A 127,470-nucleotide genomic window follows, 5' to 3' on the forward strand; every position below is an offset into this window, starting at 1 on the left:
CTGGAGAGATGGCTCAGCAGTTAAGAGCATTGACTGCTCTTCTAAAGGCCCTGAGTTCAATTCCCAACAACCACATGTATGGTAGCTCACAACCATCTGTAATGGGATCTGATGCCCTCTTCTGGGGTGTCTGAAGACAGCTACAGTGTACTCACGTACATGAAATAAATAAATAAAATCTTTTAAAAAAAATAAGTAAACTTAAAGGGCTGGAGAGATGGCTCAGTAGTTAAGAACACTGGCTACTCTTCCAAAGGATCTGGGTTCAATTCCTGGCACCCCCATGGCAGCGCACAGCTGTCTGTGACCCCAGTTCCATGTGATCTGAAACCTTCATACAGACATTCACGCAGGCGAGACACCAATGCACATAACAAATAAAAATAAGTAAATCGTTTAAAAAATAAACCTGAAATAATATGGGGCTGGCGAGACGGCTCAGCACTTGCTCTCTGAATGCTAGGACTGAGTTCAAATTCCTGTTGTGTAACCAGGAATTACAACCAATCTGCAACTGGGCACTGGGTGGGGGAGGGGGAGGGGTGGGGCGGTGCTGGAGGGCGGCAGGCTCTATGTGCCTGCACGCTGTCAGCCAGCCTGACCAAAATGGCAAGCTTTGGCTTAGTGAGAGACCTGGTCTCAAGGTAATAAGACAGCAATAAATGGAGAAACTGACATCATGCTCTGGTACAAGACAAGAGACACCAGAGAAGATGAGGAGGAAGAGAAAAGAGAAAGGGGCTGGAGAGACGATGGCTCAGCAGATAAGGTTACTTACTACTGCAGTTCAGTTCCCTGCAGCCACAGGAGGCTCCTAACTGTCTAGAACTCCGTGTCCAGAGGATGCCCTCTTCTGGCCTCCATGGGCACTGTGCACACATGGAATACAGACATACATGCAGGCAAAATGCTCAGATGAATAAAATAAGATAAAAGTAAGTGTAAAAAAAAAAAGTATACGTCCACCTGGGTCTGGAGGGATGGCTCAGCAGTCCGGAGCTCTTCCAGAGGACCCAGGTTCAGTTCCCAGCACCCACAAAGGCAGCTCCCTCAAACATACAGGAGAAACACCAGTGCACATCAAATGAAATTAAATAAAGTTACTTTTAAAAAAGAAAGAAAGAGTACATCTCAGGTACGGGTTGATAGCTCAGTGGTGACAAGCCTGCCTCTTGACCGTGAGGACCTGACATAAAGTCAGGCATGGCGGCATCCCTGCAACCTTAGGGCTGGGGGATGGAGACAGGAGGATGCCTGCCTCTCACTTGTCACCCAATCTAGCTGAAATGCTGAGTTCCAGGTTCAGCAAGAAACTGTGTTTCAAAAACTAAGGTGAAGCCGGGCGGTGGTGGTGCACACCGGTAATCCCAGCACTCTGGGAGGCAGAGGCAGGCGGATTTCTGAGTCTACAGAGTGAATTCCAGGACAGCCAAGGGCTACACAGAGAAACCCTGTCTCGGAAAACAAAACAAAAACAAAAACAAACCACTAAGGTGAAGAGAGATAGAAGGCACTGACTTTGCTCTACCGCACATAGGGATTTGAGCATACCCGTTTATATCCCGAAAGCAGCATCAGAGCCAAAACCGGCATGGGGCTGCGGGGAGAAAAAACTAACTCCACCTCCATAGCAGCGAAGGAAGGGGTGGGGCCAGAGTGCCTGGCCCCACTTCACAGCGCAGGAGCCGACAAACTCCCAGGATCCCGTCTAAAGGGCACGGAAGAGGAAATCCAGCCTTCCCTGGCTAAAGATCTTCCACAGAGATAACCATTGCTCAGGACTGAGATACACCCATGAGGCTGTACCCGCCGGCACTGACGGTAGCAATGATGGTTTGGGTGAAAACAGTAAATTAGAATCGGGAAGGAATGCTTGCTGCTGTCAGCGAGTTTGGCAAGAGTTCGGTTCCTAGCATCCACAGGGGGTGGCTCACGACCACCACTCATTCCAGCTCCGAGGGATCTGACCTTGTTTTCTGACCTCTACGGTCACCTGCATACAGGTGGCATGCAAACATATACAAAAATAAAGGTAAATGTTTTCTAAAAATCAAATTAGGGCTGGGGAGGCGGCTCAGTCTTTATGAGCACACGCCACTCTTGCCGAGGACCTGAGTTCTGTTCCCAGCAGCCACATTAGCCCCTGTAACCCCCAAACATCAAGAATGCCCTCTTCTGGCCTTCAGAGGAACTTCCTGAGGCTGGCTGGGGGAGGGGAGGCTGAGTTCTAGACCTGGGAGGTGACACTGCTGCTGGCCTGGGCCATCTGTCACCCCCACCGAGAGACACTCAGTGCTAGCATGCTTACTGAGAGTTGCCGTATTTATTTTTAATTCTACTTGGAAAAGTTTTTTTTTTTTTTCTCTTTGGGAGTCTGTTTTCTTCATTCAAAAAGCTACTACTGATAGTGTCACTTTCAGAAAACAGTGATCTGCCTGGCGTGGTGGCGCACGCCTGTAATCCCAGCACTTGGGAGGCAGAGGCAGGCGGATTTCTGAGTTCGAGGCCAGCCTGGTCTACAGAGTAAGTTCCAGGACAGCCAGGGCTATACAGAGAAATCCTGACTCAAAAAAACAAAAAAGAAACAGAAAGCAGTGACCATCCATGGCCCTGTTACTGGGTCATCTTGTGCCTGCTAGTGCTGCGTGCTGCCGGTGTCCCTATTCCTGGGGGACTTCCCCAGTCCCCCACGCCCCAGGCCTGCCTTTCCTGAGCAGGGCTTCCTTTTGCAATCTCCTAATATCCCCGTCCTGCCCTTTTCTGCTCCATGGCAAAGTTTGAATTTACTGTGGGACACGTGCTCACTGGCCATTTATTAGGTCTGGCCCCTCTGTGGGAGTGTGAGAGTTCTGTCTACGTCCCAGCCATTCCTGGCGGTGCCCAGCAGGAGTCTTTACAGCATGGAGAACCAAAGGGAGAAGGCCTGGTGCTGTTCTACTTGGCGTGGCTCTGGCTGGGGGCCCTGTCTAGTTGTCACAGCCAAGATGTTAGCGCCTGGAGAGGCGGCTCTCCTTACAGAGTGGGCCTGGGTGACAGTTGTGCCTGCCCAGCCCAGGTAAACACAGGAGCACAGAAAGCCAAGTTCCATAAGCAACAACCAAGTCTAAGCAGGTGCTGGGGGCTTAGTACTGTGCCACCAAGTGTCTGTAAAGTCCCAGTGCCACCAATGCTAGTATGTCTGTCTGTTTCTATTGGAAAAACCAGTCCCTGTGTGAAAGAGAGCACCCTAACTTCCAGCCCCTCATATGTTGGAAAGCAGGAACTGTCAGTCAATATTTCCTTCTGAGTTTTCCAAGGTCCCTTCACTATCAGGCCACGCCCTTCACTTCACCCTGCCTGGCCTCCGAGCTCCGGGCTGCTTCTTCCTGCTGCAATGCACTCTGGGAAGTTCTTCATCCATCTAGCAAGCCCCACTCCATTCCACACCGGGGGGAAGCCCTGCCTAGAGCCCCTACGGGACCTGGAGCGACAGACTCCCCACCCCAGCCTTTGCTGATCCTGGATCAGAGAGGAGCAGGCACAGGCAAGTTAGGGCTTCAATAGCTCAGCTCAGGAACCCAGAGCTCAACCTGCCAGGAAATGGCTCATCAAGATAGTGTCTCATGTAGCCCAGGGTAGCCCCAAATTTGCTATGCAGCTGAGGACAAACTCAAATTTCTGGTCCTTCTGCCTCTGCTTCCTCAGTGCTGGGATTCCAGTCTATGCCACCATGTCTATCTTATGCAGCGCTGGGATCGAACCCAGGGTCTCCTGTGTGCTAGACAAGGCCTTTCAACCAACTGAGCTACATCCCCAGCTTCAACTTATTGATTCACTCCATCCCCCTAGAGAGCTCCTCCGGGTAATGTAGTTATCTCCATTTTTCTTTCAGATAGGTAAACTGAGGTCCAGAGTCCAAGGGTTCTAAAGCCAGTGAAGTGTAGCCAGGCTCGGAGCCTGAATAGCTTCCTGTCTTCTATCTCATGTGCTAGGAGCAAACAGAAGCATCTGCTGGTGTCCAGGAGGAGGGAATGCTGGGAGAAGGGACCCCTGTGCCAGGCTGCAGGAGGAAAGGCTGGACCTAGGCCATGAGAACAGCAGGTCAGCAGCCCAGGACCACGCCTGCAAAGGCTGGGACTCGGGTGTGGACAGGACTGCTGGGTGTGCCACCCGAAGCCTTTGCTGAGACATCTGTATTTGCTCCTAAAGGCAATGAAGGTGTGGTCGCTCTTCAAGTGCCATTCAGACCCCAGGGGCTGCAACCAGGGAGATGGAGAAGGAGCTGGGGTGGGGAGGGGCGATGTCCTGAGCCTGCTGTGATGAACCTTTGTCTCCTGCACTCATTCTAGAACTGTGCGCAGTGATGCAATTCTGGACCCTGAGACTCAGCTCCTTGATAAAAATGCGACAGAAAAGGCAGCGGCAGCTGGGCCTGCTGAGGCGACATCAGGCGAACTTGTCTCCACTGTTACCAAGGGCCAGTGGAGGCTCCCCTAGATGTGGGTCTGGGAGAGGGAGCTTCTGTCCCCCCCCCTCTCTCTCATGCATGATGCATGTGCAGGTTTGTACGTGTGTGTACCTGGGGCCACATGTACATGCGTGTGCGTGCTACAGGGAGACAGCTGGTCTTTTTCCAAGACAGGATCTCACAATAATTCATAAGACCATCAGCCCAGCACGTCTAGGATCCTCCCGTCTGACTCCCCAGCGCTGAGATTCTAGGCCTGTGCCACCATGCTTGGTCTTCGACATCAGTGCAGGGGATCAGACCTCAGGCAGAGCAAGCACTTCACCACCTGATCTGACCTCCCAGCCTCTGGGCCTCTGTTCTTGAACTGCGGCCAATCTGCTGGAGTGATTCTGGCCCTGGGGCCTGATACTCACCACCACTTCCAGGTCTGAGTTCAAGTGCCGCTGGGTGTCTGACATCTGAACCAAGATCTCCCCTGGAGGCAAGAGGGGTTGCCTTTAGTGTGGGGAGCCTGCTCCTCCCGCCTTCCTCCAGGCAGAAGCCAGCCAAGCTGGGATATCCCTGGCTAGATTGGGGACCAAAGTCCAAGGATTTCCCATATGGCTCTCTGACCCAGGACTTGGCAACTCCGATCTACAGGGAGGGGTAGGGAAGAGCTGGGGAGCAAGCATGAGAGATGGGGCTCCCAGCACTGGGCCTGTGTGAGGTGGAGGCATTAGGAAGGTAACATGTACAGTAGGAAGTCCTAGGAGACCCAAGAGTTGGCCACACACGCCCGAGGCCTAAGGAGACAGTAGGAACTCAGGGGAGCTGGGTGGGGATGACCTACCCCTCTAATCCGGGGTGACCCACCCGTGACCCACCCCTTTTATCTCAGCACTCAGGAGGCAGAGGCTGGCAGACTCTGAGTGTGAGGCCAGCCTGGTCTACACAGAGAGTTCCAGCACAGCCAGGGCTACACAGAGAAACCCTATCTCGAAAAACAGAATAACAAAAATAAAACAGTAAAACACAAGAGAAGGGCCCAGAGCTGGGACAGTAGGCAGAGGCTTGGAGGGGACAGAGTCACCTCACCCAGAATCTGTGATGTGGAGCTCTGCAGGGCCTGCTCCCCAATCTTCTGGATGGCGCTGAAATATACCTCAGCCGCCTCGGACAGAGCTGCAGGAGAGGTCAAAGGTTGGGCTCAGTGCTCAATCTGTGCAACTCTGATTGTGTGGAGGGGATACTGAGATTTGATGGAGTCGGGAGAGGTGTCCCTAGGTGACATTCAACACTGCCAGAGAACAAAGGGGCACATGCCCTGGCTGCTGCAGAGGAAGACCTTCCTGTGTCTCCTGGGGGAGGGCTACAAGCCTGTGTGCCCATGATAGCGTGTGTAAATGTGCTGTTGTAAAGCTAAGGGCAGGATACACGGTGAGGGCGGGCTGTGTGAAAAGGCATCTCTGGCTCTAGGCGTGTGTGGGGCCAGGGTGGATTGTGGGACCTGGGGCAAGGGTGAGCCCAGCACCTAGTAAGAAATGCTGAGTTGTGGCTGCAGCCCGAGTGAGGGCAGGGGCTGAGTACCAGGGTAGACTCACCATGGAAGGCCCGGAGGTAGTTGTTGCCCAGGTACACCAGATTCTCCAGGGCGGGATTAAACTGCTCCATGATGCTCTGGACCCAAGGGCAAGGGATGCCAGCCATGGTGGTGGAAAGAAGGACAGACAGACAGATGGACAGAAGCACCTAGCCCTGAGAGGCCACCCTGATCTTTGGGGTTACTAGAATCCTGGCTGCTTCCTACAGAGGCCTGAGAGGCATCTTCTGGGAGGCAGTCTCAAGCCAGGTGTCCCTCACAGCCGGCTTATCCCACACACCTGCCTCAGAGGGGTTCGGTCCTCCCTGACATGGCGCACCTCAGAGTTTTCGTAGTCTCACTGGTTGAATGATGCCCACCTATCTGCTGCCTCCCCACTGGGCACAGCTCAGCTGTCCTATGTCCAGGCCTCCCCAGAATAGATACCTGTTGACATTACCCCACATCTCAAAAAGGGGGTCCACCACATGGCTGGGTTACCACCCTGGGCTGTGGTCCACTGGGGGGACACTCTGGGTAGTGGAAGTAACCCCCACACTTCAAGCTGGGCCTTGACTCCAATCCCAGCTGCACCTCTTCTTCCTTGGTGACCTTGAACAAGCTGTTTAACCTCTGAGGGCTCAGTGTCTCATCTGTCCAACAGGCTGGCTACTTTCTACCTCACGGGTGAGGGTGTGTGCATGGGTCTTCTCCATAACTCCCGAGGATCCCCAAACCCACACCTACCTACACTTTAGCTAGCCCGGGCTCTCCCTCTATCCGGCAGCCAGCCTGGCTTCTCCATGCCGGCCATGGCCCACGAGCTCACCTTGTAGATGGCCATGGTGGACCTGTAGAACTGGTCCATTTCGGGAGCCATGGAATGGAAGGTGGTGCTGGCCCTGAGGAGGCAGGTAGTACAGCCTGGCTGGGAGTGCTCAGTGCCCAGTGCTCTGGACCCGCTGGCGGCAGCAGCAGGCAGCAGGCGGCTGTAGGGTAGCACACCCTGCAGATGGTGTGCAGTCGGGGAGGTGGCTGCTTAATTATTCACCAGCCGGGGGGATGTCAATGTGATCTGGGGCGTAACCAGACCCTGCGGGGAAGGCATCCTGTGACGCAGGCAGGCTCCTGTGACCTGCCCTTCAATTATTTACCCTCTGGGCGTGGACTGGTGGGCATGTGTGGATGAGCCCCTTTCCCAGGTCGCCTCCTACTCAAGTTCCCATGCCTGGCAGCCCCCATCCTGTCCTCTGCCCTATATGGCCCTGCCCACCCAACAGGTCTGGGACACACACTCTCCTACCAGAGCAAGCCAAGGAGGCACCCTGGAGGTAGACACACTTGGAAGGCATGTCTGCTCTGACAGGCCTCATCTCTGCTTGGGACCTGACGCCTTGAGGGGACCCTGCCCACCTACCCCCAGCCCCAACCCTGTGCTGGGGACGGAAGCCAGGATCTCATACATGCTAGGCAAGTACTTGACCACTAAGTTGTTGCTCCAAATGGCAGCAAGGAACAGGAGTCCCACAGAGTGACAGTTGGCGTCCTCTCACTCCCCAGCTCTTGGGGCCCCAAAGGTCCCCCTGGGCAGATAGCACCCCCCCTCACTGTGCACTAACTCTGCTTCTATTGGCCTGTTTTGTCAGGTCATGTCTGTGGGAGCAGGGTTGGGGACAAAGCACATTCACACAGTGGCACACTGCACAGATGAACTTGAGTGTAAACCCGTTTATTTCACAGTCGAGGTGGCCTTGAGCCCCTACCCACTCTCCTTCCAGAGAAGAGCACGTGCACAGGGTTGACCTTTGGGAGCTAGGCGGGCTCCTGGTGGGGTGGCGGCAGGGTGGAAAGGCTGGCAGGTGCGAGGGGCAAAGTCGAATGGCGCCGGATTTCACCCGAGGATGGGGCGGAACCCCATTTCTCTAGTCCCTGACATCAGGAAGTGGGTAGAAGGGGTGGGCAGCAGTGGCCAGGGAGCCTGGGAGGACCCTCTGGGCTCACTGTCACCTTAGTGTTGATCTCTGATATGTGGGGGAGGTGATGGAATCAGCTGTCCTTCATAGTCAGGGAAGGGCTGGGGGGACTCTGGGCTTTCAGCCTAGAGCAGTAAAGTGCAGATAGACCAGGAGAGGTGCCTCTGGGAACCGGTGTGTGCTCCGAGCCCTAGTCTCAGATGGACATGGAGATGCCAGGCCCACCTTGGCCCTCAGTGTGCCCGGGTGGCCTGGCCTCTCCTGCCAGTGGGACCTGGGAACTCAGGGAGACAGCAGTAGCTGGACGAGCTTCTGAAACTCCTCCCGGTGCTCGTAGATGTAGACCTCGGTCTCCCAGAGGGCATTGACCAGCACTGCATCACTGACCTCGTCCAGCATGATGTCTGACCCTAGCTGGGGGTTCAGTCTGTGGGAGAAAGGAGCAGAGGGTCACCCGGAACGAGTCACACCAGCCTGGATGTGAACAGGAGTTTGGGCTGGGGAACGGAAGACCACAGCAATGGCTGCCAGTGTGTCCACGAGTCTCACTGGGTCCTGGTAGGACACGGACCTCTATTGGTGACAAGTGGGTTGGTGGGTCTCACCTGGGTGGAGTCAGGCTAGGCCTGAACCTTACCTAAAGTACTGGATACCGACCATCTCGCACCAGGCCCGGGCACGGTCCACAGCCCGTCCATCTGGATCTGTGCACTGGGGGAAGCAGTCTCAGTAAGACCAGGCCACAGAGCCCTGCTACCTACCCTCTGGGCTCCAGGTAGGCATTCATTAGCAGAGTGACTCTGCGTAAGTCACTGGGCCCCGGTGACTGGCCTAGCTGTGCAGAGTCCATCCAGGATCACTGAGTAGCCATAGGGCTGTGACAGAGGCCTCCCCCTCCCTCCCTCTTAGAGATTTTGTCCATTTGCATCCTGGCCTTCCATATAGCTGCATGCAGTAAGGAATCTGTGGCCAAAGAACACCTGAAATCCACACTGGGGTTCCACTGTGGGACCTGTCAGCTTAGAGACCGAGGCTGGACTGTCTCCCAGAGCTGGCTGACAGGGGTGGACATGGTGGTATGTGGAGGCCTTGGCCAGGAGTGGAGACCCAGAGGGAGGAGACCCCAGGGAAGGATACCAACTCACACAGTCCACAACCATCTTGCCCAGTTCCTTGGCTCCAAAAACAGTCTTGGCCAGTTCCCAAGGGTTGCTGGGTCGAAAGACATCTACACAGGTTACAGGCACTTGAGGGGACTTTCCTGTCCCCAGAGAAACGACTATGGAGAGTTTCTTCACCTTGTTGCCCTGGCCCTGGGATGAGCAGGAAAGGGTGGTGAGGGAGGACGTCCCACAAGTTAGGGACAGGAGTCAGAGAGAGGCCAAGACTTGGCGCAGGCTGTGAGGGGCAGAGGCCAGGCCCTGAAGCAGGGCCACACCCACACTCCAGTCCCGCCAGGCCCTGCAGCTGCTCCCTGGGAGCATCACAACCATTTGCCAGGATGGAGGGGGCCAGCCGGGCCACGTGGCAGGGGCAGGTGCTGAGGCCGAGCTGACCAGGGAGGGTGGCCTTAGACCGGCTCTGCGGCCAGGGGCTGGGTGACCTTGGTGGGTCCCCTCCCACTCGGGAACCCAGCTCCTCATCCTTAACAGTCCAGCTCAGGCGGAGGCTGCCTGACCGCCTTCAGAATGCCCGCCCTGCCTGCCTGCCAAGGGTGCGTCTCAGCTCCCCGTGGCCGTGCTGGGACTTCCGGGGCTGTGGACGCCAGCAAGCAGTGCACACCTGGCCAGACGCCTTCCAAGTACGGCACAGGCAACAGTGCCCCAAGTCCCCAGGGCACCAAGACAGGCACTGTCACCAGCTGGAGATCAGAAAGCTGAGGCAGTGCCAGACCACCCACTGTGCTGCTCCACCTCCCTTGACACTCTGACAACTCGGGTGAGGGCCACTGCCTGGGTGCCTTGCTCCCAGAGGCCTCAGGATAGTTCCAAACTCAGAGGCCCTTCCCCAGTTCTCAACCCTCTCCCACAGACCCTCACTCTCCTGCCTCTGCAGGGTGCTCTCCAGGACCGACACACCCAGGACTGTTCTCTGTGTGGAATCTTTAAGTAGGAATGAGGGCACAGCCCTTAGGTAGCATCAGGTACACAGCTTGTATGTACAGAGGTCTCTGAACTAGCAGGTGTTGGCCACTGATCTCAGACTTCTCTGTGCTCAGCATGCATGGGGCCTTGAAATCCCCCGCGCATGGCACTGCCCAGCAGACAGCCCCTCAGGTATGATCTCCACAGAACTGCACAGGTGAGGACACTCATCTAAGCTATTCTCATCAGCAGTGCATGCTCACGCCCAGCCCGCGGCCTGAGAAGGCTCTCTCTCACCTTGCGGATCATGTCCTGATTGTACTCGTGGATTTCAGTCATGGCATCCAGTGTGGGGTTGTTGGCCAGCAGCCCGCCATCCAGGAAGCGTCCATTGGGCCGGAAATAGGTTGGGGCTGCCCCACTGCTCCGGGCTGCCCGCCATACCAGCTGGTCTAGGGGTGGGGAGGGGGCTGGCTCAATGACGTAAGACCTATCCTTTCAGATCTCAGGGTGGGCAGGGGAGTACAAGAAGAAGGGGAACTAGGAAGTCTCTAGAACCAGGACCCACAAGGCCTTGCTGCTGGGTCTTGCTATCCTGATGAAAGGTTGTGTGTCACTGACTTCCAGGGGCCCTTCCCCCTGAATTCTCTGAGGCCTGACAGACTCCAATGACCCCTGTCCTTAGCCAACTGGGACCAGGGTAGTGATGTGGGTGGGGAGGGGACCCAGTGCCTTATCTATCTGTGACTCTCCATTGCCCACAACTTCAGCTAGCCATTAACAACAACAACAACAACGACGACGCTCAGCTCTGACCTGCAGGCTGAGTTGGCGGCTTCAGGTTAATGTTTTGGTTGAAGCGGGGTTCCCGAACGGCCTCTGGAGCATCATAATTCCGGAATAGGTGAAGCTCTGCTGGTTGTCGGTCAGACAGGGTCCCTGTCAGCATCACCCTGTAGGAGCAAAGGAGGAGAGCCGGTCCAGCCACCCATCATCTCCTCAGCAGGCTCATGCCCTAGGCCCCTGGTCTAAACGGGCTCCTCCTGGCCTCAGCCAGGCATCTCCATAGACCTGGGCAGCTTCAGGAAGGGAATTTGGCCAACTCTGTCCTATCTACTGACAGATATTTTCTTCTATCCCATAACCTTAATCTGGAAATTCAGATTCCAGGAGGTTGCGAGGGCAAGAGCCAGGCTGCAGAGAAGCACCGATGCAGCATCCTTTCTTAAGATAGACGCCCGGGAACATCGCTGTCCACCAGCAAGACAGCTGCTATCTGTGGGCACACACCCACATACACAATGGAAAACTAAATATTGTTTAAGAGCATGGGCCCCTGACAGGTCAGAATATCCGCCACAGATGAGGACCCAGCGGGGGGCTCTGTCCATACTGGGGCTCCGAAGGCTTCTACTCCCAGGATAAAAACAGGCCAGACACAAACATGCCCCTTTGTTTAAAAACTTGCCAGTGTCTGCAGAGACTAAAAGAGGGCATCAGATTGCAGGGACTGCCGTGATACAAGGTTGTGAGCTGATGTGGGTTCTGGGAATCAAATCTGGGTCCTTCACAAGGCCAGGAAATGCTCTTGACTCCTGAGCCGTCTTTCCAGGCCCAATCTGCACCTTCCTCACCCCTGGAGGTTACAGAGAAAAGAGTCCTGGGACAGAACAAGATGGGAAAATATCCCTGAAGACGTGTAGTCCTGCTATCCGGCCCACCTGTGAGCTTCTAGGTTCTGTCCACATCATCTGGAGAAAGTCCTGAGGTTTTCCTGACATCTATCTAGCGAGAGTTCAGGGGACAGAGGCACAGAGCCCTCTGCAGGAAGGGCAGCTGTTCTGAGTTTCAAAGAATCCAATTTTCACAATGACAGCAGCAGCAATTTTCACAATGAGCAGCAGATGCAATTAACATATAAAAAGGGAGAGGCACGCAGGAGTGGCTACAACGAGGGCTGGGACTGGAGTTCAGCGACAGCACGAGCATGCGTGTGTACACACGCACATGTGTGGTATATGTGTGTATTTGTGATGCTGGGAGTGGACTACACAAGTGCTGTGCCTCTGAGCAGTGACTGCAGCCCAAGCCTCGTGATGTTTTCCAGGGGACAGGAGGTCATACGCAATGACCTCAAAGACCAAAGGATACTTTTGGGGGTGTAAATATACACAACCATATGTACACATACATACATTTTTTAAAAAGTCAATCTAATAGGTTAAATAGCAAAGCAACACTGTAAATTAATAGAATGGAAAACAGGTAGGAAATTATTCAGACTGCAACATAAAGAGATGAGACAGTACAAAGCCAGCCATAATCGTGCCCACCTTTATCCCAGCACTCAGGAGGCAGAGGCCCACAGATCTCTGAGTGTGAGGCCAGCCTGGTCTACAGAGCGAGTTCCAGGACAGCCAGGACTGTCAGAGAGAGAGAGAGAGAGAGAGAGAGAGAGAGAGAGAGAGAGAGAAAATGGTAGGAAATTCAAGAGAGGGCTCAGCAGCCCTGACCACTGAGTGCAACCCTACGAACCAATGCTGTGGAAGGAGAGAACAAAGCCTAAGACCTCTGACCTGATGTGTTCTCTCCCTCTCAATAAAATAAATATTGAAATTAAAAAAAAAAAAGAAAAGAAAATGCAAGAGAAGTTAAAAGATCTGGAGGAGGTAGATATGGGTTTAATATGGCTTTAGCTTGATTTTCAGAGGAACCACACATGGTGGGAATGGGCGTGGACTAGCAGAGACAAAGGCCGGAGAGGACTCAGGACTCCAAAGGCAAAGCCAGCGCTGGCCGGCGCACACGCAGGCATCGTAAGAACCCACGGCTGCACGTGCTGCGGTCTGATGCAAAGCCCGCCAGCAAGCAGACAAGCAGAATCCAGACACAAGAGACCCGGTACAGACTGGGATTATGACGTAACGACACGTGTTACCAGGCAGCCAAACGGCATCACATGTCCCCAGAAAATCACCATGTTACAATTGGATAGCCAGAAAGATTAAGTGTAAAATACAACTCTTTTTGAATAAAGATGTAAAGCAAACTTACTTTTAAACAGTTTTTCTGGTGGGAGATTTACCATCAGCAGACCTCCCTGAAAAAGTCCAGAGACTATTCTCAGGCAGAAGAAATGATCAGAGGTGGAGGTCTGAGAGGACTTCCGTCTCTGCATGGAATGGAATTCAAAGGAAATGGTACACATGTGCATGTACATACAGGCACACACATGTATGCATACAAGTACACACAGGCACACATATATGTACATATAAGCAGACACATGTATACACATATGTCTGCTTGAAGACACACATGTACACACATGCACACACATACATATGCACACACACAGTGGTGGGCTGGATAGTCCGCTCATGAAGACTTACAGGAATTACTTCAAATTAGGGTTGGAGAGACAGCTCAGTGGCCACGAGCAGTTGCTGTTCTTATAGACACCTGACTGGTTCCCTGATGCCACGTGGAGAGTTCACACTGCAGATCTAGCTCCAGGAGATGCGACCGCTCTAGCCGCAATGCATGCTGGGACCCCTGTGCACATGCTCACTCAGCGGCGCAGCAACACATACACTCAAATACGAAAAATGAATCTTCTTTACAAAAAGCAAAATTGTCAGAGTGTGCAAGCTGGTTAAACCGTTGGCAGCCTCAAATGGGCCATAGTGGGAGTCTTCAGGAAAATCGGCAAACACTAAAACTCAGGGCTTCTAAAGTCAGAGTTTTCAAGCCTGCTTTGTCACACCAGATAACTTCAAATTTTTAGAAATATTGGTCCTGTGTTTTGTTTTGTTTTAAAGATGGCTTTAAAATACAGAAAAAATGGCGTAGCTCATCAGTAGAGTGCTTGCCTACTATGCACGACGATCTAGTTCAACTCCCAGCACCAGGTTTCCAAACCATGGGGGAAGAGGGGAAGATGAAGCCAAAAGATAGAAAGAGAAAGGGAAGGAAGGAAGGAAGGAAGGAAGGAAGGAAGAAAGGCCAGACAAAAAGGATGGTGTTTTACCCCAAATCTACCAGTGGCTGAAGGGTGACTGACGCTGTCGGGCATTGGGACAGCATAGTTAAGCATTAGATTTGCACGTCAAAGTGGCCAACTAAACCAGGCTTACAAGTTAATTTAAATGAATGTATTACTGTGCACCAAACACCTACCAGTGGGGCTGGTAAACTGTGCTTGTCCTGTGAGCCTGGCAACCTGAGCTCCATCCCTGCGACCCACAGAGGCGGGAGAGAAATGGCTGTGTAGAGCTGACCTCTGACCTCCAGGTGAGAACTGCCTGCCTAGGGGCTGAGGTGATCTGAATGAGCTAGGCCTCTGAGGCTCGGATATTTAAATCCTGGTCCCCAGGTGGTAGACTATTTAGAAAGGATTAGGGGGCGTGGTCTTGCTAGAGGAGGTGTGTCACTGGGGTGGGAAGGGCTCTGAGAGTCCAAAAGGCCATGCTGAGTTTCATCCCTCACTCTTTTTCCTGCGGATTAGATGTCAGCTCTCAGCTGCTGCTCTAGCACCATGCCTGCCTGCCTGCCTGCCTGCCTGCCCCCAGGCTTCCCGCCATGATGGTCATAGACTGCACCCTCTCGAGATATAGACAAGCCCCAATTAAATGCTTTCTGTTATGAGTTGCCTGTGTCTCCTCACCACGGATGAGAAACTAAGACAGCAGGTAAAGGTTCTCTTCCATCCTGAGGACTGGCTGCTCTCTCCACTGTACAGAAACTCTATTTAAATGCAGTCCCATCTGCTGACACTTGGGGCTAGTTCCTGTGCTGCTGGTATTCTATTCAGAAAGTTCTTACCCATCCCAGTATCTTGAAGGGTATCCCCTGTGTTTTCTGCCAGAAGATTCAGTATTTCAAGTTTTAAGTGAAGGTATTTGGTCTGCCTTGAATGGATTTTGTACAAGATGAAAGATACGAATCTAACTTCATCTTGCAGGTGGCTGTCCACTTTCCCAGGACCACTTGTTGATGGGCCATCTTTTTTTTTTTTTTCCCAATATATGTTTTTGCCACCTTTGTCAAAACTTTGTCTCTGGGTCCTCTGATCTGCTCCACCGGCCTCCTGCTGACTACAGCACACCAGGCTGCCTTTGTCACTTGGCTCTATACCACTTTTCAGGCCCTGTCCAGCCTCCAGCAGGGTCCTCATTCCCTACAACTGCTGTGACTATTTGTGGTCTTCTGTGACTCCTGACAAATTCTCATACTGTATTTTCTAAGCCTGTCAAATATGATTCTGGAATTTTGAGAGGTCTTACATTAAGTTTATAAGTTAAGTTTGGTGGTCTGGATCTTTTCACAGATGAGCTCTCCCAGTTCAAGAGCGCAATGTCTTCCTCCACCTACTATAGCCTGTGCTTTCCTTTTTCGGTATCTTGAAATTTTCATTGTAAACCTCTTTCACTTCTTTGATTAGATATATTCCTAAATACTTGATTTCTTTGGAGTTATTCTGGATGGAACATTTCTCCTAATTTCTTTCGGTGAGATCACATTGTTCGTAAAGGCTACGAATTTTAATTGATTTTGTATCTTGTAACTTTACTGCGTTTATTGGGTCAAAGAGTTCTCTTGCTAGTGGACTCAGTGGGGTCTTTTAAGAATTGTGTGGGCGGTGGTGGCGCACGCCTTTAATCCCAGCACTTGGGAGGCAGAGGCAGGCGGATTTCTGAGTTTGAGGCCAGCCTGGTCTACAGAGTGAGTTCCAGGACAGCCAAGACTACACAGAGAAACCCTTCCTTGAAGAAAACAAAACAAAACAAAATAAAACCAAAACAAAACAAAACCCTCAAAAACAAAATAAAAAACCCTTTCTAATCTAGATGTGGGTGGTATTTAAGAAATATAATTTTGCCGGGCAGTGGTGGCACACGCCTTTAATCCCAACACTTGAGAGGCAGAGGCAGGTGGATTTCTGAGTTCCAGGCCAGCCTGGTCTACAGAGTGAGTTTTCCAGGACAGCCAGGGCAACACAGCGAAACCCTGTCTCGGAAAAAAAAAAAAAGAAAAGAATTGTGTTGTCTATCAATAGGGATAGTATGACTTCCTATTGTTTTTTCTTTTATGTCTTTCTCTTGTCTAGTTGCTGTAGGAGAGGGGACAGGAGAGGGGACATCCTCATCTTTCATATTAGAAGATGAAAGGTGGCCTCATTACAAATAAACACACTAGACTTGGGAAAGAAACTGCTGTGCCCAACAGCACAACTCGGCAGACCCTCAGAACTGATGCAGGGAAGGAAAAGAAATAGCAGTAATCCAGATGGACAGACCACCACCAGAGAAACTTACAGGAAACAGCAAAACCCCTTCTATAGTAACCGTAACCGTAAGTGGCCCCAGAACATCACTGGAATTGTACAGACTGATGGGCGGGATTAAACAACAAGGACCAGCTAGGTGTTGTGGCGCACACCTTTACTCCCAGCACTTGGCAGGCAGGGCAAGCAGATCTCTGTGTTTGAGGCCAACCCGGTCTACAGAGTGAGTTCTAGGACTGCCCTGTCTCAAGAAACAAACAAACAAACAAACAAACAAAAAAACCAAAACAAAACAGGAGCCAACTATATGCTATCACCAAGAAACCAACTTAGCCAGTAAAGATACTCCAAAACTTACTATCAAAGGATGGGAAACAAACTGCTGAGAAAATGGATGTGTGAATCAGCAGGGGTTGTCATCCTTCTATCAACAAAGGAAACCAAACAAGAACTAAGTAGACGTGATAAGAAGAGACACTACACATTAATATGAGGAGCAGTTCATCATGAAGATACAATTGTTAGTATCATCAGTCAAATCTTAGCGCCCTCAGTTGCATAAAACAAATGCTAGATAGGTCCTGAGATGATAACAGTGGAGACTTCAGTGTTCCACTCTCATATTTAAGATGGATCTTCTAAACTTAAAACAGATTAAAAGGTGTCTTCAGGGCACTGCAGCCCTGGTCCAGCAGAGATGCTGGTTCTGGCCATGGCATGGAGTAGGCCATGCTATGCAGCAGTATTAAGCTAGGCCAGCTATTGGCTGGGGCCTGGCCAAGCATGTGCACTCCTCTCACACGGTGCATAGGAGGGCTCTGTGCTCAAGGTCTGAATAACTGAATGAGCCAGGAATTACAAGCACAAAGAGCTAAGCCTAAGAATCAGCACATGGTGGAAATTTGGACCTTGGTTCTCTGTCTGGCTTGTCCTTATGTTTTGATCCGTCCATCAGTCTGCATGATTTTAGAGATGTTTTTTGGCCATTTATATTTAAAGTTACTAGAGGAAGGGGTTTTTCTGTTCCCTGTAAGTTTGTTTGGTAGAGGTCTGTCCTACTCTATCCTCCAGCTGCAGTGGTTCTGAGCATGTGACCAAAGTCCCCTCCTCTGAGTCACACCCTTTCTAGCTCCATCTGGAGGCTGGGACAGCCTGCTCCATCCTGGACCATGTCTTGAGTACTGGCCTCCCATTCTTGCTCATGTGACTTGCCCTTAGCCCCACGGTGTCCATGAGTACAGTCTGTAAACCAGATGACAATATCCCATGAAAGGCAGGGGCCCAGTAGGCCTGCCAAGGCTGCCCATCTAGAGAAAGGAGGCCCCGCTTTCTCCAGAAAGTCCCAGGCTCCAGCTCTCCCAGCCCCTCCTCTCATGCATGCAGACAGTCCCCCATGTTCTCAGGAGGAGCCCCTCATTTAAACGGGATGAGATGCTGTCTTGCTCCCCAGATTTGGGTGGAGCAGGAGGAGGGAGTATGGCTTACTTTGGCTTTTTGACATCTGTCATCTTGGTGTGCTCCCCGAACTCCCTCTTCAGGAACTCCTCCAGGGGCCCAGACTCATAGGGCCGTGAGCCCCGAAACACCTCGTCCTTCATACGGAAGTACACGCCTCGCATATAAGCCATGGATTTACCTAGGAAAAAGAGATGAGGATTGGGAGGGCCCCCAGGACACCATGCTAAGTACCTACAAGCTCCAGAAAGTGTGGGCAAGCACTCACAGCAGGTGGTGGAGGAAGGGTACATCTGCCAAGGGGATAATGGCCCTCCGACGAAACCTGCCCATATGGGCAGAAAGCCCCTTCAGGAGTCTCTACCTAATCTTGTATTACTAAAAAGGGCCTTGAAGACATAAAATTGTACAAAAGATGGTCCCAGCTCCCTGTCCTCATAAAAGAAAAACAGCACTGTCCTCCCAGCTTACAGGCCAGACAGGCTGTGGGAGGAGAGGCCCCTCCATCTTGTATGTTCCCTGGGGCGGGTGTGTGAGCGACAGGCCTGCTGAAGCGGGACCTGTGCCTGTGAGGCTGCACTGGGCAGCTCCTCCCTCTCCTGCCGCCCTTCCCATCTGAAGATGGGCGGGGACCTCTGTGCACTCTGCAGGAAGCACACCCCAACCCTGTGGGCAGAGCAGGTCCTGAGATAGTTCTCTCACAGGAGGCTGGAAGGGACTCGGGGAGAGCGGAGCCGACTCCGAGCCAGCCCTGGCTCTGCTCTGATGTCCAGTGCCATCCTCTCTGGCCCTCAGACTCCCATGTGCTCACCCTACACAACTAGGGTGACAACTGTCACACAAACGAGCCATTTGACAGTTGACCACTGCTAAGGACCAACGTCCCTGCGGGTGTCAGTGGGAGAGAAGACTCTTCCAGAGCCCTACGGGAGTGGCTCCTGACAGCTCCAAGGGCTGGCTGTGCCCATATTCCTGAAAGCCCCTAGCCTGACCCCACAGCCTCGGCCCAGGGCCCAGCAGATGCCCAGAAGGCTGTGCACTTCTCAGAAGGAGCATTCTGCCACTGTGCCTCAGCTTAGCACCCTCGGTCTAGAGCCCATGAGCGAGCTCTCTGGGTGCCTACGCGAGGGTGGAGGGAGGTGCCCTCCTCTGGTGTCTCCAGGGCTCTGGGTCACAGAATCCAGATTTCAGCAGATACTCTATAAAACACGGAATGTGGCCTACAGCCAGGCAGGGTGCCACTAGGGGAGGTGGAGACGTAGGACAGGCCCACTGTATGCAGCTGAGCCCAACTCCAGGAATGTGCAGTCAGCCAGCAACACACAGCTCAGTCACTCCTCAGGGAGATGCCAGGCCACCTGAATGGCAACGCTGGCCCTCCCTCTGGCAGTCTCTTAGCCAAGTGCCTGCACGCCTGCAAGGTGACATGAACGGAGGCAGCTTGGTGCCTGAGGTGACGGCCTGGGACTCCCGCAGGTGTGTCCATGGCTCTGGCATCCTCTGACTGCCTTATTACCCCACAAACGGCCATTCCACCCACCAGAGGCCTTTCTACTAGCAGCAGCCAGCAGGGTCTGTGGCGCTGCCTTTCAGGAGTGTGAGGAGGTGGATGAAGACCGCGGACACATAACACCCTCCTAAACTGCCTCTGTACCCTGCTGTGTCAGGGCAGCCGGCCAGCCCTGCCCATCCCACCATGCCCCAGAGGCTGTGCTCACTGTGCAGAATGGCCAGGGCCAGGATGCCGCCTGTGCTGGTTCCTGCCACCCAGTCAAAGAGGTCCTTGGTGGCCACGCCCGAGGCCTTCTCGATGGCGATGAGGAGCTGGATGATGACCAGGCCCTTCACGCCCCCTCCGTCCAGACACAGCAGGTGGTCATGGCTACAGCGAAGACAGCAACGGGCCAAGAGGTCAGGGCACCTCTCTCTCTCCACCCATGTCCCCTGAGCTTAGGGTCTCATGGCGGCTCTCTCTCCACCCACATCCCGAGCTATACACGGCAGGCAGGCGACAGAGCCTGTGCCGCCGAGCCTTCTAGCAGGCTAGCTTCAGATGTGCAAAGGGAAAGGAAGGAGGGGGCGAGGTGGAGAGCCTGGGGCCCAGCTGCTCTGCCTGGGCCTCTGTGGAGGTTTGTGCACATATGAAATGCTGTAAGGTCGCAGGAGGCGCTGTGGAAGCAAGAGCCAGGACACTCAAGGCCTAGGTGTGTTTCCAGGGCATAGGTGAGCAGTGACCATGGAACTAGGGGGACTGTGGCCCCAGAGACTGACACCTCCAAGCAAGGCTTCAGGGCCACAGGAGCAGTAGCTTGGCTGGTGACCAGGGTGACTTCTCTTGGGCCACTGGGCACGCTGGGCAGCACTCGCCAGGGCCTGCACCTCAGGAGCAAGACTTGGAAGTGTTCAAAGGTTCTGGGGCCTAGGAATTAGGATTCCGACAGGATTATTAATACCATGCTGGGAGTGAGTCCTGGCCCTTAGCACCAGGAGAGAATTCTTTGCCAGTTCTGGTAACTCCGGTTCACAGCCGAACCCACACCTGCATATCTCCCGACTTCTGTTCATTTTCTTCATGTATGTTGTAACACCATGTCCAAAGCAGAGGCAGAGTAAGAGGTTTACCGAAACCATAATACAGATATACAGATATTGTGTGTGCGTGTGCGTGTGTGTATCTATCTCAGCATTTTCTCTTAATGAAGGCAGGGGTTGGTCCCAGAGTACAGGACGTATGTTGGTGTTTGTCCTGGTAGGATCTGGTGACTGTGAGAGGATGCAGTCTCTATCACTCTGCCCTATCTCCCAGGCCCAGCTCCTGTACCACTGGGAAGCAGTGACTGTGAGGGAGGCAGGCGGGTAAGGAAACCAGCAGTGGAGAGAAGCAGCTGCAGACAGCGCTCTCCAGAAGGCGTCCAGGCTACCTCCCCACAAATCGCAAAGTTAAGGGAAAGATAACAGGACTACACTACCATAAGACCCACCCCATCTCAGCGGCATGGCCCTGTGCTGGTCTCCAGAGGGGACAGCATCTACTAGGGAGCTGTCACCAGGTCCAAAGAATGGGTCTCTACCATGGTTGGATACAGCCAGGAGAGGAGCTCCCAGCACACAGTGGGGATGAGGGACAAGCCCACTGAGGGTGCCTCAGGTCTCACACACCGGCCTGGCCCTCACCCCACTTACCTTCGCTTCTCGTCCCTCATGGAGCTCAGGATAAATGCTGGCTTCCGGGCTCGAGAGATGGGCATGAGGTCCTGAAGCTCTGTGGGAAGAAGGCAGGGCATGCTGAGCTTAGCAGCTCTCTCCCTAAGACCCCATGGGTCTTTAGAGAAACAGAACTGTGTCGCACCGTGGGGTGCATCTCCTCATGGCTGGGTTCTACCCGTGGCTGACCCCACTCTCCACTGCCCCCCAGCTCCCTCCAGCCCCAGGGTAACCCTGAACCAGGGTATCACAGGCCTGCTAGGCAAAGCGGAGCTGGGACGAGGAGGGAGACAACTGTGTTGGGAAGGGCTCCCCACTTACCTAGCTAGCTCTCAGATACCCACACATCCCCTTTCTGTGACCCTGCAGGACCTCCCAGCTGGGTCCTGTGCTCTGTAGAGCCATGCTGCTAATGGCTACCACACATGCCTTGACCACAGTCCACAGGCCCCAAAAGGACTTTATTAATGAGGACACTACTCAGGGCCAAACCCCACGGATAAAGGGAAACATCCCAGTCACACATCCCTCAGAGCACCCTTGTCCTTGTCCCAGAGACTCCCTCCATGCCTCTGGGCTCATATCCACCCATCTGCCCCATCTGGTCTAATCTTCCTCTGTGTACTACGGCCCCACCCCGCCCCTGCATAGCTGGGTTGATGGCCATGGTGCAGAGACTAGAGGCAGCAAGGCAGGCAGGTGGCAGCAGCGGCTCCCTCAGCAGGCACATGCCACAGAGCAGACAAGGCACACATGCAGGAAACTGACCAGCAAGGCAGCTGATGGTGCTAGGGACAGACGGGTGTGGGAAGGCGCCTAGCTTGGTGTGCAGCTTGAGAAGGGGTGGGGCGGGGACTAGAGCTACAGTGGACAAGGCAGGCTCAGCGGTTCCTTAGGCATTACCCATTCACCGCCGCACCCAGGCCTACCATCCAGCCTGGTTTGAGTGACTGCCTGCCTGTAAAATGGAGAGAGAAAGGTGGTGTGCTGGGGGAGTTTAGCTTCTCGGTCCTGGCTAGGTTGGCTTGGCAGGAGGGGCTGGGCTTGGGGTCTCTACCTCCTCAGAGAGGCTGGCTAAGACTCATTCAGTTTAGGGACGCTAACTTCCAAGCATCCTAGGTCCCTGAGTGGGCCAGGACACAGAAGGGCCTGAGCAGGGTCCCCATCTACTCTGGAACTATCTCTAAGAGCATTAGTGACACACAGGGACAAATGTTGGCTGCTTGGTCACCTCAAAAGCCTGTAGGAAACTGAAGGAGCCAGCAGGGGGCATTAGTGAGACAGTCTCGCGTTAGACAGAGCCAAACCTTGTGAGAGTTAAAGTCGGGAGCCAGGCAGCACCTCCTCACCACTCACCTTCCTCTCAGGGAAGCAGGGGCTGGGACAGTGCTCACCTGAGAGGTATCATGGGAAATGGCCATCCTGAGCATGTCTCTCAGGGATGGCGGACTCTGGGACCTCACCCAGTGACCTGGTAGGCATCAGGGATCAGTGGGTCTTGCCTACTCTGGCTAGTAACACTTGGCTCTCCTCCCTTCAACTACTGCAGCTATCAAGCCCTGATCCTGTCAGTGGGGGCTGCTGGGATTCAGGCCCAGACACGGCTGGGGTGGAGTGAGGGAAAGCAGGAGCCTACCTAGGTTGTTTAAGCTGATCGTTGGGGGCTGCGTCCTGTCCAGAGAGAAGAAGGGGTGAGGTGCGGTGGCAGAGCTCTGCTCCGTGGAGACCCCTTGGATGAGTGGGAAGTGGTAGTCGGCCCCCACCGTTTTCAGCAGAGTCAAGAGCGCCTTCCTGGTAATCACTTGTCAGGGTTTGGGAAGGAGAGATGGCACAGGGCAGACACGGTGTCAACATCAAGTGAGGCCCTCCTTGCACATGGTCCCTATCTAGCAGGTGACCTGGCTGTGTGGGGTAACTACCCTGATGAGGACTGGGGATAGGGCAGGAGGAGGCCAGAGTCACAGGTCAGTTACCGTGGAGATCCTGTCTTTCCTTCTTACCAGCTGTGATGCAAAGCTCCTAACTCATGGTTGGCAGCTCTCAAAAATGACAAAAGCGGGGGCGGCTGGAGAGATGGCTCAGCAGTTAAGAGTACTGACTGCTCTTCCAGAGGACCTGAGTTCAATTCCCAGCAACCACATGGTGGCTCGCACCCATGTGTACTGGGATCTGATGCCCTCTTCTGGTGTGTCCGAAGATGGCAATACTGTACTCATATATATATAAATAAATCTCAAAAAAAACAAACAAACAAAAAACCACTGTCCCTTTGGGCGTGTCAGAAGATGAGGCAGCCAATGGCACTAACCCTACGGTACAGAGGGGGGCAGGGGAGGATGCCATGCCCAGCAACAGCGCCTTTGCTGGCATCCACCGTGGGCTTCTATCTTTTCTGTAGAGCTGGCTCTGAACCCAGGGCGGCTAAGCACAGCTGGAGAAGGGAGGGGAAGGGAGGGGAAGGGTGGGGAAAGAAAGGGAGGAGGATAGAGAAAGGAGAAGCGAGAAGGGAGAGGAAGGGAAGGGAGGAGGAGGGAGAAGGGAGAAGGGAGGCAAAAGGAGGGAGGGGAAGAGAAGAGGGAGAAGGGAAGAGGAAGGAGGAGAGGGGAGGAAAGGAAAGAAGGAGGGAGAAGAGAAGAGGGAAAAGGGAAGGGGAAGGGAGAGAGGAGAGGGGCCCACTTAGGTTGTTTAAGTGGAGGTGAGGCTGAGCTCTCTGCTGGGAAAAGGGGTCCCGCCCACGATAACCCCACACTCCTTCAAGCTCTCCAGAGGCAGTCTGGGCTTCTGAAGAAGAGCCACCTCCTGTGACTCTGAAGCCAAGCACAGTGGACGGGCATCAGTGTGCATGCAAGGCTACGCATGCCCCCAGCATGTGTGAAGCACGGGCATGTGTGGGCATGCACGGCCATGCAGTGAGCCTGTGTGTACTCTGCTGCTGCAGACCTGGTCCCTGCCCACCTTCACCTGGAGGGCCGTGCTCAGCCAGCCCACACTGGGCCTGCGTCCTCTGTACAGAGCCCGTCTTTGGGGGGAAGGCTCCCTCCTCATGAGCTGTATATGTTCCTGGCCGTGCAGCTGGAGCAGCTGGGCCAGCGTGACATCTACAGCCGGGACTTCCTTCCTCTGACTCTAGGCCCTCCCTAAAACTCTGGTACCAGATTGCAGAGTACATACGCTTGCTGATCTTGGAGGCTATCAATGCAGGAGTCTCCCCGAAGTCGTTTGGGGTGTCCACTTCTGCCCCAAATACAATGAGGGCTTTGACCATCTCCATGTTATCTTTCTGTTGGGAATGGAAGGCGAACAAATAAGCAATATCACCAGACCCCACCCACACATGCAGGGCCTCCTGCCTGCCAAAGAATGTTGCTTGAAGACTGGCGCCTCACAGGCGAACTCCAGAGCACCCCTCTGCAGTCCCACGGGTCTTTCTTCTGGCTGCCTGCTTCCTTCAGTCTCAGGGTCCCTCCTGTACGCCCATCTGGGACTAGATGGCTAACTAAGATCAGACTGCTGTCTCGTTACACCACAGAAGTTTTAAGGGCTGGTGGTGTCCCCTAACAACCCAGCGCTGCGCCATGTACACTGGGCTCAGGGAGAAGGCACGTCTGATGCAGCAGCTGAGGAAGCGACAGTGACCTGAGCTCACACACCCCACCATGGCGCAGCTGGAGAGCTGCAGGGCCAGCACAAGGGAGGAGGCAGTGTGGCGGCAGGCTCACCGACATGGCGAGGTGCAGTGGCGTGTTCCCGTGCTCTCCGCGGGCCCCGGCATTAGCTCCGTAGGTCAGCAGTGCCATGACACAGTCAAAGCGGTTGCGCATCACCGCCACGTGCAGGGCTGTGTTCCCTGAGGCGCTTGTGCTGTCCACGTCACAGCCCCGCTTCAACAGCATTCGGGCCATCTGGGGACACAGACCAGGCGGGCACTCAGGGCGCAGCGTCCCTGAACAGTCCTCTAGTATCAGCGAAGACAAGTCCAGAGGCGGCCCCAGTTCTGGGCATGACCCTAGACCTTAACCACCATGCACCAGCACCCCAGGAACTGGGTGACAATTAAGTGCAGATTGATCTAGAAGCTTGGCCCTTTTCAAGAGCCACAAAGACTTCTCCAGGCCCTGTCCCACATCACCGACCCCTGAGGTCATCCATGGAGTGTGTTCCAGGGTCTTTCACCGTATCCAAGCTCACTTTGAACTGAGCCAGCGGCGAGGACGGTGCAGAGCCCAGAGTCCCAGCAGCACTCCTGCAGCCTGGCTCAGCCACCTCGGCCCCTGCACCCCAGCCCTCACATGTCACACCTCACGGATGTTGCAGTGGAGGAACACATGAATAAGCTGCTGTCCCACAGAGGTGGAGGCCTCACCCTCTTGCCCGTCACATGTAAGTGCAGCCAGGGTGTTGGTGGCGTGTGTGTTGCTAAGCTGGGCTACCTGAACATCCTCTCAGGAGGACAGAGCCACCGAGGGGCTTCAGGAGACCTCAGCCTATGTATGCCCAGTGGCCATATCAATATTGCCACCTTCTTCCAATAAGGCACAATTTCCCATGGTCTTGCTAACTTCCCAATACCTCTAAAGCCAGGGCCTGCAGTCACAGATAAAGAAATCAAGGCACAGCCAGAGAGCAGCAGGACAGAGAGGTAGGACCTCAGCTCTTCCTGGGCTTGTGAGACCTGTCCCAGGTGCCACTATCTTCCTCCTGGAGTCTCCTCTGGGCCTGCCCTGCCCCCCCCCCCAGGGCTGCCCTGCCTACCTCTGCATTCTTGGCCCAGTGGAGTGGGCTGGCTCCATAGCGAGGGTCCTTGCTGTGAATCTGGTTGCTGTCCATGCTGATAATCATCTCTGCACACCTGGGGAGGCAGCGGCGGGACTGTGAGGCGACACTGCCACAGCTGGGGCAGGACTGCAAGGGGACACTGTGCTGGTCACGGCTCGGGGCTTGTCCTACTCATTAGGGAGGCTGCCATACAACCAGCTGGCTGCCCTGACAGTGATCTCTTAGATGGCACGAATATACATGTGCGCGTGCACACACACACACACACACACACACACACACACACACACAGGGAGGGAGGGGGAGAGAGAGAGAGAGAGAGAGTGCAAATATAACCAAATTATATTAAAGTGAAAAACAACAAATCAAATGACCAATAAAATAAGAAGTCAACCAATATGCTGGGGTGAAAATAGAAAACTAAGGTCAGGCGTGGCCGGCATTATATTTGTAATCCCAATATTGAGGATGATGAGACAGGAAGATTCTAATTCCTGGCCAGCCTGAACTACATAGCACAATCCTCTCTCAAAAAGGGTGAAGTGGGGGCTGGAGAGATGGCTTAGTGGGTTAAGAGCACTGACTGTTCTTCCGAAGGTCTTGAGTTCAAATCCCAGCAAGCACATGGCAGCTAACAACCATCCGTAATGAGATTTGATGTCCCCCTCTGGGGTGTCTGAAGACAGCTACAATGTACTTACATATAATAAATAAATAAATCTTTTTTAAAAAAGGGTGAAGTGGGGGTGGACGGGGGATGGCTTTTCTGGCCCTGGGAACTTTACGTTATAGATTCAGATAGATATTTTTCCAAAGACATAGAAATGGCCAATGGGTCTCTGGCAAGCTCTTCAACCTCAGTAACCAACAGGGAAATGCAAATCAAAACCTCTGAGATCCCATCTCTAACTGTGAGGACAGCTATTATCAAAGCACACTCGGACACAGAGCTGGGGAGGAGGTGCATGCTGGACACTGCAGTCTAGCAGCCAGAGAGGCTGCAGGCTGCCCGCCGCCATGCACAGGGCTCCTTCAGTCATCCCTCAAGGCTAGTGCTTAGCACAGCAGCCAGCGTGAAGACCAAGTGACCCCATTCGCTCACTCACTTCAGACGGTCCTGCTGGGCAGTAATGTGCCGAATCTGACCTCTCTGATTCTCCTCCAACACACATGGAGGGCTTCCTGGGACCTGAGAACTTTGCAGCAGAGCTAGTGGCCCTGGACTCCCTAAGCCTCCTGCAGGGCTGCCAGCCAGGAGGAAGCAATGTGCTAGTCACACAGGGCCTCAGACCACCAGGGCACCCCTGGGCCTTTAGCAAGCGTAGAAGCTGAGTATTTCAGGTCTGCATCAGACTTGAGAGCAGGGGAACAAGGGCTCATGGTCAGAACTATGGGTGCATTCATGCAAAACTCTAAAGGGTCTGTTCTTTGCACAGTATTTGTGCACTTAGGTGTGAAACTACCACATAACAGCATCAAGAGCTTTCTTCAGGCCAGTGCCCTTGGCCAGTTATCTGGTGAGGCTTAAGGAACCGGGGCCTTGTCCGTGGCCCTGCAGGGTGGTGGGGGGGGGGGGTGGTGGTGGTGAGGCTTACCCCTTCTGGGAAAATTTCATGGCCGTGTGGATGGGGAAGCCGCCGGGTCCCATGATGTTGCAGCGGGCATTGCAGAGCAGCAGGACGCGCACCATCTCCTGCTTCCCCATCTGGCAGGCCAGGTGCAGTGGGGTCAGCCCCTGGTTGTTTACCTGGTTCAGGCCGGCCGAGGCATTCTTCCCTAGGAGCTGACGGGAGAACACGGCTAAACACCTGCCACTCACTTCTCTAACCCCCAAGGGCCACCTTCCTCTGGACACCAAAAGGAAATGCACATTTGAGTCTGTGAGGATGGAGAGGAGCACGGGGGAGGAAAGGCTGCTGTGGAGAGCACAAGGAAGCCTGACCCAGGGGGTCAGCGTGTGGTGTGGCGCTGGCCTGACTGTGGCTCAAACGCACACTTCCAAAGGATCTTCACCCAGGCGTGGCGGCATGCTCCTGCAATCTCAGTACTGGGGAGGCTGAGGCACAAGGTTCAGAGTTCAGAGCCAGTCTAGACTACACAGTGAGTTCCAGGCCAGCCTCAGCTACATGAGACCCTGTATAAGAATAACAAAAAAGAGCCTTAGGTTTTCTAGATGGAGTGATTCTTGCTACCGGCCAGTGTCCTTCCATCCTGGTTACTTCTGTCAACTGACATAGCATAGAGTCCTGTGAGGAGAGAAGCCTCAGCTGAGGAAGGGTCTGGGTCATACTAGCCTGGGGGCATATCTGTGAGGCTCTGACTCCATTACTACTTGATGTTGGAGAGCCACACGCACGGTGGGCGGCACCATTTCTAGGCAGGTGACCTTACTAAGCCAAGAGGGAGGACTTCCGCTCTTGCTTGAGTTTCGGCCCTGACTTTCCTCAACGACGGATTGTGATCTAGAAATGTAAATCGAGTAAGTTCTTTTCTCCCCTAAGTTGCTTTTAGTTAGAATGTTTTATTACGGTAACAGAAAAAGAACTGGAAAACCACTGGTCCTGCAGAATATCTTTCTGTATACAGGTAGAATGTTTTCAATAAAAGAACTGAGCTGGGTGGTGGTGGGGCACGCCTATAATCCCAGCACTCTGGGAGGCAGAGGCAGGCAGATTTCTGAGTTCGAGGCCAGCCTGGTCTACAGAGTGAGTTCCAGGACAGCCAGGGCTTTACAGAGAAACCCTGTCTCGGGGACAAAAAAAAAAAAAAAAAAAAAAAAGAACTGAATGGGCCTCTGGTAGGATGCTTTCCTGGCACAGGAGGCTCTGAGTCCAGTTCCTGTACTGCCCCTTCCTGCCTGTCCAAACCCTAGGTCCTTGAGTCTTTTGTATGGAATGATTATTTTGCAAAGAGCCCAAAGCCTCCCATGCACTTTGCTGATGGGACCCACTCTGTCCCAGGTTGGACTTGAACTGCCTTGGTGTCCTAGATGGCTGGGATTACATTCTGCATGCCCCACAGTAGCTGCAATCATCTCTAGATGACTTCTAGTACCTAATACAATGCAAAAACCAGATGAACAATAATGAGGAAAACTTGTCTATATGCAGATATAATTTCCCTCCAGATATTAAACTCTCCACAGGCATTGAGAGCCACTGTACTGCAGGAAGCTGAAAGGACCCTGGCCTTTTCCTTGGGGCTCAGTGCCATCTCCAAGGTCAGTCATGGCCACTAGGTACAGCCCTGACTTGAGGAATGCTGGAACCCAGCAGTGGGGAAGAGGCCTGGCAACATGGGGGAAGCCCAGGCTCGAGGGCCCCAGCTTGGTGGCCCTCAGTGGCCTCTACTGAACCTCAGTTTCTTGTGTGAGGAAAAGACAGCAGGGTTCTGACCCAGGGAACATTCTGAGAACTGACTTGGACACAAGCCACTTGGTGCAGGCATAAGGCAGCATAGTCAGAGGGCAGGCATGATGCACGATCACTGGCCAGGAATACCCTCCTGCTCCGGGCAGCACTCAACAGCTCAGCAGCATTACACACAGATCTATGTTTTCTAGAAAAATCCTGATGCTAAGCAGAGGGGACAGAAGCAGCAGGTTGACGTGCTCCTTCTAGACAATAGAGCACAAGCGGAGAGTGTGTCTTTCCTTCCCACAGTGGCTTCTCCCAGCACCACTCCATCTACTGAACCATAATTTAAAAACATGTTCTCCACGAATCTCCTGGGGTTGGAGAGTGCTCAATGGGAAAGCGCACTGGCTGCTCTTCTAGAGGACAGTGGTGTGAATCCCAGCACCCACATAGCAGCTTACAAGCAGCTGCTTGGCTCCAGCCCCAGGAGATTTGTCACCCTCTTCTGGCCTCTGAGGGCACTGAACATATGGTATGCACAGGCATAAATGCAGGCAAAAAGGGCTGGAGAGATGGCTCAGCAGTTAAGGGCACTGACTGATCTTCCAGAGGTCCTGAGTTCAATTCCCAGCAACCAAATGGTGGCTCACAACCATCTGTAATAGGATCTGATGCTCTCTTCTGGGGTGTCTGAAGACAGTGACAGTGTACTCATATACATGAAATAAATAAATCTTAAAAAAAATGTAGGCAAAATACCCATACACAAAAAATAATATATTTTAAAAAGTTAAAATGTTTTTTAAAGGCTTATTTTATTTGTATGAGTACACTGTAGATGTCTTCAGTCGGAACAACTGCAGCCTGTAGGAGTGCCTCTGGCACAAACACCTACTCCAGCTGGGGCAATATGAGTGCCTACCAATTAGGTCAAGTCTCACTGCATCTTGAGGTCTCCAGGCAGGGGCTAACCTGATGCATGTAGCCCAGGGGCTAGCTCTGGGCAGCTACTGAGCTCCACACCTGACTAGAGTTTTTATGGAGTTCAGCTCAGTTCATGGAGAACTTCCGTAGCCAAAGATTATGTCTCCCTCTAAGTGTCACAGGGTGGAGGATAGGGTTGGGAGTGACAAAGGAATCAGGAATGAAGGACGGATGAGTGAGAAGACCTCAGAAAGGCTCATGAACTTGAGGCCCCAAATCAAGTTTCCGGAACAAGGAGGTGCTCGGTTGCTCAGTCCCCTGTCCACTGCCCAGCACTCACCTGTAGCACCTGGGGATTGTCCCCTTGCACAGCATAATGGAAGGCAGTCTCTCCTTTGTTGTCAGTGACATCCATCTGGGCGTGGCAGTACTGGACCAGCTCCACCAGGATCTCACTGTCCCCCTTGCGGCAGGCCAGATGTAGTGGGGTGCAGCCCTCCTCATTCTCAGTGCTGTTGGCGCAGCTGTGGAAGGGTTGGGGTGAGCAGTGATAGGTAAGTGACAGGCAGAGGACCAAAGGCAGGGATGCGAGAGGCCCGAGCAGAGGCAGGAGGCAGGGGACAGGCAAGGGCTGGATGCTCTGGCAAGGTTCAATACAGGCTGCGGTGCATTCAGCTCACTCCAGGGCCATGACAGCATGAGACAACAGAATGACAACAGGTGACAGAGAGAAAGGGCACTCAGGACAGAAACTTCAGTGTTGTGAGCAATGCACTGAACCTCTGTGCTTCAGACTGTGAGATGGGTCACAGTGGTCTCCACGGTCATACCAGGGAGCAGCCCAGCTCACAAGTTCTGTTTTTGTTTTTTAAAATAAGATCTTGCTCTGTAGACCAGGCTGGCCTCGAACTCACGAATCTGCCTGCCTTTGCCTCCGAAGTGCTGGGACTAAAGGCATGAGCCCCATGCCTGGCCTGGTGAGTATTAGCTAGAACCCAGGCATTGAGCAGAGGAGTATGGGGTAGTCAGCCAGTGACTAGCAAGCACAGCCACGGTGACCTCTTTGGGGAATTTGCTGATACAGCATTGAGTAGATGGATACAAAGGAAGCCAGACAAGCTTCTGGAAAAACAGCAGGGCTTGGGAAGGAAACAACAGTCGAGCCTCTCAGCGGTCCTCTCCAACTGAATAGCCTCTCTTTGATGTGACTGCGTAGTTGGAAGAACTCAGTGTCAGCACCTCCTTCTGATTTGAATTAGTGTTCCTGGATTATCAAGCCACAGCGATGCTATTCCTCTCTCACCCAAGCCATGGGAAGAACAGAACCGGTGTGGAGCCTCCAGGCAGACATGCAGCTAGTGTGCACCACGGGGCTGATGACAGCCAGCAGCACACCCCAGTGGCCTCGGCCTGTGCTCACCTGATGATGCGACTGTGATGGAAGCACTCCCGGATGCCAAGCTCCACGGCCAGGTGTGTCACTGTCCAGCTGGGGTGGTTCCGGATGAGGTCCGTCAGGTGCTGCAGCACGTCCACGTGCAGGACCTGCACAGAGCTCTCATAGAAGGGTGGCAGCTGGGAGGAATACTGCTGGAAGTTCACCAGGGCGTCTGCCTCAGACTCCAGCTGGAAGAGCCTGCCACCAGGAGAGGCCGCTCAGGTGAGTCATGGGGGACAGAACCTGGGCCAGCTCAGCAGTGCCTAGCATAATCCAATGGTGTACCCCCCCCCAACAGGCCACCCTCTCTCTGCCTGAGGCTGCAGGCTGAGCCTCTTGTTCTAACCAGACCCTCGACATGGAGAGCTCCCTTTGGACTCCATTGTGCTTGGGGTCTTTCATCTGGTGATTTTATATCTTATTTCATGAAAGTCATGTCATATTCTCTTCTAACTTGGTTGTCACATCCAGGAGCCTCACCTTCAAACTCTGGCTCTTTGTCTATGGTCAGAAATAAGTGCTATTTAACCCAGATAACCAGCTACAGTATGAATACTACACAGCCATTAAAGTAGTTTAAAGTGATAGGGATAGGCTGGCAAAGTGTCCCAAGGGATCACATGGAAGAAGGGAGCTGGCTCCCAAAGTTACCCTCTGATCTCCCCTCAGCACTATGACAGAGGTGGTCGATGTGGTGGAGGGTAACCACGGGGTGACAGCAGCTTGTCACACAGAAGCCAAGGATAACACAATGACAGTTCTACAGAGCAGGAGGAACATGAATCGTGGGGAGAAGCTTCTGCCCAGTAAACCCCAAAACAAAAACAATCCAAGGAAACTTGACAGAAGAAGCTTATAAGAGCCCTTCCCTTCATGCTCTGGAAGAGGACCAGAGTTCAATTCCCAGAACCCACCCATGTAGGGTGGATCATTAATTCCATGTAATTCCAACTCTCAGGGAATCTGATGCTGTCTTTTGGCCTCTGCAGGCATGCTTGTGCACACACACACACACATGAATATTAAAAAATAATACCTAGGCACGGTGACACATGCCTTTAATCCCAGCACTCAGGAGGAAGAGGTAGGTGGATCTAACTTTGAGTCCAGCCTGGTCTATATAGTGAGTTCCAGAACAGCCAAAGCTACATAGTGAGACCCTGTCTCAAAAAAAAACAAAGCTAAATAAATAGAGAAGACGATCAAAAATTGCAAAAGCATAAGTAGAAACGGCTGGACTCATGATCATATATAATATCCACTCATGGCTTCTATAGGCACCACACATGTACATAGTATACAGACCTGTGTGCAGGCAAAATATTCATACACATACAAAGATAAAATGTAGTAATAATTTTGGGGGGGTGTTTTGAGACAGGGTTTGTCTGTGTAGCCCTTGGCTGTCCTGGAACTCACTCTGTAGACCAGGCTGGCCTCGAACTCAGAAATCCACCTGCCTCTGCCTCCCAGAGTGCTGGGATTAAAGGCGTGCGCCACCACTGCCCGGCTTGTAATAAATAATTTTAATAGGTAACTGTTTTAGATGGCTGAGAGCTGAGCAGGTACATCAATCACTGAAGAAGAAGTCCAAGTGGCATCACTGCTGAAAGGGGCTGTACTGTAACCAAATCAACACACACAAGATTATAATGCTGCTCCACTGGACACTCGAGGGACTGACTCGAGGTTTTTGCACTGGCAAGATAAAGTATCAGGATATACGGCAACAGGAAATCCCACTCACAGTTGGTAGGAAAATGCACAATTGTTACCTGCCAAGGCTGTCATGGCCCTCAGTCCACCAGCACTCCTGGGTACACGACAGACAGGAAGGCACACAAACATGCACACAGCAAAGACAAGAGAGAGTCTACACGTCTATCAGGTAGACAGGACGTAACTAAACAGTGGCGCGCAGTCACGAGCTGCTTGACGACAGGGCTGCATTCTGAGAAACGTGTGATCAACATGTGAATGTTGGGCATGGTAGTGTGTTGGGCCCGGCGGGGACACACAATAAGACCATGTCTAAAGAGAACAGGCTGTGTGAGGAGCACAGAGCCCTGAGCATAGCAGTCAGGCCGAGGCTGCCGTCCTCTGGGCACAGTGTACAGCGTGTTCTGTCTGCAGGTCTGGGTACCTGGCCTTCCTTCACCAGGCTGCATGTTCCTTAAGGACACAGACCTTGTGAGTCCTCCCACGGGGCCCACTGACCTCAGGCCCAGGGCTCCTGTGAACAGGAAGATGGTGGGATACCCAGGACAAGCAGAAAGAGAATGGGTATGAACCTTGACGTCAGGCTGCCCAACTCCACCAAACACTCTGTCTGCTCTCCCTTTTCCCACCCTGCCCACTCTCCCCTCTCCCACCCTGCCTGCTCTCCCTTTTCCCACCCTGCCCGCTCTCCCCTCTCCCACCCTGCCCGCTCTCCCTTCTCCTACTCTGCCTTGCCCTGGAGTTCTACCCCGACCTTCTAGAACCAAGACGTCCCAGCATGCCTAGTGCCAGCCCTTACACACTAGCTGTCCAAACCTGACCCCTACAACAACAGTCACACCACTGAAGACCCAGGTGGGGCACCCCAGTGGGTCCTCTCAGCTTCCCCATCCTTCCTCCTTCCCCCCTCTACAGGAGTGAAGCCTCAGGAAATGACGCACGCTCTTCTGCTCCCAGCTCCTCCCTCCAGTAATAGAACTTCCAGGCAGAGCTCCAGGGAAGCCCGAGGATGGAGGGAATGAAACGAGGGGCACAGGGCTGGAGAGATGGCTCAGCGGCAAGAGCACTGACTGCTCTTCTAAAGGTCCTGAGTTCAAATCCCAGCAACCACATGATGGCTCACAACCATCCATAATGAGATCTGACGCCCTTTTCTGGCGTGTCTGAAGACAGCTACAGTGTACTTACATATAATAAATAAATACAGCTTAGAAAGAAAGAAAGAAAGAAAGAAAGAAAGAAAGAAAGAAAGAAAGAAAGAAAGAAAGAAAGAAAGAAAGAAAGAAAGAAAGAAAGAAAGAGAGAGAGAGAGAAATGAGGGGAGCATGTCCCACTGACATCACCTACCGGAAGCCATTCTGGGGGTTCCTAGGGTTGACCAAGATGCAGTCCCAGGTGCGGTTGGAGACATTATGCAACAGGATCAGCTGCCCTTCCTCTCGAGCACGCTCACTTGAGGCATAGTCAGCCAAGGACACCTCCTTCACCCGGAATGGGTTTGAGAACAAGTTGGTGACGCTACTGAGGGTGTTGACGAGGCGTCCGAAGAACTGCATCCTCTGTGGGGCAGTGGGGAGACCCAACCTGCCCCTCTGCTCTGGAAGAAAATGAAGTCTCTGGTCAGTCAGATGCAGTCTCCCACACCCACCTCACAGGCGACCTGCAAAGGCGCTCCCTCATCCCCACCAGCTCTGTGCCCCAACTCTGGACTGGCAAGAACCTGAGACGGAGAGAAACAGCCCTGAGTGGATAGCAGGTCTGACGGAAAGCTCGGGAGCTCACAGGCCAGGCCAGTGACCACTCCCTGACCAGGGCTGACTGAGGACCCATGCTCACAGTAAGGACAGTGGCCATGAATGTAGTGTCTGCAGCAAGGCCTGGCCAAGCGGACAGCTTCTCATCATGCAAGTCAGAGCTGACATTCTGGATCCGGCAGAACTGACAGCGAGCATGCCGACTCCACGGACAAATCAAGGGTCTCTCCCTATGACATACCAGAATGCACCACACCACGGTGGGGGAGGGGGAACAACTGTCTCTCTGCATCCTTTCACTGGTTTCACACAGATCTCTGAAAACGGCCACAGAAACGGATCCTCAGGATGAAAGAAAACCCGTAGGCTCAGACGGACCAAACATGCATGTGGGGATCAGTATGTATGGACATGTGTGAGTGTCTGCAGGCACCTGTGGGGCCAGGGTCACCTGCAGGTACCTCAGGGGCTCTCCACCTTGCTTTTGAGACAAGGTCTCTTAGGGACCTGGAACTTACGGAGTAGGCTAGCCTGGCTGTCCAGCAGGCCCAGGCAGTGTCCTGTCTGCCTCCCCAGCACTGAGATACCCAGTGCATGCCACCGTGTCCAGCTTTTTGTCCATGGATGCTGGGATAGAGCCTCACACCAGAATGACCGGCTACCTCCTCAGTACCCACCCGAGAGGGGAGAGATTGGTTCTTTCTTTCTTTCTTTCTTTCTTTCTTTCTTTCTTTTTTTCTTTCTTTCTTTCTTTTTTTTTTTTGACTACAGATTAAAAGTCAGAGTTTATGCTATAAAAATTGTCTCCCAGTTTAGCTTGGAGCCTTAGACTGTGTTTGTGGGCACTGGGGATGGAGCCCAGAGTGCCCCACTCATTCGGCTACAGCCCCAGCCCCAGAGTTAAGAGCACTGTGTTTTCTTGGGCTTCCACGTATATCACCTTCTGAGAGGCCACCCTCTGCCCCGGAGTCAACGCGTCACCTGTTAAAAGAGTAGGTTAGACAGAAGTACAGACAGACCAGCAGTAAGAGTGGTACCTTCATTGATATTGGTTCCTGGCCTTATTCTGCTCTGACCCAGGTAAGAAAAGAAGACTAACCTTGGTGATGAAATGGAAACAAATCAAGAGGCCTGCGGAGTAAGCTAAAAACAGAGTGGGGGTTGGCCATGGTGCCACCTCAGGGTTTCCCTTCCGTTTCAGCAGCTGTGGTCTGAAAGCATTCACGGAGCATCCCAGAAATAGTTAACTCATTAGTTGTAAACATTATGCTCTTCCAAAAGCATGGTGAATCTTAAACCAGCCTGCTGGGCCTCGGCTGGGTGAATGCGCATGCCTCTTCCCGGGGAGTCCACACCACACACATGGCCTGCCCATCACCTAGCAGCCTGCTTCATTACCAGATGGTTGTGGCAGGTGACCCTTGTGTTACTTAACAATGGCATCAAGGGCTGGCACTGTGCTTGTCTAGCACAGACCAGAGTCTGCAAGCCTAGCCCTCCATTAACTGGAAACGGAGATGGATACCTGGGATCCCAGGATCACTACAGGGGTGGAGTTCAAGGGCATCCTAGTCCACAGGGTGAGTTTGGGGCCAGGCTGGCACCTGAAAGACTACTGTTTTAAATGCTGGCTATCTTTCCTTAACCACTTCCCCCATTTTACAAGTAAGATTTAAAGGAAACGGCTGCTTCACTCTGGAAACATCCTGGAGCTTTGGAAGACCTTGCTTTTCCCACAATAATGAGCTATGGTGGGGAAGAACGCAAGTCATGTCTTCTTTAACACGGGGACAGCCAAGTATGGTGGCCCATACCTGGAATCCCAGACTCAGGAGGCAAATGAAGGTGGGTAGCCCGGGCAACACTCCACGTTCCAGGCCAGTTTTGACTATATAGTGAGACCCTGTCCTGACAAGCCAAGATAGGCAGAGCTGGAGAGATGGCTCAGAGATGAGGAGCATTGGCTGCTCTTCCAGAGGATCTGGGTTTAGTTCCCCAAACCCATGTGGCTTCTCATAATCATCTGAAACTCCAATTCCAGAGGATCCGGTACCCTCTTCTGCCCTCCACAGATATTAGGTATTCACATGGTCACATAGTACACAAGCACACGTGCAGGCAAAATACTCATATGCAGAAAATAAAAATAAACCTTAAAAATAGCAAGACATGGGGCTTAATAAAAGGCTACTAAGAAAAAAATCTATGCATTCTCACTTATAGGTGGGACTAAATTGAAACCAACAAACAAAATGAACAGTGACTACTAGGTCAGAAAATAGAACAAAATAGAACAAAAGTCGCAGCTGGGCATAGGAGTGCATGCCTTTAATTCCAGCACTCAGGACAGAGACAGGTGGATCTCTGTGAGTTCAAGGATAGCCAGCCCAGTCTATATAGTGAGTTCCATGACAGTCAGGGCTACAAAGAGAAACTCTGTCTCAAAAACAAAACAAAACAAAAACAAAAAAACCAAACCACCACCACCACCACCACCACCAACAACAACAACAACAAAAAGAGATCACAAAATAGTGGCTACAGAGGATGAATCTACCTAAACAGACAATACAAGGTTATAATTAAAAATAACACCACTGGGGAGCAAGGGAGCCTGGCTCGTTAAAGCGCTTGCAGCCAAGCCTGACAACTAGGTTGATCCTTGAGACTCAGGAGGAGGAAGGAGAGAAGTGACTTACATTGTCCTCTGGCCTCCACACATGTATCATAACACACACATGCACTAACAATGGTAAAATGTAATAAAAATCATATACACATTCATTATAGAATTGCTTTTGGATATCTTTGAGGATCCATCTCATGACCTCACGAGAGGTCATATATATAAACATATATATATCTGCTGGATATAGCCAACCTCAGTCAGAATGTTTTTGCTGAAAATATAGATATAAGAGTATCCTGCCTCCTTCCCCTGATAGACGCAGATACAACCTGTTGAGGTTTGGTCTTGCTGTCTATTATAATGCTAAGTGCAGCCCTGGAGTCTGTATATAGACCTGTGTGTGACCCTGTCCCCAAGCTATTTCTGACTGGCAAATAAAGATACCAACATCCAATATCTGGGCAGAAGAGACATAGACGGGGTTTAGGATTCCCCTGGCTAGGCGTCAGAGGAAAACCTAGAGGAAGAAGGTGGAGGAAGAAGAGACGCCTCCATGGGTTAGGTGAGCCAGAAAAATGTATCCCTGAGGGCTGGCCAATTGGAGTTAAGAACAGCCCAGATGAAACATGGCAACTGTTAACTCGGGGCTATGGATGGGAAAGTAGATTCTCACGGCACACGGGGTAGATATCGTCCTAGCTCCTGTGCTGTTTAAGACTGGCTCACTATAGATATAAAGATGGTGTGTGTCTTTTATCTGGGAACTAAAAAGTCAAAGGAGGGGTAGAAACCCCAGCTTGGGATTAAATTTTTCTACAACATACACAAACACACAAATAAATGAGTGCACAAATGTCGCCATATGTGTGCTGTGTGAGCCAGTGGCAGGAATATGTATGCTACAGCTCCTGCATCCTTCCATCGTGTGGTTGCCAAGAATCAAACTTGAGCTGTCAGGCTAGGCAGCAAATGCCTTTATCCAATGAGATATCGTACTGTCCCCCAATACTTTGCAAGAAAACAGTCTTACGGGGTATTATGGTCCACACTCATGATCCCAGCCCTTGGGAACCTAAAGTGGTGGGATCGCCATGGGATTGAGGTCAGTCTGGTCTCACAGTGAGCTCTAAGAGTAGGCTTGTCTCAAGTAACACCAAAAATCTTTCCTCTCTCTCTCTCTCTCTCTCTTTCTCTCTCTCTCTCTCTCTCTCTGTGTGTGTGTGTGTGTGTGTGTGTGTGTGTGTGTGTGTGTGTGTATGTAGGCCAGAAGTCAACCTCAGCTGCCACTGCTCAGGATTTTGAGATAAGGCCTCCTCAGCAGCTCCCTGGGGTTAACTAACTTGCCATAAAAATTCTCCAGACTTCTCCAGCTTCAGAATCATAAACACACACCGCCACTAAGGATTGAACTCAGGTCCTCCTGCTCGTGAGACTCACTCTTTACCGACTGAACTATTTCTCCAACAGATTCTAAGTGACTGTCAGTCCCAGCATGCCTGACACCTCCCTTGGCCCCATCCTGGGAGCTTTCCCAAGCTCACATCACTTCTTCTGCACAGCCACCCCCCGACCCGGTTATCCTCACTTCGTAGGAGGAAGCTAAGGGACAGAAAGGCAGAGTGACATTTCCAAGGTCACACAGCTGACAGGGACGAGAGTGCTACAGCTCAAGGTGAGCAGCTTTAGTCTACCCTTCTTCAGAAGGCTCCCAAGGTCTCCCACCCTAGCACCAAGCATGGCTCGGCTCAAGATTCCTGTACAATCTAAAAAAAAAAAAAAAGGACTGGGGAGATGGCTCACTGGGTAAAGGCTGTTATCATACAAGTCTGGAAACCTGAGTTCAATTCTTAGAACCCGTGGTAAGGAGAAATGAGCCAATCAACTTGCCCTCTGACCTCAGCATGTGCACTGTAGCACTCACTCTGCACCCTGCCCCCACACACACAAAGTAACTTAAATCTAAAACTAAAATAGACATAGATAAAAGAAGCATGCCAGGATATCTGGGGAAGATGAAGGTCCTGGTTACATGAGTAATACTCTTGCTTTTCTCGATTTTCCAAATGGCACACAAAATTACTATGGTTTTATAGAAAGCAGGTGCAGGCTGAGCCCTGGGCTGTGTCGTTTTATGCAGATTTGCCAGCGTCCAGACAGATGCAGAGAAGGGCCCCAGGGAACGGAGGAGGGCAGGCCTAAGAGCCTCACTGGTTCAAACCCTCTTGCCAGCGCGACCAGCAGCCTCACTCGGAGGAAGGTCCTTACCCCAGCACCCTCTGGTAAAGACATGTCCCATATGTTGAAAGACCTGGCTTCTGTCCAGCCTCCTAGGCCAGTGTGATACAGGATGTGACACAGTAACTAAGGAAAAGGCCGGACACCAGCCCACTGTGACACACCACCAGCAGCCATTGCCCTTGCTAGGTGGAATAGAGGAAATGAACTCTGTGGACACGTGTGCCACATCCTGGAACAAGCACGGCAGGGCCAGGCAGGAATGCTACAAAGCATTTACGTGTCTACTTCTTGCCACCCTCTCCCCACCATCCCACGGGGTCCTTGCAGTCCAGCCACAGGGCAGAGCATAGGCTAGGAACAGGCCGCCATCAGAGCGTTTGGGCTTGATCTCACAGTTTTTATGTTCCTATTACATCTACTGCTGACAACTGTCACTGCTAGAGCCTGCACTAGAGCTGCCTCCCTGCCGAGGCCATCTGACACAGACTACCTGTTCCCAGCCAGAGGTGCCACAGCTGAAAAGGGACTAAGTTCAAGCCATGGTGACAGAGCCAGGCCTCTCCTCTGTCGCTGTGACCCACTCCCTGTCAGGGGCCCAGTGTGCTTCCTTGGTGCGTTTCTGGAAGACAGATGGTGTCTGTGGGCATCTAAGGCTCTCCCGGAGGAACTGAAGACAAGAAGCCCAGAGAGGAGTATACTCACATCAGACAGTGAGATTACATCCACGGAGGGCCTCAAACGGAGGGTTCATATCACCAACTATGGGAACACACTCTGGCCACCAAAATAAAAACCAAATAAGAGCCCTGGAGGGACCGTGGAGGGGTCTGTGGTGAGTCCCCAGAAGGGGCTACTTGGGTCCATGAGGGCCAGGCCGGGGCTAGAGTGTGTGGTCCCTGGGGAAGGACACTGGAGGACAGGACTCAAGTTCTAAGGAAAGACAGAAGACAGCCGAGGGGGATGGGGAGAGGCCCTCCTGGCAGAGGTCACAGCTGGGAGGACAGAGGTGTGAGTGGCCACTATAGGCCATCGCTGTCATCCTGACTGGCTGAGGGAGGTCCTTGGCAGACTGCTCTCACTCTCTGGGTCACGCCTCTGACAAGGCTGCCGGGCTGTTTACCATCCCTTCCTCCTCACATCTGGATGGTTTCAGGGAGAAGGCTGCTTGGTAGGAGCCACGATCCATCCGGCCCATTCTAGAAGACCCAGAATGTCCTCCCCGCTTATGCCAGCCACCCGGTCCCCCACTCATCATCCTGGATCCACTGTCACTCCAAAGGCAAAGTAAGTACTGGACTGGGCCCTCCCTGCAAGCTGGCCTCAACACATTTTTTTGTTTTTTTGGTTTTTTTTTTTTTTTTTTTTTTTTTTTTTTTGAGACAGGGTTTCTCTGTGTAGCCCTGGCTGTCCTGGAACTCACTCTGTAGACCAGGCTGGCCTCGAACTCAGAAATCCGCCTGCCTCTGCCTCCCCCAGTGCTAGGATTACAGGCGTGCGCCACCACCGCCCGGCACTCAACGCATTTCTAAATGGAGGTGCACGAGTCTAGGTCCTGGTCTAGTCTTACACACACTGCTCCTCTGTGGCTGTCTAGCACGCAGACTACAAACTGGATGACCATATCTTCATGCGGAATGACAGTATCTCCCTGCTGACTATGCCCTGTGGATCTACAATAGTTCAGAAAGCCCAAACTCTAGAGCACGTGTCAGAATCCCCAGAAGAGGCCCAAACTGCACTCCAGCCCGGTGACCGACTCTAGTCACTCAGTCCCAGCATCACCTCCCAGACAAGTCACCCTTCCTCCAGCACTGCTGGTCTTGAGAGCGCCAGTGGGTGCCGGACTGGGCCTCCACCTGACCCAGACAAGCATGGAGGAAGGAGAAACAGGCTAGAACACCGGAGCTGAGCCGGTCTAGGGATGGCTGTAGGGGCTTCCAGGAACACACCCACAGCATGTCTCATGATTAGACTGCTGGGGCATCACCCCCCCCCCCCGCCCCCCCAGCTGCTGATACCTATCTCAGTCCACCCCACCCCACCCCCATGGCTGCAGGCTGAGGACCTGAGGTGCAAGGACCAGGCCCCGCCGCCGTCATTCTTGACTTCCTGTAGCTTTCACTTTGTCCGAGATGCCCAGGAGAGCATGCCGTCTACACAGGCCGCACTTATACACACACACACACACACACACACACACACACACACACACACACACACGGTGTTCAGGCAACTCCTTTCACGGTATCTTAGTGATAACACTCTACTGGGTGAATAGGAAACCCCTCATCAGCATGCCACCATATTCCCATTAAACAAGACATGTAATCCCTAGGGCAGGGAAATGTCCTAAGTCAACAGAAGGAGCCCTTAGACAACGCGACAGTGTCATGGCTTATGTCACACTGCAGGGCACTGATCCTCTGACTTCCAACAGGGCACAGGAGGAAAGGTAGGGAAGGCATCTGCCCTATGAGAAATGGAATTCAGCAACATGGCACACTGAACGGTGCCTGCCATTTTCCAGTGGGCATAGCAGCCTGCGGCGGGTCACTGTCACTGCCCTAAAAGCTGGAGAGATGGCTACAAGTTAAGAGCACTTGATGCTCTTGAAGAGGACCAGGATTCAGTTTCCAGTACCTACACGACAATCCACAGCCATCTAAAACAATTTTTTTTATGAATGTGAGTACACTGTAGCTGTCTTCAGACACACCAGAAGAGGGCATCAGATCCCATTATGTGAGCCACCATGTGGGTGCTGAGAATTGAACTCAGGACCTCTGGAAGAGCAGTCAGTGCTCTTAACCGCTGAGCCATCTCTCCAGCTCCCACACCTTCTTTAATTCCAGATCTGTGTGAATCCAGCATGCTATTCTACCCCCAGTACACATACGCAGCAGGCATACATGGACACAGATCCAGGAAAACATTCATATGTACAAAATAAAAATAAACCTTTTTATAAAAAAAATAAATAAATTGGGGACTCTCTACACTGAAAATCTAGCCCCAAACTTATGTGCGTGGCCCTGGCAAGGGAAGTCTCTGGCCTCCCTTCCCCATGTTAAGTGGGAACAGTGCGCGTGCGCTAGCTACATCAATATTTGCCCAGCAGAAAATGGGTGGAGAGTAAAGGTAACAGAAATAAAAGAGCCTGGTTGTCAGGGTGATTAATAAACACTGAAAACATGAACAAAAGTGATTGCTCTCCCGCCTTTTGCTCCTCTCTCTCCCTGTCCCCCCAGCCCTTTCTGTCCTGCCCGTGACACAACAGCAAAGCCCAGGACCTTGTACAGGGCCACACTCATCACCAAGCCTTGTCTTCTACACCTTCTCATTCAAATACTGAGCCTCCTGGCAGCCATTATGTGGGCAGGAAATTCAGTCCTACCAGGCACAGTGAGGAAACAGACAGAGCATGGCCTCCATGCTCCAGAAACGTGAAGGCAGAGACCAAAACAAAACAACACTAGTCCAAGGGTGGAGCTTCAATGGTGCCAAACCAAACCTGCCCAATCCTGTCCTGCTGGCAAGAGGGCAGGTGAGGGAACTTTAGAGGAAGGATTGGTATTTGTTTGGGGGATCATGTGAATAGCCCATTAAAAATACAGGCACAGTCCATAACTCTTGTGCCCTCCCTGTCACACTCACACCCAATCCCTAGTCACATAGTCACCTGGGTCACAGGCTCCCTGTCGCCAGCTTCCAGGTCATCGGTGGGAGCTGAAGGTGAACCCAGGATTGGAGGCTAGAGAACTGGGAAGAACACGGATGGGAGCAGATGAAAACCGGAGGCACAAGAGAAGCAGGGAGTTAGAAATGGGGGCCGGGGTTTGGACATAACGGGAGGGACGTAGGAAACAGGTGGCCTGGGGGAAATCGGGCAATAATCGGGCAATGAGGGAGAAAACCAGGAGCACTTAGAAGCGCAGAGGGAGGAGCTGGAGGCAGTGGACAGTCCAGAGTGAAAGTCGGACAATGAATTGGGAGAAGGGTTGATTTAGGAAGTTAGGGAAACTGAGGGCCGCAACGGAGAAGAATGCGGTCACCGGATGGGAGTTGGGGACGCCAGGGGATGAAAGAAGAGAAGGCGGGAGCACTCAAGGAGGCCAGATAAGAGTTAACGGAGGGCATGCCTCAGAGTCGCAGACACGAGGACGGTCCTAAGCAGGGTCCAGGTGACGACTTCCAAGACAAGGGTACCGGGAAGGATTGGGAAGGGCTGTCAAGCCCCGCCCCCGCTGCGCCGTCACTCACCTCGGCTTACTCAGCACTTCTCGGCCCTCCTACTTCCGCAAACAAACGCGCCCCGACCACGTGACAACACTACGGCTTTCCACCAATCCACCGAGCCCATGCCGCAGGCAGGCTGTGGCCCCGCCCCCAAGAGCGGACCTCGCACGCGGTCGGGCGCCGCCATCTTCTATAACTGCCCAATGGACGCCGCTTCTGTTGCCAGGGGGCGGTCGGGCTTCCGGCTGGGGCCAATCCTGCGTGGCTGATGGCCGCCATGCCTACGTCGGGCGGAAGTTTCTCGTGACGGCAGTTTGGCTGACATGTTGATAAGGGGCAGGAAGCTGTTCCTGACTCCCTCTGACCTCCAGGAACCCAGGGTGGCTCAGAGTCTGAACTTTTTGTTTATGACAACACAAGAAGATAATCAGAAAGTCAATAAATCCACAGGTTATAACCGGGAAGAACCTGGCTTTGATGTTGCCAAGTTCTCCCAAACCAGATTGCAAATAAAAATATGGAATTAACGGTTAGGTTGAAATAAGACCAAAAAAACTTTCAGGTTTGTGTGTGTGTGTGTGTGTGTGTGTGTGTGTGTGTCTTCTTGTTTCTTCTTTCCCAGCTTTGAAGCTTAAAACAGACATTTGTAGTTTTTTCCAGGAGTGCTGGGGATCAAACTCAGGTCATCGTGACAACTTCACAAGCACTTTTCCAACTGAGGTATCTAGCCAGCCCCTACACAAACCTAGTGGCAAGTGATAAAATCGCATTTGTTGCCTACCACCTCTACCTCAAGATGACAGGCAATTCTGGATAAGGTAATTGCACACGTATAATCCCAATGTTTGGATACTGGACTGGAAGACCAGGAGTTCAAACTCAGCCACAATTAGTTCAGTTGAATCCCAACCTGACATTCTGTCTCTCAATAAATAAATGTCTGCAGAAATCTTGGCACTTTTAGTAGGATTTTAGTCAAATGACCTCTGTGAGGCTGAGAAGTAGCCACGGTTACATCTGGGAATAGGTGATTGTCACTGAGAAGACTCAGTCCTCAGGCCTAGTTATCATGGAATTTAATAGATGGCAGCTTCAGGTGAACCTTTACTTTCTTTAATGAGCCTTGAGCTAGAAGCCTAGCTAGATCTCCCCAGGCTGCTCTCCATCCAAATGGAAAGGGCAGTTCCTGAAGCTCTTCTTAGTCTCTCCACAGACACTAATAGCCAGTTGCCAGGCAACCAGGGCAACCACCCTTCTAGGTTTAGTTAAGAACCTACCCAGGTTGCCAGGGGCATTGGCATATACCTGTAATCTTACCACTTAGGAGGGAAAGGGACAGCTTCACAAATTCAAAGCCCCTGGGCTATAGAGCCAGACTTTATCCAAAAAATATAAGTAAAAGAATAAGAGGGGGCATCAGCTTGTAAAAGAACCCAGTTATTAATAACTGTGTAGAGCTTTACCAGTGAGAGAGAGTGACTTCACTTCTATCATCCATGGAAAGTGACGTTAGGGGGTGATGTCCCACTGTGCAGAGGAGAAACTGGTCCCTTAAGCTAAGATTAACATTTGCTCAAGTTTTCAATTTGATCTGAGAAAAAGAGATGAAGATTTTTCTCAATGAGCATCCTTTACCCTTCATACCAACCCCGCTAAAAGAAGTGAGGGAGGATAATGGCTCTCAGGAAGCCCACAAAAGACAGGGCACCCCACCCAGTTCCAGAAAAGTCAATAGGATAAGTTCCGTTCACAAGCAAACACCTACCCTATGTTCAGAACCGCAGGTTTGACCACACTGTTGCACAACCGAATCTGAAACTGAGGTGCCTGATTCCGTGGGTCCGGAAACACTCAGACATCCCAGAAACACAGTCAAACAGCAGAACCTCGATGGCTGAAGAGGCCAGTGTCCTTTCTGCTACTTCCAGCTAATGCACAACAACCTCAAGAGAGAGACCGTTGGATCATTTGGAAGCAGCTAGTGACAGAAAAGCAAAAGGCTGCTCCCTCCATCTCACTACAGTAGTATCTTGAGTGGGAGATATTAGCACCCCAGATCAAAGGGCGTCTCCTGGGCAGGAGAGATGAGGCAGAGGATGCTTGCAGAGGACCAGAGTTCTGTTCCTAGCACCTATGTGTGGTGGCTCACAACCACCTGCAAGTCCAGTTCCAGAGGATCCAGCACTCTTCTGGCCTCTGCAATCACCCTCTCATGTGTACACACACATCTTACACATACATAGAAAATAAAACAAATCTTTGAAAAAAAATTTTCCCAAAGGCTGTACTCAGTCCTGCAACTATTAAGCACTACAGAGTGATTGTCACTGAGAAGACTCAGCCCTCAGGAGCCCAGAGGTCACAGTAGACTGAGTTCCCTCCCTCAAAGAGGCAGACATAAATTAACAAATGTCGCCAGGCAGTGGTGGTGCACGCCTTTAATCCCAGCACTTGGGAGGCAGAGGCAGGCAGATTTCTGAGTTCGAGGCCAGCCTGGTCTACAGAGTGAGTTCCAGGACAGCCAGGACTATACAGAGAAACCCTGTCTTGAAAAACAAAACAAAACAAAAGAAATTAACCATATATTAATAGGGCAAGCTTACACTTACTGTTTCCATGGTTACGTCACTGAGGAGTAATGCTATCATTCTCATTGTGTAGACAAAGACACTCGGAGCCGGGGGGTGGTGGCGCATGCCTTTAATCCCAGCACTTGGGAGGCAGAGGCAGGCGGATTTCTGAGTTTGAGGCCAGCCTGGTCTACAGAGTGAGTTCCAGGACAGCCAGGGCTACACAGAGAAGCCCTGTCTTGAAAAACCAAAGGGGGGGGGGGGGAAATCTCATCAGAGTCACTTGTCAGTGAGAGACAGCAGTAGGGCCTGTCTTGTGTGTTCATCCTCTACATGCCAGGCAATGTTCTTGGTGCTGATGAAACTGTAGCTAATAAACCAACACCGCCCCAGTCCTGATGGTAGTGGCAGCATCCAAGCCTGAGAAGATAGGTGTGTTCTAGTTTGTCTTCCCATGACTGCAATGAAACACTGACCAAAACCAATTTGGGGAGGATCGCGTTTATTTTGCTTACAGCTCTCGGGTCCCACCCCATCACTGAGAGAAGCCAGGGCATGAACTCAAGGTAGAAACCTGGAGGCAGGACCTGAAGCAGAGGCCATGGAGTTGGCTTGCTCAGGATGCTTTTTTACATAATCCAGGCCCATGGGGTGGCACTACCTACAGTGGGCTGGACTTTCCCACATCAATCATTAATCAAGAAAATGACGTCACAGGCTTGCCAATAGGCCAGTCTGATAGAGACAATTTCTCAGGGTGCTTGCCTCCAGAATGACTCTAGCTGCTGTCAAGTTGACAGAATGCTAGTCATCGGAACAGGCAATAAGCAAGAAGCAGCCGCCTGCAACAACCTGAGAAATGTTTTTTTAGAGACTTACATTAGAGCGAAACCAGCATTCTTGACTTTGCCACAGGGGAAAAGGAGTTCAGGATGAGATTTTATGAAATTATGAAAATAAAAATTTATTTGTTTTATTTATGACTACTCTGTCTCTGTCTTCAGACACACCAGAAGAGGGCATCAGATCCCATTACAGATGGTTGTGAGCCACCATGTGGTTGCCGGGAATTGAACTCAGGACCTCTGGAAGAGCAGTTGGTGCTCTTCACCGCTGAGCCATCTCTCCAGCCCCAGCAGTAATGTCTTAAGGGTGGGCTGCTGCAGAGTGTCCTAGCACATGTAGCGTTTTTTCTGTGTGTGATCATGTGTGTCTGCAGAGGAGTGCTAGTGAGCAAATGTAGATATCAGAAAACAGCCTCAGCTGTCAGTCCTCCGTTCCTACCTTTAAAGCCTGCTCTCTGGGCCGTAGAGACAGCTCATCGCTGCACTTAAGGGCACATGCTATAAACTTCCAGAGGACCACATTTGATTACAGCACGCACGCCAGACTCCTCACAACCACCTGTAACTTCAGCTCCAGGGGAGTCCTTCTCCTGTGTCCTCTGTAGGCAGATACTTACATACCTATTTAAAAGAATATAAATAAATCAGGAGAGATGGCTCAGTAGTTAAGAGCACTGTCTGTCTTTCCAGAGGTCCTGGGTTCAATTCCCAGCAACGACTGGACACTCACAACCATCTATAATAGAATCTGATGCCCTCTTCTGGCAAGCAGGTAGACATGCAGATCCTATATATACACGCAGAGTATCGTACAGAAAATACACAAATAAACACAATTTAAAGAATTCTTTGAGCAGGGCGGTGGTGGCGCACACCTGTAATCCCAGCACTCTGGGAGGCAGAGGCAGGCGGATTTCTGAGTTCGAGGCCAGTCTGGTATACAGAGTGAGTTCCAGGACAGCCAGGGCTATACAGAGAAACCCTGTCTCAAAAAAAAAAAAAAAAAAAAAAAAACCAACAAAAAAGAACAACCTCCCCAAAAGAATTCTTTGTTTTCCACTGTATGTGCCAGGCTAGCTAGCTTGTAAGCTGTTGAAGATTCCTCTGGCTCCTCCACTAATCACAGCGTAGGAGGGCTGGGATTACAGACAAGGTTTAAAAGATTTTAGGGACCTGATCTCAGGGCCTCAGACTTGCATGGCTCCCATTGAAGTCTCCCTTTTTTATGAATGGGATCATACAATGGCTCTGTAGGGACCTTGGACAGGTTTGCAAGCCCATAAAATAAAACCATGGGTCAAAAGAGTTTTGGTGAGCGTTCGTAATCTGTCATGTATTCTTTTTTTTTTTTTAAAGATTTATTTATTCATTATATAGAAGTATAGTGAAGCTGTCTTCAGACACACCAGAAGAGGGCATCAGATCTCATTACAGATGGTTGTGAGCTACCATGTGGTTGCTGGGAATTAAACTCAGGACCTCTGGAAGAGCAGTCAGTGCTCTTAACCGCTGAGCCATCTCTCCTGCCCTCTGTCATGTATTCTTAAGCTTTAAGCAGGATTAATTGCTATTATTGAATGGAATAAAAAAAGAAAAGAAATAAAAGGAAGGACATGACTGCCCCTCAGTATGGTGGAGGAGAAGGTTCATTGTAGATAAAAGGGAGAGCATGGGTGAAGACAGGGCTATCTGGGAGTGTCCGAAGTGGACATGATCAGACTGAGCTGCATTTGAGGAGAGGGGGAGGGGAAAGGCTAGAGAGAGGAGGAGGTGCCGTAGCCAAGATTGTAAAAGGTAAAAATGAAGGGGTGGGGGGGGTGTCAGGCAGTTAACCAAAATGTCTGGATTATATAGAGAAGAGACTCTGGTGGAAGGGCAGCCCAGCCCCTAGGCTGGAGAATTCAGGCTTGAAGGTGGGGTATGCCATCAGGGAGGAAATCCTAACAGGTAGGGACTGAGGGATGCTGGGAGAACCTGGTGGCCAGGTCCACTTGGATAGACAAACATCACAGCAACCATTGTTCATTCTGCCAGAATTGTTGATCCTCAGATGACAAGAGACTTCCTCCATGTCTTGCCTCAGTTTCCTAGTCTTGCTGTCCTGTCTCAAACAGACTCCAAATGTAGGCTCTAGGGGTGAAGGGGTGTGGCTGGGGGGCATTGCTGAGACCGGCAGGTGGGGAGGGCTGGTTTATGCTTAAGACAAGGAAAGCGATGGCGATATCAGACAGGTAGGGGTCAACTAAGACATGGTGCGTGGGTGGGGCCATGAGTCAGCACAAAATGGCTGATTGTCCAGCGAACCTCAGAGTAAACAGTGATATAATCTGTTATATAATTATTCTTGGCCAAGCGCCTCTTGTGTGATTTTGGACAAACATGGCCTTAAGGTCAGAGCTCTTACTAATCCCTCGCTTTGGCCTTCGCCAGCCTGTTGTGTGTATTTGCGTTTAGGTTTGTGTATCTACTGCTATACAACCTGTGTGCTCACTACTGGTCTGTGAGCACTGGCACATGCCTGGGTGCCTGCCGGCCTTTGTCTGCCTAATCACTCTGACCTGTAGTGAATAAATTACGTCTTCTCTGCCTATGATTCCTCGCCATCTCTGCGACCTCTCAGCTCCTGTGACCCTCTCCTCTTCCTGGCCAGAGAGCATGGACTTCAAAGAGGGCCAAGGGCACTAACCTTCTACTTTTTACATTTATATACAAAGTTGACCAGCCAGATGGGATAGACATTACTTTTAGTCCCAGGACTCAAGAGGCAGAGGCAGGAAGGCTGAACACTGAGACCAGCCTGGGCCACACAGTGAGACTATTTTACCATTCTCATTGGAAATATCTTTGTGTAAATGGGCAGGAGAGGTTGGGGAAGTATTTAGTGTCTTACAGACGACATGTACTATGGGGGTCAAAGCTGGGAAGAGACACGGGAGGGGGGGGGGTCCAGCATATATTTCTTTTCCCTGCCGTGGCAGGAATCTAGCCCAGATCTTTGTGGGTTTGCTATGAAAGTGCCCTGCCACCAAGCCACGCCCCCAAACCCTGAAGCTTTTAGAGGAATGACCTCACTGAGAAGGGAGACTACGTAAACACACACACACACACACACACACAGAGAGAGAGAGAGAGAGAGAGAGAGAGAGAAATAAAAGGAAGAGCTGGGAAGAGCCAGGCTTACCTGCGGACGAGTACCCCAGATGAAGAGAGTGTGAAGGCAAAGTTCCCATACCAGGCCTGTACCTGGGTTTCTCCAAGAGAAGAGGCTATTGTGGCTGGAGCAGAGTAGGGTGGTGGTGGAGGAGTAGGTGATGGTGGTGATGGTGGTGGTGGTGGTGGTGGAGGAGGAGGAGGAGGTGATGGTGGTGGTGGAGGTGGTAGTGATGGTGGATGATGATGATGAGGTAGTGGTTTAGATTATAAGAGTGTCAAACCCATAAGACTTACAGAGCATCTTAAGACTTTGGTTACACTCCCAAGGCAATAGGGAGCCATTGGAGGATTCGTAGCAGAGGAGTGACCTGATGGAATTTACATTTTAGCCACACATCCATGTTGAGAGAACCAGCTGTAAAGACAAAGCAGCCACCAGGAGGCTGCTGTGGAGACAGTAGTGAGTGAGGTCAGCACCCACTTCATCATCTGAGCGAGGGAATCACCATATTCTTGGTTGGCATTCTGATAAAAGTTGTTGTGAGGTAAAGGAAGGTCATAGCTCGAAGGTGTCCATCCTTCCTGTAGGAAGCTCGGTGAGGTGCCCACGAGCAGGAGCGGGCACACCATCCTGCTGCCACCTCTTTCTGCCAAGTTTTACTGGATCCCAGTCCCACCAAATGTTTCAGGTTAGGAAAGTAAGAGTGTTCTAGTTGAAAGGAACCAGGCAGGAGGAGAGCTAAGGCCAACATCTCGACATGGATTGGGGATAAGGATGGCTAGAAGCTGGTGTGTGAGCTAGGGAACAGACTATGGGGGTCACCTGTGGTCCAGAGTACTGGACTGTGGCTGTGGCCCTGTTCTGCCGGCAGTAGGACTGCAGAACAGTGTGGAAAACCCTCTAGCTGTATAAAGGATGCCGGTGGGGTGTGGTGGGGACAATGCAGAGACAAGAGGCAGCTGTGTGTGGTTAGGCTGACTGTGTGGCTTCTAAGGGGCAACTGGGGCTGTGTCCTCCTGCCCTCCTCAGGAAGGAAACAGCAGCCACGTGCACTTCCATCCTGAGGGGGAAACCTGGCCCTGGGGTCAGGAAAGGTGCGATTTCCCATGGTGGAGACCCTTGCTCACATGCACAGCACATGACGGGGTCACCTGGCCGGCTTCCCTTTGTTTTCAAATATAAATCATTTTGGTAGTTTTAGGCTCCCAGTGCCAAAGACTTATAGCCTGGTCTGATACATTCAGAGGCTCATGGTTCCAGGCACCAAAACCAGGAGGCTCAGAGCCCTAAGTATTCCACTTAGAGGCTCTGTTCTGAGTGGTCTGGCACTCTGCAGGTGGTGAAATCCTGGGTTTTCACCAGGAACTACCAGTAGCAACAGTCGGTGCCAGCTGGTGCCATGGCACCACAGCATGGGGTGTGGAGACCTGTGCCTTCTAACAGGGATTAGTGTCACCACTTGTGGGTTTTTTGTTTGTTTTTGATTTGTTCAAGACTCAAAATATATTTACAAAAATACCTTGATCCTATAGCTAGACTCTCTTCTGACTAGACTCATAACTTAAGATAGTCCATTTATGCCAGGCGGTGGTGGCTCACGCCTGTAAGCCCAGCACTCTGGGAGGCAGAGGCAGGTGGATTTCTGAGTTTGAGGCCAGCCTGGTCTACAGAGTGAGTTCCAGGACAGGACAGCCAGAGCTACACAGAGAAACCCTGTCTCGAAAAAAAAAAAAATATATATATATATATATATATATATATATATATATATATTTCATTTATCTTAACCTACATTCTGTTGCATGCTGGTTACCTGTGCTCAGGTACCTTGCATCCATCTCCTTCTATTTTGCTGGGGCCCATCTCACTATGCCCGGCTCTATCCCAGAATCCACCTTCTATCACCGGCCTAAGGCATAGGCCCTAGCCATAGCTGTGCTGATGCATCCATACAATACATAAGATATTCTCTCTACAGCTGGGCAGTGGTGGCGCATGCCTGTAATCCCAGCACTTGGGAGGCAGAGGCAGGCAGATTTCTGACCAGCCTGGTCCACAGAGTGAGTTCCAGGACAGCCAGGGCTACACAGAGAAACTCTGTCTCAAAAAAAAAAAAATCTCTCTGCATTGTTTCAGGCTGTCCAGAAACTCTCCTGTAGACCAGGCTGGCCTTGAACTCAGAGATCTGCCTGCCTCTGCTTCTGAGTGCCAGAATTAAAGGCATGTGCCACCACTGCCGAGCAGATCTCTTGAGTTCAAGACTTGACTGTTCCCTGGAGCTCTTCGATGGTCAAGATGCCACAGCCCCTCCTCCTCACTGACTTGGATGATCACCTCTGGGACTCTTCCCTGCATTTTTGTGTGTGTGTGTGTGTGTGTGTGTGTGTGTATGGTGAATGCTCATGAGTGTGTGGACACGTCTCCTTGTGTATGCCTTCCGAGGTCAAGGCAGGACATTGAATGTCTTCTTCCTCTACCATCCCTTACCCCTACAATACACCATAGCTAACCATAAATTCTCTGTTTGGACTAAGCTGACCAGCCAGTGATTTCTCAGGATCTGCCTTCCCCCATCTATCAATGCTGGGGTACAGGGATACACTACCACAGGGATTTGACCTTGCATCCTCATGTTTGCAGAGCAAACATCTCTACCCACGAAGCCACCCCTCCCCATACCCCAGAAGCCTTTTAGTGGGCAGCATAGGAGGTTGCTGTCTCCCAGCTGGCTGGAAAAGCAAGTGGAACTAGGTATGGTGACACATTTCTGTAAGCCTCGCACTTGGGTTGAGGCAGGAGAATTGCTCTAAGTTCAAAGCCAGCCTGGCCTATGGAGTGAGACATTATCTCCAAAATAAAAACAAGAACCAATAGTTTGGTTATATAGGAGTGTGTGTGTGTGTGTATTTGTGTATGTGTGTGTATTTGTGTATGTGTGTGTGTTTTCATCAATTCCAGCATACTTCTTTATGCAAATGAAGGATTATATTTACAACAATCCCTGGCTTTCTGCTTCTAATAACCAAGGTTATGGTAATATTATCATTACAAAGAGGTTTGGGAGAGCCTGTTGGTTCACTTTGGTGTCTCCACTATATATCTTAGCAACAAGACATTGATGAACACTGCACTGGCCTGCTCTAGAGGGAATCTAGAGTTCGAGGCCAGCCTGGTCTACAGAGTGAGTTCCAGAACAGCCAGGGCTACACAGAGAAACCCTGTCTCCAAAAAAAACTAAACCAAACAAACAAAAAGATAAAGCAGGATGCCTGGCATCTACCTCTGGCCTCCATAGACTTGCAGGTACACTACACACATACACACAAACACACACACCAACATGCACACACACCATACACACACATATACACACATCTATGAACCTACACACACACAATACACACACACACACACACATCTATGAACCTACACACACACACACATACATCTATGAACCTACACACACACACAGAGGCACACACATGATAATGATCATGGACCATGTTTTAGATTACAACAGGTGGGACAGGCAGGTGATAGATCCTGTTGTTCCAAACAGTTGTTCCAAACAGCTCCTCGGTGTCATTGGCTCCATTCACCGTGAGGATGGATGGGACCTCTTGTTTATTGCTACCACCGAGAGTTCAGAGTTCGGGCTGAGAGTCACCATGGCAAGGGATGAGTTTATCCAAGCTTAGCTCTTAAAGCTACAGCTCAGAAGTGATGTGGCTCTCACAGTTCAGGGCCTATGCAAGCCACGTTGTCATATCAAACTTGGAAGCAACCTGCAAATAAAGTAGCAAGAACCTAGAAAGCCTTCGAGTCTCTCACCAGATCTCGTAGTGATGTTTGGTTTGTGCTGACAAAGACCTCTGTTCTTGATCGACTCTTAGTCATGGTTTAGTCAGTCTTTGGTCAGGTTTCTCAAACATATGCAAATGAACTTGACGCACCAATACATCACTTATAAATATTTCCATCAGAGAACGATGAGAAGAGATGGGCAATCTGATTAGACAGAAGGAAGCAAATGCTGGGTGTGGGGACACATGCCCGAAGTCCCAGCACTCAGGTGGATGCTGGAAGGTTGCACGTTGAAGGCCAACCTGGCCTACATAGAGAGCCAGCCAAGGTATACTGTAAGACCTTGGAGACAGGGAAGGGGGACAAGGAAAGGAAGAGGGAAGGAGAGAAAAGAAGGGAAGGAAAGAGAAAGAAGAAGGGAAAGGAGGGAGGAAGAGGGGGAGCAAGGAAGAAAGCGAGCTCCGAATGAGTCAAGACTTTTGATTATAAGCTACAAAAACCCACCTTGAATTAGTGTAAGGAAACTGCCACCCAGGAACCAGAGAATCTTTCAGAACCCAAGGAGAACTGAGTGAGAAGGTTACATAGGCAACAGTGTAGTAACCCTGTGGTGATGTAGTAACCTATGACAGTGCAGTAACCTGCCACAGTGGGGTAACCTGGGACAGTGTAGCAATGCAGGACCCTATCTGGTTTCACACACTGCTGTGCGGCAGCTTAGTTCCCTAACCTGTACCTACTTCACACACACAAGCATCTCCAGACAATGATCCTAGCACCCTCGGCCCCCCCACCCCACCCCGTGCACACACATGTAGTTACTAAATAAAATGTGTTCGAAAAGGAAGAGGAAGGCTGGGCGGTGGTGACACACACCTGTAATCCCAGCACTTGGAAGGCAGAGGCAGGCGGATTTCTAAGTTCGAGGCTAGCCTGGTCTACAGAGTGAGTTCCAGGACAGCCAGGGCTACACAGAGAAATCCTGTCTTGAAACACCCTACCTCCAACCCACCCACCCACCCCCTCCCCAAAAAAAAAGAAGGAAAAGAAAGAGGAAGCCACAACCTCACACTGCCCCTGAGACAGCCCTGGAGACGTGGAAGTGATAAAGTTGGGGCCTCAGGCCTGATCCCCTTACCACTGGGATCTGGGAAGCTGCTGAGAAAAGGATCAACTGAGCTAGCATGTGAGAGACAAAGGCACCAGGAGGACACCTCAGATGGGGAGCTAGAGGCGCTGGAGTGCAGAGGCACCTGGGGGCTGCAGCCTGGGTGAGAGGAGAGCTGAGGTAAAGAAGCAGGGGACTGAGTGGCAGATCCAGTAAGGTCTGCACTTTGTGCTGTATCCGGAGGTACCATAGAGGGTCTGATCAGGACAGCCAGGCCGAGCTGAGCTTTTCAGAGACACCCCCCCCCCCAATCCTTTGCACAGAGTCTTGGGGCGAGGAGGACAGGCAGGTGGCTGTGGCAGCTGTCCTGGGGAGAGACAGCTTGTCTGGAAGGGAAGTCATCGCTGGGGAAAGGGGCTGAGAAGACGACGGAGGAGAAGGTGATGTGAGATCATCGGAAGCAAGTCACAGCTCAGCTGTGGGAGTCAAGGCTGGGATGGATTAGACACATGACCTGCTTTCTCACCGAAATGGTTGGAGACAGGGGTGCCACTAAGCTGCTAAAGACAGGACGAGAGCCCAGATGGCAAAGCACGGAGCTGAGAACTTCTGTGACAACACTGGCAGGAAGGGCAGGGGATGCCAATGTGCCCTGTGAGAGACAAGCGAGGCAGATACTGGGGAGTCATCAGCCTAGGATGACACCCAAAACCTGGGTGAGGTTCAAAAGAGGAGAAGAGAGAGAGGGCAAAGGCCAGAGATCTGAGACACAATTGGAATGGGGTGGGGAGGGAAGGAAAGAGTCAGGGGTGGGGCTGGACCAGTGATGGGGACTTGAAAGCTGAGGAGGAAAGAGAAAAGGAAGGGACAGTACGTAGGCTGCCAAGGATGTCACTGGCCATGGCTAGGTATGGACTCTACATCCAGAAATAAAGAGATGGCCAGTGCCTCTCAGCAAGAGCCTATTATTATAAGACTGCACTGGCCAGGTTGGAGGAAGGAACGGAGATGCCTTAGGGTGTGGTCAAAAAGAGGGGATGGAAATGGGGTGGGAGCAGGGAAGGAAAACGTAACTGCCAGGGTGACATGGGCTGTGCTGTGGGTATAAGGGGCCGGGAAGTGGACAAGTGGACATGTGGGTTTGGGGTATGTGGTAGTTTGGTTGGCCCAGGGAGTGGCACTATTAGGAGGTGTGGCCTTGTTGCAGAAAGTGTTCCTCTGCGGCGGTGGGGGTGCGGGTGCTGTGAGACCCTCCTCCTAGCTGCCTGTAAGTTAGTCTTCTCTCCTGGCTGCCTTTGGATCAAGAAGCCTTCTGACATCAGAGTTGTGACACTTCAGGGGATGACTGCTGTGTAGTCCCACCTGCGGTTGGAGCAGCTATGGTAGTGATGGTGGCTTCTCTTCTGAGCCCAGTGATGTGGCAGTCAGAGGAGCCCAGCTAATGATAGCTGCGTCGTGGTGATTGCCATATTCCAACATGGCGAGAACTACGCAAGCAAGCAGCGTGCCTAGTGTAGGCTGGCAGCTCTGTTCCCACAGTCTCAAGCCTGAAATGTTCTCACACCTAAAACATTTTGATTGCCATCATGGTGCCACCATTAGCACCTGATATTAGGTGGCACAGGTACACTTGGGCAGGCTGGGGCTATAGTTCAGCTGGGAGAGGGCTTGCATAGCACGCACGAGACTCTAGGTTCGATCCCCAGTACTGCATAACCAAGCAAGGTGACATATGCCTATGATCCTAGCACTCAGAAGGTGGAGGTTGGAGGATCAGAAATTCAAAGTCATTCTTGGCTACATAGGGAGCTCAAGACCAGCCTGGGATACAGAAGACCCAGTACAGAAAAGAAAACACACACACACACACACACACACACATACACACACACAGACACACACACACACACACACACCCTAAAACAAATTCATTAAAAATATGGCACAATTGGCTTTAGGGTATGTATAGAAGATACACGTGAATTTCATATGAATGTTGCCTTCAATCTCGGGCAGTATCTTATTGGATATATGCAAATATCCCGAGACTTGAAATTCAAAATGCTTCCTATCTCCAGCATGTTGGATAAAGGACATTCATTGCCACTGTCAGGGGAAAAAACTTTGAGGGGAAGATGAAGGGTAAGTAGGAGATAAATAAGAATGTATAAGGCATGCTAGAGTCCCTTACCCATGATTCCTTTCCCATAGCCTCACATCTATGTCCTCAGCTGTGGTCTCACATTCACATCACTTTAAAAATCCTTGTGACAACTATTCTATTTTATCATTATCTACTGTTGCTAATCTCTTTAAAGATTCATTTTAATTATGTGTCTGTGTGGGTATGTGCACATGAGTGCAGTGTGCTTGGAGGCCAGAAGAGGGCGGCAGATCTCCTGGAGCTAGAGTTACAGGCTGTTGTAAGTTGACTGATGGGGTGCTAAGAATCAAGTTCAGTTCCTCTGCAAAAGCACTCTTAACCACTGAGCCATCTCTCTAGCCCCTGATGCAATTTTTTAAACTAAATTAAATCTCATTATAGCTGGCTACATATGAGAAGAAACAGATCTGAGGTTTAGCACTATCCCCAATCCCAAGCGTCCGCTGGGGGATATCTCCCTAGCAGAGCCACATAGGAAACACTACAGTCCTTGACTTACCCCCAAGATCAGGTCCCCTCTGGCAAGAACCAGCTGGTAAGGTTTTACAAGCTGCTGATACCTAAATGCTAAAACAGGGAGCTGGCTGAAGGGCACTAGGGACCCACTACACATGGGGAACCAGAGGTGCCCACCTCCTGGCTTGGTTCTGAGAATGGTAAGTTTTTGTGCTTCTCACTAGGGAGGCTTTGTAAGAAGGGAAGGCAGAACTTTATATACATTGTCATGCTTTCGGGGCTGGAGAGGTGGCTCAGCTGTTAAGAGCACTGGCCGCTCTTCCAGAGGAGCCAGGGGCTGTAGCTTAGTTAATAGAACACATTCCTAGCCTGCACAAGGCTCTGGGTTTGATCCCCAGCAGGGAGTGGGGGCCCACATGTGTAATCTCAGCACTCAGGAGGTGGAGGCCAGAGACTTAGAAGTTGATCATCCTCAGACATAAAAAAGTTTGAAGCTAGCCTGGGCTACATGAGATTCTGACTCAAAATAAAAGAAAGAGTTAGTTACAGAAACTATGAGAATAGTCTGTGGGCACAACGTTATGCTGGCGCAAGGGAAGTGTCCCATTAAAGGCACAATCATCATCATTAATTGTCATCAATTACCAGCAGTAACAAACGCATGAAACTGGTGGTTGGTGGAAGCATTTGGAATAATACCAGGTGTCGGAAGGCGCTAGAGGGAATCCCTTTTGCCACCACTTCCTCTTCAGCAGAGGGACCCATGGAAATGCGTATGCTGGCCCAGCCAGTGCTGAATGGATGTCCTGATGCTGAATGGGACCAGGATGTCCAAATGACTTCAACTCAGGGGGTCTGGGAATCAAATCAGAGACCAGGGCCCACACTCTCAGTGTGGACTGAGGCCAGCTAGAAGTCACTGCCTCTGCTGTGAGCCAGTCTTGTGGGTACAAAGCTGGGAAGCTCTCTGCAGCTGAGACTCTAGCAGACATGTGGGGGACCAGCTGGGCCGGGGACAGTTCTGAAGGGCTGTGTTAAGCAGAGGGTGACTCTCTCTCTCTCTCTAGAAACTGGCAACAAGGTACCTCCCTGCATGATGAGGTGTCCTGGCAGGATGAGACCACACCCAACCTTGTGTGACTAAAGTCACTCACCATGGGATAAGTAGGTTTCTCGGAGGGAGTGTCCTAGAAGGCCTCTTCTGCCTCTCACCCAATATTATTGATTTTCTATTACATAATAAGCATGGTAGAAAGGCTTATAGGCGTGAGTACCTGATACTGTTCCCTGGCCCACGGAGCCAGCACTGTTACCAGGCTAGCATGCAGAGCAGAGCAGGTCAGCTGAGAGGGGGCAGCTCAGAACCCGACTCTACACCTATCTTGAAAGTCTACATGTTTTCATTATGATAGAATTCACATTTAAAGAAAAATTACAAGCTCAGCTTTTCTTATGATTGTCAACAAGGGCCCTCAAACGCTGATATTTTTGAGAGCAGACTTTGTTGTCTGCTTTTATCTGTCTTTTATGACAGGCCTCTCAGGACAAAAGGTCACAGCTTGGGTGGCTTCAGAGCTGAAACCCGTGTCCTCGAATCTCACACCGGAAGTCAAGGACAAAGCTACTATAAGGTGGGACTCTCCAGAGGCCTCACTACTGGGCTCGTGTCTTCCCAGATGTTTCTCTGGGGGGGGGGGAACCCCTGGTTCTCTCTGCGCATCAGCATTCCCGTATCTTCTAAGGACTGAGATCAGATGAAGTCGGGGTCTACACTAAAGACCTTATTTTAACTTATGAGTCTTTAAATCTCTGATGGAGGGCTTGGAGAGACAGCATTTTACTGATATTTCAGAGGACACTGTACCCACAGAGCAGTTCCCAGTCATCTGTAACTCCGTTTCTGGGGAATCTGATGCCCTGTCTGGCGTCTAAGGGCCCTGTATACATGTGCTGCAGAAGCAGAAGCAAGTAAACATTCATGCACAAAAAATACAATAAATGTATTTTAGAAAAATAGTCTTCCGGCCTGGAGCAGTGGCTCAGCAGTTAAGAGCACTGACTGCTCTTCCGGAGGTCCTGAGTTCAAATCCTAGCAACCACATAGTGGCTTACAAGCATCTGTAATGAGGTCTGATGCCCTATTCTGGTGTGTCCAAAGACAGCTACAGTATACTTACATATAATAAATAAATAAATCTTAAAAAACAAAACAAAACAAAAACAAAAAACAAAACAAAACAAAAAAGCCGGGCGGTGGTGGCATGCCTGTAATCCCAGCACTCTGGGAGGCAGAGGCAGCTGGGGCTACACAGAGAAACCCTGTCTCGAAAAAACTAAATCAAAAAAAAAAAAAAACAAAAAAAAAACCCAAAAACAAAAAAACCCCAAAAAACAGTCTTCCTTCCAAGTACAGCCATTTTCTGACATGTTAGGTACGGGATTTCAATATCCACAATTTGAGGGCATAATTTAGCCCACAGTACAATGTCTTAGGATTCCTATTGCTCTGATAAACACTATAACCAAAAGTAACTTGGGGAGGAGAGGGGTAACTCATCGTATAGCTTGTAGTTCATCATCCAGAGAACTCAGGGCAGGAATTCAAGGCAGGGCCTGGAGGCAGGAGCTGACAGAGGCCATGAGGAACACTGCTTACTGGCTTGTTCCTCATGGCTTGCTCGGCCTGCTTTCTAGGACCACCAGCCCAGCCCAGAGGCGGCACTGCACACGGTGAACTGTATCCCCGACATCGATCAAGAAGCATTTCCCATGGAGGTTCCCTCTTTCCAACTAACTCTAGCTTGTGTCAAGTTGACATAAAACTGTCTAGCACAGACTAACGGACTATTTATGTTTGCATTTGGGTGTCTTCAGGGTGACCAAAGACGCGAGTTCTCTTTACCTAATCACGAACAGTCTCCCACAGCATCAGTGAACAACCTGGCAATGGGGAAATGAACAAGGCTGTACTGTGAGGCCATGGTCTTGTCTGCTGTTCCGTTTGTCCTCCTGCTGGCGTATTCGCTTGGGTCCCTTAGGGATGGCTCAGTCTGCCACATTTCTCCATTTTAGAGTTAATATGTTCTTTCTATAGTTAATAATTAAGTCCTTCAAGCCCGTGAGAAAGCTTGGGAAAGTGCTTGCTGTGGCAGCCTGATGACCAGAGTTTGATTCCTGGAACCCACAGTGGAAGGAGAGAACTGACTTCTGAATGTTGGCCTTCTGACCTTCTCTCTCTCTCTCTCTCTCTCTCTCACACACACACACACACACACACACACACTAGTAATAAATAAAATAAAAACATAAAAGTAGCTGGGCAGTGGTGGCGCACGCTTTTGATTCTAGCACTTGGGAGGCAGAGGCAGGTGGATTTCTGAGTTCGAGGCCAGCCTGGTCTACAGAGTGAGTTCCAGGACAGCCAAGGCTACACAGAGGAACCCTGTCTCAAAAAACCAAACCAAAAAAACAGAAACAAAAATACCATAAAAGTAATAGTTAATAGTTCTCTTCTGGGAAATCACCTTGAGACTATGAGAATCTCCTTTTAAGACTGTTTTTTATATCTTTGGTTATGTGTATATGTGTGTCTTTGTGTGGGTATGTACTCGTGAGTACAGGTAGCCAGCTGGAGGGAGGTGTCAGATACCCGTGACACTGCAGGTACAGGAGATGATGTGGGCCATGAGAATCTAGCTGAGGTCGTACCCTTAACTGTTGAGCCAACTTGCCAGCCGGAAATACCTTTTTTTTAAAGGTATTTAAAAAAAGTTTCATTCATCATCTTTATTTTTTAATTCATATTCTTTTGTTTTGTTTTTGTGTTTGTTTGTTTTTCTTTTTCTTTTTTTGTTGTTTGTTTTGGATTTTGGGTTTTTTTTGGGGGGGGGTGTTTTTGAGACAGGGTTTCTCTGTTGTAGTCCTGGCTGTCCTAGAACTCACTCTGTAGACCAGGCTGGCCTCGAACTCAGAAATCCACCTGCCTCTGCCTCCCAAGTGCTGGGATTACAGGCATACCACCACTGCCCGGCCTTACTCATATTCTTTATTCACCATCATCATTCTCTCCCTCTCTTTTCCTGTTCCCTTCCTCCCTCCCCTGCCCTCCCTCTCCTTGTGTGTTTATGTGTCTGTCTGTATGTGAGTGTATATGTGTGTGTATGTGTATAAGTGTATGCGTGTGTACAAATGTGTATATGTGCGTATGTGTGTCTCTGTGTGTCTGTATATGTGTGTGTATGTGTATAAGTGTATGCGTGTGTACAAATGTGTATATGTGCGTATGTGTGTCTCTGTGTGTCTGTATGTGACATGTCATGGTCAGAAGGCAACACTGTGGGGTCAGTACTCTCCTTTGGCATTACGTGGATTCTGGAGGATTTAACTCTAGTTATCAAACTTGCATCCTTGGGTGACAAGTGTCTTTACCTGCTGAGCCATCTTGGCTGGCTCTAAGGTTATCAATATCTAGCTTCTTGTCAGACACACACACCTGCTGCTGATCCCTGTTGCAATGCCTTATTGCAATGGGGTGCTCCAGGATCATTTGCTAGGGCCATTGCTCTTGCTTGAGACAAAAAAGAAAGGAAGGAAGGAAGGAAGGAAGGAAGGAAGGAAGGAAAAGAAAGAAAGAAAGAAAGAAAGAAAGAAAGAAAGAAAGAAAGAAAGAAGGAAGGAAAGAAGAAAAAGAAAGGAAAAGAAAAGAAAAGGCATTTCCCTGCTTTTGTCTCTTAATTTCCACTACTGTGAACACCCAGGCTAGCTCTGTTTGAATGCTGAAGGCGGCCCAGACTTGGGCAGTGGGAGTGGCCTCAGGCCAGGTCTTACAGGAAGGCAGCTTATCAACAGAAAGTAACCTGAGCAGGCCTGGGCCCGACAGTGACCACCATGACCTTCCTTCCTGTGCGGGCTGCCAGAGGGGAAGGGAGTGACACCCTCAATCTGTCTCCCCTTCCATCTCAAGTGAGCAAGAACTCCGAGGTTTCACGGGTCCTGGGTCCTGGAGCCTTGTTTCATCCTGTGACTCAGAGTTTGGTAGATGGGGTGACAGTGTGCAGACTGCAGGACAGCAGATGGGGGAGGTCTCAGCTCTCGCCTCCATTCCGCCATCCCTCTCCCCAGAAGAATCAGTGACATGGACAATGCTCTCACTGAAAGATAAGAAGATGTGACAGGTCCCAAATCATTCTCCCTCCAGCCGCCTGCGCTCTGAAGTCCGTTCTTCCAGGGTACCATTTTGGCAGGTCAGTTAATGACTCTGCCTCTGGAAAGAGTGTGAGAGGGCCAACCCCACTGCTAAATGCACCACTACACAATGCTGCTTGGCCGTTACCAAAAGATGGACTTCTGTGGACAGCAGGGTATGGATGCTAGAGCCCGGCTCCCTTGTCCTCCGCCACATGGGGTCTCCATTGTCGTACAGGTCTACTGGACTTCTTCATTAGTTGAGCACCTACTATTTGCCAGGCACGGCCTCAGCCCTTTAGAAAGTAGGAAAAGAGGAGTGAACAGGATTGTGTATTTTCTAAAATTGAGAACTTGAGTTCTGAGGTAAATTTTTTAAAACGTCTTTTTCTTATTTATAACGTTTGTGCTTACCTTAAATTCACCTATTTGTTATGTGTCTGTGTGTGAGTGGGCACATGCCGTCCTAAGTATGCAGAGGTCAGAGGTCAGCTTTCAGGAATCATTACCTCCTTCCACCGTGTAAGTTGTGGGGACTGAACGCCAGGCATCAGAGTTTAGTGACGAGCACATCTACCCACATGGAGAGGGTCCCTGGGGCGAGCGGAGGTAGGGTTGGAGATGTGGAGCTGACACCACGTGAAGACCAGGGGTAGGCAATCGCTGGGACTCAGGGAATACAAACCTAGGGTTCACAGGTACAGCGATGGCTCTTAAAACCACGAGACTGGATGAGGTCATCCGGGCAAAGGCTGTAGATCGATGAGAGGAGAGGCCAGACAGTGAAGTAAATCAAATGACACCTCCACCCACGCGGTTCCTCAGAGGTGTCACGTGAATGCATCCAGAGAACACAGTCCCAGCACGGAGAATCCAGGCGGCTCTGGCTGTGGGCCCCGAGAGCCCGGCCTACTGGGGGCGGAGCCTCACTCGGGCGTGGGCGTGGCCTCGGCTCCCAGCGGCTGCTCTGGGGCTCTCTGGCGGCTGGGGCGGTGACGTCACTGCATGACTGGGTTTTTATGAATGAAAGGAATCCTGTGCGTGAGTAATTCCGGGAAGCTCGCCTTACAACTGCGCGCGGCTCCAGCCCCCTGCGCCGCCTGCCCCCATAACAAAACTCAGAGCGGCGCTGCGCGGAGTCGGGTTCCTAGTGAACTGCGGTCCCGATCGGAGAGGAGTGGGGCTCGAGAGCGGTCTGGGATCCCCACCGCCGACGGCAGCAACAAGCTCGCACTGAGCGCCGGGCCTGGCGGAGAGCGGTAAGGACGCGTCAGGGACAGGGACCGTGCTCCAGGAGTGTGCACCCTGGGTCCTGCCTGGGCCGAGCGTGGTCCTGCCCCTTCGGCGCCCCGTGAACATCAGCTCTCCGAGGGGCCTCCGAGGGGCTGCCTGGGAGGCGGTGCGCAGCCCCGGAGGAAGCCCGGGCGGGGGCGGAGGCGGGGCGTGCACGTACGTGACTCGGTGAGAACAGTCCCTGGAGCCGCGCCCAGCACCTTGTGTGCGCGGTTTGTTTACGTCTCCCGGTGGCGTGCGTGCGGGTGTGTTCTCCAGAGGAGCGCCCTGGGTTCTGCGAGCTGCGTGCACACAGTGTACTTCTGTGTCTGTGTGTGTGTGTGTGTGTGTGTCCGCACGCGCTCCCTGGAGACTGACACTAGCCCAGTGTATCTTGAAGGGGGTGCGCATCAGTGTCCACTGGAGCAAATGCGGAATAAGGACGCGAGCGAAGAAAGTGGCCCGGTCGGTGGTCACACCAGGTCTGGAATTTTTCTCCCTCCCCTTCCACCCTCGGTCATCCTCCCCCTTTCCACCAGCCGGGACTGCCCGGCCCCTGTTGTCTCTGGAGTTTCCCCTGGCTGGAGCCATGTGACATCAGTGTTTGTTCCTTGCCCCGCGCGGGTGCCTGCAGCTTAGAATAGAGCAGAGGTTAGCGAGCCAGCCTTCTCCTGGCCCCCTGGTGGATCTAGTAACCTAGTACTTGGAAGTCCGTCCTTAGCCCCAGGTCTTCGGGCTCATCCCTGGACTGCCCCTTTCTTCTAGTCTCGGGAGAAACGGGGAAGGCCAGAAAGCCTGTGACAGACTGGGGAGAGCAAGGCTCCTGGACTATTCTGGTGGCTACTGTGGCTGGTCTGGGTGTCTGGGGCAGCACCTGCTGGCTCCAGGAGGATGGGGGTGAGGCTCACTGTCACACTTCTCAGACTGGACTCCTTAGACTGGACCTCTCTGTGGGCTGCTGGACCCCAGGAGTAATGACAGACTGGGTCAGCTGGCACACCTGGAGTCTACCCAGGGCCAGCAAGATCAGCAGCCAGTGCTAACCCCTGGTGTGGGAAGGAAGGGTTAATGTGGGAAGGGAGCACTGCAAGAAAACACCTGTTCTGGGAATCCCAGGATCCCACTCAAGACATTCCCTCTTGCCCCCTCCCCCACCCAAGGGTGCTGGAATCCGAGGAGTTGGCAACTGAGCTTGTTAGCAGGGGGTGGAGGGGTGGGGGTGGAATCAATGATATTTTACCTTTGAGCCTGGTGAGTTCTGCTGCCACAGTGAGGACTCCAGGGTCCCCATCTGAGGTTGATGGCAGGAGAGCTCTAGAAGCTGAGATGCACAGCCTGTTTTCCAGGAGAAACTGGGAAAGCGGAGGCGATCCCAAGGCCCAGAGCTGGAGGTGTATGTAGAGTTGGGGGTTCGCCCCAGTAGAGCTGGGGGGGGTCAGAGGTGAGGGGAAATGGCTAACTGGCTCATTGACAGAAACTCAGCGTTGAAAGATTCTGTTTCCCCTTGAGTCCCCAGGGGTCGGATAGGGCCCAGGAGCCCTAGATCATACCCTTTCATTTGTTTGTTTGTTTGTTTAATGAGCATTTTGCCTGCATGTATATGTTTGCGCAGTATGTGTGTCTGGTACCAGCAGAGGTCAGAAGAGGGGTCTTGGGTCCCTTGGAATTGTAGTTACCAGTCGTGTGGTTGCTGGGAACTAAATATGGGTCCTCTGTAGGTGCAACAAGTGTTTTAAACCACAGAGCCATCTTTCTATCATATTTATTTTGGAAGGGGGGGAGACAGACTTATTTGAGCTCATTGTGTGAGGGGATATATGCTCACCGTGGCAGGAAGGCGTGGTGGTTAAGACCAGTTTGTCTGTGGCTGAGGTGGTATGGGGCTGCTGGCTCCCATCTCAGTGCACCTGGGAGCTGCTGGGACAGATGTAGGGGGTGAGACTGACAGGCAGATCCAGAGACTGCCTTCTAGGAAACAAAGTAAAAGAACCAAAGAAGTAGATACAGTGTAGCAGCTGAGACAGGCCAGATGCAGGGAAAGCCATGTTTGCTTAAGTAGTAACAAGGCTCCTGAGCCAAGGTCAATCATGGAAGGTTTCCCTGGGGATGTGGCTAGGGATTAGGTGTCTGGTGGTGACTCTGGAACCCCCGAGGACTATGATTCCTCTTTGGGCCTTCAAGGCTCAGCACAGGACCTGGCAGACAGTAAGTAGGTGCTTCCTGGATCTATGGCTAGATGAAGAAATGAGCAATGGGTCCACGTCTGTGACACAGGTAGAAAGAGGACCTCAGGTTGGGGAAGCAGAAAAGCGAGACTGTGGGCTATTGGAGGCAGAACACCCCACCCCCACCCCAATGAGCAGGTTCTATAGAGTGCAGGGAGTTCCTCCTTCACACACACAGAGCCTGTGTTCCTTTTGGGCAATAGTCAATAGAAAATCTTACCTGGCTGGGCAGTGGTAACGCACGCCTGTAATCCCAGCACTCTGGGAGGCAGAGGCAGGTGGATTTCTGAGTTCCGGGCCAGCCTGGTTTACAGAGTGGGTTCCAGAACAGCCAGGGTTATACAGAGAAACCTTGTCTCGAAAAAACCAAATCCAAAAATAAAATAAAATAAAAAAGAAAATCTTACCTGCTCATTTGTTGGTTATTAGCAAAAGAGATTCTGTGAGAAGGGAGGGAACACATTAGCAGCCGGAGGCGCCTCTGTGGTCTGGGACAGTTGGTAGCATGGGCTCTGTGGTTTTGATTTTTTTCCCCCAAAGATTCTTTAAAACTCATTTTCTATTTACGTAGCTGTTTGTGCCTTAGTGAATGTATGTGTACCACGTCGGGTCCCTGAAACTGTAGCTGCAGGCAGGTGTGATCTGCTCGAAGTGGTACCGAGAACAGAATGCAGGTCATCTGCGGGAGCAGCAATTCTCTTGACCAGAGAGATCGATTTAGCCCGATTAGTGTTTTGATTTTGTTTTGTTTTGCTTTGGTTTGTTGATATAGGGTCATATGTAGCTGAGCTGGCTTTGAACTTCTGATGTTCCTACCTCTGCCTCCTGAGGGCTTCGATCATGGTGTACATAGTCACCGCACCGGACTAGCACAAGGTCTCAGAACATGCCAAACATGGTCAAGTTTGTAGGTTTGCATCTCTAGTGACCCCTTTGACGCTATTGGAGGTGGAGGGGGGGACGCGGGGGAGGGTTACAGCAGTGGTGAGGCCACAATGGTCTTGGTCTGGCTGGAAGAGGAAGTGGCCCCTAGCTGTGCAGGTGGAAGAGAAAGGAGGTCAGGGCTCATAGACTGGCTACTTGTGCTCTCAAGCTTCCGCCTCCAGGAGGCCCTCCCTGGTTTCCTTTCCTTTCCTCCCATGCCTCCACCCTGCTAGGGGCTTTGGAGTTTGATGCTGGGCCAGACTCTAACGTGGTAAACTCAGACACTGCCATGGCTGTGGGACCTTAGGTTCAGGGGAGGTTGGGCACGTTGGGAAATCCAGGCAGGCCCTGAGAGAGGGAGTTGACATCCTGAAGTCACACGGTGAGAGTGTGGGTAGGTGACTGGGGCTGGAACCCAGGCTGCTGTCTCCCTGGGGTGCCGCTCAGCGCTCAGCCTCACATCCTTCCAACAGGGAGGCGGCGCCCCGCGCTTGCTGCCAAGACCCAGGCAAACACATTTTTTCCCCTCTGTCCTCAGCCAGTAAGCACCATGGCTCAGCAGCCAGAGAGGAGCCCATGCCAGTGGGTGGGCCGTCTGTCTGCAGGATGTCTCGGGTGTACAGCAAGGGGCCAGAGACAGGGACAGGAAGGCCATGGCCCCCGGCGGGGCAGCCGCCGTGTCCCCGAGAATGAGCTCATTCCTGGGTCTCCAAAGAATACTAGGAACCTCAGACCGGAGTTGGCCCCGCCGGCTTCCCCAGGAAGAAGAGAAGGCTTGAGGGCGGGATCCCTGGGTCAGGCAGACGGGTGGCAGTGGGCTGTCCATGCCTTGTGTCCTGGAAACCGGGGCCTGATGCTGAAATTCAAAGCCAAAGGTGATGGGAAAATCCCCCTTCTCGTTGGGGGACATTCCCTGTGAGACTGGCTGATTGCTGAGCTAGGACATTCCTGGGCAAATGTGGGCCTCCAAGGACGCCTAGAATGCCACTGAGGGGCCTGAGGCTAGAACGGGGGTGTGGGAGTGTGTGGGGTAGTGGCGGGACAGAGGAGGATGGGCAGGTCCCCAGCTTTCCTAGGGCCCAGCATTCATTGTCTCTAAGGAGCGCGGCTTCAGTCGCATCTCTTGGGGGTTGGGGGCAGGAGACTGGCTGTGTAGAGAGGGATTCTGAGGCCATGGGAAGAAAACAGAGAGGTTTTGAAAGACTCGGGCTGTTTCATCGCACTGAAAACAGGTGACTGGTTAGAGCTGTCTGTGCCCAGCCACCCAAGCCTGACTCTGACTTGACCTAAGACTTTTTGTTTGTTTGTTTGTTTTTTCGAGACAGGGTTTCTCTGTGTAGCCCTGGCTGTCCTGGAACTCACTCTGTGTAGCCCTGGCTTGCCTCTGCCTCCCAAGTGCTGGGATTAAAGGCATGCACCACCACTGCCCGGCTTGACCTAAGACTCTTGCGTTTTACACACTGATTCCACTCTACAAGCATGAAGACCAGACTCAGGAAGGACAGCTGACTGGTGAGGAGCCAGGCTGTGCAGCCAAGGTTCTGGCACAGGCACTGCACTCCAGTACTCAGTACCCAGTAGGTCCTTAGTTAACCTATATGGGAGAGACCCCCTTCCACCAAGACTCTTGGCAAAGCGGTTATCCATACCCCCACCCCCACTCAGCCCCACCCCACCGGCAAGAAGGCCTAGGTATGCGGTGTCCTTTGCATATCCTGTCCATCGTCTGCCTAACCCAGGCAGCACAGGCAAAGTGACTTCCTCTTCACAGAGGTGAGGAGACAGGGTACAGAGGGTGTACTGTGAGGAGCTGTCTGGCTCAGTGGAGCTTCAGTCCTGGGCTCTGCCCTGTGTGGCTCTGTCCCCTCTGTCACCCTCTCTGGGCATTACTTGACAATGTTATCAGAAAGACCATGAAGATGATGATAGGTCAAGAGTCAGTCCTGAAGCCAGACAGTGGTGGCCCACGCCTTTAATCCCAGCACTTGGGAGGCAGAGGCAGTTGAGTTCCAGGCCAGCCTGGTCTACAAAGAGAGTTCTAGGACAGCCAGGGCTACACAGAGAAACACTGTCTGGAGGGAAAAACCTAACCAGTCCTGAGATTTTCCCGGTGTCAGGATTCTATCCCTACTACAGATAGGTGGCTATGTGGCTTCTAGCAAGTAATGTCCCTTTCTGGGTCACTCCATAGGGCCTTTCCTACATGCAGTTCTGTAGGTGACCCTCGCTGGCTATGCTGCCTCAGAGCAAGCCCCCAGAGCTGGCTGCAACCCTGACAGCTGGTCAGGCTCAGGAATTTTACTAAGTTCCCAGCTGTTCTCTGCCCCTCTATTTATATTTCAAGTTCTCACTAAAACTGTAGAAGAAATCGTCCCACTCTACAGATGAGATAGTAGAGACCCATCTACTATCTACTGGCGAGAGAAAAAGCTCTCCCGAGGTTGCACAGCCTGGAGAAAACACAGACAGGACTCTGGGCTTGACTCCCAGCCTGTGCCCCTTTCCCTGTTTCCTACACCCTGATCTGGGCCAAAGGTCACATGGGTGGGGTCCTGATGCTTGCTCCAATTCTCCCGGCAACAGTGACATTGGCTCCACATGGGGGCAGATGGCCAGGAGGATGGGGGAGCTGCCTAGCAGGTTAGACTCACACCTTGCTCCACTAAGCTGGTCTTGGAACAAAGCTAGGACATTGACCAGCTGGGTGACCATGACAGAGACTCCAACCAACCCCCACCCCACCCCTGTTCACCTGCTCCCTGCCCCTGTTAGGCCCTGGCTGGGCAACCTCCAACACCCAAGGCTGACTCAACTGTGCGGTGTAGGGACAGCAAGGACATGGATGGTGACACCACTGTGGGAGAAAGGCTGAAGCAAGAAGGGTTGGGGGACAGCGGGCACCCAGCAAGCTCCCCCTGAGGACAGTGGGTGAGCAGGAACCTGGCAGACGAACTGAGGGGAAAAGCGGAGTGGTATCAGGATGATGGTGGTCTGGAGAGGAGAGGGCAAGAGTGAGAGATGAAGTGAAAGAGATTCCCAGGCAGGAGGCAGAATGGAGGGAGGCAGGCTGTGTGGCCAGCAGGGGCAGGGCTGGGCACAGGGCCTGCCTAGAGCCTGGCGTGGGTACCTGGACTCTGTCCTCTGGCTAGTAGGGAGCAATGGGACCCTTGGGAGGTGTCCATGTGGGCTGTCATGTCAGATTTTCTTGGTGGACAGGTCCCACCCCCACCCAAGCTCCCCAGTGTGTGGCTCAGGCACCACAGGCATAGTGGCCCCTCAGATGACTGAGGCAGGATGATCAGAGGTTCTAGGCGCTCCTGTAAAGTCACGTGGAATCCCTTACCCAGAATCAGCACGGGAGCCCAGACCTGCCCAAGTTCCAGCTGCAGGTGCGGCTTCTTCCAGCTGTGTTCCTCATAAGAGACACAGTAGCGTTTTGTTCTGGAGAGATGGGGTCTTGCTATATAGCCCAGCCTGGCCTTGAACGTGATATGCAGCCAAGGGTGAACTAAAATGTGATCTTCCTGCCTCAGCCTCCCCAGCCCTGGGGATTCCAGGGTGTGGGTCATGCCTGGTTCTGCGGCTCTTGTTTAATTTTTGGTTTGTTTTGATTGTTTGAGACAGGGTCTCATGTAGCCCAGGCTGGCTTTGAACTCACGCTCTATATGATGACTCAAACCTTTGACCCTCCTGAGTGTTGGCATGGCTGCTTTGTGCCTCGACTCTCCAGCCAGCCCCATAAGACCCTGCCAGCCCTGGGGCCATGGTAGCCATTTCAGTCAAAACACTGTCTTGAATGGCCAACTTCCCTTTCCTGCCCAGCTCCTTCCTGCTGACTGAGCTGCTAGGCCCCCTGACCTGGTAGGAGTTCTTCCCCAGAAGCCCCAGACTGTCCCCACCTCGTCCTGAGTCACACTGAGAATCCCACAGTTGCCACATGAGCGTCTTCTTTAGCCAGATACTGTTCTCAGCCCCAGGGAAACCATAGAGGATTCAACAAGCTCCCTGCTGGTGAAGAGGGGACATCATCACAGGGCAGACACTGAGCAAGGTGGTGCATGCGCGGTAAAGACTCGCTGCGTGTTAGCACCCAGGTGCAAGTGTGTGGAGGCCAGAGCTTGGCGCTTGGAGTCCATGATTGCTTGTGGTCTTATATGAGTCAGGAGCCCCCGTTTCAGCTAGCCTGGTTAGCTCACTCTGGGGAATCCCACGTCCACCCACGTCTATGCTGGAATTACAAGTGGGGCACCACATGTACCCTGTATTTATATGGGTTTTGGGGATCCAGACTCTAGGCCTCCCACTTGCCCTTTAAATTTTTGAGTATTTATTTTTATTTCATTTGTCTGGGTATTTTGTCTGTGCACCAGTGTGTTCTATCCCCAGTGCAGAAAGAAAGGAAAACGATTGGAGAGATGGCTGGTGTAACCCAGGCTTGCCTTGAACTTGCTATGTAAGCAACACAGGCCTTGATGTTCTTGATCCTCTACCTCCAGGGTGTGGGATGCAGGTGTGCACTAGCACACCGGCTTTTCTCCAGTTTTTCTCCACCTGTCTCCCCAGTGCCCTGTACACGGCAGACTGCAGCTATTCAGGAATTGGCCACTGAAGGAATTTGAGACCCCTAGGCTCATGGTGAAGGCTCTGGGGACCAATGGGCTAGCTTTAGGCTAGGGGATAGCTGCTGTTCCCTCTAAGCAGTTGTTCTTAGCCTATGGGTCTTGAAGAAGCCTATGGTTTCTTAGCCTTTGGGGGTTGACTGACCCTTTCACAGGGGTCACATATCAGATACCCTGCATATCAGATATTTATACTACAATTCATAACGGTAGCAAAATTATAGTTATGAAGTAGCAATGAAAATAATTGTGTGGTTAGGAGTCACCACACCATGAGGAACTGTATTAAGGAATTGCAGGGTTTGAAAGGTTGAGGACCACTGCGCTGGGGCCATGCTGATGAGCAGACCTAGGGGGTTTGGGAAATCTTTCCAAAACATGACCTTGAACAGATTCTGCTAGAAATCTAGGTGCTGGGGTGCTGGCTCTTGGTAGAGTGCTAGATGGACTTTGGGTGGATGGGGTGCTCACTGACCTGAACACATATTTGGGCACATTTCTGTAGATAGTCTGTAATCCCAGCACTCAAGAAGCAGAGGCAGGAGGATAGCCAGTTTAAGCCTAGCCTGGATTAGATGGTAAGACCATGTCTTTAAAACAAAGAAGGCAGGTGAGATGGCTCTGTGGGTAAAAGGGGCTTGCGGCTAAGCCCAAGGATCTGGGATGGATCCCTTAGAACCCACAGGTGGAAGGAAAATACTGACTTCTGCATATTTTCCTCTGAGCTCCACACAACTGTCACAGCTCTGGCATACCTGACTAATGTACACATAAATGAAACAAACCCCAAACTTGCATGTCCTGGCCCCATGTGGGAAAGGAGAGTGGAAGAATGGCCCACTCGCCCAGTTCACATTTGTGGAGTACCTACTGTATACAGTCACTGACATGGTGACTGTGGTGAAACTGGAACTTCGGTGGAGACCGAAGGGAGACAGGGACCGGGAGGGACAAACCATCCATTGGGAAGGGATGTAGTTGGAGAGGACATTTCTGAAAAGGCAGCACTAGGTAAAGACCTAGATAATGAGTCACTAAGGGGAGCTAGGGCAGTACAGGGAAAAAGTCTGGACTGTTGGGGTCGGAGGAGTTTGCTATCAATTCCGAGAATAGAGGCCTGGGATGCCAGGTACCTCCGGAGATTGGGTTTTACTCAAAGTAAAACATGAACACACCAACCCAGGTGATCCTGAACTTCTTTCTCTCCCAGGTCTCCAACCCAGTGGGCATCTTCTGCGAAAATGTCCGTGGATCCCTTATCCAGCAAGGCCCTGAAGGTGAGTGAGGCTGCTAGCTCCTTGTGGTCTCTCTCTCCTTGGGTCTCTCATCCCAGTTCCCCTTTCCTTCCTGGAAGCCCCAAAGAGGACTCAGCAGCGACGGGGCTGCAGGGGCAGGTTACTTCCTGCTGAGCGCGCTTCCCTCATTGCAAGGGGCTTTCCAGGCTGGGTTTCTCGGCTGGACCCAGGACTTGACGCGTGGTTAGTTTGAGCCCTGGGTGGCCTCCTGTGTGCTGATGCTGGTCCTGATCACCTTCAAGGTCTTGGCTCAAGTCCAGCAACCGCGGAAACTGGGAGGGGGTGGGCGCGCCGGGAAGTGGGGCGGCATCCTCAAGCACGGCCCCGTGCCTCTGTTTCCCCACGGTCCTCACTCAGGTCAAGCGTGAGCTGAGCGAGAACACGCCGCACCTGTCGGATGAGGCGCTGATGGGGTTGTCGGTGCGCGAGCTGAACCGCAACCTGCGCGGGCTGTCGGCGGAGGAGGTGACGCGGCTGAAGCAGCGGCGCCGCACGCTTAAGAACCGCGGCTACGCGGCCAGCTGCCGCGTGAAGCGCGTGTGCCAGAAGGAGGAGCTGCAGAAGCAGAAGTCCGAGCTGGAGCGCGAGGTGGACAAGCTGGCGCGCGAGAACGCCGCCATGCGCCTGGAGCTCGACGCGCTGCGCGGCAAGTGCGAAGCGCTGCAGGGTTTCGCGCGCTCGGTGGCCGCCTCCCGCGGGCCCGCCGCGCTGGTGGCGCCCGCCAGCGTCATCACCATTGTCAAGTCGGCGCCAGGCCCCTCCCCTGCTGCCGATCCCGCCCCCTGCTCCTAGTGCCCGCCCCCGTCCCAACAACACCCCTCGGACCCACTCCCATCCTAAAGTGCCTGAGTGCCTTCTGCTCTCTGTCCCTTTTCTCTGCCACGGCTACCCGTTGTAGTGACTTCACATTCCTTTCCTGGGCTCTAACTCATGCAGGCCACCAGACCGGGCCCTGATGGTCCTGAGAAAGGGACAACTTTGCTAAGTTGGGGGTGGGGGAGGCGTTGGGGTTCTAGGTTGCCCTGGGCTGAAAGTCCGCCTCAGATTGAAAAAGAGGTTGTGATCCGGAGGAGAGCTGGTGGGAGAGGCTTTGGATTGTGCCACTATGCCCTTCCGACCCTCCCAGGACTCAGGACTAGGTGGCCTTGTGAGAATGCCCTGCTGGGAAGCAGAACTCAAGAGACCTCCCAGCTGTGCTTGGGACTCGGAAATGACCGGCTTTCCCAAGCTAAGAGTCTTTGGAACGGATCAATGCAGCTCAGCTGGCACATGGGCAAAACGACCTAAGGCCACAGAGCACGGAACAGCTGAGCTGCCAACCCGTGGGGCCTGCTTACAGCTGCCTTAAGGGACATTCCAAGCATGGCTTTCACAGGGGGAACCACACAGACTGGGAGACAGCTCTCTGTGTGGTTGGGAAAGAAGCTGAAGGGGAGAGAAGGTGACAGAGGGGGATGAGGTAAGGAGCTGGCCAGCCAGAGAAGGGCCGATGGAGACGACCACTGAGGTAGATAGAGACACTACAGTCTGGGGTGGGGTGACTTGGAATGAAGGCTTCCACTTTGGTCCGGAGTATCTGTGGGGGTCCGGGGGGCTGATCGGTGTCCCCCTGAGAAGCCCAGCCCTAGCACCTTCCCAACACTGTATACAGCTGACTCTTCCACACTCTTATTTATTGCACGAATCTAAGTTATTCTCACCAGCCAGAGTCCAGCTCCTCTCCCCTGGGAAATACGTGGGCCCTGAGCTGGACTTATATTTTATATCTACAAATAAATCACATTTAATCTTATATTTAGGGACAGCTGGGTGGCAATAATAGTTTTTTTTTTTTTTTAAATTGCCCAGCTCCCAGTTTATTTATTTTCTGACTTCAAGTGAGCCAGTTATCTGCCTTGAGTATTTTGTAGACTTTCTGAATAAAGTCAAGTTCTCTTTTTCCACAAGAGAAGTGCATCTCCTGGACTGTTCTGCGTGTGCTCTAAGTGCCTGAGATGGGTGGGAGGGGACTTCTGGGGTGGGGGCGCTATATCCCATTGCTAGCTCTCACAAGGTGTGGATGGAGACAAGCCAGAAAAGAGCTCAGGCTGGAGTGCCAGGAGAGAGGTCCTGAGTTTTGCAAACTGTCTTCCTGCTGCTTTCACATGGGTCTGATTTTCTACAGCCCCGTGGGAACTACTTCCCAGGGTTCTTGACCCAGAGAGACAAGTGACTTGCTGAGTTCTAGGAGACAGGCCTCAGTCTTAGTCAGGGGAGCGGTGTGCGTGCATACACATTGAGGGCACAGCCATCCTAGTGAGGAATGGAATTCGGTTCTTCAGTCAGGGGAAATAGGGTTTTTCTGGGTGGTACTTCCTGGTTTCTTTCTTTCTCCTTTTTTTTTTTTTTTGTTTTTTTGGATTTGATTTCTTTGAGACAGGGTTTCTCTGTATATAGTCCTGGCTGTCCTGGACCTCACTCTGTAGACCAGGCTGGCCTCAGAAATCCACCTGCCTCTGCCTCCCAGAGTGCTTGGATTACAGGCGTGCGCCACCACCGCCCGGCTTACTTCCTGGTTTCTTGTAGCTCCAGTTTACTTTAAAACAGTGGTTCTCAACCTTCTGGTGAGACCTTGTAATACAGTTCTTTCTGCTGTAGTGACCCCTAACCATAATCTGTCACTACTTCATAACTATAACTTTGCTGTTATGAATCGTAATGTAAATGTCTGATATACAATCCCCATGAAAGGACTGGTCGATACCCAGGGGGTGGGGGTGGGGAGGTCTCTACTCGCTGCTTGAATATAAAGGCGCTATAGAGGAATAGTCTAGAAAAGCCAGAAGGGCTGTAGACCCTAAAAGCACAACAAACACTAGTCCAGAGGACTGGGGCGAGAATCTTGTATGTGGCTAGTCGGGGAGGGAGAGAGAGGCCAAGGAAAGGGGCAGAGGGGAAGAGCCGGATCATGTGGCTTGGCTGAACCCGAAGAACTTTCTCCCCCCTCAGATTGGGGCTGTGCCAAGACTCCATCCCGAGAGGCGAAACTCCGCCTAGCAGCAGAAGGGGGGTGGGTGGGGGCGTGCGCGCTCTCGCGCGATGACGTGAGCTGTTTACCTTCAGGTTATAGGCTACTTGGGAAGTTCCACCGCCCACACGCATTCCAGCCATGCCTGTCACCCATAGGCCAGGCTCTTTGAAAGGCGTGGTGCAAGCCCAGGACCAGGAACTCCTGCCCTAGGCTCCTGGTTCCTAAGGCTGGAGATTGGGCTTGGGGGAACTGAGGCAGTGCTAGGCGGTGCGCGAGTCTTTGATCTTTTGGGAGATACCTACAAAAAAAGTCACCACCTGCCTCTGGAAAAAAACAAGGCCTGAGGCCCAACCCTCTCAGGGATGGGGAGAGGAAATTCCTTGTGTTAGGCTATCTGTGAAGAAAGGAGAAACTGTCTGATGGGATGTGGAGCCTGATTTCAGCCCCAGACAGTGTAAACACCCCCTATGACCTACATCCACTCGGCACACAGGAAGAGGGTGGACCGTCGCCTCTGCCCACGGCTACTACGCTTCTCCCACACAAGAGGGGGAAGGCAAAAAACCTCGCTGGCAGGCAGAAGAGATTTCAATACAATCTATATTATCTCATATATATATATTTCTTCCTGACTTTTATTTGCTTGCTTCTGTCACGCATTTAAAATATCACAGAGACCAAAATAGAGCGGCTTTCTGGTGGTACGCATGGCAGTCACACGACAAAATACAAAACTAGGGGCTCTGTCTTCTCATACATCGTACAATTTTCAAGTATTTTTTTTTTATGTACAAAGAGCTACTCTATCTGAAAAAAAAATAAAAAATAAATGAGACAAGATAGTTTATGCATCCTAGGAAGAAAGAATGGAAGAAAGAACAGGGCAGGTGGTGCGGATTCCTGTCCCATCCCCAGGGACCACTGCTTCCTGCCAGTGAGCTCCCCACAGCCTCACCCATCATGTCAGCAGGCAAGTGCCAGGGTGGGTGAGGACCACTGGGGACAGGAACCAGCAACATACTTTGGCCTGGAAGATAAGAAGTCTCGAGAAACACACCGGCGGAAGCAATCCCAGGAGGAAACCTCGGCTGGGCCCCACGGAGCGCCCACCTGTCGCCTGCCTTCCTGGGCAGCTTGGGACCAGATGCCCAGGCCCCCTGGATGGGGCCGAGAGCTGGCCTCTGTGCTGTGAGGAAGGAAGGAGGCTAAGAAGGTTGCTAGGATGCAACAGCCCCATGAGGCCCCTCACCATGGACCCCTGGGAAGGAACCTGTTTGTTCCAAAGGTGACCAGAGGGAGAGAATCCAGTGAAGGCTACAAGGCAGGGCTCTTCTCCACCATTCTCCACCTCAAGAGGCTACTGGAGCCAAAACCATGTGTTGCTTGAATTCTGCTCACCAGGCCCCCTGTCACCCTACCTCTGAGGTCCCAGCCCTGGGATGTGCGTGTAGAGGGGGCCAGGGAGAGAGTGGGTGGTCCCAGACAAGGGTGCCCGGCCCAGCGCTGCAGAACCCTGAGTGCCAGCAGCTCAACAAGGAGTGCCTGGAGCAGACAGGAGCTGGGGAGGGGCTTTCATATGTGACTAAGGCACAGAAGAGATGGGCCAGGAGCCAGATGGAGCAGACCACCGGGCCCGGTATGGTCAGGGGACCCGGGAGGGTCTGAGACCACCCCTACCTTGGCCCCGCTGCATGACCCCCCCCTCCAGACTCCCTCAGAAAGTGATCTGCAGTGTGGACACTCAGACTTTTCCCGTGACCCAGGAGGGATAAAGCCCAGGGAGACCAGGACCTAGTAGGAGTCTTGACTGCTCCACTGAGGAGGCGGTGGGGAGCTTGAGCCCTGGCACAGTCAGGAAGGATAGGGGGATGGGGGCTCTGCCCCAAACTATCAAGAACTGGACCCAAGTGAGAGGGCAGTGTGGACTTGCTGGCTGTCCCCGGCAGGCAGCATGGCCACAGTGAGAACACCCGAGGACCCCGAGCCCCACATGTCACCAAAGGGCCCATAGGCACAAGGCATCCTTCCTAGGTGGGCCCTGAGGCTCCTGGGGGTCTGGCTCTGATCCTTGCAGCATGCCAGGCAGGCCTAGGTTGGGAGAGGGTCCATAGAGCATTCACATCACCACCTGCCCAGAGTGTGACAAAACTCACCTTGGGCAAGGGTGAACAGGGAGAAGCGGGCAAAGACATGGGGAATGATCTGGTTGGGTCTGGGTATTGCACGGCGTAGGGTGGGCGGGGCCTGACAGCTCGGCAGATATCCTGTTGGGGAGGGGGCTGAGGATGCAGCTTCTGGCCAACACACGGTACAGGATGGGTGGCAGAGACGGACAGCTACAGCTACTGTCCTCTGCTCCTGCTCCAGCGAGTGCAGGGCTGGCCAGGTAGAGATATTCCTGAGGCCTGTTCCTCCGGAAGTGATATGCGAGTTTCTGGTCCAATAAATAAAAGGGCAGCGGCCACGCTGTGCTGGCCGATCCCCAGCCTGGCCAGGGGCTGGGGAGCTCCTGTCCTTCCCTCCCAGTGCCCACACCTAGAACTCATCATCCGAGCTGAGCAACAGAGTCTTCTCATTGTCGCGTGCACCACTAAGGCTGTGGGACCGGGAAAGGCTGTGTGTGGCGCCACGCCAGGTGGGCCCCGGCTCCAGGGTGGACTGCTGCGTGTACTGCTGGTAGGCGGGCGAGAAGTTGTGGATGGCGTCCTGCACGATGTCATGAGGGTTCATGGTCTCTTTGAGGCTGCTGGAGATGCTCTTCATGGGGGCACAGCGGCCTGTGGGAGGGCAGGTGGGGAGTGGGGCCGGAGCAGGAGGAGGAAGACTTGGTCAGTCCCTGCCCCTGCCCCTGCCCCTGGGACAGGCCCCACCCCAGTGTTCACTTGCTCCCTCCTGGGACATGAAAGGGACAGGCCCCCAAGGCTGCTGCTGACTAGGAGGGAGAGACCAGGGGAGCTGTGAAGGAAGCACAAAGGGAGGGGAGGCACAGCACTCTGAGGAGAGCACAGGGCAGGGTGGGAAGCTACAGTCACTCAGTTCACCAAGCTCCAGTGCCAGGCTATGGTCCCCACCTGGGACGGCTGCTGAACCCGGGACCAGGCACAGTAGCAGGCTGGCCTGGTGGCTGTCCATCCGAGAGGGCAGGAACTCGCTACCTTGGCATGCTTCTAACTCACCCACCTGAATATGTGCCCCACAGGATCGGGGTGTGGTGGAGGCACAGTGTAGGCCCCAAGCCAAGCTGGAGTGATGAACTTAACGCTGGGCCCAGGCTGTGAATGGGACTCACAGTCTCTCCACCCTTTGCTCTGTCTTGGAAACACCGCTAAATGCCCCTACCGTTACTTTAGTGGGGCACGGTGCTCCAGAACATAGCAGGCTGTATTTCAGAACTAGAGAATGGAGCGAAGGCAGCCCTCTTAGGTGCTCAGGCCCTCACCCAGGATGCCAGCTTGGAGGAGTTGGGTACACGAGGGGCTACAAAAAGGCATGCCAGTGACAGGAGCAGACTGACGTGCAGGACAGACGTGCAGACAGAGCAGAGAGCAGACCTACCGTAAGGGCCGTATGTCAGTACTGCCCGAGGCCAAACCCAGGGAAAATGCAGAGTAAAGGGGCAGGGAGAGAAGCAGGAGGGACAGAGAAGACAAGAGACAGCTGAGTGAGAACTGCCCGCTCACCCCAGGCCCAGTGACACCCCCATCCACCTGCAGACACCTAGGCTCATGCTAACCGGGGTCACCCCACATCTGAGGGCCTCTCTGCCCACGTCTCCTAGGTCTGCTGGAGCTACACCTACACGAAGCCATGTCTGACAAAGCTTACTCCAATGTAGAGCTTTGGAAATCAAGGCTCAGGGTCCATCCCAGAGCCTGCTCACCCCAGCCTAATGTGAGTGGCCTGGTTAGGAGAGTGGACTACAGCCCACAGCAGCAGCCTGTCCTGGGTGGGCGCATCTACAGGGGGTCCGGCTTGAGGGAAGTGTGTGGAAAGGCCACCATGTCACCAGTAAAGTGCTCCTGTGGAGCCTCCAAGACACAGCGCCCTCTGTGCAAGATAACCTGGCTTGCTTCTAGCAGCCTGACTAACCAGGTTTAAGGGACACGGATAAATGTCATCGGATCTTCCCCACTGGGGCCTAGCAGGAAGTGTGCGTGGGGAGCACAAGGTAGCAAATGGCTCAGCAGAGGAGGGATGCCCTCCAACACCGGGGTGGCGGCCAGCAGAGGCAGTTGAAGGTCTCTTCCCAACCAGGATCAGCAGAGGGACTGAGCAGGGATCCCTAAGACTCCCCATGCCAACCACGGGGGTCTATGGTGGGCACCAAGGCTTGGCAGAAGGGTTTCTGGCCTCCAGCCATGAGGTAGAGCTGACAGCAACTGGATGGCAGGTGCTTTAGTCAGGAGGCCTCCCTTTCCCTCCACTGCAGTCTCTCACTGAAAGGCAGCCTCACGCAATTCCCTCAGGAACAAACCTTCTGCCCACCTGGCCCACTGCCTCTCCAGACACCTGCACCAGCCAATCACAGAGGTGCCCGGGGAGGGCCCTACCCACCAAGGTCTTTCTAGGGCTCTCCTGTACACCAGGGCTATGGTGTACTGCCTTAGCAACAACGATTAGAGGCGTGAAGACCAGTGGCGGCGGCGGAAGCTACCATCTGACCCTGCTTGTCACAGGGAAGCGGGGTTCCGTGGTTTGTTCCTTGAAGACCCTCAGCAGGCAGAAGACAGGTCAGAGCAGACCCCATGCAGTGAAGTCCACTAGCCTCTGTCCCCACGTCCTTTTGTCTTTCTCTTTCTCAAACTCACAGTAACCTCCTGCCTCAGCTTCCTGAGAGCTAGGATTCTAAGTATACACCCTTCTATACTATCTGTGGGTCTCCACTCTTGGGTCTACATGGGTGAGCTGAGCTTCTAGAAGCTCACTGGGGGTGCTCTGGACTCAGACAGCCCTGCTGCCTGACCTCTTCAGCTCCGCTTCCAGTCCAGTCAACCCTTACAAGATGCTGGGTGCTGGGGGTCTCTGAAGCTGACCTCATAAGACTGGGGTCCCGCCCTGGGTAGGAACCCGGCTCATACCTTGAGCGTCCAGTCTCTTGTCAGCGTAGACCTTGTAGGTGAAGGCGTGACGCAGGGCCAAGGCCGCGAAGAACATCTCGATGCAGATGATGAAGTCCTGGTAGCCGGCAGCCACAGTGCCCTCACCCACTGACACACGGGCTGAGTTGATCTTGGGAATGGCCCCGCACTTCTCTAAGATGGCCAGTAGCATGCCTGGGCAGGGAGGGCACATGCTGGACCCTTCCCATGCCCCCCAGTCATGCAGTGCCACCCAAACAGCCACACACCCTGGGGTACAACAGGGCTCATTTGCTCCTGGAGGCAGGCGCGACCACACGGAGCACAGGAATTTCCTGCAAGCCTTACCCCTCCCTCCCAAGTGCCCAGTGTCCAAGGGACCCGTGAGTACCAGGCCAGGATGGAACCCACAGTTCCGGAATCGTGAGCAGAGTGGGAGATGGGACCGAGATGGAAGTGGGCACCGGGACTGTGAGCACCAGGCTGAGAGGAGGCTGACCTTGCCAGAAGGAGAGAAAGATGACGGACTTGACCATGAAGAACTTGAGGACAGGGCTGTAGGGACTGAGCAGCTCCCGCGTGGCGAAGTAGAAGAGGAAGAGAGCGTAAAGGGCCAGGCTGACGGAGATGTTATAGATGATGGTCACGTAGAGGTACCCACTGGTGACACTGTGGGAGAGGCATGCTGTGGCTGGGACCAGCCCTGTGAGGGAGGCTGCTCCCTCCTCCACCCTGCCCACAACCTGCTCTCCGTGGGTCATGGCCGTGCTCCATGATGCCCCGGAGGGAGGGGACGGGGATGGGGGTACAGTGGGAATGGGGTGCAGGGGTGTGGCTGCCATCACCGCTTCCCCCCGCTCACACGGAGGCCCTGCTCTGAGCCCATTCCTGATGGAGGACACTAGGGGGAAGCTGTGGCTATGCTGGAGGTGACAAGTGTCACAGTGGGCATCCTGCCGCTTGCGCTCCTGATCCTGGTGGACTCGGCTGCCTAGGTAGGCTACAGGTTACGTCCAGGCCTGAGGACTGTCTCCTAAGGCTCCTTTCAGAACTTGCCTTAGAGCAGTCACCACCTTCTGAGACTCACCCATGGCTACCATGTATGTCCTGAACATGACATGACTGGTTAAGAGCTGGCATCTGGACCAAGAGCACGACGGCCACCGCCACGCTCAGGCTCAGAGTCAGGGAGGTCTGAGCCCCATGCGATTTAGGGAGACCACAGTGGGCTCTGCAAGGTGGGGTACCCATTGTATGCCAATATCCCACCCACAGATCCCAGGGGAGGACCCCTGCTTACTCAAAGTCCCCGTCCCGGTACTTGCCGAAGGCCTGGAGTATAACGGTGCTGACGGCCATGAGTGGCTTCACCACACAGAACTGCAGGGTGGCCTGTTGGGGAGACAGATGAGGCAGGATGATGGGGCGTTCTGCCTCAGCGCCTGTCCTGGCAGCTGGGCCTATGCTGGCTGCTAGGAAGGAGAAGGCCGAATGTGTAAGGACACAAGAGGATGCTGGGGACTCAAGGACTAAAACCACAGGACCCCCTGGACTAGGAGCAGAAGACATCTCAGAGAGAGCTCAGAGGACGAGAGGCCTTCGGGAACATGAAGAGGACAGGATCCAGCCAGAGGGACCAGACCAAGCCAGCGAGATGCTTCAGGTAAAGGCACTTGTTTGCCAAGCCTGCTGACCTAAATTTGATCCTTAGGACACAGTGGAAGGAGAGAAACTCCTGCAAGTCACACAGGCACGTGCACGCGCGCGCGCGCGCACACACACACACACACACACACACACAGAGTAAGTAGGAGCTGAACAGGTTTGCAGCCCTGCAGGCGGAACAATAATATACCAACCAGTACCCAGAGTTCCCAGGGACTAAACTACCAACCAAAGAGTACGCACAGTGACCCATGGCTCCAGCTACATGTGTAAGAAGATGGCCATTTCAGACATCAATGAGAGGAGAGGCCATTGGTCCTGGGAAGGTTTGATGACCCAAAATAGTCAAGTCAGGAAAGGGAGGGAGGGTTGGTGGGCAGGGGGAGGGGGCATGGGATAGGGGGTTTCTGGAGGGGTAATGAGGAAAGGGGATATCATTTGAAATGTAAATAAAGCAAATATCTAATAAAAAAGAGTAAGTAAACAAACAGGAGCAGTTCGTTTGTAGAGGCCCACGCAGGGCAGAATGTGGGCAAGGAGGGCAGCAGGGTGCAGCAGCAGGGAGGTGGCTCTGGGCAAGGGGGCACTAACGAGGACCTGGCTGCACAGGGAGCTCAAGGACCCCCCTCCCCTTCTCATCTTCCCCTTCTGCTTCCTTGCCCATGCCCTGGCCTGGGCCAGGATTTCTGTGGAGCTGGGGTCTGAGTAGGCTGGAGCCTTCAAGAGCAGCAAGTGAGGACAGAACACCCCTTTAATATGCATGAGCCCCAAAAGGTACATGGGACTTCAGGCCTGGCTGACTGTGCACTGCGGTCACTCAGGCAGTCACCTGGTCTGGGAGTGGGAGCCACCTGGGTCAATGTTAAATAACCCACGCCCATAGCAGAGAGTGGCAGGGAGGACAGAAGAGCTAGAGCGGCATCCTCCTGAGGCTCCCTGCTCTACACACAGGGAGGCTTTTCAAACTTGCTCCACCGCAGGAGGTCGTTTCTGTAGTCCAGGGGGGTGTCCGTATCACCCACAGCCTCACACTGACTGAAAGCCGTCCTCCTCAGCCAGAAGCCCTGAGTGAGGGGAGGCGGTGGGCACAGGGTGTAGCCAGGATGGGTCAGGCTGAGACCAGGGGCTGAAGCAGAAGGCCGCCTGGGACCCCATCTCTGCTCCACTGAGGGCCTGGCCTGTGGCAGCCACAAAAAAAAAAAAAAAAAAAGCCTGCAGCAGGCAGAGCTGTGCGCTGCTATCACAAAGCCCCGCAGAAGCCCTGGGCTGCAACTCTGCACCAGAGGCAGTGTGAGGAAGGAAGAGCAGGGGTTCACACTACGGTGCCCAGTGAGCTGGTGGGGCTGCCCTCTGTGAGGGACTTTCATCACCTCAGTCACACACAAGGAAACTGAGGCACAGAGCTGAACTGGCAGATGCAGCAATGGAGCCTTTGTCCAGCGATACAGGGTTGTCCCGAGGTCCACAGATCAGGTGAGAAGTCAGAATTTCGTCAGTCCCAGAGTGGGCAGTTCTTTCTAGAGCTCTGTTGGGTTGGTGGGAGTGTGTGTGTGTGTGGGGGGGTCACTGACCTGAGAATCCTTACTCCCCACCCTTCTTCTGTCACTACACCCCAACCCCGCTTGTGTCTCCTCAGGGACAGAACCCAGGAAAACACACACACACACACACACACACACACACACAAAGTGCTTTTCCACCACATTGTAGCCCCAGCCCAGGAATTTCCCCTTTTAACAAAAGCTCCAAAAGACTCAGACACTGGGCTCTGGGCCCGAGGACATCCTGGCCCACCCTGTGGCGCTGGAATGAAGACCAGACTGTGAGCACAGGGGTGCCTGCCGGCAGCCTTCACACTGCCACTCACACTGCCACGCTGAGGCTCAACAGTCAGCCCCAGAGCCCAGAGGGGATGGTCTGTACCTGGTGGCAGTGAGGCCAACTGCACTTTCTGTTCTGCTCTTGAGAGCAAAACTTTGAGGACAATGTAATGATCAAAAGCGGTCATGAGTCACAGCTGGGCCTGGACTGGGTGGCTGAACCACATAAACAAAGGCTCTGTGAGCCCCACCCTGGACTAGACCAGGGTTAACCCCTTCCGGACCACTGCATGAGAAAGCGAGGCTCCCTCTGGGAGAGGCAGAATTGAAGCTTGGGCACGTGCACTGACTGCTGTGTGCAGGTAGCCACGCTGTGGGCCCTGAGCCCTCTACAGAGGCCAAAAAGACTGACAGGCTGCAGTGCCCTAGGTGGGTGTGGGGGCCATGTCTCTCTGACTACTTGGCCTCAGCCTTGGCGAGGCTGACAGAGGCCCTGCAGAGGCCAAGGGCAGTCATGAAGTCTGGGTGTGGCACACACAGATACTATCTCCCTGAATGAGACAGAGCTGTGCTAAGGACTACATCCCCTGCCTCATCTGCTCCCTTCAGTTACCTCTTGAGGTAAGTATCGCCACCTCCATTTTACAGAAGGACAAACAAGCTTAGAGAGGCTAAGCAAATGATGAGTTCACACAGGCAGAGAAGCTGGAAGTCAACTCCAGTCCGGAAGGGGTGACAGAGGAGGCCAGCAGGCCTGGCGCTGTGACGGGAACATGGGAGAGGGCAGGGGCTACGTGGTCTGGCCTGCAAAGTATCTTTAATGCCAAACCCTCTTGGCACAGAAGCAGGGATGAGCTTTCATACTGGTGGTCCAGAACCCGAGTGCTTCCTGGTTCTTATACACGGCAAGGCTCTGGACCAGCCTCTCTGGCCCCAGGCTGCCCCTGATACCACCGGATGTTCACTGCCAGTCTCAGCAGATGACACTAACATGTCTCCACAACAGCTTGGGGACAGCTGGGAGGCCCTGGGGACCTCCACAGGTATGGCATGGGACAGCATGCAACACGAATCACCCTCCAGGACCAAGGTCTGAACCAGGCCTCTAGCCCCCGCCCAAGCAGGGGCTGCTGCTGGACACATACCTGCTTACAGAACCGCAGGAATCCGATGGAATAGGTCTTTCCCCAGAGGCAGCACGTGCCATACATACAGCTGGACCTGGGAATGACAAGTAGAGAGGCTGGGGCCGGGGGTGGGGTGGTCTGTGTGTCCACCCAGGGGGTGGGCGAGGTCTGTGTGTCCCCCTGCCAGGCGGGGAAGGGCTCAGGAGGCTGTCATACTCACTCAATGGCCTTCCCTCTGATCTCAGACATGATGGCGCTCTCTCCCCCCAGGTACTCATAGCATAGGCTCAGGAAGTTATAGATGACAAAGGCTGTAAAAAGTCCAGGGCAGAGGATCCAGGTCAGCAGAAGGTCACTCAGAACAGAGCGGCAAGCCACACTCAGCCCTGCAGTCTGCCGATGACGTCTGACCCTCTGGGGTATAGAGTGGCATAGAGCTGGGGCAGAGAGCCACATTCCCTGGGTCAGACTGCCCAGCTGTGGACCATGGCCCGACCACTTAGGAGCTGTGTGGCCTTAGGCAGGGTTCTCAAGCTCTCTGTGGCTGTTTCCTCATGTGTGGCCTGGGAACAAGCACTTCCTTAGCCTGCTGTGGGGAGAAGAGCGGTGACTGTGAGGCCCTACTGAAGGCTGACTCCCAGGACAGGGTCCCATGTGCTCAGTAAGCGGTGCTTATTCCAGAACACCCTGCAGGGAGGAACTGAGTCCTACCCCAGTACCAAGCCAAAGCCCTGGTACCTGCAGCCAGCATTGAAGGTCGGATACGGCCTATGGCTCCCAGCACCACCTATGGCAACGGCCAGGGCAGGCCGCAGGCCTACTCTCAGACTGGCTCTCACGGTCTGAGACAGGACAGGAAGAGAACCTTTCTTGAAATAGATGCCCCAGAGGAGCCACAGGGCCAGCTCCACCTCCCTCCTGCTCAGCTGGGCCTGCTTTCTTTGGGAGGAGCTGCCACCTGAGCTCACACCCCTGTCTTTCTGTGCAGGGTGTGTGCCTAGTCAACCACAGCTAGGCCCAGCTCTGGCGGAACCACTCGGACTCCCACCGCACTCCGCTCTCAGCTCAGGACTATCGTATTAGCAAGTACACAGAACAGCCAGCGTGCTGTTTCACTCCAGTCACTAGTGAGTCACCAATACATTCATCAGTTCTCAGAGAAAGGAGACAAGAAACAACCTCCTCAGACATGACTTGACCTGGAAAAATTCATCCCCTTTAGTAGTAAATATTTAAATCCTTCCCAAGGTTTCTACCCATCCCTCTCGGATGGATGAAAGACACACACAGCCTTTATACTTACAATATGCGTCAATCAGTACAATAGCTGGGCAGAGGAGACATGGGTGGGGTTTAAGTTTTGTGGGCTTGGGGTCAGAGGAGGACCATGAGGGGAGAAGAGGGCAGGAGGAAGAAGTGGCCATGGGTTACATAAGCCATAAGAACATGGTCCTGAGGACTGGCCAACTGGAGTTAAGAGCAGCCGAGACGAAACATAGTAAGTAAAACTCAGACTATCGATAGGAAAGTAGATTCCAACACTGCGGAGGGTGAGCACCTGCCCAGCTCTTATGCTGCTTAAGGCTTATTACAAATACAAAGGCTGTGTGTATGTTTTATCCAGGAACTCAATAACCAAAGGCGGGGTAGAAACCCTGGGCCAGGATTAAAGTAACTTCTACAACACCTTTCCTAGGAAAATACAGGCTCACATAGAACAGACCCAACAGTGGCATTTACACAAGAAGCATCTATACAGGCCAGAAACAGAACAGAGAGGCTGACATGTGACCGGGAGTGGGTGTAAATCAGGCTGCGGGTTGCCATCCTGCCAATTCTCAATGTGGCCCCAGACCTGGTCTCTAGGAAGGCAATACCTACCACAGCCTGCATGCAGGCCCTGTGGTAGGCCCAGGGATACGTCAGCAATCATGGGACCCATAGTCCAGAGGGAGAGGGTGGTCTCACCTACTCCTGCCCTGGACTACTGGATGTCTAGAACTTTCTGCTCCATTCTAGATACCACATGTCAAGTTACCGACAAGAGTATGCCGTCAGGAAGGGAGGATGAGGGTCAAGAGGAAACAGGGAGGCTTGTTCGCACAGCAGATAGGCGCCTCATGGTCTTATGGCCGATCCCACAGGACTTCACTTCACAGAATGGACACACCTTTCTCCCTTACTGTTTTTCAGGACAGGGGCTCATCATGTAGCTGAGGCTGGCCCCAAACTGGCAGAGGTCCTTTGGCCTCTGTCTCCCAAATGTACTGGACTACAGGTGTGTGCCGCCATACCTGATTTGGAAAGAGTATTTCTAGCGAGCATGATCATCAGAGGGGGAGGCTCGAGCTCCCAGCTGGTCCTTAGAAGCAAGCATCTGAAGCAGACCCCTCAGCAGAACCATGTCCCAGCAGCCCTCAGGGACAGCTTCTCTAGCCCGTAACTAGCCGCGCAGGAGGTTACAGTTCACTCAGTGTCTTAGCCGTAGTCCCTACAAACAAACAGCTACAACACTCAGCCTGGGAGCTCAGGACCTCCACTGAGAACCTGCTCAGGAGTGTCCCTGCAGCTGCACCCCAGGCCAGGAGTTAGCCACTACTCAATACACACCACTAACTACCACCTGCTACACGGTGGGTACCTTGTACAGAACTGATGTCCTGAGTGCAGCTGGCTGCTACCTGCTCTCTCCTCTGTTAACCTTGAGCACCTTCAGCTGCTCTCTGCCTCTCCTACACAGAAACTCTGAGGTGACTGGGGAGACCAAGCTATCTGATGGTCTCTCATCCAGATAACTGAGGATGTGTATGGAAAACAGCTGCCAGCTGGGGACTAACGTACTTTCTGCTCAGTCACCAAGCCTTGGAACATTCCTTCCATTTTTCAGAGGCACATGGGCAATCACAGTACAGTGGACCAACCCTGGTGGACAGGGACCTACCCTATGTAAATGTGCCGATTCCAAGTTGCTCTCAAGTCCTCCTCCCTGGTGGCGCCTCATCCTGTGTACATCCTGCCTGTCCCTGCTCCCGGCACCCCACACGCTTCTTCTGACTCCTCTTCCTTCAGGCCTCTCTCTTTACTCCGATCCACTGAGCCCTTACACTTCTTGTTTGTGAGCTGTGGCCAGGTGCCGTTACCCATCAGGGTGTCCTACTGGCAGCAAGCTGGCCTATGGCTCTCATTATAAATTATATTCACTTATGTATTTGTGTGGGTGTGGACACGTGTGTGCAGATCGGCAGCAGTGTGGCCTCACCATTCATCACATGGATCCTACAGAGGCACTCGGGCATCAGCCTTGGCAAACATCGTTACCCACTGAGCTCCCTGCCTGGCTCCCACCCTAGGTTCTTTGTTCATTCACTGTACCCTCTCTGTCAAGAAAGATGGTTCGTCAGGCGGTGGTGGCGCACGCCTGTAATCCCAGCACTCTGGGAGGCAGAGGCAGGTGGATTTCTGAGTTCGAGGCCAGCCTGGTCTACAGAGTGAGTTCCAGGACAGCCAGGGCTATACAGAGAAACCCTGTCTCGGAAAAAAAAAAAAAAAAAAAAAAAAAAGAAAGATGGTTCATTTGGGGCCACATGCCAAGATTCAGTGAGTGTATCTAAAGTAGGAACTCTGGGCCCAGCTGTGACGCTGACCACCTGCAGTGCTGTGTAAGGGAGGCTGAGGCACAGGGATCACGGATTTGAGGCCAGCCTGGGCTACAGTGAGACCTAGCGCAACAACAAGAATATGAACTCTGAAAAGGGGTGAAGGACACTGTGTTCCTCTTAGGCGTGTAAAATCTTTTTCCTCTCCTTCGCCCAGCTCGGCATACAACAAATCCTGGCTGCACAGATCACCATCAGGTCCTACCCGCAGCCCTGTTTCCACACTGTGTAGCGGCTGTGAGATGCACATCCCACCTGGAAGGCGGGGAGGGGGGACATGCTAATGATGAAGAAGAACCTGTGAACCACGCAAACTTTTGCAACAAATATATGGTAGGGAGCAGAGGAAGTGCATCTTCACCTCTGGTCACTGCGCGGCCCAGGCTCTCAGCTCACCGCAAGCCTATCAGACACCAAGCCCATGACGATTAATTCACACCCCAGCCCCATGGTCTACCCCAGCTCGGTGTGAACTACAGCCTCATCGGATGGAGCCGGGCATCCTAGGAAAGGTACCCAATATCTCTGAAGCTCAGCCCTTGCCAGGTTGTCAACTAAACAATAAAATTCAAATCATTAAATAATTTTTAAAAGGAAAAGAAAAATATCAAAACCACAAGCAAGAAAAGGTCTCAGGCCCTGAGTCAGGGAGTTCAAGCCCACAAGGCCTCCCCCCTCCCCCAGCATGGTGACATGGTGACGACTACTTTAACTTCAGTGAGATTTTGGAACTTGAAGGTTGAAAGCAAGATCTTAAAAGCCTAGAAAAATATGCAAGCAGCCAGCATGCTCAGAGTCCAGTAGACTCCCTGAAAGCAGCAGCAGGAGCTGAAGCCACGGAGAAGAAGCCTGCAGAACCCAGAGGACAATTCCCAACCCTGAGGTATGGCCCCTTCCAAAAGACGTCAATCACAGAGCAGTCCACTAAAGAAAGACATTTCAGGCTTCCTACTAGCATCTCATGAGCCAGCCTTCTCCAGAGCCTGGGAGATGAGCCCCGACCAACGGAGAGAACAAACCACAAATGAAGGGGTAAAATGGACAGGTGACCCAAGCAGCACAAAAAAGCCAACACAGGTCTAGGACTGATGGTGACTGGCAGTCTGGGTGTCAGCAGAGAAAGTCTTGAAAGCAGGTGGTGCAGACTGCAGAGAGCCCGGTACAGGAGAGCCAGTGCTAACAGATTCACGCATGGCCGCCGCCTCCACTGCCGCAGGGAAGCAGGACTGGTTATTTAAAACCCAGTTGTGGTGTTCACGGATAAACAAGGGGTACGCACAGAAAAGCGGACAAACCCTGTATTAAGACAAGTCGCCAAGCCCAGGCTTCTACACAGAAAGGACAGAGCGAGCTGTGGGACAGCACTCGGGAATGGAGGCAGGAGCGCAGCTGAGTAAGGACCCGGTCCCCAAACCAAAGGAAATGGAAAGAAAAGAGGAGGCGTGGCTCAGCACTGGACAACATTTAAATATCAGCATGTAAATTCCACGCACGTGTGCGTGTGCTTTTTTAAGTATGTCAGAGGCAAAAAAGATCTGAAAGGAGGTACGGAAGGGACAGGTAAGAATGAGGGTCAGGTGCTGTGTGCTGTTTGTAAACACCCTGGGAGACGACAGGCCAGAGACAACAGTGTTGCTAGGAGATTGGTGGCAGACATCTGAGCTAACATTTCCAGCCTTTCTGCTGGCAGTGGGGCTAGCAGGGGCAGGTAGGAGCAACAAAGGGGCTTCTGAAGTGGGGTGCCAGCCCATCGTCTGCTGCTGCTCTAGGGCGCTGAGGACAGACTGGTAGCCCCCTCCCATGTCCCCCCCCATTTACCACAGGTCCTGTCTTTAGGGCCCTTAGACCACACAGGATACACAGACACCAACACACACATAGAAACTCAGACAAGAACACATACACAGCAAGGAACAACTTTTTGCTTCTAAGAAAACCAGGGGAGCAGAAGCTGGTCCAGGTGTCCACGCGAGGCTGGCACCTGCAGGGAGGATGCTCAGCTCCCCGCCTCCCAGCCAGAGGCTCCCCAGGGGATTTTCTGCTTTCAGGAATATCAAGTACAGTGGAACACCTGCCTCCGTATTCTTTCCTGGAAGGGACTTTTGAGAGCACCAGTCAGGAGGAGGGTACCTGGGAATCAATGCGGCCCACAGCAGGGCTGGGCAGGGCTCACAGAGTTACTCAAGTCCCTGTATTCAAAAATTATGGGGTTGGCTGAGGTATAGCTTAAAGAAAGCACATGCTTAGCCCCTCATTCCTCCAACACACACACACACACACACACACACACACACACACAGAGGTGTGGTAGCATATACCTACATATACCTATAATCCCAGCATTTGGGAGGCAGAAGCAGGAGGATCTCTGTGTTCAGGGTCAGCCTGGTCTACAGAACAAGTTTCAGGACAGCCAGGGAGAGCTACGCAAAGAAACCGTGTGTCCGGGTTGGAGGAGTTTGAGGCTAGGGCTGAAGAGATGGCTAAGCAGTGAAGAGACCATGCTGGTTTTCAGTTCCCAATGCCTTCTTCTGGCTTCCTCGGGCACCCCTGACCCCATGGCCTCCGCTCCCCAGCTTTCCCTCAAGCCCCACTACCGAGTGTGCTCACCCTCATAGCAGTCACGGACAGTGCCGAAGTACACATAGTACTGGTCGTTGGTGAAGAAGAGGAGGCTGAGCCAGGAGTCGAAGGCGTAGATGGGTACGATGAAAAGGATGCGCACGATGTGGCGCTGCTCGTTGGGGCGGCTGTAGCAGCGCAGATGCATGTAGATCTGGGTGGAGGACACCAAGTCAGCCAAGTCCTACTGCCACTACACCTGCCTCCCACCTGTCTGTCGGCCCCACTCCAGCTGCCTCCCACCTGTCTGCCCCACTCCAGCTGCCTCCCACCTGTCTGCCCCACTCCAGCTGCCTCCCGCCTGTCTGTCTGCCCCACTCCAGCTGCCTCCCACCTGTCTGCCCCACTCCAGCTGCCTCCCGCCTGTCTGTCTGCCCCACTCCAGCTGCCTCCCACCTGTCTGCCCCACTCCAGCTGCCTCCCGCCTGTCTGTCTGCCCCACTCCAGCTGCCTCCCGCCTGTCTGTCTGCCCCACTCCAGCTGCCTCCCGCCTGTCTGTCTGCCCCACTCCAGCTGCCTCCCGCCTGTCTGTCTGCCCCACTCCAGCTGCCTCCTGCCTGTTCCATGGGAAGAGGACGGCTCCTAACCATATCTCTACCCTCCCTTGCTCTATGGTCTGATGAAAGCTACTCTGAGCCTCAGTCCTGCTCTGTAAAATTAGATGATAACCCTTCCATCATGAGAGTCCAATCAAAGGGACCACATAAAGCTGGTGGCACTATCCACAGGCCACCTTCAGCTACAGGGGACAGTAGGGCCCTCAATACGTGCTCCTATCATTCTGCCTCCCATAGGCAAGTTCCCAAGGTCTCACAGCAGCAGCACTGAGTTAGCTGATCAAGGGTGAGTTGAATAGGGAGGCAGCTGTAGTGGGACAGAGTGTGGCCACTCTGCCTTGGCCCTTCACAGATGCTAGAGAGGGTGGGGCAGCCGAGTCTCACTTTGGAGGGCATGGACACACTTCTGGCTCTGTAACCACGATGGTGTGCTCACATTATGCCTAGTTTGTCAATCTGCTGAACTGAGGCAGCACTGACTGCAATGTCCCCATAGAGGCAGAAGGCGGTGCCACCCCAGGGAAGCAGAGCTAAGAGCGCCTCAGTGCCTGGGCCCGACTCTCATGACGTCACTCTTGGCCCAGCCCAGCCCAGCCCTGACTAAGGAAAAGGACAAAATATTTCCATCCGCTGTGAGCCAATATCCTTGGACACTAATGGATTTAAAAGAGCCAGATGCACGGCGGCTGGTGAGGGGCTGCCAGGGCCTGGGCAATCCAGCAAGCTCGTCCTTGGGCACCCGACCTCCTGAGGGCGTAAGGACAGCGGATGAGACCTGACTTCTCTCCCTGAGGCCGCCCCCCCCACCCCCGACATATAGCGATCAGCTCCTCTGCCAGTCCCTCAGGCTCCCAGGACACATCGAGCAGCAACAGTTCTGTGGCTTCGGCTGCATATGCGTGTGGCCAGCTGCCTCTGAGCAGATCACAGCAGACAAGCATCTGTGTCTCCCCACAATCCTGATGCTCCAGCTGCTACTGGACTGAAGGTGAATCCAGAGCCACCGCCCGCTTGCAGCTGAGCTGGGGTATGGGAGAGAAACCCTAGGAAGCAGAGCGTACACTACAGCTAGCTGGCCTAATGTGTGCTTTGTGGAACTAGAAACCACTTGTGTCCCCGTCACACCTAGGTACCTGGTGGCAGGTGATGAGGAGAGCTGTCCACACGAAAAAGCCGGAGATGGCCTGGGCGGCCGTGGTCATCAGAAACACAGGGTGCTCCATGGCTGTGGGGCTGCCCTCGGGGGTGGCAGAGACACTAGGTGAAGCTGCCGTGGTTGTAGGTGACGCTGGGTCTGGGGCCAGCGCAGCCCCCCTCACGGTCATGGTTCCCGGCAGCAGCAGGCTCCCTGAGAGGATCTCTTGCAGTGAGTGGCGGCCTGGCCTAGAGAAGAAACGGGAGTGAGCGGTGATGTGTTGTGACAACCCTTGCAGGCCTGCATCGCCGGCCTAGCCATGCCCCAGCTCAGGTCTCGCCCTCTGGTGTCTCTGGGCCAATACAAAATGGCCTTGTGATGTTCTGAGACCTTTGTCAGACAAGACCCTTGTCTGCCAAACATCCTCGACATTCCCTAGAAGTTAGGAGGCCAAAACACGGCTGGGAAGCAGGCATACAGGAGAGTGCCGGCCTCCTACTGTTACCAATGGCTTGCCGACCGCTACCCTGGCAGTCCGTCAGTACTGCTGCCGCAAGCTGGAGCCCTCACGTGGCACACAGAACTGCTTCATGGGCCTCTTGTCGTTCTCCTTTAGGGGCAAGGTCTTGCTATGGATAGCCTAGGCAGGCCTTGAGCTTAAATCCTCCTGCCTCAGGCTCCTGAGTACTAGAATGAAAGACTGTACCACCCTGATGTGGCAGAATTGTTTTTGTTTTTCTGAGACAGGGCTTCTTTGTGCAGCCCTGGCTGTCTTGGAACTAACTCTGTAGACCAGGCTGGCCTTGAACTCCCAGAGATGCCTCTGCCTCCCAAGTGTTGGGATTAAAGGAGTGAGCCACCACTCTCCAGCTTGGCAAAACTGTTTTACTGTTATGGGAATCTACCTGAAGGGCCTGGCTTTTGAAACTTCTGACTTCCCTGGTGGCTAACAGCCGCCCATCCCTTTGGGACCCAGCTGGGCTATCTTGGAAACTTTGTGGCTCTTCCCCATTTGTACATCTTCAAACTTCAAACAACAGAGCCCAGGACTTCACACGATGCCAGGAAAGCACTCTCCCTCTGCCCCCTACACAGCTCCCTAAAAATCATCTTCTAACTCCTAAAACCCTGCCCAGACACTTCCCCAACTAGATACGCCAACCCATTTCACATGCCCTAACTCTTCTTTAGGAACATATGGTCTGTATTCTGTCCACATGCCTCTCTTCCTGCCTGCTCAGAGGCATTAAGTCCCCTATTCTCACCTCTGAATCTCCAGTACCAATTTGTACATCGTTCACACTATAGAACCCAGGCTATTTATAATGCTCAACCTCATTACCGGCTCTGCATCTGCATTTCCAGCGAATGTGAGTGAGGGTGCCCACAGAGGGACCATGGCAGAACTGAGGAGATGGACATCAAAGAAATGTCCAGAGGGAAACTGAAACAAAGGGTGGATGGCATCTCTGTGGAAGCAGAGCTGGGGTCGCATTTGACATGGAGAAGTAATCCTCGTCCAGCCCAGAGAGGAGCTGCTGACAGGTACCGGCCAGAGGTTTGCCAGCTGGGGCAAGGCTGGGCCAAGGCTGGGCCAGAGCCAGAGCTACTTCCACAGAACAAAGCTTTTCAGGATCATCAGAACATCTCTTAGGCGTGTGATGCCCCAATGTGATAGCCACAGTGACAGCATTGGTGGCGGTGGTGGTGATGTGTATTTGGTAGGTCAGGAGGGTGGCGCCCTCATGAAAGGGATTAGTACCCTGGTGTGAGACCCCTGTTCTGCAACTTGAGGACAAAGAAAAGTTGCCTATGAACTAGAAATGGGCCCTACTGGAGAGTGGTCAGTGAGAAACAGGCCGGTTTCCAGCATTCTGGAGGGGTCCGACTGCACTTTCTACCCAGGCATGGGAGACCTAGGAGCCTCGTCCTCAGTGCTGCCATCTGCTGACAGCAGTAGGTGCTACCCAGCCATCAGATGACCTGGAAGGCCAACTGCCCAAACCACCGACTCTGGCTGCAACCCCTTCTGCACAGTGCATGGATGGCGGGCAGCAACACAGACCCGGGGAAGACGCCTGATTGAAACTTGAGTCCCCAGCTTCATCATTAGCCTAGGTGACCAACCTCACAGTCCCTTCTGAATCCCAGAGCTGACATCCAGGCCAGAATGTAGTGACACCTGAAGAAGTCGTCGGTCCCCCCCCCCTTTCCCCCACACTCCCTTTGTGCGGTCCAGACACTGCCTTGTCCGCCTGCACTACTGCTTGGCCCCCACTAACATCCTGTCTTCACACCGGGCAGAACACCAGGCAGAGCCCTCAGATTGCTCTCTTCCACGTCGACAATCCCTAATCACCAACTAAGAGACAGATTGACGACTCAAAAATGGAGAAGGCATCTAAATTGGGAAACTGAAAAGCAGAGAAGGTGCGTGTGTATGAAGCTCTAGAGAGAGAGACACCATGGCAGCCTAATAATAGCTGCTGTGGGCACGGCTGCCAAGCTGAAAGCCAGTGCCTGAGACGTTTCTTTAGAAAAATTTGCACTGTGAATCAACGTCTTTGCCTGTCACCCCAGATTAAAAGGATAAACATGGAGTGGGCAAAGATACCCCTAAATCGCCAGCACGTCCCCCAAATATCATCTTATGTTTGTTTTCTTTCCCCCTCACAGCAACTTTAAAGTGATATTATCTACATCTTGGAAATAAAGATGTGAAACTTGGCTTTCAGCCCCCTGCCAAATGATTTGAAGGTTTCAAGAACATTCTCTTAGATAACAGTTAAAGCAATGTTCCTGGTCCCCTCAAAAGGCAGGTGCAGCAGCTCCTCCACCCAGACCCAAGACCCACGTGGAGGCTGCCGACCACATCTGCAACAGTCTACACCACTCTAAGTTCTGCAGATGGATCACAGGGTGCACAGAGGGTAGAGGGGAAGGAAATCCTGGGACCCGCTGTTTAGTGTATACAGGAGAGGAGAGACACTGGGACCCGCTGTTTAGTGTGTACAGGAGAGGAGAGACACTGGGACCCGCTGTTTAGTGTGTACAGGAGAGGAGAGACACTGGGACCCGCTGTTTAGTGTGTACAGGAGAGGAGAGACACTGGGACCTGCTGTTTAGTGTGTACAGGAGAGACACTGGGACCCGCTGTTTAGTGTGTACAGGAGAGGAGAGACACTGGGACCCGCTGTTTAGTGTGTACAGGAGAGACACTGGGACCCGCTGTTTAGTGTGTACAGGAGAGGAGAGACACTGGGACCCGCTGTTTAGTGTGTACAGGAGAGGAGAAGACACTGGGACCCACTGTTTAGTGTGTACAGGAGAGGAGAGACACTGGGACCCGCTGTTTAGTGTGTACAGGAGAGGATAGACACTGGGACCCACTGTTTAGTGTGTACAGGAGAGACACTGGGACCCGCTGTTTAGTGTGTACAGGAGAGGATAGACACTGGGACCCGCTGTTTAGTGTGTACAGGAGAGACACTGGGACCCGCTGTTTAGTGTGTACAGGAGAGGATAGACACTGGGTCCCGCTGTTTAGTGTGTACAGGAGAGGATAGACACTGGGACCCGCTGTTTAGTGTGTACAGGAGAGACACTGGGTCCCGCTGTTTAGTGTGTACAGGAGAGGATAGACACTGGGTCCCGCTGTTTAGTGTGTACAGGAGAGGATAGACACTGGGACCCGCTGTTTAGTGTGTACAGGAGAGACACTGGGACCCGCTGTTTAGTGTGTACAGGAGAGGATAGACACTGGGTCCCGCTGTTTAGTGTGTACAGGAGAGGATAGACACTGGGACCTGCTGTTTAGTGTGTACAGGAGAGGATAGACACTGGGACCCGCTGTTTAGTGTGTACAGGAGAGGAGAGACACTGGGACCCGCTGTTTAGTGTGTACAGGAAAAGAGAGACACTGGGCCCCGCTGTTTAGTGTGTACAGGAGAGACACTGGGCCCCGCTGTTTAGTGTGTACAGGAGAGGATAGACACTGGGTCCCGCTGTTTAGTGTGTACAGGAGAGGATAGACACTGGGACCCGCTGTTTAGTGTGTACAGGAGAGACACTGGGTCCCGCTGTTTAGTGTGTACAGGAGAGGAGAGACACTGGGACCCGCTGTTTAGTGTGTACAGGAGAGGAGAGACACTGGGACCCGCTGTTTAGTGTGTACAGGAGAGGAGAGACACTGGGACCCGCTGTTTAGTGTGTACAGGAGAGGAGAGACACTGGGACCCGCTGTTTAGTGTGTACAGGAGAGACACTGGGTCCCGCTGTTTAGTGTGTACAGGAGAGGAGAGACACTGGGACCCGCTGTTTAGTGTGTACAGGAGAGGAGAGACACTGGGACCCGCTGTTTAGTGTGTACAGGAGAGGAGAGACACTGGGACCCGCTGTTTAGTGTGTACAGGAGAGGAGAGACACTGGGACCCGCTGTTTAGTGTGTACAGGAAAAGAGAGACACTGGCTCCCACTGTCCCATACCTATGACAGACAGATGTCTTCCTGGGAGGGAGCACTCGTGACCCAGATCCCAGAGCAAACAGCACATTGGCTTGGTGGAGCACCTGGCCCCGGGAGAAGCAAGAGTGACTGTGTCTGGGGGAACTGCAGCTGGTATAGCACCCTCTAATCTGCATGGTCTCTGTGCCTTCCCTTTTAAATCTAGTCCAGGTTCGTCAAGGTGGGGAGGAGACATACAAGACAAGGCTCGGTTTCCAACTGCTCTAGCATGTTTCAATTCCTTTGTGTGTGGGGGGGGGCGTGGTTTCATCTGTGTGCAGGTATGCATGCGTGCGTGCATGCGTGCCTGCAGTTGTTTTGAGACAGGGTCTCCCACTGACTTGTGGCGTTCCAATTCAGTTACCTCTTCTGTTTTTTACATGGGTTCTGGGAGCAAACGCCAAACCTTAACCAAGAGCCATTTCCCCAGCCCATGGCTCCCATTCTTAGTTGAGCAACTGTCATAATTCTGCCAAGGGTATGGCGGAGGGTTATACTAGAATCACCTCTCTGAGGACATGTCCTGAAGCCTCTGGACCCTCCCAGCTTTGACGGTGAGGAACCCAATGCTCCTGCAGCACCACACTGCAATGTGGAGGTCACATCCCACTGTGCCATGGGGAGGCGACTGCCTGGGGGTCAGTGTGGGCAAGGACTCACCAGCCGCAGCTAAACAAAGAGTCTGAACATACCGCAACTAACTTCAAGCTCCGAAGACGCTGGATGGGATTCCTGCCAGATGAATTCTCTGGTATTTCAGGGCAACTGCGTAAGTGACGAGAGGGCTCTAGTCTACAGATGTCCCAATGATAAACAGGCTTACAATTAAAAGTGACTATTTTAGGACTTGCAAGATGCTTGGGTAAAGGCACTTGCTGCCAAGCCTGATGACCTGAGCTCAGATGGAAGTTATCCTCTGATCACTCCTCAATACACACACACACACACACACACACACTTAACAGCAATTATTACAATAAATAAAATAGGACGTTAAATGGATCTGGGTGTTACTGTGGGAAGTCTGACAGATGGGGACACGTTCACTGCAATGATCAACAGTGCACTTACAACAAAGCCTTGCAGGGCAGCACCTGTCAAAATAATTACATCCCAGATAAAGGAGGAGAAAGCAGGAGGCGGGAAAGAAGCATCCTGCAGGACAATCCTGAAGGCTGGCTGTCCTCTGCTGACCTACTATGGCTACTGTTTAAAAAAGACTCTGGTGTGCAGGACATGATTGTGTCCAAATGTAAACAACAAACCAGCAGTTTGTTTCTGCTTTGCCCTGTCCTGTTCTTATGACCTGATGTGGACTTGTGTTCAGATCAATATTATTTCTATCACTTCATGCTAAACCTCCAATAAACGCTTGCTGGTGGCGCTGCGGCTGGCAGAGCATAACTAGGTGGCCCTGGCTCCTCCCCTCAGAGCGCCACCTGTCCCTGCTTCCTGAGTGCTGCGATTAAAGGTGTGTGCTGCCATGCCTGACCCTAAATCAATGGGCTTCTTTATGTCAAAATTAATGCAAAGTGGACTGGATTTTTTTTTTTTTGAGATAGGGTCTTAACATGTAGCACAGGCTAGCCCTGGGTTAGCAGCAAACCTTCTCTGCCTCAGCCTCTCCAGTGCTAGATTATAGGCATTACCCATCTGCAGCTTGGGTAATTGTTCACTTGGTCCTTGATTTCATTTTATATTTTTAATTTTTTAAAATGTATAAACTGCAAGAGTATTTTGCTTGCTTGCATGTATGTATGTATGTATGTGTGTGTACCACATGTGACCTTGGAGGTCAGAAAAGGGCACCGGATCCCCTGAACTAGAATTACAGATGGTTGGTTGTAAGCTGCCACATGGCTGCTGGAAACCACACCTAGGTTCTCTGCTAGAGCCATGGGTCTGGTAACAGCTAAGCCAGCTCCAGCCCCAGACCTGGGGTTTACCATAAAGTATAAAAGTATAAGAGAGGCCGGGCGGTGATGGCGCACGCCTGTAATCCCAGCACTCTGGGAGGCAGAGGCAGGCAGATTTCTGAGTTCGAGGCCAGCCTGGTCTACAGAGTGAGTTCCAGGACAGCCAGAGCTACACAGAGAAACCCTGTCTCGAAAAAACCCAAAGCCAAAAAGCCAAAAAGCCAAAAAAAAAAAAAAAAAAAAAAACCCCAAAAAAGTATAAGAGAAAGCCTAGATGTGGCAGAACATGCCTGAGTACTGAGAACTGAGTACTGAGTACTGAGAACATCCCAGTACTCAGGAGGCAGAGGCAGGTGGATCTGAGTTTAAGGCCCAGCCTGGTCTGCAGAGCTAATTCCAGGACAGTCAGGACTATACTGAGAAACTCTGTCTCAAAAAACAAAGAAACAAAACCCATAAATGAGAAAACCTTTGAAGCCAGGACATAAGCTTCTAACACCAGAAGCATGACCCACAGAAGGAAACACACAAGATGAACTGTATAAAAAGTAGAAACATATAGGGAGACCTTTCTCAAAACCTGGGGCAGGAGTGGGTGGGATCTCTTACAACAATAAAAACAAAAAACCTTTTTGTTTTGTTTCTTTGTGTAATTCTAGCTGTCTCTGTAGATAAGGCTGGCCTAGAACTGAGAGATCTGCTTGCCTCTGCCTCTGAAGTGCTGGGATTAAAGGCGTGAACCACTGAACCTCTGATGGAGAAAGGAAGAAAGGAGTGAAATGTTCATATTGTGAAAGTTGTGCTGCGGAGTGGTGGGGTGTGCCTGCAGCACAAACCGGGGTGGGGGGGGGCATGGTTAGTGTCTTAGATTGAACAGAACAGTCAAAAGCTCAGCTGTACCGTCCAATCTGAAAAGAGCACTGGCTAGGGTGACACGCAGCCAGTGAGCACATCATCAGACAATAGAGAAGAAAACGAAAACCACAGAGGGGTGACCCCAGAATGATTCAATGGGAGACAGTGCTGATGTGAACGCTGGCGAGGAGGCGGAGAGACTGAACCTCACACTGCACTGGCACGGAGATGAAGCACAGCATCGGCTGGCCATACCTCACACAACCATGCAGCTTGGTGTGGAAGCCCAGCCCAGAAGACCCAGCCCTCCGGAGGGAGGCTGAGGCAGGAGGATCGCTTGAGCTCGGGAATTCATAACCCCTGTGCCGGTCAGAATTAACTGTCACCTTGATGAATCTGGAATCAGCAGGAAGATGGGATTTTAAGCCAGGCTGAGGGGATTTATCTTGATTATGTCAACTGATATGGGAAGACCTGCCCACTCTGGGTGGCACCATTCCCTAGGCAGGGGCTCTGAATGGTCTGCAGATAGATAATGGTAGATAAAGCAGCTGACGGCAAGCACACATGCACAAGCACACATGTATTCACTGGCTTCTTCTGACTGCTGAAGCGCTGGTCAGCTGCTTCAAGCCCCCGAGGCCCTGACTTCTTCACACTGATGGACGACAACCAGGAACTCTGAGCTATAATAAGCCCTTTCTCCCTTAAAAAGCTTGAGAATAGCCCACATGTCTGTCAACATGTGAAGATACAATAGACCACTACATTCAGACCTTAAGACTACTTCTCAGCATTAAAAAAGGGAGTGTGTGCCTGGTTGTGGTGATAAACATCTTTAATTCCAGAGTTTGGGAGGCAGAGGCAGGTGGATCTCTGAGTTTGAGGCCAGCCTGGTCTACAAGGTGAGTTCCAGGACGGCCAGCGCTACAGAAGACAGGCTAAACCCAGTCTTGAAAAAAAACAAAACAAAACGAAATGAAAAGAAACAAACAAACAAAACAACAACAACAAAAAAAACACCAGCCCCAACTCTAGGAGAAAGAAGCCCTCTCTGTTGGGCAGAGCTATTCAAGAGACTCTTAAAACATTCAGCCCATTGCTATTGCCCTCCAGAAGTGAAGTTAGGCCTCTACTGCTAAAGACGCCATACACCTCAAGCCCAGGGCCCAGTCCTGAGCTAGAACTGGCCAGGATGCCTCCTCAAGACCTAGCTTCCATGGTATCTGAAGGCATTATACAAGCTTTCAAAAGAGGATATGGGGGCTGGAGAGATGGCTCAGAGGTTGAGAGCACTGGCTGCTTTTCCAGAGGTCCTGAGTTCAATTCCCAGCAACCACATGGTGGCTCACAACCGTCTGTAATGGGATCTGACGCCCTCTTCTGGCACATAGGTGTACATGCAACACAGAGAGATAACTCATACATTAAATAAATAATTTTTTGTTTTTTGTTTTTGTTTGTTTGTTTGTTTTTCAAGACAGGGTTTCTCTGTATAGCCCTAGCTGTCTTGGAACTTACTATGTAGACCAGGCTGCCCTTGAACTCAGAAATCCACCTGCCTCTGTCTCCCAAGTGCTGGGACTAAAGGTGTGAGCCACCACTGCCTGGCTAAATAAATATTTTTTAAAGATTTATTTATTTATTTATATGGGTACAGTGTAGCTGTCTTCAGACACACCAGAAGAGGGCACTGGATCCCATTAGTTGGTTGTGAGCCACCATGTGGTTGCTAGAAATTGAACTTAGGACCTCTGGAAGAGCAGCCAGTGCTCTTAACCGCTGAGCCATCTCTCCAGCCCAAATAAATAGATCTTAAGTGGGGGAGGGGAAACATGACCAAGAGCAGTCTCACCCAGCTCTGATGCTCATGAATCACCACAACAACCAGCATGGCGCCATGACCTGGAGGATTCAGTGATGGCATGAGCACTGTGGCAGTAACCGACAGCTTCCTAACCAAACTTAAAGCCTGCTCAAAACAGAAATCACACAGCACTGGAAACCTAGCCAAAAGAAGGATTTTTTTTTTTAAAGTATCAATACATACAGTATTGGGTTGCCTCGAGGGCATTACGCTTAGTTAAAATAGCCAAAGTCAGAAAGTGTCTGAGTCCATCTATAGAACATTTTCACCGTGAAGGAGCTATCAAGGCGCAGCGCAGGTGAGCACTCGGTCGGCAGACAGCAGGGACAATGAGAGGGGTGTGGGGCAGGCAGGTTCCTTCCAGTGATGGGAAATCGTGATGAGTACAAAACTCCACAGGGGACGAGCCATGCATCACTCCCTCCCACAGGTGACAATGCAGACCTGAGTGTGCCTCAGCCTGGTCCCTACTGCGCTGCCCTCAGGGAACCGCTGATGTAGCTACGGCCAAGGAAGACATCACCAATGGAGGGAGCCGCCCTTGTACACTAGGCCTGAACGTCCTGTGGGTCTCAATTTGTTTTAAACAGAGGATTCGTTTTTTGTATTTGGCTTTGTTTGTTTTCTGTTTTTAGATTTTTTTTTAATTGTATTTTATGTGTATGAGTATTTTGCCTGCATTAATGTTAGGTACACCACACGTGGACCTGGTGCCCTCAGAGGCCACAAGACTGTGACAGATGCCCTGGAAGTATAGTTATAGACGGTTGTGGGTGCTGAGAAATGGGTCTTCTGCAAGAGAAACAAGTGCTAACTGCTGAGCCATCTCCCTGGTCCAAAATAGATTTTTAAAGTCTATAGCATATAGAGACACATACTGGCTTGTTATATGGGTTAAAAAAAAATTAGGATGGTGCTATATCCGCACCCCCATCCCCACTGCCCAAGGTTGGCTTAAATTCTTGTATCTTATGTTCAAGGGATCCTCCTGGGCTGGGGTGAGGCTCAGCTGGCAGTATTTACCTAGCACGCCTGACACCCTAGGGTCAGCTCTCAGAACTGGGCATGCTTGTACACGAAGGTAATCCTAGCACTTGGGAGGCAGAGGAAAGGGAACAGGGTTCAAGGTCATCTCCACTACAAAGCAAGTTCAAGGCCAGACTGGGCTATAGGGGACTGTCTCGAGAAGAAAAAATAAAAAATCCTCCTGCACAGCATCCAGAGCAGGAGCGCAGCGTCCAGCTTGGGTGCTTTCTAAGGGAAGAGAGAAAGATGAGTAAGGTCGTCATAGAGACGGGTGCTGAAAGCCGGGGAGGGGAGGGAGAGACGGCTCACCAGCCGCAGGATCCGTAAGGATCGTCCACGATAAAGGTAGAACATCAAAAGCTCCACCAAGGCTGAGACCCAGTGGCTGAGGAAAGGCCCAAAGGAGAGGCTGTCTCCCTACCTTGCAGAGAAGCATCTGAGTGGCCAAACCGAGCAAGAGGGAAACTGAGGCTGGCCTCAGTGCCAGGTGCTTCTGTCTTAAACACTGAAAAGGAAGGAGCAAGGGTCCACGCACGGGCACTAGACTGCCTATAGACAAGCTTGCCAGGACTGCCTTCAAACTGCCCACCTCAGACACCTTCGTGACATGCACTTCACAGGACCGGCTGTTGTTTGAGAGGCCCTCCCATCAGAAACATCAAGCAAGGAAGGCTCTGCGCAGGGCTTTGTGATCAAAACCAGAGTTACTTTGTATCGATTAAAAAACATCTCAAATTTGTGCTCCTAAGATACTATGAAATAGGATTTTTTTTTAGCTGAAAAAAATTTCCCAGTGAATCTGAGTGTTCTGAATACCCGTGTTAAGAGAATTTGAACCAAATACCTCTATCTGGTTTATAAAAACATCGGACTGACAGAAAAGATGGAAATGTACCAGCTAAATTCTGACGGCTCCTTTGTGCAGTCGGGGCTGAGATGGACCAGTGAGTATGAAGGGAGCCAAGGGGGAAGCACTGGCCAGTGCTGCGGCACACGCGAGTGCCAGGCGGGGAGCTTTGTCAGGGAAGGCAGCAACAAAAGCCGGGCACAGGAACTTGGAAGGCAGGGTGGGGTCTTTCAGATGCTCCCTCTACAGTGCCAAAGCTCGCCCACCCTGAACATGGCAGCCTAGGAAGCCAGCGCCATCAAAGACTCCAACTTTAGGTCGATGGTAGCAGTTTGTCCTCTGACCTCTCTGTGGAATGGCCTTACAGATAAAGGGTAATGGGAAGGGTGAGTTTGCAAATAGTTACCAGTACATCAAAACCCACACTCAAAAAGCCTGGTATTTGTTTATCTGTGTAAATGTGCCATATATGTGTGCAGCCATGTGCATATGGGCAGAGGCCAGGCGAGGCTGTCAGGTGTCCTCTCTGCCTTATTCCCTTGGGACAGGTCCTTCACTGAACCTGGGGCTCACTATTTTCTGGCTAGAGTGACAGCAAGCCCTACCAATCCCACCTTATGCTAATGTTACTGGTATGCCCGGCCACATCTGGCTTTTTACATGGGTGTTGGGGAGTCAAATACAGGCCCTTATGATCATAACAGAAAGGTCTCTACCCACTGAGATATCTTACGGCCCAAGTTTGTGTTTTGTTTGTTTTGTTTTTAGACCAGGTCTCACTCTGTAGACCAGGCTGGTCTGAAACTCAGAGATTCATCTGCCTCTGCCTCCCCAGTGCTGGGATTAAAAGCATGGCAAGTTTGGGGTTCCGCTGCTGTTAAAGGTATGTAATCAACAGTACAACAAGCCCAAGGCCACTGCCACGGTGTCTACCACAGTCTGTGCTAACTGGTCCCAGCACAGTCCCTCAGCCCCACCCCCAGTGCCAGGCTTCAGATCACACAGAAAGTAAAGCCAGCACTCGCTTGGTCCCCCAGTGGCCCAGCTGCTGTAGGTGCTGTCACCCCCGCCACCTACCTGCAACTCTGCCACCTGCCTGGCAACCTGCAATTCTGAAGAGGCCAGCTCTTGAGCTGGCACTCTGTCCCAGCCCCTAGTCGGGTGGTGGGGCTGGAGTCTGGACCTCTCTGAGCTGGACCTGAACAGGAGAGCAGGCGCTTATCTTGGGAGCAGAGCAAAGGTGCGTCCTGTCCTGTTGCCATGGCCTTTGAGTCAACAAACTTAGCAACCACAGCTGTGCGTGCTTTAAAAGGGTGCAGGGCTAGAAACATGGCTCATGGGTAGAACTGTTGTTTAGACCAGCACCCTAAGTTCCATCCCCAGTACCATATAAACCAGATATGGCGGCTCATGTCTGTAATCCCAGAAGAAGGCTCGGAAGTTTAAGACTAGTGAGCCGAGGCCGGCCTACTGTATAAGATTGTTTCAACAAAATTAAATCCATAAGTAAGTAAATAAATAGAATATAGCACTGCACGTGGTCTGGCATTCACACAGGGGGGGGTCTAACAACCTCTCAAGCCTCCCATGCACAGCACTCCTATAGAGGAGACTGTAGCTCCCTTACTTCAGTAAAACCTTTAAAGGTTATAATTAGTCTCACATCAATTCAGGTCAGACTCAGCAAAATGAGTCTGCTGCTGACTAACGAGGAACCTCTGGGGTTTCTGCAGTGGTGGGAGCAGGGGCATGGCTGGAGAGGCTCCTGAGCACAAGGGCTGACTTCGACACTTACACCACCCCCCAAACCTGTAATCCACTCAGCGCCGACGGGAGTGGGCCTTGACTCCCCAGTGACCAAGGCCTCCGGCCTCCTTCCCAGCCTCCTGTCTGAGCCTCAGCAGCAGAAGCCCTGTCACCTACACCATGTGTGAGGTGAGCGCATGTCTGAGTGCTGGGTGCTTCTCCTCTGCTGTGATCCTCACGGTAACAAGACCACTAACTCTCACCTCAGCAGAACAGTCACCAGCACCTTGGGCCCCGCCCACTGCTCATTGCTGAGGTCGCCATTCCTGTTTCCCACATTCTCCAGGTCCATGATGCCAGGCGCACAGTGGGGACCTGGGAAGTGGCAACTGTGCGCTTCTGAGCACTGCGGAGCCTGGCCTTGGGTCACCCAGCACGCTCTATGGGCTCTGCCACCTGGACCCTCCCCACTGCTGACACTTTGCAGCGTGCCTTGAGCAGGAATGTTCTGCTGGAAGGAGATATGGAGAGGAAAAGGGCGGAAGCTGGGTCACAACCACTGTCTTCCAGACTAAGGAGGCCACAGGGGTGGGGGGCACAACACCATGAAGGCTATGAAAACAGCCGCTGTCACCAGCTGTCACTCAAGCAAGGGGCTAGTCACTGTCGGATTAGGAAGTTCCCTGAGTTAGAGACACTGACCACAGGTGGGCTCCCTCCTGCCTTCTCCATGACAACACTGTAAACTTCTGGAGGTCAAGGTCCCTATTTCAGGGCACCTGCTTTGGGGCCTGGAATGTTCTGCAAGTTTCACTTCTGAGCCCCGCGCCTCCTGCCCGCACGCGCACCTTCTGTCACGTCTGGTCTTCTCTCTCATGGCCTTTTCCGCTATCATGCAGCTGGGTGACAGTGACAGGAGTCTGGAATGTATCTGCTAAAGACTGACTTGGGGACGGGGACACAGCACGGGCAATCCTGATGTTTCAGTAGGCTTGTGCCAAGAAGGCCTCACTCAGTTGGGCAGGCCACACGTGGCACTGTGCAGCTCATAAAGGCCCTTGGTCACATGCAAAGTAGACTTCCTTGTTCAGAGCACCCAGACAGATGAGGGCCCTGGGCAGAGACCCTGCGGGGCCACCATGACACAGGGGCAGGGCTCATGCTGAGCCCCAGGCCTGTGACTAATGGGAAAGAAGGAAGCAAGCTTGGGGAAATGTGCTCTCAAAACAAGGAGTCGCCAACACAACGTCCCTCCGCCTTACACCGGAGGGTCATGGGAGTGGAATGTGACCCAGAAGGGGCTGGAGAGCATAGAGCAGAGGGAAGCGGAAGGAGGGTCTGGGACACATCTCAACCAGGCCCTGGACAATGACCTACGTCAAACCCAGGAACCACTCGGTAAACTTCCCTTCCCCCAACACATACCTCCTCTGGGAAGATAGGCCATTGTCCCTCTGAGGACAACCTCCCCACACTGCCTGGCCTTTCTTCAACCTTGTACCCTGGAGCCACGTCACCTACACCTGACTCCAGCTCTGCCACTCTAGCTGTGTGTCAGAGACAAATTATGCAACCTCTCTCTGCTTGGCACCAAGGACAAATGGCCACACCCACGCCAGAGGAGCTTCCAGGAAAACAAAACTCAAGTGCGTGTGCTGGCGTGCTGCTGCCCTTGGTCTCACTACTGCACCCTCCCATCACAGAGGGGTACAATGGGGTGTCATATTCCCACAAGGCTAGGCCTACTTCTGGTCTCTGATTCTCTTTAAATCTTGTATGTGCAGTGTGCGGGTTTGTATATGGTATATGAGTATATGATGTTTGTGTGTGGCACATATGGGGTATTTATGTAATGTGTATGGTGTGTCTATGGTGTATGTGTGGTATATGTATGCATATGTGTGTATGTGATATATGTGTGTGTGTGTGTGTGTAGCATGGTAAGCATGTGTGTACTGTGTGTGTATACATTACACATGTGCAAGCACAGACCAGGAAGGTGTCGGGTATTCTTTTGAGGAAAGGTCTCTCTCTGGACCTTGAGTTCATGTCTTTGGGCGAGGGCTGTCAGTCAACAAGCTCCAGCAATGCTCCTGGCTTTGAGATGGTTTGTACATATGAGACCACAGCTTGTTAAGTGGATGACAGGATCCGAACTCAGGTCCTCACGGTTGTGCGTGCAGAAAACACTAACCACCTAACCCTCCCTCCAGCCTCACTTCACCCCAAACCTTCCCCACCCTTTTAAGACAAGGTCTCACTCTGTAGCTGAAGCCAGCTTGAACTCAGGGTGATCCCCCTGCTTCAGCCTGAGTGTTGGGTTTACAAGCGTGAACCATAACACCCAGCCAGATTTTCATGCATTTCATCTCAGATCTGAGCCCTGCCAAGCTGAGGCCATGGAGTGGAGGCTCTGGCAGTGGCCGCCCTCAGGCGAGGCTGCACTGGACAGGAGGACAGGCACTTCTCTGGAATGTGAATGCTCCCCAGAGGGAATGCTGCTCTTGTTTGTCCTACCCCTGGAGGAGGATCCGTTTGACATGCCCACTCCCTTCTCCCCACAGGGGCTCCCTTGAACGCTGTACCTGGGCTCCTGGTTTCTGAGCCTGTAGCCTGGGGATGAGGAGCTCCTAGACCTGGGGCGTGCGTGCGTGGAGGGGCTGCTCCTCAGCCTGACCAACCTCCAAGTGGCTGCTGCCTTTGGAGGGAAGCTGGCCCACATTGGAGACAGAAGGCCCACAAGCTGGCCCTTCTCCAGCGGGGATTAGAGGAGAGAGTGGCTGGCCTGCAGCTGGCAGCCTTGCTTGGTGAGCCTTCTGAAAAAGGTCACATGCCTCACGGCAGGACAGCGGTCTGCTTCTCCCGAAATACTATTCCCATCAAGACACCACCAGGCAACATCCCCTTCTCCACCAAAGCCTGAAGCAGAGGACAACTTCCCCAAGCCCGGCCTGTTCATGCTCGGCGGTGGGGACGTCAGAGGCAGAGGATCATCAAGAGAATCCAAGTCCTTCAGCTCCTCGGCAACACTTAACCCTGCCTTGAATTCAGTGATTTCACTTTAGGTATTTTTTTTTGGAGTTTTGCTGTCATTTTGTGATTTTTATGATTGTATGTGCGAGAATGTTTTGATTGCATGTTATGTCTGTGTACCACTTGTATGCCTAGTGCCCTCTGAGGTCAGGGGAGGGCCATGGTTCCCCTGGAACTGGAGTTAGGAGGGCTGTCAGCTACCACGTGGGTGCTGGAAGTGGAACCTGGGTCCTCTGCAAGATCAACAAGTGCTCTGAACCACTGAGCCAGCCACCTCTCCAGTCCTGAATTTAGTGGGTCTTTGGTTTGTCTGTTGGTTTCTCTAAGACAGACTCTTACTGTGTAGCCTTCGCTGGCCTTGAACTCTCTACATAGACGAGGCAGGTCTGCCTCTGCTTCCAGACTACTGGGATTAAAAGTGTACCCCAGGCAGGCGGTGGAGGTGCACGCCTTTAATCCCAGCACTTGGGAGGCAGAGACAGGTGGATTTCTAAGTGTGAGGCCAGCCTGGTCTACAGAGTGAGTTCCAGGACAGCCAGGACTATATGGAGAAACCCTGTCTCGAAAAACAAAACAAAAGAAAACAAAAACAAAAGTATACCCCAGCATACCCAGAGTTCAGTGTTTTGGGGTTTTGGTTTTCAGATGAACCAGGCAGAATCCTGGTTCCTCAGTTCTTTTCCACACTGAGTACAAACAAATCAGTGTGCAGCCAGTGGGCTGGGCTTTGGAGCCTCTCTAACTAGTTAATACCCATCCAGCACTGAGCACATGGCTGCAGAATCCTGAAGCCCAACCTCCCTGCTGCCTTCTGGGAGCTTTCTAAACAAAGACTGCTGCAGGTGCCCTTCCCTGGGGTATCAGCACAAGACTCAGCGCAGGGTCAGTAGATGGCCAACCCCAGACAATAAACTCCATTCACAAGTACGCACTGAGCAGGCAGCCCATCCTGGTGCACACCCACAACAGTGTGCAAAGGGCTCACAACAAGAGCAGAAGAGGCCACAGCGCAGATGCCTGTCCTCACAGGGAGGGCTACACAGTGTCAAATTCAGCTGGTGGACACCTCCTCGGCAGTGAAAAAGAACAAAGGACTATTCTACAAAGCTGGGTGGCCTCACTGACATGGAGAGGAGAAGCCAGGCACCACAGAGACCAGAGAAGCCATGAGAGGCCAGATGCTCAAACCAGGAATCCCAGGAGCTGAGCTGTGAGCACCCTCACCTGGGAGAGTGAGTGACCACAAGGAGTCCCAGGGAAGAGTCAGGTACCTGGGACACAAAGTCCCAAGCGAGAGCAGCAGGGATAGCGAAGGCTGTGGGAAGGGCAGAGGGCAGACACTAAACTGGTTGATACCTGAAGCTGCTGTGGAGGGACTGGCAACAGCCAAGGAGCTGGGTGAGCACAGGCGTGGAGTGTTAGGGATGCCAATAATGCAAAACCTAGCTTCTCAAGAGAGCATGGATTGGCTGGAGAGATGGCTCAGTGGTTAAGAGCACTGACTGCTCTTCCAGAGGTCCTGAGTTCAAATCCCAGCAACCCCATGGTGGCTCACAACCATCCGCAATGGGATCTGACGCCCTCTTGTGGTATGTCTGAAGACAGCAATGGTGTACTCATAAGACAGCATGGGTCAAGGGCCACCACAGAGGGCCTGGGACACCCTGGCTTTGGCTGCTCATGGGGAAAGCCCTGAAAGTTCCAGAGGAAGTGACTGACCACAGTAGGGATTTAGAAGTGCCAAAGCCAGCCAACAGTAGGGAGGATCTGGAGGTCCTGTTGACTAGGGACCCCCAAGCCTGCTCAGACCCTTCTGTGAGGGTGTATACTTTCACTGCATGAGGTCAGGGCCTACATGAGGCTGGCTGCCTATGAAGGGGTGGTCTGGCCTGGCCTTCCTACACTGGGTGAGCGGGGAGTTCAGTTAATATAACATTCATGTTTTAGCCATCAGAAGTACAGGGGAAGCAGGACCTGGCAGCATTCAGGAAGCTAAGGCGGGAGGCTCACTGAACCTAGGAGTTTGGAGCCAGCTCTAGGCAGGTCTGGCTCCTGTTCCGGGTAGGTGGGAAAGGCACAAAGGACAGTCAGCAAGCAATGGCTCGCACCAGCACACTCCCCCAAGAGGTGTTGTGGCCCCAGCTTCAGACAGGGACACATCCTTCACTTCAGGGAGGGGCTTCTGGACACGCCCTCCACCCGCTGCTTTCAGTAAGTGGTTTATCTACAACAGCCGTGAACCCTCTATGGCCTCTGCTGTGACTGCACAATATTCCATGGCTGGACAGGCCATAATTTCTTTGCGTCTCCCGGTACAGAGGCACTGAGGTCGAGTTCAGCTCTTGGCTATTTCAAAGCAGCAGCAATGCCGGGCCGTGGAACCCGTCAGTCTGCTCACACGGAAACACTGTAGGCCAATGCCCCGTGCCGCTTCTGGTGGCTCAGAACTGTACACTTCAGACAAGTCAAGATGGAGGTGGGGCACCCTTATGTGGCTCCCCAGGAACAGAATCAATGTTGGCAATGACACTTGAGGTAGGGGAAAAATGGCAGAGAAAAACTGAGTTTTCAACCAACAGGGCTCTGGGTGAGGAGATGGTACTGGACCTAGATCAGCCCCAACTCGCTCAATGTTCTGCCCAACTTTCTTACACATATGGGGAGACTCAGGGATGGGGGGGGTGCAGCTCAGTAGGAGAGCCCTTGCCTAATGGTACACATGCTCCAGGGTCTGTCCCCAGCTCGGCCATAAGGAAGAATGAAAGACCAGACCTCAACTGTCCTCAGCCCTCCCCAGCGCCAGCTCTGATGTCCTGATGGACCTTAAGGTCACCAAGACACCCAGCTATAACTGATGTCCTTGGCTGAAGGGGAGAATCAGTGGGCCTGGTAGGGAAGAGGGACAGAGATCTGAGGGTCTCTAGCTTCTGGTCTAGCCTTCCCACAGGAAAGAAAAGCACTGTGCGTCACACTCCCTGCCAGAGCTGTGGAGGCAGCACAGTCATAGAAACACTCACATTGCATGACACTCACCCTCCCCGCTCCTGGTCCATTGCTAACTGTTACATAACCAACGGCCACCCGATCTAAGCATCACCCTGTAGCCAGCCCGTCATAGAGGCAGTCTCAGGCACGGATCCGAGTGTCCTCCCTGAGAATGAGGGCAGCAGAGGACATGTGACCAGCAGGACGGGGCTTCCGCCTCTTCCCCAAATCGAGCCCAGCCACTAGGAAAGTGTGGATGAAAGGAAAGGCCTCCTGGCCGCAGCTTAGTGGGAGAGACCTCTGCAAGAGGGAACCAGACAGTCCACGCACAGAGACGTCCAGGGACTTGAAAATATCAAGTCCCCCAACTGCATAGAGCGGCTGTGATTCATCCTTAGCAAGTCCAGACTGTCATGTTCCTGGAACCTTAAGCCGCACATATCGGAACGCTCATGCATCATACGATACCTTCCTGGACATAAGCCACTCGAGAAGACTCACTCTACCTCGGGGCTACGTCACCTGCTGTGTCCCTGGCCTCCAAGTGCGCTCCCCGTGGACCCTCTATCTGAAGGTCCTGCCTTCCTCTCCCACCACCATGAACCACATCCGCACAGCTTTGTCTTGACTGCCTGTCAGCCGCCCCAGGCAGGCGCCCCACAGACCAACCAGGTCCTTCATCACAGTACTCCACCACTGGCAACTTGGTATGCTGCGACCTCTCTCTCTCGAGGAGAGCAACATTGGTGGTCATTCAGGCCAGGAAGAGCCAGAAAGCCTGGTTTCTTGCGGGGACCACAGGCAATTCGCCCTCTGAGTCTCAACCTCTCCATCGACAGAATAAGAATTCTCGGGGCCACGGCCACTGCGAAGTGTAGTCTGCAAAACCCTAAACAGATCATATTGAGGACAGAATTAGAGTAATTACATGGCAATATTAATAATATATAAACGACCACACATTTTTGCCAACACTCATCACTGCGGTGTAGACGCCCACACTGGGTGCTGCTGGGATCCCCCTCGCTGCTCACGGGATGAACAGGGATGGCGACCAGAGGCTGCGGCAGCCATGGCGGCGCCTTCAGAGCTTTTCTAAGACTGACCACGGGCCCTGGAGAGCAGCCGCGCTCTGCAGAGTGGAGGGCCTCCACCACTGGCACAGGACAGACAGAGCCTCTTGATGTGCTTGTCCACGGGGGAGTTCATCAGAAGAAAAACAGAGGTGTATGTCCCTCAGGGTGGGAAGGCTGGCTGTGTATCCTGAAAATCCCTTTTGGGGTGATAAATTACCTCAGGAGGGATGGGAAGAGGGGGGAACAGCCATCTTGGGATGGGCCATGACACCCAGGTAAAGGGCCCGATAGTCTTAGCAAGAGAAACAGTCTTTACAAGCTCTCTGCCCACACTTCAGGCTGTCAAAGAATCCAGTGCATGTATGCCCTTCTTCACAACCATGAGGCCACCAGCCTGGCTCTCACCCTGGTGACCAGCCTTTCTGACCTGGGAACCCACCCAGCATAGGAATGTGAGCAAATGCCCTCTGTGAAGCTTAGAAACAGCTGCCCAGGGCCATCGCTCCAGTTTTGCTGCGGCCAGGATAGAGTCAGGGGACCTCATTTTTCCCACTGAACTTCAAGCAAAGTGCCAGGACCTTTGCTCTTGTCAACCTGTGGCCAACCTCAGCAACCCACGCTCAGGAAACAGTGAGACAGTGTGAGCTCCTACCTAGAGCATCAACTCAACAGCCAAGCCGCCGTCTACAGGGAAGTGTGGAGACGTTGCCGTGGAGTCCTGAGGCCCAGGGCGGCTTTAATCAACAGGACTTACTCCACTAGCGAGGGCCGCGCACAGGCTGCAGCACGGCGACCTTCATGCAAGCTTTTCAGTCAGTGTTCAGCTCTTCGTGTGCAACTCCAACACACTAGAGAGCCGGAAGTGACTCGGTCAGGCACAAAGGCTTTCTGGGTGGGATCTTCCCCTTGGGTTTCCAACTCAGAGAAGGAAGAGGAGGTGTCTGCTGGGCTTCCTGCCTCCACGCAAGCCCGAGACATCCCTCACCCCCTGTAGGCAGATACTGGGCACCGCTTGCCTCCAGTGATACCACTCGGTCTGACCAGACCATCCTGTCCTAAGCTGAGCATGTCAGTGCACACCAGCACTCAAAAGTTGAAAGCGGGAAGATCAGGACCTCTGAGCCAGCCTGGGCTACAGGACACTGCCTCAAACAAACATCAAACAAGACATGGTGGTATGTTGGCCGGGCGTGGTGGCGCACGCCTGTAATCCCAGCACTTGGGAGGCAGAGGCAGGAGGATTTCTGAGTTCGAGGCCAGTCTGGTCTACAGAGTGAGTTCCAGGACAGCCAAGACTACACAGAGAAACCGTGTCTCAAAAAAACAAAAACAAAAACAAACAAACAAAAAAAGACATGGTGGTATGCACCTTTAATCCCAGTATCAGGAGCCAGAGACAGGCAGATCTTTGTGTCCGAGGCCAGCCTAGTCAATGCAGAGAGTTCTGGACCAGCCAGGGATATACAAGGAGACCTTGTCTAAAGTAAATAAATAAAATTGTCAAATACATGAAAACTAAATGGCTGGACATGGTGGCACACTCCTTTAATCCCAGCACTCTGGAGGCAAGGACAGATGATCTCTGTGAGTTCAAGTCCAGCCTGATCTATATGATGCATTCTAGGATAGTCACAACTATGCAGAGACCCCATCTCAAAAACTGAAACAAACAAACAAAAACCATAAATAAAATCAAGGTCACCACGGAGGAGCCATCACACTGGCAGGAGAACTCCAGCTTCATCCCGAGCGGCAATGCGACAACCATCCGCTGTCCACCTGCCCACTGTGGACTCTCCAAATCTGCACTCAGAGCTGGCGTCACGCAAGGCAGTGGGAGGGACACAGCTGATGCAGGCAGGAGCCCGGCATGTCTGCTGCTTTCCAGCCTCAGCTCGGACAGCGTGACCACAGCGGCATCTAGGAGCGCGAGCGAACCCTTACATGGCTGCTCAGGCTCCAGCCAGCTCCTGGGCACCCCCTGCACATGGCTTTCTGCACTTGGGGCTTTGAAGAGCAGAGTTCTAGGAGAGGCTGGGGCTAGAGAGGGCTCAGCGGTTAAGGCCACTTGCTGCTCTTGCAGAGGACTTGGGTTCAGTCCCCAGCAGCCACATGGCAGCTTACAACCATCTGTAACTCCAGTCCCAGGGGAACCAACGCCCTCTTCTGACTTCCCTGGGTATGGCCGACATGTGCACACATAAGGCGAACACTCGTACATACGAAATAAAAGTTAATAAACCTTTAAAGAAGAAGAGACAAGCAACTTCTCAGTGTGTGCTGTACAAGCGTCTACCTCATCTCACAGAGCAGGGCCAGCCAGGAGGAGGCCCAGGGAGAAAACCTAAAACCAGAGGCCTCTGGGTGCCCTCCATGTAGCTCCATCCTGCTTCCTCCTTCCCGGCCTCCTCGGGCAGAAAGCAAGCTCAGTGGACACGGATGACAGTCCTGCTAGGGACCTGTTTGTACGGCTGCACTGATCTGGAGTTGGTTTTGTGGCACCGATTCAGATCACTGTATATAAGCTGTTTCTGGCTGAAACCCACTTTCTCCACCTTTTCACATGGTGACATCATCGTAACTGTTGCTGCATCAGAAAAGCGCCTGCCCAGGCAACAACATCCCCTCAAAGCATCCATGACAACTGTGATTGTCCTGCCACTGGCGTCTCTCCCTGGCTGGATGCAGCTCCCCACATTCTGCCTGACAGACTGGACTCCCGGAGAAATTAAATAGCCTGCAAACAAACAGCAAAAGCCGGTGAGAACAGAAAAGAGAGTTTGGTCCGTAAAGTACTGGCCGCACCAGCCTGAAGATCTGAGTTCGACTCCCAGCATCTACGTATAAGGCTTGGCGTGTTAATGCACATTTATATTCCAGACTGGAGAAGCAGAGACAGACAAGTCCCTGGGCTCCCTGCCAGCTTTCCTAGTCTGAGAGCCCCAGGTCCTAGTGAGAGATCTTGTTGCAAAAAAACAAGGTGGATGAAGAACATTACCCAAGGCTAGCCCTCTTGCTCCCACGCACATATTGTACACTAATGCAAACACTGGGTCATGATAGCCCTATAATACCTATGCTGCTGGCATTTGCATTCTACAGATGAAGCAAACTGCAGCTCCTATCTTTCCCCAGGCTGGCCTTGAACCCATCCTCCTGCCTCAACCTCCAAGTAATAGAATTACATAATGTGCAATAATACCACCACCTTAATTTTCTATCTATCTATGTATCTATCTATGTATCTATCTATCTATCTATCTATCTATCTATCTATCTATCTATCTGTCATCTATTGCTTTACTGTTTGAAACAAAGTCTCACTATGCAGCCTGTCTATCCTTGAACTCACTATGTAGACCAGGCTAGCCTAAAACTCACAAAGTTCCACCTGCCTCTGCCTCCAGAGTGCTGGGACTAAAGGCAGGAGCCACCATGCCTGGCTACCTTCATTTTAAGAACCATGAATTATACCTGGCGAGCAACCTGCCCAAGGACACAAGGCTAATAAAAGCAATTCCTAATTCTCTTTCCAGGTCATCAGAACTGCTCAGCTCATTAGTTCCCTGTCTTCTGCTCCCACATTTCAATGTGTGTGTATGTGTGTGTGTGTACATACATGCATGCCACAGTACGCATGCAGATGTTAGAAGACCACTTTCAGGGGCTGGGTCTCTCCTTCCACCACAGGCTATGGGGATCAAAGCTGGCTCCTCAGCCTTGCAGGAAAAGCGCTTTTACTCCCTGAGCCATCTCACTGGCCCAGATTCCTGAACTCTCAGCTGCCTATGCTAAGGCACCCACTGGGCTTTCTCCCTCCGCTCCCATGTTCTCTCCTACAGCCCATCAGCCCCCACCTCCTGGCACAGCTGTGCTCTTGCAAGATTCTGCAAAGACCCCGAGTAGAGCATGGGCAATCTCACAGCCTCTGTCCAAAGAGCTGATGACTGTGATTCCTCGGACAGGCAGGCCAGCAGTCACTGCGCCGGATCCAGCCCGCCTGGCCCCTGGCAGAGTGGAGCAAGAAGGAAGGCGTAGCAGCTCCACCCAGCTCCTGGCTCCAGGACCGGCTGCATCCCCTGCTCCTTCTCCCTGTGTTCATAGGGCTGAGGGGTCCAAGCACGGATGGTGGGCGACTGACCATACCTCCCGAGGTGACAAGAAAAGCTAAGAGCCCAGGAGACCTGGGAGAATCGGGGGTTCGATCCGTAAGGAAACAAGTTCAGGGCTGGCTCAGTAGCTGACACTCTGCCCTGGCATGGCGGCACCATATAAACTGGGCACATGCCCATAATCCTAGGCATTGGAAGGTAAAGGCAGGAAGGTCAGAAGTTCAAGGTTATCCTCAGCCATATAGTGGCTTCAAGTGTTGCCTGGAATACATGAGACCCTGTCTCCAATTAAACACACACACACACACAGAAGAAAAATATTTTTAGTTCAGTGGATCCAAATGATAGAGAGCAGAAGAGGCCAGCAGAAGAGAGCAGAGCCCGGGGCGCAGTAACCTTCAGTCCTAAAGATGCAAAAGAAAAACAGAGCAGAGACTCCAGAGACTCCAGGGACCCAAGGGGCAGCGAGCAGGAAGGAGGCAGGCAGGTCATCTTGGAGTTATGCACCAGAATGAAGGAAGCCAGATGCAGGACGGTGATACAGCCTCACAGCACAGGGTGTGTGTGCCACTTCCTCTCAAACTTTCAAAGGCTTTTTGTTGTCCACACGGGGATCAAATCAAAATGCTCCGAAAGGGAGACATCACAGGCCTCCACCCTGCTCGGGGCTCCTGCTACCCTCCTCTCCTCCTGGGTACCCCACCTCTAACTTCAGGACCTGGAAGGCCCCAAGCATCTCGAAGGTCAGAGGGGAAAAGCCTGGAGATCCGACCAACTGCCATGTGATATGGAAGGTGGCAGCCCCACCTCACCGGATAGTGGAGGATGGAACGAGAACTCAGGAAAGCACTTTGAACTGTGCCTGGCACACGGTAAGTACTCAGGAAACGAGCTGTTGTTCCTACTGTCCTCTGGGCCCCTTCAGAATTCTCTCCTTACCCCAAGTAGAACATCATCTCAAATGTATTAGTTACGTGCTGGACTACCTCAGCCTACCTCAGCCAACCAGGTCTCTGGCCTCTCTTCCCCAACAGCCAGCAAACTCAGGACACACGGGAGGTGTTCAGTAAGCACCTGCTGACCCCCAAAGCCTCAGTCAAGGTCCTGGGGCAGAGCCCACATAGAGCTCTGAGGGCCTAGCTCCAGGCCTCCCAACACTCACACCAAATCCCCAGTCTCATTTCGCTGCTACTCACTTTCAAAACAATAAAGGCCTGGGCCCTGCCTTACCTAGCAGTTTCTACTCCAGGGAACATGTTGAGAGAAATGAGCACAGCGGGGACTGGAAATAGCACGGAGCCCCTCTTGGGGAGAGGCCTGGGCAGGCCAGCTGGCAAACAAGAGCAAAACCTCAAAGGCAGGGAGTGCTAGAGAGAGAGGGCTGAGGACAGGGCTCAGTAAACCAGCCTGCATGGACTGCCTGAGGCCCGACTGTGTGCACAGCACCAAAGAGGAAAAAAAACGTGAGAAAGCCGCGGGCAGACAGGAGGCTCGGTCCACAGAAATCAGCCCTGAACTAGGACAAGCTGGTCACCCACCCGGAAGCTCTTCTCTCCGCCTTAGTACAACCCCACCACCCTGGGACAAATTACAAGCCACCCCCCAGGATTGCACAAGGACGCCCAGGTCACCTATGACTCTTAGGGAATATTTAGAGCCTCACCACCCACACTGGCCAATGGGGTCGCCATCTATGTCCACCTCCCCAGCAGACTGGGAGTCTCTAGAAGCAGGTACTAGATCCTTTCCCTCCATGTTCTGCTCCAGGGACATCAGGGAGAGCAAGGAGCCAGCAGGGGCTGGAGGCAGCCCTGAGCCTGGCACATAGTAGGTGCTCAGTAAGTTACGAGGCAACTTGGCAAGTGCCAGGGATGAAGGATGCTACCAGAGTCACCTGACAAGTGAGTCACTAATCCCACCCCACCCACCTTGACCTGCTGCCTCAGTTTCCCACAACTATGCCCACAAATATACTTTATTCATACAGCTGCTGATAGAACAAACTGGGGAAAGCAAAAAGCCTCTGAGGAATGTCAGTCACCCAGCTTTGGCTCAACTGTCCCTTTGTACTGAAGCTTTTTTGGGGGTGGATGGGGGCTGGTTTGTCCTCTCCTCCCCCCACCCAGCACTGAATCCACCTCCCTACTCCTCTTGGTCTTTGTCTTCTGTTTCTGGAATCCCTGGAGTTATTTCCAATTCTAATTGTGCCCAAGCACCTGAGAGCTTCTAGATGCCTGGACCCTCACATCTGTGTGCAGGAGCAACAGCCTGGCTTCTGCCCCCCGCCCCCCAGGATGGAGAGGGATGCTAGTCAGGAAAGCCAGACCTCTGAGAAGTAGGTGTGTGTGTGTGTGTGTGTGTGTGTGTGTGTGTCTCGGCTGAGTCTGCAGCACTGGCCTCCAGGGCACAGATTGCTCCTTCTCTCCTTACATAAAGCACCTGGCAGCCAGATGAATAATAAATGGACCTTCACCTAGCACACAGGTATCAGGCAGGCAGACACCTGCTTTGCCCCACCAAGGCCTCCGCGGGAGGGAGGGATGGATGAGAATCCCGCCTCACACAGTCCTCCAGAAAGGATACAAACGAAAAATCCGAGTCCATTCCCCAGACTACCTAGCTTTGCCATTGCCTGGAGCTCTTTAGCCCCGGAGTCCTATCCAGGCCAGGTGTCCAAGGGCGTGCCCAGGAAAAGAGGCACAACACACCCAGACCAATCTCTGGGGTTCCTTTGAACATCCAACATCCTGGGGGCCCCAGATTCCTATTTGTCCCCTTCCAAATCTACTGACCTGTGTGCAACGCGCGCGCACACCCCTATTTACGCAAGTACCGCCTCAAGAGGCGACCACCCTGCCGGGTCAAAGCCACTGCACTGGGGACCGACGCTTCCTGGCCCCGTCTGGCCGTGCCAAGCAGCAGCACACCCACCGCGGCGCGCACAGTCCCATCGGTAAGAGGCTGGGCCCCGCGCCGCCCACCCCGACTCCCCCACGAGCAGGTCGGGTTACACTTAGGGCCCCGCCACGCTGGCGAAGCGGGCACACCCACGGGCCGCTCGGGGGGCCTCTGAATCCCTTCCTCCCCGCGGGAAGTCCAGAGCGTGGGGTTCTCCCCAAGGTGCAGCCCCCACCCTGTCCCCGTCCATCTCGTGCATCCGCCGCCCGGGTACCTCAGGAGCCCATGGCGCTGGAGACTGCAGGCGGAGCAGGCGGCGCCGCAGCCCTGTATCTCCGCCGCTGCTGGCGCGTCCCGAGCCCCGCCGGGTACCGCCGCGACGCGCCTGCGCAATGGGAACGCCGCTGGCGGGGGCGGGGCCGGAGCGCGCGGCTGAGGTCACTCGCTGAGCCTTAAAGGGGCCGCGCGCTGCGAAGCACCACGCGCAAATCTCGGGTCAGGAGGATGGTGCGGTCCTCTCGCAACTCGCAAACGCACCTCGAGAGACCCAAGACCCAGTTTTCTGAGTCCCACCCACCACAGTCCTGGGATGCACAGTCTGACCCGCGGGATACAGACTGTCCCGAACACTCGCGGGCTAGCTAGAGCTTCAATTCCCTGAAAGCCTTGTGTGCGCCAACGCTGAAGGTGAAACGAGATCTAGTTAACGTTTGAGACGGGGAGGGTGAGTGTGAGACTGTGGAACGGACTTCCACGGAGCGTATTGTGTAGTTACGCAAAATGAAACTGCTCTCGTGGAGCTGCCCCACCCCGTTTCTGACTGCCCAACTAACGGATTCTGGAGTAGTCATTCCAGGCCCTATCCCATTTTGATTTGCGAGGTCCCCACGTCTTACCCAGATGACTGAAATGCGTAATATGCAACCAAGTTTATTTTTATCTCCAGCTCCAACTGTCTACCGACACCTCACTTAGCTGGCTCAGCTGCTTCCCTTCCACACATGTTTCTTCACAGCATTCCCCAATCCCCGCTTCCAGTCTTCAAGCCAGAAGGTTTAGAATCAGCCTTGAGTGCTCCCCTCCCGCACTCCTCGTCCCATCAGCTCGGGCAGGACATCCTGTATCCCTAGACTCTGATATCCACCCTACTCTACTGCTGCCATGTGGTCCAGGTTCTGCCCAGGTATTGTGGGCATCTACTAAGACAGCCCCGATTTTCCAACCTTGTCCTCTGCGGGTCTGTGTCAATGTGAGAATCAGGGATTCCTTTAAAAATCTAGATCGGTGGAGGAATGCTTGCTTAGCATTCACCAGACTCTGGGTTTGATTCTTTGCACCAAAATAAACAAACAAACCTACCCAAGATGAACTATATAGCACTTTGCTCAAAACCCTCCAGTAGTTCCTCACTTCATTCCAAATGAAGCCACCATCTGCAGATCTCCGCACAGCCTTGATCTGGCATCTCCCTCCGCAGGCATGCCTGACCTCATCCCCTCCTTTCCCTGGACACCGGCCTCTTGCTCTCCCTACAGTCAGGTAGGCATTCAGCTTCTGGGGCCTCTGCACCTGCTGTCCCCTCTGCTGGGGTTACAGTTTCCCCAGACGTGTCTTCAAAGGCTTGCTCTGCTGTACATCCTCGGGAAGCTGAGGCAGGATTGTTCTGAGACAAATATCTCCTTCCAGAGTAAGACTGCTGAGCCCCTCACATGCAGTCCACAGTCTACAAACCACTGTGCCCTGTCCGCCTGATAAAATTTCATTTCTAACATATATCAATCATTTTCCTATCTTATTACTCACCTACCAGGAGAACACGAGTTCCAGAAAGACTGTTGCATTAGCTTTGTCTGAGGAGCTATGTGCCCCAAGTAGGAAGGCACCCAAAAAATGTGAAACCAAAGATTCCACACAGCTCTCTCCCTCCATGAACCCTGGAGTTTACTGGACTTCCTATGGCAACAGCAATGTGGGTGAGGTGTTACTGGCAGCTGTAATGTAACTCTCCTGCCCGCCCCCCATCTGAATGGCCTTTCTTGGGAGGTAGAAAATTATAGGAGCCGGGCGGTGGTGGCTCACTCCTGTAATCCCAGCACTCTGGGAGGCAGAGGCAGGCGGATTTCTGAGTTCAAGCCCAGCCTGGTCTACAGAGTGAGTTCCAGGACAGCCAGGGCTACAAAGAGAAACCCTGTCTCAGGGAAAAAGAAAAAAAAATCCAAAAAACCAAAACCAAAAACCAAAAACAAACAAACAAAAAAAAACAACAAAAAAAAAAAACCACCCGAAATTTATAGAAGGGAGAGCCACTCCACAAAGCCCTGGAGAGGTCATTACCCATGCTGGACTGGAACTTTTTTCTTTTGTTTTTTGTTTTTAATCACCCCTAAGCAACTGTTCACTCTTGTACCTATAAACAGCTGTAATAGATTCATTGAATGTTCATTAGCCAAGCTAGATTGGGCAGAATCTTTCCTTTATTCTGTGGTCAGTGTCTTCCCTGGGATGAGGAGAGGTATGTTCACGGCTCCCCAGGAGAAGTGCAGCAAGGATGAAGATGTCTGACAACACTGGAGTTGACCTGGGAAGCATGTGCAGAAAGCATCTGTGACAGGGACAACTAGAATAGCTAGACCCTAAGGGGACTTGGCAACCTGAGTTCAATCAACCCATATGACTGCATGACTGAAGGAGAAAACCAGCTGTCCTCTGACCTGGAGGCATGCACAGTGACATGAATGCACATATGCACGCGCGCGCGCGTGCGCGTGCACACACACACACTAAATTAATAGATAATTTTTCCAAAGAAAAAAAAAAGCCAAGAATAGTAGCCTTTAATTGCATCATATGGGAAGCATGAGCACTAAGTAGATCTCTGTGAATTCAAGGTCAGCCTGGTCTGTATAGCAAGTTCTAGGCCAGCCATGACTACATAGTAAGACAGTCACTCAAAAAATAAATAAGCTGAGAGACAGTGGCACACACCTTTATTCCCAGCACTTGGGAGGCAGAGGCAGGTGGATCCCTGTGAGTTTGAAACCAGCCTGGTCTACAGAATGAGTTCCAGGACAGCCAGGGCTATGTAGAGAAATCTGTAGACAGACAGACAGATAGACAGACAGACAGACAGACAGACAGACAGACAGATAGATAGATAGATAGATAGATAGATAGAAGATAGATAGATAGATGAAATAACCTCTCCTGTCTTAGTCGGGGTTTCTATTCCTGCACAAAACATGACCGAGAAGCAAGTTAGGGAGGAAAAGGTTTATTCAGCTTACATTTCCACATTACTGTTCATCACCATAAGAAGTCAGGACTGGAATTCACACAGGGTAGGAACCTGGAGGCAGGAGCTGATGCAGAAGCCATGGAGGGATGCTGCTTACTGGCTTGCTCAGCTTGCTTTCTTATAGAACCCAGGACAACCAACCCAGGGATGGCACCACCCACAATGGGCCCTCCCACCCTTGATCACCAACTGAGAAAATGCCCCACAGCTGGATCTCATGGAGGCATTTCCTCAAGGAAGGCTCCTTTCTCCGTGATAACTCAGCTTGTGTCAAGTTGACACACAAAACCAGCCAGACACATCTTCCAAAGCCAGGTTTGAAATTTACAATTTTCTAGTTACCCCCCGCAGAGTTGCTAACTCCTATAGGCGAAGTCCTTGCCCCACCTGTCACTGTATCTACACCACTTACAAACCAGAGCAGTGTGATAGTCCCTGCCCTGCCCCCTCCAGAGCTGTTGGCTAAAGCACACCCAAATCCAGATTCTTAGTCCCTGCACCCCAAGGGTACTCGTGGTTCTAAAGTTACAGCCGCCTTGTCTGGCAGGGCACAGGCAGGTGCCGGGTATTTTTAGGCATACGTTGCCAGAAAAGGGTCTCAAAACAGAAAGTCACCTGACCTGGTGACAGAGCTTTTGACAGGTGGCACGGGGGCCAGGGCTGGTTGCTCCCCTCAGCACTTAGGCCTCCTGAGAAGATGAGGCCAGCAGGCTAGCTTGGTGGTGAAGGCATTTGCTGCCAACCATGAGGACTGGAGTTCGATCCGTGGGCCCACAGGATGGAAAATAGGGCACTGTGCCATGTGAACCCCTCCCCCTGTCACATCATACACACACAAATAAATGCCCATGAAAACAGAGGTAAGAATACATCTCCTACCGGGCAGTGGTGGCGCATGCCTTTAATCCCAGCACTTGGGAGGCAGAGGCAGGTGGATTTCTGAGTTTGGGACCAGCCTGGTCTACATAGTGAGTTCCAGGACAGCCAGGGCTATACAGAGAAACCCTGTTTCGAAAAAACCAAATCCAAAAAACAAAAACAAAAAAACAACAAACCCCCCCCCCAAAAACCAAACAAACAAACAAAAAAAACAGCCATGGTTTCTCAACATGATTAGTCTTGCTAGGGAGGAAATTATTAGGAGCAATGAAGGCAGGAGAAGTTTGCAGTGGCAGCCTGGATTGAACTCTATTTTTAAGAAGTGCTGAGAGGAAGAGATTGGCAGGAGTGCAAGCAGATGGGCTATCACAGGAGCCTCCTAAGCAGCAGGGTTACGAGTAGTCGGGTTTTTTTTTAATTTTCCAAAATTTGTTTTCGAAAGCCTGTAATATTTTCAAACTTAGCAAAGCATTATTTAAAGAACTGCTGTATTGTCCCATCTGTGTTTTCTGCTCATTGTATCACTATCACCCAGCTGTCGGCTGGGGAAGACAAGGGCTCTCTGCAGGGCGGGGATGCAGGGTCAGTTCATCTTTGCGCCCTCCCATGCCTGGCTCAGTAAATAGCCCCTGACCAAAAGCTTACCCCGATACTGGGAAGGAGCTCCAAGCTTAGGGGTCCCTCAAGGGTTACCCCTCTTCCAGTCTACTTCTAGCTTCTGGTAGGAGAATGTAGAGGAGGGAGTCGAAGCCTCTGACTTGCATGCTGATGAGGAACCCGGCTCATCCACAGACTCCATGTTTGTCGTCCTGTCTCCAAGTACACTGTAGGAGAGCCAGTCAGATCGTGTGCCTTAGAGCGTCAGTGGGAGCTGCAGGCAGAAAGCTTCCTGGCAGAATGACCTCAGGCACATAGCTTTGTTCCTCTGAGCCTCAGTTTTCCTACCTGCCAGTGTTTTGCCTCTGTGTCCAGAGCAGGGGCTGCTGGAAACCCCAATTTGAACCCTGTAAGAATCAGACCTTCAGGCTGAAGCAGGCTGACATCTATCAGAAGGCGAGCTAAATACAGAAGCGATGGGGATGGGCTCACTTGAGTAGGAAGCCCAAGGTGGAGAATTTGAGGGCTCACGCAGGGTCAACAGGGGCCTCTCTTTAGTCCTTCTGTCTCTGGCTCACCCCCATACCCCCCGATTCCCGCCCCTATGGCATGGTGTGTGTGTGTCTTGGCTGCACTCCCAGCTGCCCTTTCACCCCACTGAGAGTGCTCCTCTTTCCCAAGGATTCCTGTCTGTCCCAGGATTGCCTGATTGGCCCAGCTTGTGGTAAGGTTCCATCTTGGAGCCAATCGTTAAAGAGAGGAAATGCCTGCATGATGAGCCTGGCCTGGATGAAGAAGGCCCCGAGAGACAGGAGATAGAGACCGTGCTTCTGAACCCAGGGCACTCAGGATGGACATGGTGGGCGTCACAGCCAGAAGGGAGAAGGAGCACTGGGGAGGAAGCTCAGCAGGGAGCAGACCAGGAAGTTGGGGTTACTTTCCCAAGGTCACCCAGAAAAGAAGAGCAACCTCACCCAGAGCAGAGAAATAGGAAGTAGGCCTGAGCCGACCCCCAGAGCCAGCACTGACAGGCAGAGGAGCAACCTGAGGCAAGTGCTTAGGCCCCGCTTAGGGCTAGCCTTGGCTGCACCATAAGCCCTCTTTCTGGGCCAGTGCCAGGCTGGTGAGAGGCTGGTTGGAGGCTTGTGAGAGGCCTGAACGCAGGTTCAAGGCTAGCCTTCAGCACGTGAGACCCTCAAAAATCTGTAAAATAAAATGAGAGAAAAGCTGGTGCAGAGGCTCACACCTGTAATCCCAGCACTCCTGCTGAAGCAGGAGGATTGCCACAAGTTGGAAGCTGGCCTAGGCTACATGGTGAGTTCAGGCTACCCTGGGCTACAGAGTGAGATCCTGTCTTGAAAAAGAGGGGGAGAGGGGCGGTGAGATGGCCCGGCGAGGAGGAGAGCTTCTGCCCAAGCCTGGCCGCCTGAGTCCAGTCCGGACAACCTACGCGTGGAAGGAGACA

At 52.5% G+C, this 127,470-nt stretch overlaps 3 protein-coding genes across 9 annotated transcripts; 1 reads left to right on the forward strand and 2 right to left on the reverse strand.

Moving 5' to 3' along the window:
- Positions 1-7,716: 7,716 nt before the first annotated feature.
- On the reverse strand, positions 7,717-44,200 carry Pla2g6 (phospholipase A2 group VI). 4 transcript variants are annotated; one of them, XM_052160800.1, is made up of 18 exons: positions 44,105-44,130; positions 43,524-43,603; positions 34,571-34,820; positions 31,487-31,702; positions 30,407-30,590; positions 27,382-27,569; positions 25,763-25,859; positions 24,730-24,912; positions 24,182-24,290; positions 22,647-22,811; positions 20,990-21,068; positions 19,525-19,688; positions 17,837-17,987; positions 10,882-11,018; positions 10,363-10,517; positions 9,127-9,294; positions 8,619-8,692; positions 7,717-8,408 (listed from the first exon to the last, which is right to left on the reverse strand). In XM_052160800.1, exons 3-18 carry the CDS (start codon positions 34,777-34,779, stop codon positions 8,264-8,266), a joined length of 2,424 nt encoding a protein of 807 aa, XP_052016760.1. In that variant the 5' UTR covers positions 34,780-34,820; positions 43,524-43,603; positions 44,105-44,130; the 3' UTR covers positions 7,717-8,263. The 4 variants fall into 4 exon arrangements, with proteins under 4 accessions (XP_052016760.1, XP_052016761.1, XP_052016759.1 ...); XM_052160801.1 differs by lacking the exon at positions 43,524-43,603 and having other exon boundaries at positions 44,105-44,200; XM_052160799.1 differs by lacking the exon at positions 44,105-44,130 and having other exon boundaries at positions 43,524-43,975.
- A 20,175-nt stretch (positions 44,201-64,375) lies between these two features.
- Maff (MAF bZIP transcription factor F) lies at positions 64,376-75,540 on the forward strand. 2 transcript variants are annotated; one of them, XM_052161240.1, is made up of 3 exons: positions 64,376-64,624; positions 73,616-73,682; positions 74,058-75,540. In XM_052161240.1, exons 1-3 carry the CDS (start codon positions 64,389-64,391, stop codon positions 74,490-74,492), a joined length of 738 nt encoding a protein of 245 aa, XP_052017200.1. In that variant the 5' UTR covers positions 64,376-64,388; the 3' UTR covers positions 74,493-75,540. The 2 variants fall into 2 exon arrangements, with proteins under 2 accessions (XP_052017200.1, XP_052017201.1); XM_052161241.1 differs by lacking the exon at positions 64,376-64,624 and adding an exon at positions 64,842-65,119.
- A 1,752-nt stretch (positions 75,541-77,292) lies between these two features.
- Tmem184b (transmembrane protein 184B) lies at positions 77,293-121,623 on the reverse strand. 3 transcript variants are annotated; one of them, XM_052160895.1, is made up of 10 exons: positions 121,509-121,623; positions 94,369-94,618; positions 92,667-92,832; positions 86,621-86,711; positions 86,419-86,494; positions 83,089-83,180; positions 82,288-82,457; positions 81,789-81,983; positions 80,266-80,286; positions 77,293-79,487 (listed from the first exon to the last, which is right to left on the reverse strand). In XM_052160895.1, the coding sequence occupies exons 2-10, from the start codon at positions 94,558-94,560 to the stop codon at positions 79,246-79,248; spliced, it is 1,245 nt and encodes a 414-aa protein (XP_052016855.1). In that variant the 5' UTR covers positions 94,561-94,618; positions 121,509-121,623; the 3' UTR covers positions 77,293-79,245. The 3 variants fall into 3 exon arrangements, with proteins under 3 accessions (XP_052016855.1, XP_052016853.1, XP_052016854.1); XM_052160893.1 differs by lacking the exon at positions 121,509-121,623 and adding an exon at positions 108,556-108,688; XM_052160894.1 differs by lacking the exons at positions 80,266-80,286; positions 121,509-121,623 and adding an exon at positions 108,556-108,686.
- Between the last annotated feature and the right edge of the window lie 5,847 nt (positions 121,624-127,470).

The sequence above is a fragment of the Apodemus sylvaticus genome, chromosome 17, assembly GCF_947179515.1.
Source record: "Apodemus sylvaticus chromosome 17, mApoSyl1.1, whole genome shotgun sequence".
Taxonomy (NCBI): Eukaryota; Metazoa; Chordata; class Mammalia; order Rodentia; family Muridae; genus Apodemus; species Apodemus sylvaticus.

Coding starts and splice junctions, on each gene's coding strand:
- Pla2g6 (XM_052160801.1), bottom strand. CDS start 34,779: ATGCAGTTCTTCGGACGCCTCGTCAACACCCTCAGTAGCGTCACCAAC. Junction 11,019..17,836: donor ACAGATGTCAAAAAGCCAAA/GTAAGCCATACT, acceptor TTGCTCCTACAG/GGTGATGCTGACAGGGACCC. Junction 8,693..9,126: donor GCAAGATGGTTGTGGACTGT/GTGAGTTGGTAT, acceptor TGCTTCCCCCAG/TGCACAGATCCAGATGGACG.
- Maff (XM_052161240.1), top strand. CDS start 64,389: ATGAAAGGAATCCTGTGCGTGAGTAATTCCGGGAAGCTCGCCTTACAA. Junction 64,625..73,615: donor GCCGGGCCTGGCGGAGAGCG/GTAAGGACGCGT, acceptor TTTCTCTCCCAG/GTCTCCAACCCAGTGGGCAT. Junction 73,683..74,057: donor TATCCAGCAAGGCCCTGAAG/GTGAGTGAGGCT, acceptor GTCCTCACTCAG/GTCAAGCGTGAGCTGAGCGA.
- Tmem184b (XM_052160895.1), bottom strand. CDS start 94,560: ATGACCGTGAGGGGGGCTGCGCTGGCCCCAGACCCAGCGTCACCTACA. Junction 92,833..94,368: donor TCCTCATCACCTGCCACCAG/GTACCTAGGTGT, acceptor TCCTCCACCCAG/ATCTACATGCATCTGCGCTG. Junction 83,181..86,418: donor TCCTGCGGTTCTGTAAGCAG/GTATGTGTCCAG, acceptor TCTCCCCAACAG/GCCACCCTGCAGTTCTGTGT.